Below are 144,179 nucleotides of genomic sequence, written 5' to 3'. Positions count from 1 at the left end.
CCTCTCCAGGTTGGCTCCAAGTGGCATTCTCTATATATCTCCCTCTCTTTCTGGGTAGTCTCTCTTGCTTGTTTGTGCCAACCTCATATACCAGCAAGAGAATGAGCAGCTTGCCCATGTAGCTCATGTTCTCCCAACTTTTCAAATTTCTGTCTACCCAAGGACAGAAACTGAGTTCTTCTCATACTCTGGAGTTCTCCATACTGGGCACACAGGAAGAACGTGGCTGACACCCATCTTGCATTGTAGATATAAAATGAACCACTGTGGTAAGGCTCAGTCATGAAGGATGTTTCTGGCCTGGCTGGAGGCTGGTGAGCCTTCTTGATGGTTCAGTTTTATAGGGAGAGGCAGCACCTGCTAAGGGCTCAAAAATGGGCTCTTCTGACCCTTTCCAGGGGCAGGCACAGGCCATGGAGGTACAAAAGAGAGCCTGCATTTTCTTTTCTTTTTAATTGGTTATTTTATATATTTACATTTCAAATGTTATCCCCTTTCCAGGTTTCCCCTCCGCAAACCCTCTATTCAATCCCCCTCCCATTGCTTCTATGAGGGTGTTTTTCCACCCACCAACCTACTCCCCCATCATGGCTCTAGCATCCCCCTGTGCTGGGGCATTCAGCCTTCACAGGATCAAGGTCCTTCCTTCTCATTGATGTGAGTTAAGGCCATCCTCTGCTATGTATGCAGCTGGAGCCATGGGTCCCCCTCATGTGTACTCTTTGGGTGGTGGTTTAGTTCCTGGGAGCTTTGGGATGTCTGGGTGGTTGATATTATTGTTCTTTCTATGGGGTTGCAAGCCCCTTCAGAGAGCCTGCACTTTCAATGCCTGACTCATTTCCGTCCTTGGGTCAGATCAAGGATCTGGATGATGAACACTGTCAGCTACTGCAGTCACTAAGTTAGGAAGGGTTCTGTATTAGTGGAGTACTCTAAAGGATCAAGAATCCGTTTAGGCTAAAAGACTGGATGTCTCAGTGGTCTCAACCTAGATCTGTAGTTCTGGAGGATTCCTAGAGCTGCTGATCTTCAGTCTATAGTAGAATTCCCCCCGAAGTAGGTTCTAATACCATTGAAAGAAAGAATGTCCCCGCAGCAGGATAGATGAACTTGCCCTCAAGAATGAAACCAAGCAGGCAAAAAAGCAAAAGCTTTCTTTTACATGGGCTGCCACCAGAAGGAACGGCCCATGGATCTTAGAGTGGATCTTCTCACCTGCAGGATCTGATTGAGAAAATCCCTCGCAGGTTCTATCCAACAGTTTGCGTTTTAGCTGCTTTCAGATGTAGCCAAGTTGACAACCGAAGTTAGCCAGCTGGGCTCGTATCTCTCTAAGGTTGATGCTGAATGCATTCCCATGGTGCAGGATATTGTAGTTGAGGAGTTGCAGAATCATGATCAGAGTTCTGAAATCTCAGTAGCCTTGAGGACATGAGCTCTTCTGTGTGATCATTTCCTGTTTTCCACAGTTTATCACCAGCATGCACTAACTGAAGTTTTTCCATCATAGAAGAGTCCTCGGCAACTGCTTGTTATCACTGGGCATGACGTGAGCTGGCTCCTGGTGCTCCTCTCCACACAATTCATTCACACATGCCTCTAGCTCCCTGGAGAAAATCCCGCCACAATGTTTAAGTGTATGCATTTCACAGCCTACCCATTTGTGTGCAGTCGGCAATCAAGCCTTCTCCTGGTTGACTCCTTAGTTCTTCCCCGAGCTGGCTTTCATTCCTTGTGGCCCATGGCTTTCCTTCCATCCACTCTTCTGGAAGACCCTTGCTTCAGTCAATAGCTCCCTTCTTCCTAGGCTGGGACTGGTCTTTTACTCCCCTGTTTCTATGTCTGTCTGGGTCTCATGTTCTCTTTCTCACCAGACAAAGATCCATAAAGGTGGAGTGATACTATGTCCATTAGTTTGGGGACATTCAGAGTGTGAGCTTTGCTTTGTCAACACTAGGCATTCCATAATTTTTAACCGAATTGATTAAGATGCATGGATATTCTGTTTCCCACAGAGGCCCTTGTGTCATCCCATATTCAACTTGTGTACACCAATCAAAGGAGAGGTTGCTGATGGTGTAGTAATGAGCTACCTGCAGCACAGACTTTATGGTCCTACGAAGGGACAGGCAGGGCCCACACTAAGCCTTTGGAAGGTGTCGCTTTTCTCTAGAAAGATAGGACACCAGGAAGGCCTATTTTCTCCCAGTTATGCTGGAGACATATTTTAGAATCAGCCCCCCCCCCACAAGTTTATTTTCTACCCATGATAAAGAGCAAGTGCCAGCAAAAAATCTTGCAAACTTATCAAGCCTACACCTACATTGTGGACCAGACCTCACACACCTCACCTGTCGCTAGCAGGACTATGTCAGGCTTTCTGTGTTATCTACGTGTGAGAGTGGTAGAGGAATCTGTCTCCAGATTGCCTGTGGACCTTAATTCTCCAGTACGGACTAATCTACTCTCAGAAACCTTCTCAGATCTGCTTGCTGTTCAGAATGGAAACTTCTGGAGACCATGCACAAGTCACGTGTCTTTAGCACCATGGTAGAGCTTGGCTGCTGTTTTTTGCATCAGAAAAGCTCACATAGAAGGCTGTTCATTTTCCACCAGCTACCCAACCTTCAGGCAGGCCCTCAAGGATGGCAACATCTGTGGCTAGGGTTTTGTTTTGAGAGTACTCTTGTCATTTAAGTGTGAACTGCTAGATGGATGGCCCCAGAGTTTGAAAAAGTGGCCAATGATCCAGGGTGTACTGGTATACCTAGAAAGTGTGGCACTTGCTTAGAGAGCTGACATATTTGCATCATATCTAGTGTCTCTGGAGGCTTAGACATCTCATTGCAACTCCAGGGGTGTCTGTGATAGAGATTTTTCCCTGCTGGCTAGCAGGGAGGCTGTGCCCTCAGAGTAGCCATGTGCATGGGGAAGGCTCCCTTTCTACAGCCTGTTCTCCTCAATGGTGGAAGAAATTTTTGGGACATTCTTCATATGGAGACTGTCTTGTTTGTGTGCCTGACTGTGCAGGGAGGGACCTTACCACTCTGGGTAAGTACTTGGAGGAGCCCAATAGCATGTCTTGCCATGCAAATGGTCTCCTCCAGGTACCTAACAAGTACTTACTAGGAACTGGCAATGCACTTGAGGCACAGCACAGAACCCATCAAACTTCACAGAAGCTCTGTGAAGGAACAGGAAGAATGCCTATTCTCAGAGAGCAATTTAAGGTGTAAGGGAATAGACACATGTCTCAGGTCCACAAAGTTCACCTCTTCACATCTTGGATCCAAAGTCCATGGACTTGACCTTTTCAACCCCTGTCTTTTCTTTAATGCTTCCAGGCCCTCTGAGGGACACAACATTTCAGTTAAAATTATAGTCAACAACTTCAAGCCTGTACCCTCCAGTAGAATTAGGATAATGACAAACTATCTTCCGGGTCCTAGAGACTGACCATTAGTTCGTTCTTTGCAGTGGTCAGCATTGCTAATCCACTTTCCAGGAAGCACATTGGAGCCATGGAACATGGTCAGAGAATCTCCTAAAAAAACCCTGCTGCTCTCAGCCCCAGCATAGATTGCAGTAAGGAGCCTAACCCCCTGTAAACTGTCCTAACCATCAGCGGTATAGAGAAACACCAGGATGAGGACAGAGATCCAGGGTTGTTCTGGGTGGTGAGAAGCAGGTTTTCTCCACTAAGTCCTGTGAAGGTAGGAAGGCAGGCTCTGTTGTCATTGGGCTCTGGGCTAGCTTATCAGTCAGTCACAGTTAGAAAAAGCCCAAGACCGAACAAGTGTCATGCTTCAGTTCTGTAGGGCTGTGTGACCCATATCAGTACAGCCCTCCAGATCTTTCTGGAACTGGCCTGACTGCAGGGACAATAGCTGAAGGTCATAGCTGTGAGCTCTAGACCAGGGAGCCATTACTACCTTCCTAGTCGAGATAACAGTCAGGTGAGTGCTGAAGCCAATCAGCATATAGTATCTGCAACATGTTTATTTTGGTATTACCGTCCTCCTTGGGGACACTTTATAAGGTCTTCTTGGTGGTAGTTACTCCTTTCTCCTACCACAGGCATGAAAGACCTGACATCGCATAAGGAAGAAAACCTGGTGCTGAGTCACGTGTTTAATCACCAGCACAGAGGGTCTGTGGCAATGGCCTAGCCTGACACTGGAGTCTGGATAATGAGAGGAGTCATATCACTCTTTCCCCAACAGAATCCTGTCTCCAGGGAGGGCCTTGGTTTCAGTATTTCCATACTCTTGCTGTGAACAAAAACCACAGGAAACCCAAAGGGAGGGTGATGTGTCCTGTGGAAGACTGCTGGGAGGTTGATCTATTTGGCCTGTTTTCATGGTAGCTCCAAATCCTTTTGGAAAAAGCAGTCTGTTTGATCCCTATAACAGTAACATTGAGGTCCTGTTACAGAACTGGCAACTGGATCCCTCCTTGGGGATATGAGCAGTCAGACATCCACCTGCAAGCGGGTGCTTCAAGATAGTTAACCTGGCTCCTCCCGGAACACAGAGAGGAGAGGCAGAGAATTGGAAACATCCTTGTTTTTGCAGAGCTGAGGACTGCCTGAAATCTACTGGTTAGGGACTCAGCCTTAATGACTCCAAGCAAAGGTTTCAAATACGTGCTATACCTCAAGCTGTCTTCTAATTATAAAATCTTGCTAGACTAGACCCTCATCCAAACAGGGCAACTTTCCCCATTCATAGGTCTAGGCTACACACAGAATAGACAAGTAGATGATGGCTTGCTCTTGGCTAAAGTATCATTAGCCTAGTTGAGCTGGTAGCTTGGGGCTGACACTAAGTGAGTAAGTGTGGTGGTTTGAATAGGTTTGACCCTATAGACTCATGCGTTTGAATGCTTGGCCCACAGAGAGCAGCACTTAAGAGGTGTGGCCTTGTTAGAGGAAGTGTGTCTCTATGGTTGTGGCCTTTGGGGCCTTCAGTTCTCAAGCTCCACTCACTGTGAAATACTCAGTCTCCTGCTTGCCTGCCTCCAAGATAGAGCACGTTCGGCTCCTCTAGCATCATGCCTGCCTAGATGCTGTCATACTTCTCAAGATGATGATACTGTTTCAGACTTCACCTCTGAAACTGTAAGCTAGCCCCAATTAAATGTTGACTGAGTTGCTTTGGTCATAGTATCTCTTCACAGCAATAAAACCCTAATTAAAATAGTGACACAGGGTTTCTGTATTGTTGGTTCGCTGTAATGTTGAGGATGCTGTGTCTCAGGGCTGGTTTCCAGGGCTGTGCTGGAGGAAACACAAGCCCCTAGCCTTGCTCCTCATCCTGGGGCTCCCAGAGCCCTATCTGATCCCTTCCACACAGGTGTCAACCTGCAGAGGTTCTTCTGATTGGCAGCCTTTTGATGGAGTTGAGTCTGACACAGTGAAAGCAGCTCTGAAGAGAAGCCTCTGGACCAATGGGAAGCAGGTTTTCCTCTGGACCAATGGGAAGCAGGCGGATAGGCCAGACAGGTAGCTCTGGGCTGGCTTATCAACTCATGTCATTTGGAGACCCTGCACGTGTCATTTATCCATGGAGTAGGGCTGTGTGACACAATGTGACTCTTCATGGTCTTCCTAGAGTCAGCCCAAGGCATGGCTGTTAGTGAGGGCAATGGCTGAGGGACAGGTAGGAGTTGTAGATGAGGAAAAGGTTTCTCTCTTGCACCTGTTTTTGAAACTCCTATATGTTTTAAAAATATTTTTAAGTTTCTGACTATTTAGGTTTAAGTCGTTTGGTCATCTCTCTTTATGGTGTTGGTGATTTGGACACCTAACTGTTCATGGCTGAACACAGGAGAAAGTGAACACAGGTGAATTATGTTTCAGATATTGAGTTCCTGTTTTTCCAGGAAGTAACTGCTAGGTAGCTCTGATGCGCTCCATGCTTCTGCTTCCAGACCATCTCTGACCAACACAGCTCTGCCTGGCCCTGGCACCTCTGTTGGTTCTGATGTGGCTAGGGCAGGTCCTTCTTGGCAGGGATCAGGGCTCTTGGAAGGACAGCTTTACCTCGTCTGGAGTTAGCATTGCTGAGATAGGAGAATCAGAAACTGCTCCTTACCCTTGGACCATCTTTCCTTTATATCAGAGTTTGATGAGAGAGAACCTAGCATATGATATTTTCTGTAGTCTTAGAATTGGATGCTAAAGTATAGCTAATATGTTGTAATCGGTAAGGAAGATCACGTCTTAGTTTTAAAAAGGTTTTCTAAGGAGGAAGTTCTATTTTTAAGACATTGATGAAAGGCAATTGTGTGCTAATTTGTACAAATTTGAGTTATGACAACAGATTGAGTATAAAACTCTGCTCTTGAGAGATGGCCATGTAGAGGAAGATTCAAGTCTAGTGAAGTGATTCAGAACTGCTGAATGTTTGTGCTACATTTTCAGAGGTTTCACGTGTCTTGACATTCTGCTGCAATTGGGAGATACACATTGTAATATAGTAAATCTGGCCATTTGGTGTGTGTCTAATACGTTTAATCAGAAGAATTAAAAACTAAGAATGCAAAATTGGATGTAACCATACCTACTTTTTAACAAGTGCCAAGCACAAATATTTGTCTAGTGAGTGAACAGGACACACCTGGGGAAGCTGGCTGAGTCACGAAGTGTGGTCCTGATGCCTTTCACTCACTGATACTTGGAGCTAGAGATCAGGTTTTAAACGACGAAGCTGGGCACGGTGGTGCTTGCCTGTAATCCCAGCACTTGGGAGGTAGACGCTGGAAGATCAGGAGTTCAAGGTCAACCTGGGCTGCATAGCAATGCTGACTAAGGTACAAGTGACTGTGCTTCAAAGAGAGAAAGAGAAGTGTGGGGAAGAGATAGGAGGAGAGAAAATAGAGATGAGAAGAAAAGAAAAAAGAAAACGCTGAAGAAGAGAGGTGCTTGTGCCTCACAGAGTGTCTGCCTGGTGTTGCACCCCAGCCTGTGGTGTGGGAGTCTTAATTATGCAGATCACTTTTCTTAGGAAACTAGTCCTTATGTGGCTTAAAGCAGGCCTAGAAGAGTTGTCATGTATACGTAGACCCCAGATGTGCATAGCTCTCTCCAGGGTGTGTTCCTCAAGTACTAAAAGGAGAAAACCAGAGACCGCACAATTCTATAACAAGAAGGGGCAATAAGGTGACCCACTCTGTGTAATCTTTTCACCCACGGAAGGGAATAAACCAGACAAGACACAGGTCCAGAGAGGCCCAGCTTGTGGCCACTACATACACCTAAGGCCACCAGTTTCCCTTCCACTGCAACATCAAAGGAAAAAAATACCAGGATCTTACATCTACTGCATGAGGGAAGGAGAATTTTAAGCCTAAAATATACCTGTCTTCAGGATGTGTCTGAGAGAGTATCAGGAGGTGGGCTCAGGCCCTGGGACATTCAGGAGACCTGGTGTTGCTCCTACTGTGCTCTGAGATGTAACAGTTCTGGCCCAGCACCAGTGTTGAACATGCACACAGCATGTAGGAGTGTCATCTAAGAGGCAATAACAATTTACTGATTGGGCTAATAGGAAACAAGCAGGTGAGACATCTATCTATCTCATGCTCAAGTTTCTTCTTCCTGTGGTCTTTGGCTGTCCTTAGCAGAGAGGCACCTGAATGTGAATCCGCTTTTCTTTCTTCCCTCCTATTTTATATGATATTTGTGGCATTTCCCTCTGGGCCCTAGTATTCCTATCTCATCCATCCTAGATTTGGTTCTTGTCCACTCGGGCTGTGAAACTTCTGATCATCTGAATGAGTATCGTGTGCCACCAATTGATCATCTGTACTTGGAATAGTCCTGCCTCTGGGTCATGGGGATGGGGAGCGCAGGAGACGAATCAGGACCCTGCTAGACATGGAGAGTCAGCCAGAGTGAAATTACTGCACATTTGTTTCCTATTGGGCGAACCCTCTCCATTCCTTCATTTTTAAGCTCTGTAATTAAGTCCTTGTAACTCTTTGATCAGCAATAATAGCTGTTTACAACAGGCGAGGCGTGGCTGTATTGAGTGGCTGAGTGGGTGGCTCCCGCCACATGCTAGTGCCAGCTGCGGCTCAGTACGATGGGAACAGTCCTGTCTGCCATTTCTCCAAAGCTTCCCTTGAGCATCATTCCTCCGTTGAACTCAAGTTCCTGGGCAGAGCGAATGTGAGCTGGGCAGAATATGACCCGTGACCTCCTTGCTGGAGACAACGTCACACTGCCTACAAAAAATTGGAGGGGAAGAGTGTGAGGGACATCCACCTGCCTGGCCCTGGGCTCCTTTAAATGGACACAAGAGCCATTATTCACTGGTAAGTTATCAGTGTGTCGATTCTAAGGCCCTAAAAGACCATGGTCAGGGGCACCTCTAGAATAGTGGTTCTCAACATTCATAATGCTGTGACCCTTTAATACAGTCCCTCACATGATGTTGACCTCCAACCATAAAATGATTTCCTTGCAGGAATTCTACTAGTATGAAGCAAAATGTAAATATCTGAAATGCAGGTAACCTGACTGGCAACCCTCAAAGGTTCACAACCCACAGGTTGTGCAGCTCTAGAATCTGATAAGATAGTGAAGCAAATTGGCCCAAGGTGTCTAGCCAGGGTCCTGGGACTGTTTCCCTGACCCTGACTTAGCTTCTGTCCTTGTCCTCGTGTCTCTCACCATTCCAGAGTCCTTGTGGGCCCACTGGCTACTTTTGGCTTCGGCCAATGGCCTCAGGGAATGGGTCACCTTCAGCAGGGGTCATGCTGGCACAGTAAGGCCTCTGGAAATGGAAAGTTGTCCCATCAACTTCCCAGTCACTTATGGAGGTTGTTTATGTCTTCGGAAATTGATTCTGATATGATGGTGCATACTTGTAATCCAAGCGCTCTGGCAAGGCTGAGGCAAAGGGATCACAAGTTGTAAATTAGCTTGGGCACCTTGTCAAAAAAAAAAGCCAATAAAATAAAGCAAAAACAAAAAACAAACAAACAAACAAAAAAACAAAGAAACAAAAATACCCTGAGTTCAAATCCCAGCAACCACATGGTGGCTCACAACCATCTGTAATGGGATCTGATGTCCTCTTCCGGTGTGTCTGAAGACAGCTACAGTGTGCTCATATACATAAAATAAATTAATCTTTAAAAAAAAAACAACCATCAAATACAGAACAAAGCTATGAAGAGTTCAGGGGAGGTATATGGGGCCTTTCCTGCCTCTAGTTTTAACACTGGTTTTCAGGAAAGGGTAGTTATTGTTGATACTTGCGTATTTGTTGATACTTGAGAATGAGGCTCAGTGGGAGGCAGCTACCTTTAGGAAATGGTGTTCAAGGAGACCAGAGATTTAATGGCTACAGAACTGGGTCTGCTTCCCTTCAGTGCTGCTCACTGCCAAGTTCCCTGTCACCATTGGGCCACCTTTCTGCAACCTTAGGCCAACGGTTCGAACAGCTGGCAGTCTGTCTGGAGACTCCTGACCATGGCCCCTGCGTAGCCTCCTCCCTGTTGCCATGCTCAAACACCATGACCAAGGCAGCTTAAGGAAGGGAGAGTTTACTTTGCCTTATGGTTCAGAAGGATAAGAAGAATCCACAATGGCAGCATTGGTAACAAGTGGCAGGCATGACCGCAGAGGTAGGATGTGGGGACTGAGGGGTATACCGAGGAGAGCCTGCAAGGCTGGCGTTCTGCTTAGGGATTGGCTATACTGGTCAGTGTACTCTCTCCTGGCCAGCTCTGACCCAAGGCTGAGGCCGGCTGTGCACCAACACCTGCAAGTGCACCAGTTTCCTTTAAGGACAACTAGTTTGGCCTGACTGTCAGTAACACACCCTTTGAGGGTGTCCTTCAACCCCAGCCCCTGTTTAATGACATTCATGTGTCCTAGACAGCACAGAAACATCAGAGTGGAATATTTCCATGTAGTGAGAAAAGCAATTCACAGGTAGGAGACAGCAACTGGCGGGTTGCCTTCAGCGAGGCCCGGTCAGCAATGTGTTCTCTCCTTTCTCCTCCTTGGCAGTTACTATGTTCTCAAGAGAAAAAGATAGTGGAGATAGAGGAGAAAACAACTCATAGAAATCATTTTTGTTAGCCTTTCACTGTGTATAGCACAGGATGCTAAAGCTCTCCCTTGCTCCTGGTGCCTGTCTGTCAGTCACAGCCATCCAAATATGTCTTCTGGCTTCTTGCTCTAGTCAGGCCTGTGGATATCAGAGACTGACGTCCACTGCTTTCTGCTGCTGGCTTACCCATTAGGCCCCTCCCTGGGCTATGATTTCTGTGTTCTTCCCTGGGCTCTAAACCAAAGGTTCACTCCGCCCTCTGCCCTGATTGCCTTCCGTACAATAGTCTCTCAAAACCTCCACTTCTAGACACCGCATTTTTACTCCAAAGCTAAACGTGTCCAAATCACACTCCTAATCACCGTTTCTCCAAATGTCCTTCTCCGGGACTGTGAATTCTGAGCACAATTCCCAGGCACAATAGTCCACGAGCACCCTCTGGTTAATTATGGGTAACCCTCCTCAAACACTCAAGAATGTGCGCCACTCTGCTTCTTTGTGAAGGGTCTTAAGAGTTTCCTAATACGGTCTGAGAGGGACATCAATCACTGACCTTCATTTCAGGGTCAAAGTGAGAAAGGAGCCCCGTAATTAGCTGGAGATGAACTAGCAGGTGCGTCCTGGGCTACCGTCTTAAGTGGACAGACAGACAGGGCTATTTGAGGCTGTCCAGGATAAATAAGGGCAAAGATCCCTAGGATCCTATCAAACAGCTGTCGGCTCCCATAAACAGGACAATGAAGACTCAGACATGTTGTCATGGCTACTTCCAGGAGACGCAGAGCTGATAAAGTCCAGTCCTCTTTTAAGGGTTCAGCCCTGGAAACTCCATCCTACTGAAAGGAAGGGTCCGAAATCTAGATGTGAGGTAGGAAGCTACTGACCTTGGCACATCTGCTAAAAGTCTCCTTGGCCTCACAGTGTCTGGGGACGCACCGTAAGGTCAGTGGGAAAAACAATGATTCAGCATCTAGTGAAAGGACAGCACCCGTGAAGCCCTATGCGACCATCTAGACTTCAGAACCTCAGGGTATTGCTCTATTCTGAGAAGGGGTCATTGTGAACCACTCGGGTGATCTTTATCCAACACCGCTATCATCTGTGATGAAGGTAAATTCGGGACAGATGCTCAGGAGAGGGTGTGAGAGTGATGGTGTCTGCTGGCCACGGAGTCTGACCTGTACTGAGACAGGGTCAGGTATGGGAGACTGGGTCTCAGATTCCATTTCAGAACTAGAATGGTGGAATGAGCTTTATCTTGCGGGGACACCTGGTCTGTGGTGTTTTATAGCATCTCAGAAACTGGCATAGCACCTCACAGAAGCCCATCTGACAGCTGTCTACTTACAAAGCTTCCAATAGCTAATTATTGTCTTTCAAAGGCTTGGAAGTTCTCTGGGTGTAAAGGTTTTATGACTACATAAACAATATGCCTGTAGCCCTTTGGCCTCTTTGCAGGTGGGTACCCACAACTTTAGGACAGGCTTCTCTTATGTTCAGCTATTTAGAATGGGGCCATTGCTGACTAAGAACTTAAGGTAAGGCATTGAGGTAAGACTAGCCTAGTGTCTTAGTCAGGATTTCCGTTGTTGCTGTGAAACACCAGGCCCAAAAAGCATGTTGGGGAGGAAAAGGGTTTATTTGCTTAGTCTTCCACACCTGTTCATCATGAAGGAAGTCAGGACAGGAACTTAAACAGGGCAGGAACCTGGAGGTGAGAGCTGATGCAGAAGCCATAGAGGGGTGCTGCTTACTGGCTTTCTCCTCATGGCTTGCTCGGCCTGCTTTCTCATAGAATCCAGCACCACCAGCCCAGGGATGGCACCACACACAATGAGCTGGGCTCTCTCCCATCACTTACTAATTAAGAAAATGCCCTGCAGGTTTGCCTGCAGCTTGATCTTATGAGGGCGTTTTCTTAATTGAGACTCTCTCCTCTTAACGACTTAGCTTGGGCCAAGCTGACTTAAAACTATCCAGCACACTCAGGAAGTTTGGCGTCCTCACAAAGGGGAAACTTGGGACAGACACATGAGAAGGTAATGTTTTCACTTCCAACAGTAGAGGTGAAGTGAACTCAGTCAAGACACTTCGGGTACCAGAGGTTGCCCAGGGCTGGCAGCTGAAAGTTAGCTGTTGACTAAATCCAGAGGGCAGCAGGTCAGAGGGACAGGCTGCATTGCTGCCATCTGAGGCAGCTTAGCATTTTCTTCCCCAGGTAGAGTGCTGAAAAGCCAGGTTGGAAGGCGGACATGTGGGTAGGAGTGGATTACACCAGAGATTCTCAACGACATGCGGAATTCAAGCATTGACTCCTCATGCCCTGTTCACCTAGTCCCTCTCTCTGGGGCATTTCTTTCTATAGATTGATGTGAGTCATGATCTTTCTAACTATGCCCTTTGGTGCACATGAACTTGTTTCTTCCTGGTGAACCCCTTCTTTCCCTCCATCCCCAGCGCCCAACATTTCTCTCTAGTTTCCAGGAAGTACTTTTGATGGTGTGGATTGCCATTGTCCAGTGACCGTCCATCTGTGAACTTGTAAAGGCCTCTTTGAACATTCGTGATAATTGTGACCTCCTCTGGCTCCTTGGGTCAGGAATGTAAACAAGCAGTGGAGTGGAGGGGCTCTCAGCTGAGACCTGGCTGGTCTCCAAGAACCTTCCTCTTCCTTGCCTGGAGCAGTCCCTGTTTCTTCTCTCTGGTAGTAAAGTCCCAACCAATGGACAGGGTGACTACTGTCAGAGAGCAGACCAGCCAGTGAGACAACCAGCATTGTTGCGTCTCCTGTAGGAAGAAAGGACAACTTGTACTAAACAGCTTCTGTCTTACGAATGACCTTCAAATATTGAGGTTTGGGTGGGGTGAGTTACTTAGAATCTTAAAAACTAGTCTCAGCATGCTATGCAGGAAAGAAATCATTTCTGGAAGAGGAAAACAGGAACTATGGGTATACATGATTCCCCACGTGATACCAGGGTGGAGGAAGGGAATCTTGTCCTTATGGTTTCTTATAGCTGTGATGGGTTTCATGGCCTCTCTCTTCTGAGCTGGGCTGGTACCCTGTAGCATCTCTCCCTTGAGCTTTGATGACTGTTTATAATCTCTCTCCTCATCTGTGGTAGGCCTTCATGGTTTCTGTCCTCCCAGCTGTGCCTTCTCATTCAGATCCATGTTGGTGAAGGCACCCTGCTCACATAGTGGGATTCTAGAGCAGATTCTAGAGTGATGAAGGGTGGATGAGCCTTGCCTTGCTGGGAGCCACTCACAGACACTCTGAGAGGCTGGCCTGGGAATGGCTGAGGCAGACAAACCACTGTCTCTCCTGTGTTATTTCTAGAAGAAGCAAGAATAAATTCTCAAGTGCTTGAACTTTTATAAAAACACCATTTCCTTGCAAAAGCAGTATGTCTAGGAAGGGCATCAGAAGATGGCCCAGGGTCATCTAGGGCCTTGCTGTGTAACACTGTTACCAAGGCAACAAGAGAATGACTTGTGACCTTCCTCATCTATGTTATTTCCAACCCATTCACACATGATAGCAACTCTTTATTTTATTTTCAGGAGACTGGGTTTCATTGATGCCAGGCTAGTCTTAAACTGACTATTTATCCAAGTATGACCTTGAACTCAGTTTCCCCCTCTCCCTCTCTACTTCTGGAGTGCTGTGGTTACAGGTATGTGCCCCCTCCTCCAGTTTATGTGGTGTTGGGGTTTGAACCAGTTGTCTGTTAGTGTGTGTCAGACAAATACTCTAGCAGTCAACTTGTAATCTGTTGTCAGTGCCATTCTGTGACATTCATTCATTCATTCATTCATTCATTCATTCTTACACACCTTTCTGAGTACAGCTTGATCCTGTTGTGACCCTGAACTGTCAAAAAAAAGTTTCAAAGTTTAAGACACATTGAGAATAAAGGGCAAACATCTCTGAATGGTACCTTGGACTTCACCACCAATCTATCCTTGGCCACTGTTTTCCTTCCTGTTTCTCCCCCATTCAAAGTTTCAACTGCCCATCCTAGCTGACATTTTTTAATCTCCAGAATGAAGGATTTTTTTTTCCATCTTCACACAATAGTATTTATCCAAAGGTGCTTTACAAAGTCTATTTCTCCTCCTGCTGACTGGAGAGTTTTACAGATGGCATGCACAGCCTTGAAGCAATGGAGGGGCTTTCAAGGGTCCTGTCTCGGGGTAAGGTAGTGCAGGCCTCCCACTGGGCTTCAACTCTATGAGGTAGGAGGAATACATACCCTAGAAACTCCTGTATTTCACTGGCTTTCTGGTTCACACAGCCTTTCTGGAAATGTTGCTTAGAGTCTCAGAACTAGGATCTGGAGAGATTAGTCTTTTTCTTGGAATAGGAAAGACTGTGGGAGTAAACTTGGAGACTTGGGTGTTTGCCCGAGTTGGAATTGTGTGTGAAACCCAGGGGTACAGTTAAGTACTTCAGTTTGTTCCCTAGAGATGCCTGTGGTCAGTCACTGCATTAGAAGATTTTCTCATTGACTGGAGGAGACTATGATGAAGCTCTGGGCAGGATGTTTCACTGTCCTTAGAGTAGACTTAAGCTTGCCAAGGTTCTCCTCTCAATGGGAAGCAGAAGTCTGAGGCTGGGAGCCCTTCTCCTGCCTGTAGGAGTAGTGAGGGTGGGTCCTAATTTATTCCTAGTTTCTGAGGTATCTTATCTTCCACACACTTCTCCTGGCCGCCTGACTCTCAGTATACTGTCTTAGCCCCAGCCAGGGGCAAGACAAAGAAGGGCGGTTGGAGCTGCAAGGAGTCAAACTACTTAAGGAACAAACTGTAAAGGGGGCTGGTGGAGGGTAGTAGGATACATGAAATCCAGCTTTGATACATGTATACGGGGAGTCCTGGAGTCACAGAAACCGGTGGCAGAAAAGATTAGATACATTACCACTTTGCCACATGCTCTCCAGAGCCTGTTAGGTTGTGGACCATGGGAGAGAATGGACAGGAAGTCAACCAGGCTCTGTTCTGAATACCATCTTGTGTGACTCCAGTGAGGAGTCCTGAGCTCATGTCAAGACTCCAGTGCTCTAGGACTGGAGGATCTGTGGGGTTCACTCCTGCCCTCACTGTGGGGGCCCTCTAGGTCTCTAAGACCTGAAGTTCTTTGCTAGAAGCTGTGCTCTGAGAGCCCAGGACTAAGTAAGTGGGAACACCCTTATCTACTGCTCTGCCCCTTCTCTTAACATTCACCATCTCCCAGTTCAGAAGTGGATGCCCCTATGTGGTCATTAGAATAAACCCGGTGATGACTGCTGCTGATTATATGCTCCAACCCGAGAGAAGTATGTGACACTCTCTACCTGGTAAGCAGGCAGACTACACCTATTAGGACGTGCAGTGTCATGACTTAATGGCTTCTAAATGATTCTCACACCCACCCAGCCTTTCATTTCATGCTACCTTTCTAGTGTCATACTGTGCAGATGGGAGCCACACTATGCACTACTCCAGGACAGGCTGAAACATCTCAGTGAGATGTGCTTCCCTTCCTAAGACCTTGATGGTCTGACACCGTGTCCTTGGTAGGAGCTCCTGTGCTGATAGCCTTGGGAAGGAAATGGTCACGTGTCTGGGTTTCGTAGGAGCTCTCCAGGGCCATCAGTTTGGTGCTGTGACAGCATTTCTGCTCTGCCCACCTTTCATCTGGTGGCTGACCGTGAGCTTGGAGGCTTATACTCCTATCTGGTGACACATCAGGAACTGACTTGGGAGTTTACAGCAAGTAGGATTACTAAGCACTGAGGCATAAACACAGGATGTGGACGGATTTCCCACCCTCTCGTCAGTCCTCACATGGAGCACTTGGAGCCTAGCCAGAACGCTCAGCAGGAAGGGTGTAGTTTGCACACATAAACATGTGAAGGAGTGTGCATGCATGTGACCACTGTGGATGTGCATGATCATGTGTGCATACATGCGTTTGTGTGTATGCATGCAGTGAGTGTGTCGCTCGCTGTACATATGTCTGTGTTCACAGGCATGTATGGCAGATAGCCAGCCAGACTTTGTCTTGAGTATAGTCCCGTGAAACTTCAATGAGTAGCTTTGAGCCCATTCCTGGGGTTCCGGTGCTCTGAGTCTGGAGGAGATTTGTGGGGTTCCCTCCTGCCTTCACTGTGAGGCTCTCAGGGGTCTAAGACCCAAAGTTCTTCCCGAGAAGCTGTGTTCTTGAAGCCCAAGAATAACTAAGTGAGACCACTGTTACATATGTGCAAAGTCCTAGGCAGAGTCTGGGTCTGAATGGAGTCTTCTGGAAGGCCTTCTTCCTGGGTCTGTGGTGCTGATGGGAGAACATGGTAAGTAGAGGCTAAGGAAGTAGGTTGGAATCCCAGATTTTGCTTGTGTCCCACAGTATACTGTTCCCATGGCTCTTCCTTTGAAAGCAAACTTTAAGAGGTCCCCCAGAGTCTGAGCAGGAAGGTGACCCATGACTTTCTGCCTAGGAGAGCTTGTGAGTTAACCTTAGGCACTGAGAAGGTGAGATTTGCAGCAGTGGTCATGAGAGTCGGCCTGTGAGCCTGAGAGGATGGCTTCGAGCTGGGTTTTACTCAGCCTGAGTTCTAGGCCCTGCTTCCATTGGCTGGTGCTTTTACCGAAGCACAAAGAACGAAGGATTTCCTTAATTGACTCTACACCTCACCCAGTATCACTTCAGAGGTGCCTGCCCCAGGAAAAGACACCCGGAAGGTTACTTCTGGAGATTCCCTGGCCCCATCTTCTTCTAATACTCTTTCTAATTCATGCAGCTCAGAACGTCTCCTGGAAGACATAAGGCAGCATCGGTTCCTCAGCCCCTCATACAGGTCACATGTCTGACCTGCCCTACTGGGCGAGTGTCATGATGTGTGCAGAGGTGGCTCCTTTTGCAATTCTTTTTTTTTTCTTTTTTTTTTATTAACTTGAGTATTTCTTATATACATTTCGAGTGTTATTCCCTTTCCCGGTTTCCGGGCAAACATCCCCCTCCCCCCTCCCCTTCCTTATGGGTGTTCCCCTCCCAACCCTCCCCCCATTGCCGCCCTCCCCCCATAGACTAGTTCACTGGGGGTTCAGTCTTAGCAGGACCCAGGGCTTCCCCTTCCACTGGTGCTCTTACTAGGATATTCATTGCTACCTATGGGGTCAGAGTCCAGGGTCAGTCCATGTATAGTCTTTAGGTAGTGGCTTAGTCCCTGGAAGCTCTGGTTGCTTGGCATTGTTGTACTTTTGGGGTCTCGAGCCCCTTCAAGCTCTTCCAGTTCTTTCTCTGATTCCTTCAATAGGGGACCTATTCTCAGTTCAGTGGTTTGCTGCTGGCATTCGCCTCTATATTTGCTGTATTCTGGCTGTGTCTCTCAGGAGCGATCTACATCCGGCTCCTGTCGGTCTGCACTTCTTTGCTTCATCCATCTTGTCTAATTGGGTGGCTGTATATGTATGGGCCACATGTGGGGCAGGCTCTGAATGGGTGTTCCTTCAGTCTCTGTTTTAATCTTTGCCTCTCCCTTCCCTGCCAAGGGTATTCTTTTTCCTCATTTAAAGAAGGAGTGAAGCATTCACATTTTGATCATCCGTCTTGAGTTTCATTTGTTCTAGGGATCTACGGTAATTCAAGCATTTGGGCTAATAGCCACTTATCAATGAGTGCATACCATGTATGTCTTTCTGTGATTGGGTTAGCTCACTCAGGATGATATTTTCCAGTTCCAACCATTTGCCTACGAATTTCATAAACTCGTTGTTTTTGATAGCTGAGTAATATTCCATTGTGTAGATGTACCACATTTTCTGTATCCATTCCTCTGTTGAAGGGCATCTGGGTTCTTTCCATTTTCTGGCTATTATAAATAAAGCTGCGATGAACATAGTGGAGCACGTGTCTCTTTTATATGTTGAGGCATCTTTTGGGTATATGCCCAAGAGAGGTATAGCTGGATCGTCAGGCAGTTCAATGTCCAATTTTCTGAGGAACCTCCAGACTGATTTCCAGAATGGTTTTACCAGTCTGCAATCCCACCAACAATGGAGGAGTGTTCCTCTTTCTCCACATCCTCGCCAGCATCTGCTGTCACCTGAGTTTTTGATCTTAGCCAATCGCACTGGTGTGAGGTGAAATCTCAGGGTTGTTTTGATTTGCATTTCCCTTATGACTAAAGATGTTGAACATTTCTTTAGGTATTTCTCAGCCATTCGGCATTCCTCAGCTGTGAATTCTTTGTTTAGCTCTGAACCCCATTTTTTAATAGGGTTATTTGTTTCCCTGCGGTCTAACTTCTTGAGTTCTTTGTATATTTTGGATATAAGGCCTCTATCTGTTGTAGGATTGGTAAAGATCTTTTCCCAATCTGTTGGTTGCCGTTTTGTCCTAACCACAGTGTCCTTTGCCTTACAGAAGCTTTGCAGTTTTATGAGATCCCATTTGTCGATTCTTGATCTTAGAGCATGAGCCATTGGTGTTTTGTTCAGGAAATTTTTTCCAGTGCCCATGTGTTCCAGATGCTTCCCTAGTTTTTCTTCTATTAGTTTGAGTGTGTCTGGTTTGATGTGGAGGTCCTTGATCCACTTGGACTTAAGCTTTGTACAGGGTGATAAGCATGGATCGATCTGCATTCTTCTACATGTTGCCCTCCAGTTGAACCAGCACCATTTGCTGAAAATGCTATCTTTTTTCCATTGGATGGTTTTGGCTCCTTTGTCAAAAATCAAGTGACCATAGATGTGTGGGTTCATTTCTGGGTCTTCAATTCTATTCCATTGGTCTATCTGTCTGTCTCTGTACCAATACCATGCAGTTTTTATCACTATTGCTCTGTAATACTGCTTGAGTTCAGGGATAGTGATTCCCCCTGAAGTTCTTTTATTGTTGAGGATAGCTTTAGCTATCCTGGGTTTTTTGTTATTCCAGATGAATTTGCAAATTGTTCTGTCTAACTCTTTGAAGAATTGGATTGGTATTTTGATGGGGATTGCATTGAATCTGTAGATTGCTTTTGGTAAAATGGCCATTTTTACTATATTAATCCTGCCAATCCATGAGCATGGGAGATCTTTCCATCTTCTGAGGTCTTCTTCAATTTCTTTCCTCAGTGTCTTGAAGTTCTTATTGTACAGATCTTTTACTTGCTTGGTTAAAGTCACACCGAGGTACTTTATATTATTTGGGTCTATTATGAAGGGTGTCGTTTCCCTAATTTCTTTCTCGGCTTGTTTCTCTTTTGTATAGAGGAAGGCAACTGATTTATTTGAGTTAATTTTATACCCAGCCACTTTGCTGAAGTTGTTTATCAGCTTTAGTAGTTCTCTGGTGGAACTTTTGGGATCACTTAAATATACTATCATGTCATCTGCAAATAGTGATATTTTGACCTCTTCTTTTCCGATCTGTATCCCTTTGATCTCCTTTTGTTGTCTGATTGCTCTGGCTAGAACTTCAAGAACTATATTGAATAAGTAGGGAGAGAGTGGGCAGCCTTGTCTAGTACCTGATTTTAGTGGGATTGCTTCAAGTTTCTCTCCATTTAGTTTAATGTTAGCAACTGGTTTGCTGTATATGGCTTTTACTATGTTTAGGTATGGGCCTTGAATTCCTATTCTTTCCAGGACTTTTATCATGAAGGGGTGTTGAATTTTGTCAAATGCTTTCTCAGCATCTAATGAAATGATCATGTGGTTCTGTTCTTTCAGTTTGTTTATATGATGGATCACGTTGATGGTTTTCCGTATATTAAACCATCCCTGCATGCCTGGGATGAAGCCTACTTGATCATGGTGGATGATTGTTTTGATGTGCTCTTGAATTTGGTTTGCCAGAATTTTATTGAGTATTTTTGCGTCGATATTCATAAGGGAAATTGGTCTGAAGTTCTCTTTCTTTGTTGTGTCTTTGTGTGGTTTAGGTATAAGAGTAATTGTGGCTTCGTAGAAGGAATTCGGTAGGGCTCCATCTGTTTCAATTTTGTGGAATAGTTTGGATAATATTGGTATGAGGTCTTCTATGAAGGTTTGATAGAATTCTGCACTAAACCCGTCTGGACCTGGGCTCTTTTTGGTTGGGAGACCTTTAATGACTGCTTCTATTTCCTTAGGAGTTATGGGGTTGTTTAACTGGTTTATCTGTTCCTGATTTAACCTCGATACCTGGTATCTGTCTAGGAAATTGTCCATTTCCTGAAGATTTTCAAATTTTGTTGAATATAGGTTTTTATAGTAAGATCTGATGATTTTTTGAATTTCCTCCGAATCTGTAGTTATGTCTCCCTTTTCATTTCTGATTTTGTTAATTTGGACACACTCTCTGTGTCCTCTCGTTAGTCTGGCTAAGGGTTTATCTATCTTGTTGATTTTCTCAAAGAACCAACTTTTGGTTCTGTTGATTCTTTCTATGGTCCTTTTTGTTTCTACTTGGTTGATTTCAGCTCTGAGTTTGATTATTTCCTGCCTTCTACTCCTCCTGGGTGTATTTGCTTCCTTTTGTTCTAGAGCTTTTAGGTGTGCTGTCAAGCTGCTGACATATGCTCTTTCCTGTTTCTTTCTGCAGGCACTCAGCGCTATGAGTTTTCCTCTTAGCACAGCTTTCATTGTGTCCCATAAGTTTGAGTATGTTGTATCTTCATTTTCATTAAATTCTAAAAAGTTTTTAATTTCTTTCTTTATTTCTTCCTTGACCATGTTATCATTGAGTAGAGCATTGTTCAATTTCCACGTATATGTGGGCATTCTTCCCTTATTGTTATTGAAGACCAGTTTTAGGCCGTGGTGGTCCGATAGCACGCATGGGATTATTTCTATCTTTCTGTACCTGTTGAGACCCGTTTTTTGACCAATTATATGGTCAATTTTGGAGAAAGTACCATGAGGAGCTGAGAAGAAGGTATATCCTTTTGCTTTAGGATAGAATGTTCTATAAATATCCGTTAAGTCCATTTGGCTCATGACTTCTCTTAGTCTGTCTACATCACTGTTTAATTTCTGTTTCCATGATCTGTCCATTGATGAGAGTGGGGTGTTGAAATCTCCCACTATTATTGTGTGAGGTGCAATGTGTGTTTTGAGCTTTAGTAAGGTTTCTTTTACGTATGTAGGTGCCCTTGTATTTGGGGCATAGATATTTAGGATTGAGAGTTCATCTTGGTTGATTTTTCCTTTGATGAATATGAAGTGTCCTTCCTTATCTTTTTTGATGACTTTTAGTTGGAAATTGATTTTATTTGATATTAGAATGGCTACTCCAGCTTGCTTCTTCTGACCATTTGCTTGGAAAGTTGTTTTCCAGCCTTTCACTCTGAGGTAGTGTCTGTCTTTGTCTCTGAGGTGTGTTTCCTGTAGGCAGCAGAATGCAGGGTCCTCGTTGCGTATCCAGTTTGTTAATCTATGTCTTTTTATTGGGGAGTTGAGGCCATTGATATTGAGAGATATTAAGGAATAGTGATTATTGCTTCCCGTTATTTTCATATTTGGATGTGAGGTTATGTTTGTGTGCTTTTCTTCTCTTTGTTTTGTTGCCAAGACGATTAGTTTCTTGCTTCTTCTAGGGTATAGCTTGCCTCCTTATGTTGGGCTTTACCATTTATTATCCTTTGTAGTGCTGGATTTGTAGAAAGATATTGTGTAAATTTGGTTTTGTCATGGAATATCTTGGTTTCTCCATCTATGTTAATTGAGAGTTTTGCTGGATACAGTAACCTGGGCTGGCATTTGTGTTCTCTTAGGGTCTGTATAACATCAGTCCAGGATCTTCTGGCCTTCATAGTTTCTGGCGAGAAGTCTGGTGTGATTCTGATAGGTCTCCCTTTATATGTTACTTGACCTTTTTCCCTTACTGCTTTTAATATTCTTTCTTTATTTTGTGCGTTTGGTGTTTTGACAATTATGTGACGGGAGGTGTTTCTTTTCTGGTCCAATCTGTTTGGAGTTCTGTAGGCTTCTTGTATGTCTATGGGTATCTCTTTTTTTAGGTTAGGGAAGTTTTCTTCTATGATTTTGTTGAAGATATTTACTGGTCCTTTGAGCTGGTAGTCTTCACTCTCTTCTATACCTATTATCCTTAGGTTTGATCTTCTCATTGAGTCCTGGATTTCCTGTATGTTTTGGACCAGTAGCTTTTTCCGCTTTACATTATCTTTGACAGTTGAGTCAATGATTTCTATGGAATCTTCTGCTCCTGAGATTCTCTCTTCCATCTCTTGTATTCTGTTGGTGAAGCTTGTATCTACAGCTCCTTGTCTCTTCTTTTGGTTTTCTATATCCAGGGTTGTTTCCATGTGTTCTTTCTTGATTGCTTCTATTTCCATTTTTAATTCCTTCAACTGTTTGATTGTGTTTTCCTGGAATTCTTTCAGGGATTTTTGCGATTCCTCTCTGTAGGCTTTTACTTGTTTATTAATGTTTTCCTGTGCTTCCCTAAGTGTGTTCATGTCTTTCTTGAAGTCCTCCAGCATCATGATCAAATATGATTTTGAAACTAGATCTTGCTTTTCTGGTGTGTTTGGATATTCCATGTTTGTTTTGGTGGGAGAATTGGGCTCCGATGATGGCATGTAGTCTTGGTTTCTGTTGCTTGGGTTCCTGCGCTTGCCTCTCGCCATCAGATTATCTCTAGTGTTACTTTGTTCTGCTATTTCTGACAGTGGCTAGACTGTCCTATAAGCCTGTGTGTCAGGAGTGCTGTAGACCTGTTTTCCTCTCTTTCAGTCAGTTATGGGGACAGAGTGTTCTGCTTTCGGGCGTGTAGTTTTTCCTCTCTACAGGTCTTCAGCTGTTCCTGTGGGCCTGTGTCTTGAGTTCACCAGGCAGCTTTCTTGCAGCAGAAAATTTGGTCTTACCTGTGGTCCCGAGGCTCAGGTTCGCTCGTGGGGTGCTGCCCAGGGGCTCTCTGCAGCGGCAGCAACCAGGAAGACCTGTGCCGCCCCTTCCGGGAGCTTCAGTGCACCAGGGTTCCAGATGGTCTTTGGCTTTTTCCTCTGGCGTCCGAGATGTGTGTGCAGGGAGCAGTCTCTTCTGGTTTCCCAGGCTTGTCTGCCTCTCTGAAGGTTTAGCTCTCCCTCCCACGGGATTTGGGTGCAGAGAACTGTTTATCCGGTCTGTATCCTTCAGGGTCCGGTGGTGTCTCTGGCAGGTGTCCTGCTGCTCCTGGGCCCTCCCCCACGGGAGCCCAGAGGCCTTATACAGTTTCCTCTTGGGCCAGGGATGTGGGCAGGGGTGAGCAGTGTTGGTGGTCTCTTCCGCTCTGCAGCCTCAGGAGTGCCCACCTGACCAGGCGGTTGGGTCTCTCTCTCACCGGGTCTGGGAGCAGAGAGCTGCTGCTCCTTTTGCAATTCTTGAAGAATCCTTCTCCATTTCTTGTTCCCCTTCACATTTGGAGGCACCACATTCCATGGCTTATGGCCCCTTTCTTCTTCAGAGCAGCGGCTGAATCCTTCTCGCATGAGGCCTCTTGAGCTCTTTCCCAACTCCCTTTCCACCGAGGAGTCTTTGGGTATATTCTCCCCAGGCCAGTTGACTGTCAGCACTGGCTTCCTATGGACCCTAACAATTCTCCTGTGATCATGTAGTCACATGCTCTAGACATGAACTCTGGACATCCTTGGGAGTGCCATTCTTCTTCGCTATGTGATGGTTTTACATTAGAATGTTGAAATAGATATGAAACAGGCACATATGGCCATGAAACCCAAATAGCACTGTATTGTAGATGTGGAGGGCCCCATGTGCACCCTGCATGTTTGGGGTCCTTTGGTAGGGTCTGGTCATGCTTCTGGGAGACTCTAGACACAACTGTTTGCTGATCTATCTCAGGAAATGTATCTTTGGTGTGTACATGTGAGCATATGTCTATTTGTTGTGCTTGCATATGTGTCCATGCATGTATACTGTGTATTTACACATGTGTGCCCACATGCGAGTATGTAAGCATGTGTTCGATATAAATGTATGAATGCATACATGTGTATGTGATGGTATGCATGTGTATTACGCATGCAGGTGCACATATTTATATGTGAGCATGTGTGTGCATGTGTTTACATGTGAACATGTATGTAGTGTTGGATGTGTGAGTGAATTTTTCCAGAATGCATAGAGTATCTAGACAAACCTGATTCCTGCTTCACTGGGGTGCCAGTGCCTACAGGATCATGTGGGACTATGACAGGGTAGTCCTTGGTTCCATTCCTGGAGTGGACTGCAGCCCAGGTCAGGTTTTACAGCCTCTTCCGCATCACTCTTCATCTGCATCTATGCAGCAGGTTTATCACCTTTCCTCACTGCCAGTCCCTCACACCGGCCCTGTTAAGCTCCTACAGGAGCTCCAAAACGAGAAGTCTGCTGGTAAGAACGAGTGCTAACTCGGAAAGTGAGACACAACCAATGACGCTCTTTTTGTGGGGAGCAGACTCAGCAGATTCAGGCTTAGGACAGTTGGTGCCAGATCATTCGTGTGCTCTGGGGTTTAGCTATGCTTTGCAGGTGACTCCAAGTGGCCTTGTGGGCAACCAAAGGCATTTCTGCACAGACTTGAACTGTGTGTTGCCCGGAGAGGCACATTTTATGAGTTCTCTTCTCGAAAGAGATTGATACATAGGAAATGCTGATAGACAGTTATCGTGGATGTTAGAACTATGAGAAACAGAAGGGAAGAATGAAATTTGGAAAAGTTCATTTTAGTTGTTGGGTCAGAATTGGAACAAAAGGAAGAGGTTGGAGAGAGGGGTTTGGTGCCTGGAGGGTCACTTGTCACTGTGAATCTGGAGAAAGCACATAACCCTGGCTTGGATCTACTGCCTGACCTGAAGCTGTCTCTGAAGCATTTGGGTGTCAGCAATGTCACCGGTAACTGAGGACACCAGTTGCTTCAAAGAGTTTCTATGAAGACCACATTAAGTCACTTAACTGTATAACGTACTTAGTTCCCTAGAGTCTAAAACTACCAGTTGATGTCATATGTTGGAGCCTAGGGTACCACATACTGGCAGAATATCCCCTCTCACAGCTGCTGCTCTGGCTGAGATAAGGTTCTGCATCCTGGTCCTCAGGACGGTGCCCTAATTCACAAGCTGCTTAGAAAGGGGGGGGGGAATCAGCTTCCGAGTGTTATCATGCTTCCCCGCAGGTGCCAACTTTGGGCAAAGGTGGTTACAAAGGCACACGGGCACAGATGTGTTCTCTCCCTGGCTATCGGGTAGGGATAGCAGCTGCTGGCTACCATGTATGTGAAGAAAAAGAAATAGCAGTCAGCACCATGGATCACAGCACAGGATCCAAATCTATTTCTGAGCTCATATCTGTGGGCCAGGTGAACTTCTCTTTGGGTGCCCCATTTCCATGACAGCTTATAGCCTTCTCAGGTGGGTGTGTATCCTGTACAACCTGTTCTCATACCCTGACGTGCTGATAGTACAGCTGTCTGCACATGGAAGGCAACAAAAAAAAAAAAAGCTTTAGTTGATGTACTTATGCACTTCTTTAGTCACAGGTTGAATATTCTCAGAGGTAAATGAGGTCAAGGTCATGGTGGGATTAGTGGTGACTTGTGTCTTCCTCAGAACTATTGTGGCCTAACTTCCCTCTTCACTCAACTTGGCCAGTTGAGAGGAAAGTTATTGTCATGGCTATTCCTGGTTGTCAACTTGATTATATCTGGAATGAACTACAATCCAGAATTGGAAGGCTCACCTTTGATCCTGATCTTAAGGCTGGGAGATACAAGTATCTGGCCTGGATCTTGGCATGGAAACCTTGAGGCATAGTGGCTCTGAATCCCAGGAGACTAAGGCAAGGGGATCTCTGAGTTCAAGATAAGCCTGGGACAAAACAAGTCCCACATCCAGGCATGGTGGTACACACGTTTAATCTGGGCTGCCCCTTCCGCTGGAGACCTACATAAGGACATTGGAAGAAGGAAGATTTGCTCCTCTTTGCCTGCTTGCATTTACTTGCCAGCACAGCTGTTGAACTCTACTAGCCTTGTGTGACTGAGCAACTACTGCGTCCTTGGACTTCCCATTCACAGCTGACCATTGTTGGGGAGTCCGACTGCAGACCGTAAGTCATAACAAATTCCCTTACTATATAGAGAGTACCCATAAGTTCTGTGACTCTAAAGAAGCCTGACTAATACCGTTATATAAACAGACTCTCTGCTTGGGTTGTTTCCTCGTCTGCCTTTGCTTCAAAAAAGAACACGCTGGATATCTGTGAGTGAAGTAAGAAAGACACATCAAATAGCCACCAGTTATGTATCCTCAAACTTCCTATGTCCGAGGATGGTGGAGAAGTTCCATCACTGTCCCCAAAAGACTGGTAGTACCCAGAAAAGTTCCCTTGCCCTGTGTTTTGTCATGTGCCAACCTTAGGACCAGATGCCTAGGGTAAATAATGTTACCCTACGTAGCTGCCTTGACCAAGCTGCTTCTCTGGTTTCCATGGGCATCCTTATACCCCGTCAGGACCCTGTGGTGTCCAGCTCTAACGCCTGTATGGAAGCGTCTTTCTAACTGTTGATGCTCAGGCTCCAAATACCAAGACTGACCCCACAGTTCATGTCTACAGGCATAAAGACAAATATTTAAATGCTTATAGACCCATAGTCAGGGTATGAGGCTCGTGGGCTCAGGTACTGAATTATAGTCCTGACTGCAGAACGGGTGCGACCGAGAACCAGGTGGTTGTGGACGGAGAGCAGAGAGTACCGAGATGTAGGTGGTTGTGGACAGCGTACAAGTCACACTGAGACGAAGGTGGTGTGGCTGGTGTGTGTAACGGAGACCTAAGCGTGTGTGAACAGTATCCGGGGAGTGTGGAGATAAGGTGGGAGAAGGGCAGTGAGAATGTGGTGCTGCAACCCCGCTGGAGTTAGGTGGAAGAGAAGTGGTACTGAGAAACAGATGTGTTTGGACTGCGTGCAGGTGGCACCAAGGATAAGGCAGGTGTGTACAGAATGTAGGTGGCACTGAGACCCACATGAGTGCAGACAGTGTGCAGATGGGATTGAGGTCCAGGTGGGGGATGAATGGTGTGCACGTGGTACCGGGTCCCAGGTGTCATTTGGCATCTGGGTGCTCACGATCAGAGATTTACCATTCAACAAGTCACATCTGTACTAGTGGTAAGAATATGGCCAGGTAGATATAGCAACCTATAAAGATGATTTTTTTTTTCAGGAAAAAATATAATCCCCCCCCAATAATATTAGGAAAAACATAATCTCCAAATAGGAATTGGGTACATAGGTCCTTGGGTTAGGATGTCAGCTTATCTTTTGGGGGGAGTATATTTACTAAGTAACCCCCCTGAGCTTCCAGGAAGCACCCCAGCCCTGCCATACCCCCCCAAAACCTGTACGATGTCTGCAGCCCTAGCTCCTTACTGTGGCTTATCCCTAAAGTGATCCACGGGCTATATGGGAAAATCAGATTGGGAAGGCTGAGAGAGATGCTGAACTCTGTGGGCGCTGGTGGCTTCTCGTTTGCTTTGTTCAGTACATGCCCTTCTCCATGGCCCCTTTTGTCCATTTTGTTGATCCAGCCCAAGCAAATGGACCTCTCCATGAAGTCCACTTAGGGCTGGTGGAGAGCAGCTCAGATGGGGCTATTTAGAGGCATAGTTGAATTCGAGGGTACATGGGATGGAGGCACAGAGGCTCTGCCTTGAGGATGGCATGGGCAAGCTGCTCTCACGACCGCATGGTGGGTTGTTCATGCCAAAGGCGCGTGCATGTATTTCTGTTTGGGGCTGAGGCCTGGCTGGCCCCAAGGGATGCTCATAACACTTCTAATGAGGTCTGCACATCATTTCCCACCCTCAGTCGGTGGGGATCTGGGAGGCAGTGCTCGAGCAGGTGATCAATCATCTATTTAATCAATCTGAATTAATAAAGCAGACAAGGGTGGGCCGGGCCGGGCTTGGCCCGAGGCTTTGTAATTAAAGACAGGTGAAGATGCCTGGTGGGTGCAGGGGCGCATTACCCATCGCTGAGAGGAACTTTTGTACTCAAGAGAGAGACTGTCCAGGCTTCGGGCATTGCTTTAATGAGCTGCTTTCGCTGGGCTAGTGGGATGTGGTAGAAACCGCCCTCCACCCAGACTTCCAGACAAAGCCCTCATATTCTGAAGAAGTTTTCGTGTGTATAAAAGCTTTTCAAGTACACATGCAGGTCGAGCACTGTGAGAGCTTGTTTCAGGGGACTTGTCCACCTTCTCCTTCCTTCTTAGGTTTGGGCAGTGAATGGAGTCCAGCTCAGAAAACATTCTTGCTGTCATAACCAAGCCTGATTGTTTGTCTGTAAGATTCAGAGAATGGGTGCACCAAGAACTCAGTGGCTTAGCTCCCTCTGAGTAGCATGAATAACCCTGGCTGAGGCTGGAGCCAGCTGAGTTGTAGGCATGGTGGCGGGAGTGCAGAGCTAAGAGATTGGTGAGAACCAGAAGCAGGAAAGTGGGAAAGCGTTGAACTCTTAAAGCCCGCTCCCTGAGATGTACTCCTTCCAGCAAAGCTGCATGTCCCATAATGTCTCCACACAGTGTCACCAAGGGTTCAAATGCTTGGGAGTATGGGACATATTTTTCATAAAAACCACATCTACATTCCTTTATTTCCTGTCTCCCCAAGATTTCCAACAGCCTTGGTAGTCTTGTGCAGTCTCCAAGGGTCCCGCATTGTTGTGAACGTGTGTCTATGTAATGTGGCCTCTCTTGGTGCCTCAGAATCTCCTGTATATTGTAGCCTTCAGGCAGCAGGTAGTCTGTCCGTCCCTGAAGACATAACTAAGAACCAAACCTCCCATTCGCTACCTGAGCTGCAAGCGGCTTTGCTTCAGGGGACATTTCTTAGTCTTAGAAACTGTTTTGAAGAAAATGTGCAGATATTTTTCTTCCTTTCTAAAAGAGCTTCAGGCTTCCGCTCATTTCTTAAGTTATAATGTACCAGAAAAAGCAAAATTATTAGAACGGTAAGTGTGAAGTGCTGTTAGCTGTGAGTTATATCAACTTCTGACCTCTGGCATGGAGGCACTGTCAGAATGAAAGGTGTCCTCCAGTAAGAGCATCAGCCTTTTCAGAGCTAAGTGGGCACAACTGTGTACTTTCTTATTCCCCATTCCACACTGTCCACGGTTTCCAAACAGTGCCAGTCAAAGGTAAAGATAAAGGTATTTTACAATAGTACAACTTGCGTCTATGTAAAAAGCATTGTCTAGGAGACAAGCTGACATCTCCACTCCTGGAGCTGCCCGGTGCTCAGTCCACACAGCTTTCTCTGGTGCTTCAGGTGGTTGGGTTAGGATGGTCTGAACAGGTGGTGAATTCCTGGGGCCATTGCAGCCACAGGGCCCCGCCCTGCACTTTGCCTGGTCCCCATCCCCACCCTGCTCACTACTGCTGTGGCTTCAAGGCGTGCTGCAGATTACGGAGATGACATCATGGAACATTCTGGAGGTCTCCAAGGCCTTTCCAGGGTAGGTGCAGATGCTCTGCTGTATTTATTACAGACTGGACGTTGTATCCCCACAGCTGCTGCCCCGCTGCCCTCCCCACATTCTGACTTTCCTATACTGGGAGAGGATTCCTCCTGGCTCGCGGCCATAAGTCTGTGCTGAGTGAGGCTCCTCTATACTAGCTAGTGGAGAGTGAGTTCATCTGCATACAATGGCTTGCCATGACCGAGTTCAGCTACAACGGCTCCTGGTGAGCTTCCTTCTACCGTGGCTCATGATAGCTCCTGGCTACATTAGTCTAAAAAGTGTGAGCTTTTGCCTGTAGTGACTGAAGATGGCTTTCTGTTTACACTGGGAAGAGAAAGTCACAGCTGTCCAGCTGGTTGTGAGGCGGTTGCCTGGGTCCTATCCCTAGACCCTGTGTCTCTTTTGAGGTTACACTGACCCAGCAGCTGGAAGGCCAGCCCAAGGCGGCAGTTCTCCTGTGGGTTGATTACTGGTTCCTTGATTCTTATGCTACTGTGCAAGGGATCCTTTCAATCACTGCAGTAAATAGACTTTCAGTTCCTGACACTGGCTGTGAATTTAGAGGGCTAAATTCAGCCTGAGTGTAACTGGGCCTTGGGTTTTAGGAGAAGCTGTGGGATCCAGGTATAGGTGCCATTGTGCTCCATAGGGAAAGGGGCTGGAGCAGAAAAGTGGGGCTCTAGAGGGGTGGGTAGAAGGTCAAGTAGGGAGAGGACACAAAGTGCTAAGAGATCAAAAGGAAACGGTTCAAATGGAAGTGAGGCTGGGAGGAGGTTGGTGGCTTTGCAGGAGGCGGGGAACACATTGGCTTTTACAGCCCTGGTGCTTCACTTCCACTGACAGCAGACACTGCTGAGGCAGGAGGGAGAGGAGGAAGGGGCGTTCAGGAAGGTCAGCCCTGAGGGCAGGATTTCTACACTAGCAACCCTGGAGAGAGAGAGGCTTGCTGACCTGTTTGAGCCAGTCTAGGGTCAAGGGTGAATAGAGGCCTCAGTGAAGGGGAGCCTGGGGGCTTAGGACCCCAGGAATGTCAGGGAGCAGACAAACCAGACAGTTGGTTCTATGCCAGACCATCCAGGATGACATACTTGCCCTGCGTTCAGTATCCTCCTAGGGAGCACAGAGCAGGCATTATGGGGGCGGGGCAGGCAAAGTATTATTCAACTTCCTTTCTCCTTTAAATCAAGAAAGTAAACTTACATTTTCCTGAGTCCCTACATTAAGTTGAAGATGTTGCTGGTAACACGAGGGCCATAAGCGGAGTCTCCATCTGGGATCTGGAATTTGCTCTGGGGTTTGGCCGACCCAAGAGGAAACCAGCTGACCAATATATAATATGGGGCCTGCAGCTCTCCCAAAATTCTAGGCCAAACAGTTGGTCTGACAGGGTTCCCTATGAGCTCCACAAGGTCTTCCTCACAGGAAATACAGAGTGTGAGACCTGGTTTCGTGACTTGGAGAAACATTTTTCATCTCTGCTGTGGGGTGTGGTTGGAGACTCCATCCCAGTTCCAGAAAGATTTGTTTGTTTGTTTGTTTGTTTGTTTGTTTGTTTATAGAGACAGAGTCTCTGGTTGACCTGGAACTCATATACAGGCCAGATTTGCCTTGAACTCACAGAGATCCGCTGCATTTGTATTTGACTGTTAGGATTACACGTGTGTACCACTATATGTGGCCTGAGAATGTATTTTTTTATATTTAGGATTCCTAGCTTAGACAGGGGCTTGGCTTGGGAGAATGACTCCTGGACCACAGGCTGTATACAGTTCTCAGGCCTTCAGGATTTTCCTTTCTTAGCCTTGAATGTTTTGTTTTGTTTTGAGACAGGGTCTCTCTATGCATCCCTGGAACTCTCCACGTAGAGCAGACTGGCCTGAAACTCAGAGATCCCCTCCCTCGGCATCCTGAGTGCTGGGATTAAAGTTGTGCACCTGGTTGGCCCTGAATTGGTTTTCCATGTCCAACTTTTCCAAGTTACTTTCGAATCTTAAAACAAAACATAAAGTCCCTAAAAGTCAGCTTCTTCTAGCGTCAGCATTGGTGTCAGCTGAACTGGCTGGGTGTGTGGCCTGGCCTCCATTCCCAAGAGGGTCCAGGCTGGATTCTGTTTATGGAGTCTCAGCTCTTTTCATCTTGAGGAAGCACTTTGTTGCCTCACTCCAAAATAGCTTCTGCAGGAATAGGCTGTATTTTTAGGACACAGGAAAGGCTGGGGACAGACCCTGTAAGTCTCTTAGGGCTAGCTGGTTTCCTATTGCTTCTCAGAAGCAAGCCTGGTATTCTCATAGAAAGAAGACCACCACCTATAATGAGCGGTGGTACACGGCTCTGGCACACTCCCGGAGCCTGCTCATTTAGTGGACCGTAATTACCCTGGGTCACCTCGCCGTTCCTAGCCTGTGGTCTCGTTCTGACAAAACGAGAAGAGAGTTAAATGACATGCAGGAGCACTTTGAAAGGAGCTTGTTCTAGAAACGAAGGTGACGTTAAAGCTTGCCAGAGTCAGAGATCTAGACCTGGGTGGAGTAAGATATGGACCTGGACTATCAGGCAGGGCCATTCCTGAGAACCAAGTCCAAGCCCAGGGTCCTTATGACAGGTGCCAACTGAGAAACAAGAGAGCGGCAGGAGGGCCATAGGTCATCCTAAGTGTCTAAGCATTACAGATCTGATTTTCAACAACGGCCCATCTTTTCCTGCATTTAGGAGAGACATACATTTTTTGTTTTATTTTCGCTTGTTTGATTTTGGTTTTTGTTTTGTTTTGTTTCGTTTTCGAGAAGCAAGGGGGGAAGCTTTCACCTCCAGAGAAAGTGTTCTTTGTAGATGGGAAGAGAAAGAACCTCACTCACCATGTCAGGCTCAGCAAACAAAAGCCTCTCCTCGACCAAAAGACTTCCTGCCACTGTCCTCAGAGGCCCCTGTCCCCTATGATCTTTTCAACCAGCAAAGGCTTAGAGGAATGCTTGTGACAGACGCATCCTCTTGCTGTGCTGCTTTCTACAGAAGAGACTTATGGGGACCTAGACCTAGATCTAGAGGGAAGCAAGAATCTACCATGATTACAAAAACACTTGGATGGCAACCGGGCGCCCGTGCTGTTGTAACAATGAGTTACCATAACACTGTTTGTTATTGCTTCCTGCCTACAGATAGAAAACCATGTTCTCCAGTGTACAAGGCTCTCTGACCTATGCCATGTCTAACTCTTCCTGGTGCTCTTGGCCTGGGCAGCAGAGAATGCTGTGATATACTCCCAAGTGATTTGGATGAAGCAACCTTGTATACAGTAGTCTGGAGTCACTGAACTCAAAATGTTTCTCTTTTTGATGATGGCCTAGTGCAGGGGACAGGCAGTATTTGTGAACATATCCTCATCCACTTAACTATGAGACCTTGTCCAAGACCAGTGAGATGAGGCCAGGCCTGCATGCACAGCTGTGTCTCACATGGTGGCATGTGTTCCTGACTGACTAGGCATGATTTTGGGGTAAGGCATTCTGTGGAAGAGGATGGTTGTGGGTCCCTAGACTGGAGCTCTTCATGGGTCTACCTGGCATCAGAATTGTTAAACTTGGAACTTCTCAAGTGACCCTGCTGGGAACAGAGGTGATCTATCCCCCAATCAGCCTAGATATTGGTAGCTAGGAAGATCTTACTTCATAGAGAATCCAGGGACAGGTCAATTTCCTGCTGGTTGCTTCTACTTTTCTCTGGTCCTTCCTGAGTGGCCAGTTCCCAGCCTCACCTTCATAGCCCCTGAGAGGCCAGTCCAATCTGAGTACAGACGAACCAATGGCATCAGTCCCATGTTTCCTGATCTTGGCTTTTTCACCTACTTTTCACACCCTCAATTTCCTTGTCTTCCCAAGATGTCTGATGTCAGACCCCCATGGTATCAGTGGGAGTAATACGAAAGCAGAAGCTAGCTCTGGCCAATGCTAGGATGTAGTATCCCTGGGTAGGGCCACTTACAGCCAAGGTAAAGCTTATCAGTCTTTCCTCTACTTAACTTCTGCAATCTATGGTTACCACTGGAGGAAGGATATTATTGTGTATTGTAGCTCAATTTGCTCCGGGTACCTGATGTACTCTACCACACAATTTCCCACTCTGTACTTTACTCCTTGTGGATGCTCTTGCTTATATGTAATGCATTTCAACTGTTCTCTCAGACAATGGGCAAGTGCAGTGGCCGTCCATCCTGTGAGGCTGCTGAGTATTATGTTGCACCATGGCTGGGGTCCCAGGTAATTTGGAGACACTAATTATAACTCCACAAAATGTGAGCATTAAGGAGGATTTGGCCTCATCTTTGTCAAGAACGAACAGCTGTGCAGGTGGTCTGATTGCCCTCAGCTCCTGCCCTCTAGCTCCCTCGGTGTCTCATTTTCTAATTTTTTAAAAAGTGAAATCTCTGTTTTCTTCCGTTAAGACTGACTTTGTATTTGGCCCTCTCCATCTTCTTTATGGAGAGGAAATTTTACAAAGGTTCAAAGCCAGGTTGGGATTAGGGTCTTGGCTCAGAGGAAGAGAAATCGGATAGGTCCACACACTGTAGAAAAAAAATGGGTTTAGCTTGCTTTTCCCATCTCCAATACTGCAGGACATTGGCCTACACACACACACACACACACACACACACACACACACACACGCACACGCACACACACGTGTGCACATGTACACACATGCACACGTACACACATGCACACATACACACACACGCACGCACACACACGTGCACACATACACACATGCACACGTACACACATGCACACATACACACACATACACACGCACGCACACACACACACACACACACACACATGCACACACAGACACACAAGCACGCATAAGCACACCTAGAGGTAGACAACTGGATTTTCAGACCCTGCTGACTTTTGACATAATGCTCAGGGCAAATGTCTGCATGAGACACTTAGGGTCCCTAGGTGCAGTCAAGTTTAAAGGATGGCTATGTCCATTGGAGGTATACAGATTCCGAGGGTCATGTTGAACTGATAAGAAGCTGTTTTGAGGGCCCCGCCCAGCTGAGATGAAGGTGTTCTATGTCCAGTGTTATCATAGCTGTGTCTAGTTGATATGGAGGTGTTCTCAGGGTCCTGGCCCCCCTAAGACAAGGGTACTATTGAGACAAGAGTATTTTGTAGTTTGTGTCCTCTGGAGGTGAGGGTCTCTGTGTTGTGTCCATATCCAGTGGAGCCACCCTGCTTGTGGGGCAGCTGCTCTGTGTAAACTAAGTCCTGGTTCTCCGTCATGGTCAGAGCCCCACAGTGCCCATCTCAGGACGAGGCAACCCCAGGAGGATTGTCCTTTCACAGAGCCTCTTTCTGTCTGCATTCCTACTGTCCTTGGGTGCTTCCTCTCTTTGAGAAGTTCCTTTCTGACTTATCCATACCTGGAAGCCACACTTCTGCTCAGACTCACCCGAATGTCATGACTTTTGAGCCACGTAGCTGATGGAGACTGCAGCTTATTCTAGAACTTCAGTCCAGATCATCATTCTTTGGGCTCACAGCCATTTTCTTGGTCTAGAACATGTTCTCAAGCCCAGGCCTTGGGAGTAGGCCTTATTGGGAGAGTCATCATGCATGCCCTTGGAGCTCGCCTGGCTCTGCTTCCCCAAAGCCTAACCCTCTTCCTTTCTGAGGCTGATCTATGACGTGCTTAACATCAAAGGTAGAGGTTTTCAGTGTTTCTATTTTTCTGCCACAGCGGATGATTTCACTGACCATGAGGCCTGAAGAGATGGACCCATGGTTAGGAGTCTTGCAAGGGAAGAGTTTGGTTCCCAGCACTCATGCTGGGCAGATCACAACCACCTATAACTCCAGACCCTGAGATGCTGACATCCTTTTCAGTCCTGCACAGGCCCCTCCACTAACGTTCTGAGAGCACCTTCTACCTGAGCAGAGAACAGTGCACTCTGTCTTTGTTTGGGGGGGGGGTTAGGGCAGGGTATTGTGCCCTATTCAACCTCTTGAGCCATATGGGAGGACGAGGGCAGGGAGGGTGGCTTCCAGTCACACCAGTCTAAGCTCTGATGGGTGGCCAGTGAGGGACCTCAGCACTTGATAGTGCTCAGTCCTCTGGAGACACATCTGCAAGGGTCATGCAGATGTGGGAGCAGAGGCAGAGGCTCTGGAAGCTGCAGGAAGTCAAGGATTTCTAAGGGAAGCAAAGCATCCCAGAGAAGGCCCAGGGTCCACAGACGAGGCTCCCGTGACCAGGTTTGGATGACTGTTCAGATGCATCATGGGATAAGAAAGCAAAGCCTACTGTAGAGCATGAGGTGTTTGGGCCGCACTGGAGGCCCAGGCAGAGGGTGAGTGAGACTCAGAGGTTATCCTGGGGATTCAAGGACCAAGTCTGAGATGGATTCACTTTTCTGGGGTTTGGGGCACACATGGTCCCAAGCAAAATGTCAGACTGTTGCTTCATAAACTGTAGGTCTGGTGGGAAGATGACATATGGTTGGGAGGCAGCCCAGAGGTGGTTGGAAGGTTTTAGGAGAGATATATAGGTATCTGGGCACCTATGGCTGTGTCCCCCACCCCTGTCATCTTTGAACTCCGAGACCCCTTCTTTATGGAACAACATAGCCTCCAGTCAAGGTTTGCACTGGGAAAACTTGCAAGCATTTTTAACCAGTGCTTTTAGAAGGGTAGCCCAGTGCCAGAGGCTCTGGTTTGGGCTTAGATTCTCTTTCTGACCCATTTCTGGGGCAACATCCACCTCATCAGTACCAGAATGCTAGGGTACACCTTCATGGGACATCTCAGGTATTAAGGCTGCCCTATAAACTCCTTGGAGCTACCACTTTAGTTTATTACAACGAGTGTGTTTGTCCTAGAGGCCCAGGGACATTGATACCATGTCAGAGCGGCTTGTATTCTCTCGGAGGGCCTGTCACTAACACCTGACACCATGACCTGGCATGTTACATGATGAAAATGTGGAAACGCTGGCCTGGGAACAAGCAAGGGTATGTGAATGCAGAATGCAGGGGTATATGCCTCTTAGTCTTTGAATGGCATAAGAATTGAGCCCCCATAGTGTTTCTAGCAGCCAGGGTGAGGGAGGAGAGTGGGGAGGTGAAGGGACATGGTTCAGCTAAGCTGGTGGAGTTTCTGACTGCCTGTAGCTCCTGGGCCTGTTGCCAGTTCTACTCACAGACCCAGCTGGCTTTAAGCCAGGCCAGCCGATCCAGGCTAAGGCTGGAGCTCCCAGCTCCCACATGCCTTGCACAGCTGGCTAGTCACTGGCTCACCATAAATAGAAAATAGTGTTCAGGCCCTCCTGCCAGGGTAAGGCAGGCAAAGTTCTGGCCAGGAGAGCTGTGGCACACAGCCACCCCTGGCCTTCCAGCTCCTTCCTCACTGCAGGAGGATTCCCAAGGTGTCCTTTCACAGGCAGGAACAAATAGCAGTGCAGGAAGCACTCTGCCAAGGAGTCAGAATTTAGCTTAATGTCTAGAACCAATCGGACCTTGGGTATTTCTATAGCCTGGTGTGTGGGGAGGAGGAACAGGTGAACGAGGTTGCCGTGTCTGTGTCCTGTTCCTGCTCTGGGTGCTGAGGACCAATGCCTGTCTTTTCTTCTGTATTGTATTGTTTTGTTCCTCAAATATGGTAGCCCACTCTTGCTGGGAACATGGGATCATACCTCATGAGCAAGAGCCTCTGTGGTGGCTATTCCTCTGCCTCAGCTCCGCAGGTGGTTTCATCTTTCTGATCAAGTTCATTTTAGTTTCTCTTGTTCCCTGGAAAGAGCACTGTGCGTGCTGCCAGTCGTGCACGGCCATGTGACTTCATCTTAACTTCTCTGGTCTCAGTCTCTGTCACCAAATGAAACAGCCCAGACATTTGTCACCTTGCTCAGCCAGGGTTTGGGCAGGTGGGAAGTGGGTTCCTTAGATTCTGACATAGGCACATTTTTGTTGTAACTCATCCAGTGTCTTCACATTTGTGCCTCCACGTGGAGACCCTGGTGAAGCCTGTCCTGTACTCACTGGGCATAAGACTTACCTTGGTGGCCACCTTCCCTGATACCAAAGACTGGAGGCACTATTTGTGGGGAAGTAGAGTCTCGAGTTGTAAATAAAAGGCAACCTAGGTTCGGGCATCAAAGATGAGAAGTAGAGCTGAGGTGGGAAAAGTTGGACCCCCATAGCTGTCGAGATGTGGGAGGCAGAGCATTTGGCAGCCCTGGCTGTGAGAGCTGCCCCATGGCAAGAGGCAAGGCCATAGAAGGGCCATTTTGGAGGACAGATGAGTTGGAACTCCTGGTGATGGAACTCCACCATGCATTTATTCCCTGAAGGAGCCTCTCTGAGTTACACACCACTCTCACAGTCCCTACCACATTGAATGCTGTCTGCCTGTTAAGTTTGGTCCAAGACCAGAACTCCATCCATATTCAGTTTCTTCCCTCTCCAGAAATAGATACCTGTGTATGTTTCTGATGAGTGTGTTAGCTCACAGTGTTAAGTATTTGCTTCCTACATATATGTATACAGTGTATGCTCAGGCAAACCTGCACTGTGACTTGTACATAAAACCTCTCTTGCCCTATCTACCTTAGTGGGAGCTAGATCTTAGTGGGGTATGCAGCCAGGAAAAATGGCACTCCTTGTATTCATTCAAATGAAATACCTCTTTCAGAGTTCATTGGAAAAATGTACAGTGTACAACTTTCAGTGACTTTGTTTATGGAACAGAAAAACAGCAACAAAAAAAAAGCCTGTGAATTCAGACTTGTGAAGTATAATTGCCCAGGTATTATATTTCCAATAACACAGGATCATTTCAAACTAACTCATACCCTTCTCCAAAGTTTTATCCTACAGGCAAGAGTAATTCTGGAATGTTGCATGTGGTCTTAGGTTGCTACTGCTCTGATAAAACACAGCAGCTTGGAGAGAAGAGAGGCTGTAGTCTCTTATCCAGAGCTGTCAAAGCGGGAGCAAAGGCAAGAACTTAAGCAGGAGCCATGGAGGAATGATGCGTACTGGTTTGTCCTCATGGTTTATTCAGCCTGCTTTCTTATACATTCTATGGCTACTTGTCCAGGGGTAGCACCACCCACTGTAAACGTATATCTAGAAAGCAGAGACGTACCCTATGAGCTAACACATCCACCTTCTCACATCTATCGTTAATGAAAAATGTACACTACAAGTCAATCTGGTGGGGGCATTTTCTCAATTGAGTTTCCCCTCTTCCAAAATGACTCTAGTCAGTGTCAAGTTGCCAGCCTACATGGCCTTCTAGAATTTTTAATATGTATACAAAATACAAACAACATTAATTGTGGATTACAAGTAAACTGTTTACTGTAAACAGCCTCACTTATGCAATGTATTCTATACCACGGTTATTTTGTGTTTCTCTGCCTGTAGTAATAATGCGTGCTCTTTATAAAAAATACTTAAGTTACTTTGAAAGAAAACAGAATGCCAGTATACCTCCCCCCAAGTCATTATGAATAACAGGTATGAGCTGTGTTAGAGTTTTCCCCAGGCATAAAATACACATTATTTATTTTACAGGAATGATGCTTGCTAAGCATTGTAATCAAATTGCCTTTCCTCTGCGAGCAGCCTTTGAAAATTTTAACACTTATAAAAAAATCCCTAAGGTGACATTATACTTCATCTGTTTTGTTTACTTGTTTCCACTCTTAAAAACAATAGCACACAAATATACGTCTCATATCCTTTGCTCAGTTTGTGCACACTATCAAGTTCTAGAAGCAAAATGGTTAGATTTAAAAAAAAACACTGAGCATTTAATATTTTGAAGGTTATTATTAGATAGATTGCCAAGGAGAGTAAGTCTGCTCAAACTCTTGCTAGAAAGTGATTCTGGTTAGTCTGTTAGCCTCTCAACATGGGAGTGTTAGTGGTCTTTTTAACTGGTGTACAACCTCTCTGATTTACTCCTAGAGTGAAGCCAGCCTGGAACTGAAATCAACTGCCTCCTGCATGAGGTATACAACAACACGGGTGAATCCCAGGCCGTTGCACGATCTCCTCTTCCCAAAATGGGGTACAAAGGTATCCCCTCCCAGGCACCTTCTCACCATCTTCCCAGCCTTGAGGACTGAACCCCTATTCCAGCAGAGATGATTCTGATTTCTGTGTCTCCTGACCATCACATGGTCCCTGGTTAGCAGGAATACACGTCTGGGGATATACTCAGCTCAGAATGGTGTCTTCTGGTTTGCCTGGAAATATCCCATCTTCCCTTTGGCTGGAAACCTGAAGAGAAGCTATTTCTGGTACTGTATTCCAAAAGGAACGGTCTGTGACTGCCGAAGTTCCACGCAAGGAGCTGCTTTCTCCAGAACTGTGTCAAGATTTTGAAGAAGGGTTTGAAGCATTACCAAGCCTAGGGCCATATTCTCTGTCTGCTGAAAGTTTGGATCATTTAGCTTTCTAGAGGCAGAGTTAAGGTGAAGCCAGGGTCTCAAGTATCCAGGTCCCCCTCATGGGTCTTTTCTCAGATTTTACAAGGATGTCATGTTTATACCTTGGAGTTGGTGTTCTTAATAAGGGAGCTTGAACATTATTTAAGGTTTAAGCCTTCCAAAAATGTAAATGAACCCCACTTTCAGACACAGAATTTTCTTTTTGTCATTTGGCTTCTTTCAACCACAGACAAAACAGGGAGACACTTATTTTTAACATTAGGTCACTTGGTTGGAGGACGTGTAGCTCTGGAATTAGACAGTTCTGAAGGGCTGCTGGTCTTCAGTAGGTAGAGATTGATTAATAATGTCTGCCTTGAGTGTAAGCGGATGTAAACTGTCCTGGTAATCAAGTATTTACATGCTGGTCAGGCATAGATGATGTTCTATGATCTATCTTGCTTTCTGTTGCTGGGTTGAATACCACGAACAAAGCAACTTGGGAATGTTATTTGCTTACAGGTCTGGATCACATGTGGCCATCAAGGGAAGAACTTGATGCCACAAGTTCTTCATCTGTTTCCTTTACTTGTTTCCACTCTTAAAAACAGGTCTGGATCACATGTGGCCATCAAGGGAAGAACTAGAGCAGGAAGTCAAGGCAGGAACTTGGAGGTAGGAGCTAAGTCAAAGCCTTAGGGGAGTGATGCTTACTGGCTTGTTCGCCATGGTTCGCTTAGGTTGCTTTCTTAGAGAACCCAGCACCATCTAACCAGGAAGGGTACCACACACAGTGGGCTGGGCCTTCCTATGTCATTCATGAATCAAGAAAATGCCCCACCAACTTGCTTATAGGCTAATCTGATGGAAAATTTGTTTTAGTTGAGGCTCTCTGTTCCCAGGTGTCTCTACCTTACAAGCCGACAAAGAAAAAACCAGAATAATACTATGTAGAGTATTTGTACTCTGTTCACATTTTGTTTTCCAGACAGGTTGTTTCACCCCTATGTTTGGCCCAACACAGTCACTGACCTTTTGCCTTGACTAATGAGATGACCCTGACCCAGAAAGGTCAACCAAAACACTTGTAGGACATTGCCCTTATCTAGGCGTATGCTCTAGGGGAGGTGTTTTGGGCACAGTTTTGTACAATCAAATAAGACAGACTCAGCCATGATTTTTTACATCAGGGGAGTCCTGTTCTCCGGAGGACTTACTGGGTTCTTGTTAACAGGGACGTGTTCTCTTGACACACTGGCTGTCTATCTTCTCATGGGTAGCCTGAGAGGTCATTTGAAGGCTTTCTGTGCACAGGGCAACCAGAACTAAAAAATAAAGGAAGTTTCGATGTGAATTAGCATAGAAATAATTGTTTTAAATTATTTCTACTACTCCAAATTTAGTTTTCAAAACTGCATTTGTCTTTTTGTTTGTTTTATTTTGTTTTCTGTACAACTCCACCCTGATGCTCCTCTGGATGTTGCTGGTGATTACAATTGAGGTGTGGAACCGGTCCTGGTGGGAAGGATTTGGAGATGCCAGTACCCACCATACCACAACACCCAGTGGGCATTAAGGTGGCTTTTCCTCCCCGGAATTACTGTTTTCACTGTACACAGGTTCAAAGCCAGCATGGACAAGGGAGGATGGAAGGTCTGAAGAGGGCACTTGGTGCTGACATCCCCAGCAGAAAGCAAACACCTAATGACTTCTTTTCTTTCTCTATGCTTTGTGCTTTAGGACCTTGTCCTTTGGTAGCCACTGTGGGGATGGGAGAGTCATAGTCTATAAGGACAGGTCTTTTCTATTGACTCAGGATTGAGGTCCAAGATGATATAAATCTACTTCTTTGTCATCTGCTGTCCCATCACCTGACCCCAGTTGTGGGAGGATCGAGGTAGAGAGCAGTAGACATCATGACAGAGATTGATGGCCTAACTTCCTGTTCTAAGGAACAGTAAGGGACCCAGTTCTTGATCATAACAAGGTGAGTCATAGAGAGAAGAGATAGGACCTATCCCTGGGGGTGTTCCTGAGCTCTCTGTATGTCCTCAGATGCTGCAGGTATGGGCCCACAGGGGACAGGTCTGTACACAAGTGGAAACTGAGCTGATGTTGGCACCACGGCCTACAGAGGCAGGTTAGAACCTGATGCTTGAATGTAGCTGGGTTAACATTCTGCTAAATGCGAAAATAACCTCTCCAGAGGAGTTAAACAGGGTTCAGAGTCTCATGATATAAAAGTAAAAATATCTAAGTCGCTGTTGTCTACCTGCATTTGTAGCTCATACCCTCTTTAAGCTCCTTATGCAGTACAGAAGTTTCCGGAGCTTGCCAGCATAGAATACCAGTAGAGTGTGAGCCCAGAGTAGGGTACCACAAGGGTGAGCAGGGCTGGTGACAGTAAAACTTTCTTGTAAGAAAGAGTATGGGTGCAGTCTCAGACCCATAGTAGTGTTGAGCAGAGGTGTGTATGGCGGTCAACAATGTTTCCAATGGTTTGGTCCAGTGCACATGTCTACAGTACAGTGTACAGGGCTAGCTGTAGACAGATAGGTCTGAGACAAGATTTAACTGTGTGTGCCTCCAGAGGCCATTGTAAATATCCAGACATGGTGTTAATGCCATTTTGATTGCTTCCCAGGCTCATGAGAGAAAGATGAGTTCTCTCAAAGTGTTCTCCATTTCTGTCTTTTCTCATCATCTTGAAAGTCGGCGGTGAGATGCAGGTGAAACATTGTTCCAGTAGAATCCTGTTCACTCTTCCAGTACACCCAGGAAGAGCCCCACCTATTTCTCAGGGGTTGCTTGACTATTCCAGGCTCATTGAATTCTGTCTCTTTCTGAAAGTCAGTTCTCAAAACTCCCACAGCAGCATTAAGATTAGTGTCTGATTATTTTGGAGTCTAACTTCTTGAATTCTTTGTATATTTTGGGTATTAGTCCTCTATTGGATGCACAGTTAGTGAAGATCTTTTCACAATCTGTAGGTTTCTGTTTGATCCTAATGACAGTGTCCTTTGCATTACAGAAGCTTTTCAGCTTCATAAGGTCCCACTTCTCAATTGTTGATCTTAGAGCCTGAGCCATTGGTGTTCTGTACAGGAAATTTTCCTGTATGCCAATGTGTTTGAGGCTATTTCTCTTCTATTAAATTCAGTGTATCTGCTTTTATGTGGAGGTCTTTAATCCACTTGGACTTGAGCTTTCTACAAGGGGATAAGAATGGATCGATTTGCATTCTTCTACATGCAGACTGCCATTTGTTGAAGATGCTTTCTTTTTCGACTGTATAGTTTTGGCTTTTGTGTCAAAGATCAAGTGTCCATAGGTGTGTGGGTTTTTTTTCTGTGTCTTCAATTCCATTCCATTGATCAACCTGTCTGTCTCTGTGCCAATACCATGTGGTTTTTATCACAATTGCTCTGTAATACAGCTTGAGGTTAGGGATGGTGATTCCCCCCAGAAGTTCTATTATTGTTGAGAATTATTTTCACTCTCCTAGGTTTTTTGTTTTTCTCTATGAAGTTGAGAATTGCTCTTTCCATGTCTGTGAAGAATTGTGTTGAAATTTTGATGGGGATTGCGTTGAATCTGTAGATTGCTTTTGGCAAGATGGCCATTTTTACTATGTTAATCTTACCAATCCATGAACGTGGGAGATCTTTCCGTCTTCTGAGGTCTTCTTTGATTTCTTTCTTGAGAGACTTGACGTTCTTGTCACACAGATCTTTCACTTGTTTGGTTAGAGTTACACCAAGATATTTTATATTATTTGTGACTATTGTGAAGGGAATTGTTTCCCTATTTTCTTTCTCAGCCCATTTATCATTTGTATAAAAGAAGGATACCAATTGTTTTTGAGTTAATTTTATATCCAGCCACTTTGCTGAAGTTGTTAGCAGCTGTAGGTATTCTCTGGTAGATTTTTGGGGGTCTCTTATATATACTACCATATCATCTGCAAATAGTGATACTTTGACTTCTTCCTTTTCAATTTGTTTGCCTTAATATCCTCTTGTCTTATTGCTGTAGCTAGAACTTCGAGTACTATATTGCACAGATACAGAGGGAGTGGGCAGCCTTGTCTTGTGCCTGATTTTAGTGGAATTGCTTCCAGTTTCTCTCTACTTAGAGCTTGCGGGACTGTAGGCTGCTCTGGGTGATTCAGTGAGTATCATTATTGTAAATTACTGTAAACTTGAAAGCACTGTGAACTTAGGCTACATAAAACGTATTTTCAAATTACTTCGTAATAAATTGACTTTTTTCTTACTGTAAAAAAGAGATTCATGTTTGATCGAATGATTATAAGGTAGAAATAGAATCTAAACAGGGTTTAATCTAAATTGGGATTTTTAACAAAAGATACATATTTATACAGAAATGAATTTTTAAGCAGAATAAATAAATATCCACACCAAGATATATTCTAATTAAATTCTGAAGACTAAAGTCTTGGAGGTAGCCAGAGAAAAATAACTTCTTACCTATAATGGAAATCCAGCAACAGTGAGCTTCTCACCAGGAACTATGAAAGTCAGAGGAAGCACAATGGGCTCCAAAAGACAGTAAGTTGTTTCTCTGGGACTCATTCACTGGCCTCAGACCCTTGTACATTTGGAGGCAGTTGTAGCCATGAACCAAGAGGTGTTGGCTACTGCTGAAACTATTGGCAGATTTCTGAGCCATTTGTGTGAGGCTGGTTTTGTAGGCATGCAGGATGCAAGTGATACAGGGTACAGGGGCTTTCACCCAGACTTCAGAGGAGTCTGGCAGTGTGAGGCAGGGCTAGAATCCTTGTAGGGAGTCCCAGAGACTGCAGAAATGAAGCTGTAAAACTGAAGCTAAAGATGCCAGGGAAGTCACCAGGAGTTAAAGTGTGTGATGAGGGAAAGCACAGGTAGCAATCAGAGCCAGCTGAACAGCCAGTCCATGGGTATTACATACAGCAAGCTATTATAGAGGGCGATGTTACTCAAGCCTGCTGGAACTCATATATGATTCCACAGATCGGGACACGTATAGAGCTACAAGATTTAAAGTCTGCCCTGCTGTACTCTAGCCTTGCTCTGGTTAGCACTTGTTTCTATGTTGCTATGCCCATCTTCCAGAATTTTGCCATCATATCTTGAGAGTAAGTAATTGGTTTTTCATTATTTATTTATTTTTTTACTTGCCCCCCCATTTTTCCTTTTATTGAAAATAGATTCATTCCTCATATAATATGTCCCGATTACAGTTTCCCCTCCCTCTACTTCTCCCAGCTCCTTCCCATCTCTCCTCCTTTCCAGATCTACTCCCTTTCTGTCTCTCATTGGACAAGAACAAGCTTCTCATTAGTGAGACATGAACAAATAAAATAAGACAAAAATCATTCCACAGAAGCTGGACAAGGAGTCACAATGGAAGGAAAGGAGCACCAAGACCAGGCACAGGAATCAGAGACCCACTCGTTCACACATGGAGGAGACTCATGAAGATACTAAGCCGGAAACCATAATAAATTTGCCGAGGACCTGGTGCAGACCCATATAAGCCCTGTGCTTGTTGCTTCAGCCTTTGTAAGTTCATATGAGTCTTGTTTAGTTGATTCCGAGGGCCTTTATCCTCCTGTGTCTTCACTCTTCCTGCCTCCTCTTCTATGGAGCTCCCTGAGCTCTGAGAGGAGGGATTTGATGAAGACATCCCATTTAGGGTTGTGTATTCCAAGGACTCTGCATGTGTAATGTTTGACTATGAGTCTCTGCATCTGTTTCTGTCTTCTGCAGGAGGAAGCTTCTTTGATGGTGACTGGATAGGCACTGATGTGTGAGTATATCAGAATATCATTAGGAATCATTTTGTTGACTCCTTCCCTGTTTTTGACCAGTAGTGTTTGCTTTTACCCTAAACCTCTGGGCTACCTAGTCTATGGTTCTTGGTCATTAAGTGGTGCTGGAGATGGCTTCTGTCTTATGTTGTGGGCCTAAAGTCAAATCAGACAGTGGCTGGCTACTCCCACAAGTTCTGAGTCACTATTGCCCTAGCATGTCTTGCAGGCAGGGCAGAGCGTAGGTCAAAGCTTTTGTGGCTGGGTTGGCATTTTTGTCTTGGTAGCCTGCAGAGTACCTTTCTACCCCCCAAACCACTGTAAGAGTAGCTTCTCCATGTTCAATGTGTTGTGTGAGTGCTGTCCTTGTCAATGGGGCCCTGCTGTCAGTTTTCAGAGAGTAACCTACTGTCTTAGTAACAGCCTCAGTTGTTTGGAATTTTTTTTTAAAGTGGCTCATAGGTAAATGTTTTCTTGAGCTTCAGAGGCAACTTGGATCTGCATTTTGGAGTCATTCTGGAACTGTCAAGATTTTACAAATTCTCGGAGCTGGATGGAGTGCATCTGCATTGTGAAATGGACAGGAGAATTTCTGAGATAGGATGTTATTGTTTAGTTATGAGATATCTCTTACTTGTTCACGAATTGGTCCCCAAGTGGAGCTATTAGTAAGTGATGATCGTGTCAGAGTCCAACTCGTGAACAAGTTAACCCATTGATGAGTTCACAGCTGGATGGATCGTTGGGAAGCTGGTTCCAGTTGGAGAAAGTAGGTCACGGGGCACACCTTTGAAGGTCATACTTCATTTCCCTTCTTGTCTCCTCTCTGCCTCCTGTCTATCCGGAGGCAAGCCACTTTCTTCTCTGCCATCCTATTTTGCCTCACTTCACAATGGCCTAGGAGGAATAGGGCCAAGTGACTCTGCATAGGAATGTCTCCTATTAGTCATTTGTTATACTTGTGATCAAACACTTAATTTTTTAAAAAAAGGGAGGAAGGAGTGATGGTGACTCAAGTTTGACAGCAGTAGTTTACCATGGCGGGGAAGGAATGGCAGTAAACAGCTCTGAGCTGGAGAATGCTGGAGCTGGTTCCTCACATCTGGTCAGATCAGAAAACAGACAGATCGGAAACAGTACTTGTTATAACCTCCAAGCCTCTCCCCCAGTAATTCACTTCCTCCAGCCAGGCCCCACCTCTCAGAATTTCTACTCTTTCCCAGAGCAGACCCACCAGCTGGGGACCGAGTGTTCAAACACATAATCTGTGGAGAACATTTAACATCCAAACCACATAACCTTTGAATTAGTGAGCCAAAATAAATCTTGCTTAAACTGTTTATTGTAAGTATTTATCGTGGTGTCAAAAAGTGACCGTATACATCTACAAATCCTACACACATACACACACCATACAAACATACACATGCACACATACATGCACTCGCAAGCATAATCTGTAGGCTAAAGGTCACAGAACACTGCTTAAAACAATTTAAGGTGAGAAATAAATGAGGAGGACTATTTGTTATGCTATAACTGAGGACACTATTTCCCTGACTGAGAAATTTGTGATAGGAAACATACCAGTTCACTCCACTTAACCCTCATATTTGACACAGTTCCAGTTGAAATTCTTGTCAGACTTTTGCTTATATAGCTGACTCAAAAAATGGTCAAAACTAGTTTGAGAAGACTAAAATAAAAAAAAAAGTATCACCACTCAGTTTTAAAAGCTATGGTAATTAAAGGAATCTTATATTGACACAGACAGATACATAAATCAGTGGGACAGAACAGATAACCCAGAATTGATCCAGCAGTTCAAAGGGAGTTTGGTAAACAGGGGACATTAGAAATGCTTTTGGAACAATAAGAGAGGCATTTGAAAAATAAAAAAGAATGTTGATATAAACCTTGAACTCTGTAAAATGTAGTATTAAATGTAAATGATTAAATGTTTACAAGGAAACAGGAAAAAAAACTTTCAAAATTAGGTTAAGCACGGGTCCAAAGTACATCCCACGGGGGGGGGGGGAATCAATAACTCAAATGTCACTAAAATGAAATCTTTGATTCTGTCACAAATCCTGCTATGAAAAGAAAAATTCAAGTACATTATAGATCGGAAGAAAATACATGCAAATCACATGGATCAAAGGGTTTGTATTTAATCTAAAATTACACTCAAAATTCAATAGAAGGGAAGGAGCAACTCAGTGAAAAATGGGGAAAATGTTTGGGTAGACAAGTGAACACTAGGTGTAATCTGACTCCTTTGTCAGCAGAATAGGGCTGGGGGAGAGGTGGAGGAGTACAGAGCTTGCCAGCTGCATGCACAACGCACAATCACCAAGACCCTTGTGTCCAACAGAGCAAGCATCCGTGGCATCAGGTTCTGATGAGGGTGAGGATCAACCAGGGTCTGCATGTATTTCTGATGAGAGTGTAAAATGTCCCAATACTGTGGAAAACAGCCTAGCGACTTCTTATAAGGTTAGATATCAATAGACCTGCTCCCCAGTCTTACTGTAGGAGAGGAGGTTGTACGCTCACACAGAGATCTGCCAATAAGTACACATAACAGATGTGCCCATAGTTGGTGGAAACTAAGATGAATTCAAGTCTTTATCCTCCCAGGTGGCTAGGTGAACACCCTGGGCACACCCATGCCACACAATGCCATTCATCAATGAGGAGAAGATGGGTGAAACAAGGTATTTTCCCAAGTCAAAGAAGCCAGACTCCAGATTAGCTCCATATCACCCCATTTGTAAGATACCAGGATCAGTAATGCAGGGCAGTCATTAGCAACAAGGCTCTGCGAGAGGGGCTTCAGGGAGATGATTGGACTATGGCTGCCTGGATACTGTGTCCAGACTGTTGTATTTTGTGGTAGACAGCTATTAAGAATCACAGACCTGCACATTGAAAAGTCATTGTCCATCAACATTGTGTCTGCAGTTGTTTCTCTAACCCGCTGTCAAGACAGAAGGCAATGGGGGCTTGAAGGAGGGATTGGCAGAGCCAGGAAGCACTGTAACCAGCTGCATGGAGGATCATGGGATGTGGAACAACTGTGGTGGATGAAGGGCTAAATGGGCTACCATCCTTGCTCTGGGCTGGTTCCCAAGGCTCTCAAGACAAAGGAGTGCTGGCCTCAATCTCCCTGATGGAGAACGTGCTCCTGAAACCTGTAGGACTGAATGCCATTGGCTGATGCTTAGAGACAGACACTTAACTTTGGCTTGTTGGTGTGGTCATTCCATTTTGAGTCTGGGCCCTGGAAAGCCCCATGCTGGGGAGTGAGGTCTTCCAGCAGGGAGAGAGCAGCTCTCTGTGACTGTTAGATGGAGGAAATAGTAAGTTAATTTGACATGAATATCCTCTGGAAGGGAGTGAGTGTAGAAAACACTTCAAACTTTTTAGTCAGATACAGGCTATGAGCAATAAGAGAAGCTTCTCTCCTGAACCCCCAGGTCCAGTGTGGCAGGGCCCCTAGGGAAGACAACAGCCCTTTCCAGTAAAGCCCACACGAGACTGCCATTCAGCAGAAAAAGCACCTGAGCGTGCTCAACTGCATGCTCCTTTACTGACACTTGTAAAAAGGCTGACTGGAAATACCCCTACTGCCCTGGTCAATGTGTCTTCCTGTTCTCTTCCCTGTAGCTCTGCCCTTGCTGCGTGGGACTTGTGAACTCAGCTCTTCCTTAAAACTGGACTGCCCTTACCTCTAAGACACAGGCATGACCACACCACCAAGATTCCTGATGTGCTTCCTGGAAAAAAGCAGCACAGCAGGACATAGGAGAGAAGCAGGCTGCTTCTGGCCACCATCTCTGCACACCCTCAGTTTTATGAAGTCTGTAGGAATCAAATTGGAAAGCAGTATGAAGCACTCATTGCCTCTTTGGGAGTAACTTTCAGAACGGTGTCTAGATTTGCTAGGGCTGCTAAACTTGTGAGTTCATGAACATCTCCATCTAGTCAAAAGGACGCTATAGGAATTCTGTGCTGGGCAACAGGACATCTTGTGTATCTGTGCACTTAATTCTTACGTATGCCTTGCCTCAGAAATGCTGGCCTGGTTGTCTCTTCCGTAGGTGCCCAGAGACAGCACACTATGGTTCTCAGAAAGGCTGTGGTCTGGCATCGGTTCTTTGGTTTGAATTCATTCTGCTTAAAACCAAGTATTGTGTTTACAAAACAGAAGATTTTCTCCTCCATTTCCTGTTCCTACAGTTCACGGCCTCTTGAAAAGGCCCCTGAAGCTGCAGAGAAGGCTGGCAGAGAGCCAGGGCTTAATAGCATGTGGATGTTCTGATGCCCCGCTGGCTGGGGACCAGGGACTCTGCCAGGTGGACATCCAGGATGCCAGCAATCCCCGGACAAGGACCTTGCTGGTCGTCTTCTTCCTTTTCCTGGCCTCCTTCTTCACTAGCATCCAAGACCCTAAGGCCTTTCACAGCAAGGAGAACCCTGGGCCAAAGTAGAGCTGTCAGTGGCCTTTCCTAGGCCTGTTCTCCATATGTTTTCTCACATACATAAATGTAGCAATGCAAGACTGAGCAAGGATTTTACCCCCATGCCTCCAGTGGGAAGATTGTGACCTAGGATACCGAACAAGGATCTTAAGGTTGCTCATGGAATAAAATCAGCATATGAATAATACTTCGGGACCTTGTTCCTTTACCACAAACTTCACTATGACTTAATTCTCTCCCGGAAAAATACTTCCAGACTAATGAAGAACACCTGGTTCCTGACTACTCAAGAGACGTAGCCTTGCATACAATGTACTGGAATGAGGGGAATGGAGAGAAGGAAGGCTGCAGGGAGGAAGATGTTGCAAGGAGAAGGGCCAGATGTGCAAGGATGGGCAGGGACCTTCAGTGGTCAGCTGTATGGGAGCCAGGCAAGACTTTGTATGGGGTCACAGGCTGGTAGCTAACTCTTGGGAATAGGGAAGTCAAGAGCATACCTAGGCGTTTGTGCCTTAGTCTGTATGTATCATCTGCATCTGAATCTATGCCATCTCCATCTGTATCCACAGCTCTCTCTGCACCTGCATTTCTAACTGTGCCTTTACCTTAACTCCCGTCTGCCTCTCCATCGACTTCTAATCTTGATTTCCCCAGGAGTTCTTGTCTGAGAACCAGATTTCAAAGGAGGCTCTCAACACCCAGAATCGTTGAGCCCTGTGCATCTGGAGAAGCTAATCTTTGCCTTCCCTCGAGGGCTGTGATTTTCTTCTCTCAACAAAATATCAGACAGAAGAAACGTAAAGGGGAGATTTATTCAGGTGGACTTACCATTTTAAAAGTGTCGGTCAGTTTTAAATGTGTGGTAGGGAAGGAAGGCACAGTGGAGTTCTGGTGTTTCAGTTAGGAGTCTGCAGTGTGGTTTGCTCATATCTTGGTGGCTCAGAAAGCTGAGAAATTGTTAGAAATAAGAAAGCAGTTAGGATATGACCTTGTCCCAAAGATGCGCTGTTGGGGGCTATGGCTCGTGTACCATGGATGTCTCTCACCGCCTTCAAAAACAGTGCCATCAGCCTGGAAAATAGTTGCTCCATCACACAAGCCTGTGAGGGATATTTTGAATTCAGATAGCAGTGTCTCTCAGCAGTGCTGTTCTCAGCATCAGACCTTAGGCCTTCTCTATCTACAGGGATAAACCTGAAGACTTTGTGCTGCCTTACAGTGTCTGCCAGCGGCTTCTATCAGTGCTGAGACCCGGAAGAACAGAGCACTTGGGTCTTGGGGAGGGACTCCTGGTCTATTCAGGCTTTTTTTTTGAAATTATGTATATGATCGTTTGTGTTCATTGCCAACTTAACAGGATCCAAAGTCATCTAGGACACATGTCTGTAATGGAATTTTGGGGATTAAACTAATTGAGATGGAAAGACCCATCCCTAATGTTAGCACATCACCCTAGAGGCTGGAGTCCCACTCAACAAAAAGGACAGAGTGAGTTAAGCACCAGTTTTCACTTAGCGTTTCTTCCTGGCGGTGGATACAATGTTACCAGCTGCTGCCTTTGGCTCCTGCCGTCATGGCTTCCCATCAGGATGGACTGTGTCCCTTTCAACAGTGAGTCAAAATAAATCTTCCTTCCTTAAGTTGTACTTGTAGGTATTTTGTCATGCCAAAGAGAAAAGTAATTGTGTTGGATCAGAATGGACCCTCAAGTTTGAACATATAGGTGCTATGTGAGTCTCTCCTATGTGAGTGCTGAGAAGACTGGAGGTGAGATGAGGGAGGGAGGGCATTTTCAAAGTTACATTGCATACATAAAATCATTTAAACAGCGTCAATTCCTGGTAACATTTGAACTGACCATTAGGCATGTATGTGTTGTACTAGTAGCAACCCCCATGGCACACCTTTGGAATGAGGCTACCCAGTCACTGGCCATCCAACAGGGTCACTTCTTCCAAATCAGCTCTCCATATGCAAGGTTGTTGCACTGGCTCCCTGTAGGCTAGGTGTCTGCTTGTTGCCCAGACAGCTGTGCACTCTGCAGAGCAGGATGTAGGTCACTGACCTCTGGAAAGTGTTGGTGTTTCCCAAATACCAGGGAGGGCAGAAATTTGCCTCTGAGTTAGCCTGATCCACGGTGCCTTTATAATTTATGCAATAAAGCCAGTTTTCCTTCTAATACATCTGAAGACTTTTAAAGTAGGGGCTGATCATATCTCCAGCCCCACTCTCTCCAGGGCCAGCACAATAGTGCTATTCTCTCCTGCTGTGGCTCAGAACTGTGGTTCCTGTAGAAGTTGGCTTGTAATTCTAGCCCCGGGTGATAAGGAACTGTCATTACAACTGCCCTTTGCTGGGGTGGGGGGTGGGATGGGAGGTCTTTGCCTAAAACAGTTGAAGAGTTGAAGCCAAGCCCCTGCATACTCTCTAATTAAAGGTGACCTGGGAGCCACGGAGGCTCTTAGCATCAACAGTTTGCATTGGCAAGGCAGTCAGAAGTCTGTTGTTGAAGAAAATAGCGCATGAAGTCTGTGGTAGCTGATCTGTGAATGTCTTCCGCCAAAATTCAGTTTAGATTATGGTTTTCACGTCTGTGTGCTCATTGTTTGGTGAACCAGAGGCGACTGTTGGAAGACTTTGCCTTAGCCTTCTCACCTTGCTTCTTTAGAGCTTCCTGGTGCTCCAGCCCCGTCTGGAGACTTCATCTTGCTTGCACTCTGGCAGACCCTTCTCACTTCCCCTGGGAAGTTGTCTTTTGTTAGTAATTGGTAGTGTCACAAGAATGCTGCCCAACATTATTCCTCATGCTCCACAAAAGGCCATTGCCGTGCAGGGAGCATTCAGGTGACTTCTGCATGCATGCTTTCAGCATCCAGGTGGATTTGTGCCGTGGTGGCTCTGTGGCTCCCTGTGAACAAAATATCTCAGTCATGTGTTGCTGAAGTAAGTCTATGTTGTCATTTTCAATGGAGCTTAAGAAAAAGTTCTGTTAAGCAGTTTGAACGCTATTTTTAATGAATGAGTGAGAAGAGATAAAGCTGAACTTTAATTCTTAGAGAGACACTAAGAGCTCCTGATATTTTTAATGTATTTTCAATATATATATATACACATATACACAAATACACATATACACATATACACATATACACACATACACACATACACATATACACATATACACATATACATATATACATATATACATATATACATATATACATATATACATATATACATATATACACATATACATATACACACATATACACAAATACACATATACATATATACACATATACATATATACATATATACATATACATATATATACACATATACATGCACACACACATACATATATATATATATACATATATATATTTGAGTTCTAGTTTAAGCTTGAAACTTGCTATAAGTGACCATGGGCAAGTTTTAAACTCATGGTTTATAACTGGTAGGAGGATGGGGTGAGAACACTCAGGAGATTCTGCTGGTAATTGTTGGCTCTCCTGGGACTGTTAGGCAAAACAAAAAGAAGTCCTATTTCTCATATGGGCTAGAAAGGGTTAAATGGGCTAGACAAATGCTCAGTGAGCGTAAAGTGCATGTACTTCAGCGTGATCAACAATAACCAGAAGTCCAGTACAGTCCATCTGGATTCATGATCTCAGAGTTCTGTGTGTCTTAGAACATAGAAAAGGGCATTGCAGAATTGCGTTGGAAGCAAAGTGATGGGTGTGGAGCAGCTCTCATGGGACTTTAGAAAGGTCACCCCAGGAATTGAGTTTCTGCCATTGGAATCTGCATTGCTGAACACTCAAGGACAGTAGACTCCAGATCCCCACAACTATGGGAAATATTGCTATGAACCCAGGCTACACTAAAGAAACACACTTTGAATCTAATAAGGAAATGCCCCAGATTTTATGGTACTGAACTGCAGGTTATGGTTCCAGATGTGTAGCCACAGTTGGCCCCTGCCAGGTCAGATCAAAATGGATGTTAATTCACTTTAGAATGTCCAGAGGTGTGTTTTATAACAGTAGGCAACCTCTTAAGTCAGTCAAATTGGAGGTCATAACCAATCATGACAGAAAAATATTCTGAAGCATGGAGAGCAGCTCCAGCATTGGCTGCAAATTCTGACTCGTTCTCCATAGGCAACTAGACTTTGTCTTCCTGCCCTGCTTTCAGGGTCCAGGGGTGAGAGGTCCATCCCGAAGAGGACGTCTATTGATGATCAAACCTTGAAACTGACAGACAGCTAGAGAGCCTTGTCCTGCGAATAGATGACTGCTATGGAGGAGAGAGCTCCTGTGGGTGACTGTTATGGAGAGGGCTCCTGTGAATGACAGTTATGAAGGAGAGGGCTCCTGTGCATGATAGTTATGAAGGAGAGGGCTCCTGTGGATGACAGTTATGGAGAGGGTCCCTATATATGACTTATGGGGAGAGCTTTATGGTTTTTACATTTTCTTTCACTGATCCTTTAATTTGGACAGTTGCCACCTGTTGTAGTATAGTTTTTGGTTAATGTTGCATTACTGAAAATAATAGTTATGTTTCTTAAAAATAATTTTAAAGAAATTGAAATTGTTATTAAAGAATTAAAGAACCTACATTCATTTTAATAAAATATCCATGATTAAGCATAAAGTTGAAAAATGTAAATTCCTTGGCATTTTGGGTTCTTTTTGCTCAGTTTAACATTATCACTTTTTTATTTACTCCTGTTTCTCCTTGAGGTCAGGATACGTCCTTAGTCTGCTTATGGCTCAATGTCTACAGAGAACTTTTAACCTCTCTGGAGTCTAAGAATCCCATTAATATACCCTTAAGTTATAGAGGGAGTAAGATGTTGGCTCTTAGTCTTTTGCTACTTGGTGTGTGTGTGTGTGTGTGTGTGTGTGTGTGTGTGTGTGTGTGTGAGAGAGAGAGAGAGAGACAGACAGACAGACAGACAGACAGACAGAGATAAACAGTGAAATATACAGAGATGGAGACAGAGAGAGTTTCACAGAGAGAGACAGAAAGACAGAGATAGCAACAGAGATAGAGAGACAGAGAGCTAGAGACAGGGAGAGAGACACACAGAGAGGAGAGAGACAGACAGAGGCAGAGAAACAGACAGATAGGGACACACACACACACACACACACACACACACACACATTTGTCCATGTGTATGGAAAGTGAAAGGGAACATAACCAATCATTAGATCATCATCTGATCACAGAATTCCTGATTAAGCTGTGACAAGGGCAAGAGCTGCTGTCAGTTTACAGGTCACAATTCTCTATGCTTTTCTTGATAGCTAGTTGGTTTCTGTCCCTGTGACAAATACCTTAGGAGGAGGGGGTATTGAAAGGAGGAACATTTTAAGGATTTATTTTGGGCTTGTGAAATGGGTTCCTGTCACCAGGTCTGGTGATATGAGTTCAAATTCTGGGACCATATGGTATAATGAAGTACCAACTTCTATAAGTTGTTTTCTGATCACCACATGTGAAGTTTGCCACAAACACACACACACACACACACACACACACACACACACACACACGCCTACCCCAAGTAGGAAAAGACCAACAGCCAATACCTTACTCTTTTTTAACCCTAAGGGTATGTTAATAAACAAACAAACTTAAAAAAAATTTTTGGCTTCAGAAAGCTCAGTCCTTGGTCACCTGGCTGTATTGAGGTAAGGGTGAGGAACTGCTTACTTTATGACAGCCAGAAAGCAGAAAGAAAAAGTCCTGAAGAGCAGGAGACAAGATACATCCTTCAAAGGTATGCCCCAGTGACCCAATGACCTAGTGACCCAGTGACCCACCTCCTCTGCTTAGGTCCCACCTCCTTTCATTGCCTCTCAGTTGCCATTAGTTGGATTATGAACCTATCAGGCAAAACTTTCCTAATCCAATCCCTATCTCTGACCAATGGTGGTTTGGGAACCAAACCTTACACATGAAATTTTGGAGGGATACTTGATGTATAAGTCATAATAAAAATTGTCTCCTTAATTACTCAAAATAAATCATAATGTATGTGCATATGAGAAAACTATTTATCTCTTCTTTGCCAAGGTTGGACTGAGTCAGGCATCGATGCCACAGCTAGGTACATGGGACCCGAGAAACAATGCCTTGGAAGCTGCAGAGCTCCCTTCTGATGCACAAGCTTAGCAGTGTGCATAGTATGTTTGTAAGAGCAGCAAACAAGTAATGCCATCGCCACCAACTATACAGCCTATAAGGAAAGCATTAAAGAATTAAGCATAAATAAGATGTGTGTTTGACAGAATGGTTAAGAAGATGTGGCTGAAGCTGAGGACCAGGACTCCAGCCTTAAGCGAGCAGCTTGCTTCTCACCATTCTTTCAACTCCTTCTTTGGAATTTGGTGTGAGCCTGGGCACAGTTCTCCAACAAACAAGACTATCTGGCAGGTTACAGATGATGCTTTCAAGGAAACATGAGCTTGCAGGCCAGTGTGAACCCAGATAAACACAAGTACCATAAACTCACATCAAAACAGTGAAGAAGCTATGTGGGAGCTGCTGAGATGGGCAGGCTCCTGACTTAGACACTGTGTTTAAGGTAGAGGGAGGCTTTTGGACATCTCCATGAGGGAGGGAAGGTAGCAACAGAAGGAAGTCCTACCTCACATCAGTAAAACAAATAATTAGGAAGGTGATGGTAAAATAATGCAAGAAATACACGTGTGAAGGTTGAAGAGTGGCTGCTTGCCACCACAGCACAAGTAGATAAAAACATGTGCATATATATGTACATGTGGTGTGTATGTGTGTATACATACATGTATGTGTATGTACGTGTGTACATGTGTATATGTGTGTACATGTGTGTATGTGTACATGTGTGTATGTACATGGTGTGTGTGTGTATTGACTTTTACTGAAATATAGCTAAGTCATGCTTGGAAATACCTTGTTTTAAACATATTTGTCTGAAAATTAAAATGGCATAAAACATGAATTAAGCTGTCAGGTCAAGAACTTAAAAAATAATCAATGGAGCAAATCCAAGGAACATGAAGGAAATCAGTAATAAAGATACAAGAGAGATCAATGAAAGAGAGAACACAGGAGAAGAAAAAGCCTACGAAACAATAGAAATGACCCACAAAATAAAGGCGTGGGGTTTTGTAAGATGTCTGGCGAGACCAACAAGGAACAAACACAAGTAAACAATATAGAGTCTAAACATAAAAAGGAGAAGGCACAGTAACTTCAGTTACAGTTACAATGCTGATTTAGCTTCAATTACTTACAATAGAAATAAGGAATTAATCAAAGGATATTATGAACAACTACACTAATGAATTTATAAATGTAGACAAAATGGATGCACTTAAAAAAAAACAAAAACAAACAAAAAACCCAAGAAACTAAGCACAATGCCGAGGCCCACAAACTACTCAAGAAGTTGCAACAGGAATTAAACCTTATTGTTCTCACAAAACCCAGCTCAGAGTTAACTCTAAGTTGTTTTGAAAAATAGAAAATAGTAAAATAGTATAAAAACAACAACAACAACAACAATGAAACGTCTGTCTTAGTTACCAAAGCTGTAATTTTTGTTGCCAAAGCAATAAAGATGAAAATGTGGAAGAAGGGTTGTAGGTTAATTTCACTTCTGAATGTAGATGCAAAAATTGCTAAATAAAGTATGGTCCTACTGAACCCAGAACTAAATAACACGACTTGGAGGGCTTTGGGAGGGCAAGACTGGAGCAAGATTTAATACATTGTTAGTGGACTTAGAAAAAAATCACAGTTCTCCTGATGGATGAAAAAAGGGCAGTTTACAAAGACTTTAAAATCTTACCAAACATTAGTGCCTAATCCACTGCCAACCACACTTCAAAGAAAAACCTCCTAAGATTGGAAACGGGGTTAGACCATCTTCGATGGCAGTTTAAGTCAATGTACAGGTGTCATGCAGACAGAGCAAAAAGCATTAAGAAGTAAAAGTAAAGTGACATGGAATTTCATGAAACATGAAAAAAGATAGGAAAACATGAGAATGAGCAAACATAGAATTATCATTCAATGAATTTCATACATTTCCCCAAGTTTATGGTAGATGTGCAAACCTGAAGGCACAAGAAGATCTAATGGAAATAAGACGTGCTTTCTGCACTACCCGGGGGTGGGTCCATACTGCATTGTTCTTGGTTCTCATCATAACTTAAAAGGGAAACTTACACAATGTCCGAAGCCCTTGACGTCCTGCAGATGAAGGCAGAGGATGTCCTCAAATTCCTTGCTGCAGGAGCCCACTTAGGTGGCACCAACCTTGACTGTTAGATGGAGCAGTGCATCTACAAAAGGAAAAGTGACATTATCTACATCATAATCCGAAGAGGACCTGGGAGAAGCCGCTGCTCGCAGCTTGTGCTGTTGTTGCCATTGAGAACCCTGCTGACGTCAGCGTCATCTCCTCCAGGAACACTGGCTGGTGTGCGAGTGAGCGACCTGTGCTAAAGTTTGCTCCTGCCACAGCAGCCACTCCAATTGCTGGCTGCTTCACACCTGGGACCTTCACTAACCAGATCCAAGCAGCCTTCAGGGAGTCAGGGCTTCTAGTGGTGATTAATCCCCGGACTGACCACCAGGCCCTCCCAGAGGCCTCTTAAGTCAGCCTGTCTGCCATTGCTCTGTGTTAACACAGAGTCTCCCCGGCGCTATGTGGACCCATGCAACAACAAGGGAGCTCACTCAGTGTGTCTGATGTGGTGGATGCTGGCTTGGGAAGTACTCTGCATGAGCACCCATGCGAGGTTAGGCCTGATTTCTACTTCCACAGAGACCCAGAGGAAATTGAGAAGGAGGAGCAGGCTGCTGCCGAGAAGGCTGTGACCAAGGAGGAATTCCAGGGTGAACAGGCCACACCAGCACCTGAGAAAGGAATGAAGAAGGAGGAAGAAGCAGAAGCAGAAAGAAGAGGAAGAAGAGGAGGAGGAAGAGGAGGAAGAGGAGGAGGAGGCAGATGAGGAGGAGGAGAGGAGAAGGAGGCAGAGGAGGAGGAGGCAGAGGAGGAGGAGGCAGAGGAGGAGGACAAGGAAGAGGAGGAAGAGGAGGAGGACAAGGAAGAGGAGGAAGAGGAGGAGGAGGCAGAGGAGGAGGACAAGGAAGAGGAGGAAGAGGAGGAGGACAAGGAAGAGGAGGAAGAGGAGGAGGAAGAGGAGGAAGAGGAAGAGGAGGAAGAGGAAGAGGAGGAAGAGGAGGAAGAGGAGGAGGACAAGGAAGAGGAGGAAGAGGAGGAGGAAGAGGAGGAGGAGGAAGAGGAGGAAGAGGAGGAAGAGGAGGAAGAGGAGGAAGAGGAGGAGGAAGAGGAAGAGGAGGAAGAGGAGGAAGAGGAGGAGGAAGAGGAGGAGGAGGAAGAGGAGGAAGAGGAGGAGGAAGAGGAGGAAGAGGAAGAGGAGGAGGAACACCACCACCACCACAACAACGAACTCCCCAGAGGCCCGTCCGAGCATCAGCCACCAGAGAGTGACTCAGCGTTGGGTACAAACACTGAAGATGTGGACAGCATTGTTTTCCTTCTCTCCTGCCTGTCCTTCCTCTCTGTCCTCAGACATCCAGGATAACAGGGTGGCAGCCAGCACTTACATTGTTATACACACTTCCTGGCCTTTCCTGAATAGCATTTCCAGCACTTTATTTGTAGAGTTCTTATTTTCCCACTTTTAAGTTCAGGGCAATTTCTTGTGAATCCTAGCATGGTTCTGGGATCAGCTAAAAGTCCTATTGGTCATCGGTTGAAGCACAGTGGGGAGGGTACCCTTTGTCTTCCTGATCTTTGGGGATCAATTCTACCTGCTGTGCCTCCCCTCAGTTCTTGTTTTATAGAGGAGGTGCATAGAGGCTCTGCCTCCTCCATTATATCCCAATCCCAGCACCATAAGGGTCCCACCCAGGACAGGGAAATCAAGGCCAGCAGAGACATAGGAACCTCATCTGGCATGTGAAGAAATCAAGGCCACGAAGATGCAATGACCCTGGAAGCCAGTCTTTCTGGTGTTAACCCACAAGCAGCCACTATGGCCTTCCTGACATGAGGACAGGGTAGCCTTTATGCTATGGATCCCTCCTCTCTGGGTTTCCACGCCCAGGGCATGTGAACAAACAGGCAAAGACCAGAAGGGGTGAGAGGAGTCTTAACGCTGGGCGGCCCCTCTAGGGCAGCAGAGGCTCTGGAGAGGCCAGTATTTTCTGTTCTAAATATGGACTAAGGGAGACAGTTATTTTTAGGAAGTAAATGGTAATGATTAGACTTTTAAGATTTAAGTATTCATTTAGTCATAAAAGCTGAAGTCACATGATACAAAAAAAATAGTCTTTTCCTCCCGGTGATGACAGGGTCCTTTCAAGAGCAGTGATTGTCCTTATGAATGCGATCAGACCTCCACCCCAGGGTCCCAGAAAGAAAGGGCAGCAGCTGACGTCACCGTCCTGCTTGAAGGAGGCTACTGCTCTGTGACTAAGGGCATGCTGCCACTCCCAAGGTTCTCCTCCTCAGTGACCCTGTGTCTCCCCAGCTCCTCCTGACATTGCTCTCCCTGACTGTGATGAAAACATGAAGGAGCTGTGCACTGTATTTGCAGGAGCAGACTCGAAGCATCAGGGGATGCTGTGTGTTGTTAGGCCGTGAAAACAGCTGGGTGTTTATGAGTCTCAAAACTCTGAAGCTTTGCCGGGGCAATGAAGTCATCTGAAGAGCATCACCAGTTCCAGTTGGCTGAAATAATTAGTCCGAAAGGGAGCCATGATGTGGGGGATAAAAAAAGAAAACAAACAGTTTAATTTGAGGAATCTGCCTTGGGGTGTGCAAAAGCCCCATAATTACATGCCGTCAGCCCTGTTTGGAAGCAGTTCCAGGCGTGGGTGTGAGGACATGGCGTGTTGGGGGGCTCAGAGAGAAGGAAGTTTCTGCAGAGGTATACAGGCATCAGGGACTTCCTGAGGAGAGCAGTCTGAGAAGCTGGCAGGTCCGGCTTCTCATCCCACCACTCACTGAATTAAGATTCGCTTTACACTCAGGCATCATTGGCCAGGTAGACTGGTTTGAAAACGCGTGCCTTCTTAATGCAGGCAAGATTGCTATAATGACGTGCCAAGAGTCATAAATAATTCACGGGGAGCCTCAGAAGGCTGCCTCTAGTGTAAATAGCCAAGTAAGAAGCTAGCCTCCAGAGAAAGTTTATGAGGATCTTAGGCTCAGCAAACAGGTTGGGCCCTGAAGGCAAGTAAGCCATGGGAGGACCTATGCAGGCAAGAGTTGTTTGGTGGTGTGGGAGCGAGGTAGACATGTTGAGGCCCCACTTGTCTGTGCTGTAGTTAGTGAAGGCACTAAGGAGAAGTGAGGGACTTGGGTTCTAGATGGCCATACATGATGAGCTCCTCAATTTTTATTATCAACTTGACACAAACCAGAGTCACCTGAGATGAGCAAATGGTAATTTAAGAGTTTGTCTCAATCAACTGGCCAAGGGCCATGTCTGAGAGAAATCGGTTTAATTTTTTCCTTTTATTTATTTTAATATAGTGTTTTTATTAATTCTTTGAGACTTGATGATTAATGTGGGAAGGGCTGGCCCACTGTTGGCAGCACTGTCCCTGGGCAAGTGGGCCTTGGTTATCTAAGGAAGTCTACCGAGCATCGATCAGTGAGCTACTTTTGACCCTGCTTGAGTTCCTGTCCTGACTTCCCTCAGTGATGAACCTGGAAATGTAAGCTGAAATAAACCCTTTCCTCCCAAGTATCTCCTGATCATAGTATTTATTATAGCAACAGAAAGCAAATTAGAACATATGAATTAGCAGGGTTGTGGGGTAAGATTTGTGGAGATAGATGAGTGAATGAAGGACGACCAGGGCAGGGTGGTAGATGAAATCACCTGAAGGGAATGGTACAAGGAACCAGGCAATGGCATAGAGGTTTCTCCCACTAGGGAGAGTCACCATCTTGTATATCTGGAAGATTCTCTGCAGTGAAATCCACAGTGAGAAATGTCTGAAAAGCCCCACTTAGATCCACAGTGAGGAGTACCTAGGGGGTCTCTCCTCCAGTAAAAAAGAAAAAAGGACATTTGAGAATGTCCCAGCAGAGTCACATTGAGGGATATATCAACATCCCTCTAGAGACAGAGTCACAGGGAAGGGTACCTGGGAGTCCATCCTGAGTTGGAGCCACTCTAAGATACATCTGGGGGTGACTCACCAGTCACAGCCACAGCACCTCAGTGAGGGACATTTTGAGATTTCTCTTGAGTCACAGCCATCACGAGGGATGGCCAGGATGTGTTGTCTGACCTCTGGACTCAGCCATCAAGCAAGCAACCTGACATAACTTTCTTCATGTTTCCTGATGATGGATTGGTAATTCAGGATATGTTGTGTGTGGCTACTAGGCAATGTCCAGGTCTTGGAATGTCTTTAGTGGGCATTCCTCATCAATCCTCTGAGCTCCATAGGGTTCTTGAGGAAAACTGGGCATCTCAGCTGAGGAGTCACTGTATCCATTTGCCCCCAAACCCTTAGGATTTTCTGATATCACTATTTTCTGTTCAGCTGATGATGAGCTTAGGTACACTTTTCAGTTCAGTGCCTGGAATTTTCTAAAATTGTGAGAACCAGATAACAGATGGTGAACTCCCAGTGAGCCTCTGGGAGGCCACACACTTTCTAGAGGAAGGGCAAGTAATACAGACAGGTGGAAAGTGAAAGAAGACAGCCTTCCCCTACATCTAGCCCCCCAACCAAGCCAATCTGGCTAAAACCGAGTGCAAATGCAGCCAATGCTAAGGGGAGTGGTCCAGTCTCCCCAGATACCCATTGACAAGGGAGAGTTAGGATCCCTAAGGCAAGTTGCTAATATTTCCTAGATGGTGCATCCTAGACCTGAAACTGCAGGGTGAATTCCAATGTACCTTAGAGAGCTGAGTATGGCTACTCACCTTCAGTGGTGTAGCAGGAGGATGGTGGGAGGGTGAGGAATATGTTCTCATTCTTTCCTTCATACTAACAGATAATTAAGATACAAAGTCAACCAGTCATTAGAAAAATGAAGAGTAAGCCTTGGGTCTCTCCCCTCGCGTGACTGTAAGAAAGAATATACATGAGATGTGTTCATATTTCTGTTCCTTGGTGTAGCCAGGAACTGTGGGTGCCTCTGCGTTTGTAGAATAAGCAGTGCGGGCTCTCAACAAGAGGCAGACTGCATAGCATACCACACGTGAACTGTAGTGGACTCAGGCTCACTGCAGTCCTGTGATTGTGTCAGAACCACGAGTTGTATGATCTTGAAGCCTGAGAAGGAGTGAGATTCTGTGTGTGAGGTTTGAGACACAATACTATCCTATCCGTGAGCTGTCAGGTTCTATGAATTCAGGGCTCCAGAACCTGCTCACCTCTGAAGTCACTGGAAGACATATCTAGAGAGGTATTTAGGTCTTGGCACCATTTACCAGTGGTGGGATTTGGAAAACTACAGAATTTCCTTAAGCCACAGAATCCAGATCTGTAAAGGGCCGCACCACAGAGCCATGGAAGGCTTAGTCCCTTGAGCTGAAGTTTCTTCAGGAACAAATGATGGGCATTTTCTCATTTGTGTGGAAGGGAGAGATAATGATAAACGTGATTTGATAATGGTGTGCAAAACAGGATTCCCAACCTTCGTCTTTATCTCCTTTCCCACTTTGTGGGTTTGATGGAGCTTCCTGTTCCCAACTTGATAACACATTGAGCTCTTTTCCTTTCTCAATTTCTCTTTTGTCCTAATTAGCTTTAACTGTCAACTGACACAGCCTGGAGTCATCAAAAAGCAAGTCTCAGTTGAGGGACTATCTAGATCAGATTTGCCAATGGACCTGTATCGAAATAGTATTTTGATACTTTTGATATTTGATGTAGGAGGACCCAACCCTTTGTGGACGGTACCATTCCCTGTGCAAGCAGTTTTGAAGTTTGAAGTTTGATCCTGTGGGCCCGTTCCTGTGTTGCTGATATCCCTTCCCTCCCAAGTCCAATGGGGGAGGGCGGGGAGAGAGAGAGAGAGAGAGAGAGAGAGAGAGAGAGAGAGAGAGAGAGAAAGAGAGAGAGAGAGAGAGAGAAAGAGAGAGAGAGAGAGAGAGAGAGAGAGAGAGAGAGAGAGAGAGAGAAAGAGTATGGGGTTAGGGAGATTCTAACCTGTGGTAAGTCCCTTTCTCTCCAAATGCTCTGAGATCCCACAAACTTTAGGACCAACCAAATATGAAGCCCCTTTCAGTTGTATTCTTTCTTTATGCTGGTGCTTTGTGCAATGGTGAACAGAAGGGAAGGAGGAAGTTCTTGCTTGGATCTGAGATATTAGAGATGGGGCCTGGCTTTGGGGTCTCTGCATTACTTTGATTCATACGGGAAGATGGAAATTTTGGCAACAGAAGGGCTTCTAGGAGTCATAGCCTTGGGAAGTTCCGAAACTCTTCCAGGAGAGTTGGCCCTACTAAGAAATAGTTATTTGGTAGAAGTAATGGTGGCAGCGGGGGGGGGGGGTTTGGGGGGTAGCTCAGCTTGGCTGGAACATGGGAATCAGGTAGTTCACTGTGGGGCTTTCTAGACCCAACTGGGTCTGGGAGAGAGGTGTGTTCTACAGTATCAGCACCAATTCTAACTGAACAAGGTGGAACATATGGCCAGATAAATGGTTCTTTTGTCCCGCTCTGCTACTTGTGAGAGGTGAGAACTGAAAGACTAGGCTAGACTTAGTATTTAGACTCAACAAATTGGGTAGGCAGGTGGAAGTGGTTTCCCAGGAGGCTGGTGAACACAGCAGACACATGACCGTGCCAGAGCATCAGTCCCAGACCCTCCAGATGCCACCCCAAAAGCTGGAATTTGTCAAAATGGTGGGAGCGTTTAAGAGCCTGAGCCCTAATCTATATCATTTGCAGAATTAAATTCCTGAGAAAGCACAAAAGACCCAGGGATGATAATGATGAAACAAGAATTCATAAGTGGGGCTGGAGAGATGGCTCAGTTGTTAAGAGCACTGACTTCTCTTCCAGAGGTCCTGAGTTCAATTCCCAGCTACCGCATTGTGGCTCACGACCATCTGTAATGAGATCTGACGCCCTCTTCTGGTGCGTCTGAAGACAGCTACAGTGTACTTACATATAATAAATAAATTAATTAAAAAATTCATAAGTGATAAAAGATTTCCCTTAGAATCCTGAAGCAGAGAATACTTTAGTCAAGACAGAAAGACGGGTGAGAGAAGGGAGATTAGGAAGTGTGCTGGGTCAGTATTGCAGGATATGTAGATGTCAGGACTGGTAATGAGTAGAACTGGAAGGGTTATTATTGAAGGCAAATAACATACTCTCCTTGGGGTAGGTGACAAGGTCTTTCTACACAATGGAAAGGAAAGGAAGTGGTCAGAAACACCGAGAATGCGCAAAAGCAGAAATGTTAGTGCACGCTGTGATCTCACAGGGGCAGCCGTGCAGTGGGAAACTCTTCACCTATCTGACTAGAAGAAATGAAAATGCCTACTGCCGGGCAAACCATCACTGGTGCATAAACTCTTTCAAGTACTTTTGGAGACGTGTGAATTGGACCTGTAGCTGGAAAAGAAATGTATTGGTATTAACTGAATTTAAATTATATTGATTCTATGATCCATCCATCCATCCACTTCTTTCTTCAGGATTTACCCTGTGGACATTTAAACAACAGATGGGGTAAGCGAAGAATGGGGCAAATTATCCAGCAGAGAAGCAACACAGGACTGAGGAGATATTGACTTGGGGAAGATGGACCTTCAGATATGCCCCAGAGTAGTGACAATGTGTCCGAGAGGTGTACACAGTGCTTGTGTGGGGTGCTACAGGAACTGGTTGGCCCTCTGTCCTCTTCCAAGCTGCATTCATTACTTTTATGACAACTTAACCCAAGCTAGCTTCATTTCAGAAGAGAAAAACTCAATTGAGAAAAGATCACCATGAGATTTGCTTGTAAGCAAGTCTGTTAGCCATTTTCCTCATTAACGCTAGATGTGGGAGAGACCAGTCACTGTGGGTGTGCCCCTTCTGGGCAGGTGAGCTTGTGTACTATAAGGAAGTAAGCTGAGCAAGCCATAAGGAATAAGCCAGTTGTGGTGATCGGCCCAGAGAGTGGCACTATTAGGAGATGTGGCTTTGTGGAAGAAGCGTGTCACTGTGTGGTGGACTTTGAGACCCTCCTCCTAGCCACCCGGGAGACAGTCTGCTCCTTGTTTTCCTTTGGATGAAGATGCAGAACTCTCAGTTTCTCCTGTGTCATGCCTTCCTGGACACTGCCAGGCTCTCACCTTGATGATACTGGACTGAACCTGCAAGGCAGCCCTAATTAAATGTTGTCCTTTATAAGAGTTGCCTTGGTCATGGTGTCTGTTCGCAGTAGTAAAACCTAAACTAAGACACCAGTAAACTGCATTCCTCCATGGTCTCTGCTTCGGTTCCTGCCTCCAGACTTCTACCTTGTGTTCCTGCCCTGACTTTTCTCAGTGATAGACTATAATCTGTGAGGTGAAATAAACCCCTTCCTTCCCTAGTTGCTTTTGGTCATGGTGTTCATCACAGCCACAGAGACCAACTAAGACACCAGTGCTGCTGAAAATTCTACCAAAGAACAAAAGAGCATGAAACAGACTGGAAAAAAGAGGCCAGCAACCAGATACTGGTGAGTGAAGCCTCAGACTACGCAGCTTGCTGGCTCCAAGGCGCACTTTAAACAGTATTCTCTGTGGAGCTCTAAGTGATTGTTAAGTGTAATTAAGTGACAGAGGTTTGTTTGTTCTAATTGTTATTGTTTTTAAATATCAATTTGAAAAAGGCATCCAAACCTTCATTATCAGTGGAAGAGGTACACTAATGTTTTTTATAGAGAGGAAGGCAAAAGTCTGTTTTTAAACTTTGCTTTTCAGTTTTGAAATGCACCTAAAGACAGAGCCTAGAAGTGGATATGTTAGGTTTGTGAGAAGGTAGCCAGGACATGGATATTTCTGTGTCAAGATGCAAGCATGTTTCAGCCATGGCCGAGTGTTAAGACGTGATGCTACATAATCTTCATGAAAGACCAGCTCAGGGGCTTGTCCAAGGGCATCTCCTGTGGAGAGATAGTCAAGGCTCCTCTGTTCCAGTTAGAGGAGTGGGCTTTAGCTCCTCAGAGGAGGTCAGGAAAAGTCCCACCCTGCTTTGAGGGTAAAGGATTCCAGACGAGGCAACACATAGATAGGGTTGAGGTGTTTCCTACAGGGGCTCAAGCAGGGGTCCTGGTATAATTTCCCTTATGGGACAGGCATGTGTTCACAACAAAGAACAAAGGTCCTGCCCCACCTGTCAAAGGTCCACACGAGGACTTGGCTGGGGGTGGGGGGAGAAGGAAGCCTGTGAGTCCTGTGGCTTAGACTCTTAGTCCTTGGATTTCTCATGGGTCTCTCAGGCTTTGGAATACGCCTAGAATGCAGCCTTTCTCCATCTTGGCAATATAGCAGTTCCTGTCCCAGGGTGAGGTTCCTGTTAACAAGGCCTAGCGCAGATAGCATCTCCATGGGTCTATAACCAGGACACAAGCTGTTGGGCAGGGACTGTGGATTACTTGTTCTCAAGCAGTAGCCTGAGTATAGGGCCAGGGAGGCCTCCATATCCTCTTCTAATCTCCTCTTCTACACACGTTTCCTATAATGACTGAGGTCTGAGCCAGAGCCCTCTTCTTCACCCCTGGTCTCCTTGGCACAGACATTCAGCCTAGAGTGCCCCCTGCCCCGGTTGGCCACACAGCCTGTGTATCTCCTCTCCTGCTGTTCCCTGAGGTCTGTGATCTATACCCACACCCATTATCTGCTCTCTGCCACTGAGCCCTTCACCTCTGGAAGCTAACCTGTGACATTCACATCTCCCTCTGGTCCCCAGTACCATCACCCCATGCCCTGCCAACCTGCTATACTATGAAGCCCCATGGAGACCCCATCCAAGTCCCACACAGCAGCTTCTTGCCTTCCTTCCTTGGTAACTTCACATTCATGACATTTTCATGGCTCTCTTCACTCAGTGGCTTCTGCCATGGGTCTATCTCATGAACCTCTCACTTGGCAATTCTAGTGGAGTTCATAATCTTGAGCCCTATTGCTCTCAAGGTCTGGCTTCAGCTCATCCGCCCATCCCCATAGTTTCTTCCTCAGGACCCAGGACTGGAAATCCTTGCCCTGTGGGCAGGTAGCTGTGGTCTTACTTGTCCTAGCTCCCTGTTTCTTGAATTTGTATCCTATCTTTCTACTACATGGGAGAATGCTGTGGTTTTCCCAGAGATACTATATGGAGTTCTGACAGGAGCAGGGTTCTGTATGACCTTGAAGGTAGAGATGGAGGTAGGCTAGAGACTGGGACGAGTGCGGTTATAAAGCAGCTTTCCCCAGGAAGCTTAAATTTGTGTTGGTGACGACGCAGATCCCACTTCTCAAATATATGGATATGTTGCTCTGGTTTTGTAATGTGGCTCAGTGATGGCTGCATTTTCCAAGTACCTTCATCCTTACCACATGCTCACTTGCCTCCAGAACCCCTCAAAAGTCCTCTGTGTTGCGTTTTACCTTCGCTCTTTCAGTCTTCTTTTAACTGGCTGGTCTCTTGCCTCCAGAAGTAACCACCTTGGTGTGACTGGAAGAGAGGCCATACCTTGGGGGATTTGGTGTTTTGGTGTGTGTGTGTGTGTGTGTGTGTGTGTGTGTGTGTGTGTACCATTCTTCTAGTCTTTCATAGGCCATCAGCCTAAAGACAATTGGTTGAAAGATGCAAATGAGATTAATGACACTGTCCCAGTCACCAGCAATTTCTCAAACATTCTGTTGAAGTAGTGTTCTATTTTCAGAAATGGGAAGATGTCTCCCTGGCTGCTACCACAGCAGCCTCTTGAAGCCTCAGGCCTTGAGCAGGAAAGTAGGTCATTTAGCCTCAGACAATGATCTCGCTAGAGACCAGGAATGGAAAATTCAAGAAACATGTTCATCCAAATGCCTTTTATTCTTGTATTTTTTTAAAAATGGTTTCATTAAAAAGGCAAGGAGAGCTGTTGGCCATTACTTAATTATGTTGTTCAGCACATAATTATTGGATACATTGACTGTGGCTTACACTGAGTCCTGGGAAAGTTGCACTGTAGTTGGGGAAAGACAGAAGGACAAAGGCAAGCATGCTAAAGTAAACAGCCAAAAAAGAAGATGGGAATAGAGACTCAAGAGAAGCATATATATATATATATATATATATATATATATATATATATATATATATATATATATGCATGAACCAGGATCCTCACATACCCCAGGAGGCTAGAACCTTCTGGATAGGATAGCCTCGAGGAGGAAAATAGTGCCATAAGAATCAAGCTCGCAGCTGAGCAACACCAAATTCCCAAGAGACTCACTGAGCTCCTGTCTGCCCTCTAAGAGGTCTGTATGTTGGAGTCACAATAACAGCAGAGTTCTGTCCCAGAGGGTAGGAGCAGGACAAATGGGATCCAGCCATCCCCAAATGGCCCATGTTTCAGCAGCAGCTCAACATGGCAGCCTGTGATTTGAACTGCAGACTGCTCAGGGGAGTTCACACAGACATGCATCACCCTTATGTCCAGCTGGGATACAGAGAGGATGAGTTATACCACACCCTTCCCTTAGAACAGAATTCTGGAGAACATCCTCGAATGCACGTGGAGTCAGCCCTCCACTGACCACTGACCACTGAGAGAGACATGTCTGGTAGTTTCAGCCCCTGAGGCCTTCGCCACTAACTGTGGCAGTGTTATTAATTGGTACAAGAACCTTTCCCAGGATTTCAGGGACTATCAGAAAGAACTCTTACTACACAGTTATTCTAAGACATATAATTAGCTGAAAGTATGACACAGTGCACACATAAACATATAATTCTTGGGACTTCCTAAGAAAACTGAGAGCTCTGAGTTAATCACTATCCATTTATAGCCCCAGAGAGAAGTTATGTCCATTTTTTTGAGGAGACATGAGGGGTCCTGGGGGACATCCTTATTCTCGAGGTTTCTCTACATAACACATTTGAGAAGCTGTTAAGGCATCCAAGGATGATCATAAATGAGTGGAATCTTTTTTCTCACTACAATACCACATAAGTCTGCTTCCCACTTACCTGTGACTCAGGCTGAGCCATCTCCCTCATATCTCTATGTCTATATCTCTATATAGCACCTCTCTCTACCTCTTTATCTATCTCTCTGAGTATATTAAGATCTAGATCTTCTGTTTGTTTAGGATTTATGTGGCATCCACTAAACCTTTTATTTCCTATTATTTCCCAAAGGGAATTGGACCTCTTCTGAACTCCCCATCCCTCGCCTTAATAGGCACAGTATTGACTCTTATAAATCACCAAAGGGCCTACAGCCAAAAGACATGTGTGTGGAAAGACAGTCTTACTCCTTGTGGTCCGTGATGTGACTTGCCCTCTGCTTTACTATGGTCTGCCTCAATTTCCCATCTGTCAAATGGGGAGATGCTGGGACCCATCTCTTTGAGCTTTGTATGACTAGATAGGTTAACCCGATTAGCCACAATTGGTTCTTTCAATTTCTAACTTAGTAGAATGTGACCTCCTCTCCCTTGCACTAGATGGACACCTGAAAAACCAGAGGTGGTTCCTTTTATCTGCTTAGGTATGAGGCTACATATAGAATGCAGGAGTGAAAGACAGAGGTCAGGGCTAGAGGCTCAGAGGCTCAGAGTCCATGTTGTTTCTGCAGAGGACCCAGGTTTGGTTCCCAGTACCCACACTTTAGCTCACAACTGCCTGTAACTCCAGCTACAGAGATTCAGTGCCCTCTTATGATCTCCATGGCACTGCATACACACAGTACACATTGTACTCATAATATAGATACATAATATAAGAAAATAATGTTTAAAAAGACAGAGGTCAGAATAGGACTGAGCAAGCAAAGACCTTTGCCCTTGACTACTGGGCACCAGCCTAGGGAGTCTTTCCTGTGACGATGGTTGCAGCCTGTAGCCCCTGCTGTAGCCCCAGGATGCTGTCTCTCTACACTGGCCTCTTTAATAACCCATGCTGTTTGCACCCCATTTCAGCTTTGATCTGTTCTCTGGGAGGGGTCTTCCCTTTGAATCATTTAAATCAGACAGTGCCAACCGTTCTTATGCCCAGGTATCCAGGTAGACAACCTCTTATCTGGTGATAGGTCCCTGATGTCCACTACTTTCTTGAAACTCAAAGCAAGAACACTTATAAAATGAATGAGTTCTACCAAATGTCCCACCCCAAAGTCTCCCCCCAAGAACCCACATGCATCCTGGTTATTTGGTATCTGAGCCAAACGTCCCAACTTCACGGTGAAGTTCTTGAGCCTGTACAGAAGGCTAGGGTGGTGGTGGTAGTGGGGTGGACCCTCACTAAGGAGGGGACAATAGCTTGCTGTTCACAGGTGGCTTGATGGCTGAACATTTTAGTACAGATCTGTAGAAGTGACAGGAAGCGTGGGGTCTGACTACAAATCAAACTGCTAGTCTAGTGGCCGTATGCAAGAGGAAAGGAACGTTTCAGGGGCAGTGTCAGGGGAGAGGCTGTTCACATGACTGGGGACTGGCTCCAGGATGGAACTGCAAGCCCTGCCTGGGGACGTGGGCTGTCCTGAGTTCTGTGCAGTTATTTCCTCACATGACAAACCCAGGGGGGTGATAGCCTTATCCCACAGGGCCATCAGGAGATCGACACCATCCATCATCCTGCCCATAGTCTTCAAAGTATGAGATAGGGCAGTGAGCATGAGATCTGAGCATGCAGACGGTCCACTGGAACCCACACAGAGTTCCTCCTCCTTAGGGGCACTCGGAGTCTCCACCTCAGCAAGTCCCAGATTTTAGTCTCTGTTTAGAGGAAGACAGAATCAGGGCCAGGTGCTCAGGAAAGGATAGCTTTGGGGTGGAGGCGGTGCCCTCTCTCTGACGTGTTTATCTGCTCCTCAGAGCCTGTGTCAAACACCTGTTCTTTTTGCTGGGAGAACTGAGCTGGAGGCCTCTAAAGGCCATCTCTGAAGTCAGGCCTTCATACACCACCTAAGGTCAGCAGAGGGGACAAGGAAGTACCTATCAATCGAGTGCTTTGGGTTTATTTTTGTTGTTGTTGTTTTGTTTTTTTGTTTTAAATGGTCAAAATGCCCACAGCCCACTGGTTTCCACCAAATTCTGGCAGAGCATAGCCTTTCTGAGACTATTGGTGATTGTTTAATTAGCCTCATGAGACTGGAGCTTTGCAAACCCATCCCATGGAGCTCAGATGGCTGCTGCACTGACTGCTCCTTGCTCGGGGATTGGTAATAATGCTAGAGCACACCACTGGGCCCTTTAAAGATCAACTAGAATATCTCAGAAGCTCAGGGCGAGCCTGCCTGTCTGGCATCATCAGACCACTTTCAGAAACGTTCTAATTGGTAGATTTTTGTCTGCATTTATCCTTACCAACTTAAAAAGTGAACTTTTCTCTTTGTACTTAGCTGACTTGAAGCAAGAAGAGCTTGCCTGGCTGCTGTTGTCTGGTCCAGAGGCGGGTCATCCTGTCCTGCCTCTCTTTTATGTGACATTCTCTTTGTGAACAGGTGTGAGGGCCCAGCTTTGAAACTCGAGCTTCCAGCCTGGCCTGGAGCAGGGGAACCAGGGGCCTGGGGCAGCTGCTGTGCCTCCCCTTCAATCCCTGCTTTCCCTCAACCTCCTTCTCCTCTTCTTTTGCTTCCTCTCATACTCCTGTTCGTTCTCTCCCACCCTCCCCCTTTGTCTTCTGTTCCTCCTTGTCTTTGTCCTTCTCTACTCTCCTTCTTGATCCTCCTCCCTCCCCCTCCCCTTCCTCTGCTCTCTCACCTCCCCCTGCTCCTCCCCCTGACCCCCCTTCCCCTGTTCCTGCCACTGGAGCATCAGCCTGGCAGAGGCTGTGGGAGCATGAGCAGGCTAGGCTCACTGCACCGCGAGAGCAACTCTGTGGACCTGTCTGGCCCAGGGTCAGGAGGTCATAGAGGTGGGCGGGGCGCGGGCAGCAGATTGGGAGCCCCCTGCCCCAGCAGCGTCATTTAGACAAACAAGCAGATGGCAGGTGTCAATGGGGACAAAGAGCCATCTGCGCAGCGAGGCTGCCCCACTGTCTCTCACAGGGACTTCATTAAGCCCGACGTCAGATAGCTGTGCTTCAGTCAGAACCAGCAGGGCCCTCGCTGGCTAGAAGAGAGGCTGTAGCTCTGAGCTCTACCCAGCGCTATGCCTGCCAGGCCAGACACAGGCCACAGGGGCGGGGCCTGTGTGTTCACAGTAGGGCTCCTGTCTGCTTTCAAAGGGCCAGCCTTGCAGACTGTGGTAACCTAATGGCTGCCAGAGGCAGGTCTGGTGATGGAATTTAGCATCTCAATGGCTCCCCCTCTAGCATCCAAGGCTGCCTTCTGGGTACACATCCTTGCACCTACGCTCCCAGGTAGCTGCACAGCCAAGTCCTAGATATATAAAGCTGACACTGGGCTGAGGCCCAGTAGAGCATACAGCTCCCCAGGAGAATGGGATCAGAGGCTGTGGTCCAGGCAGCTCTTGCAGGGCTGGGGGTTGGAGGGAATCAAGAATGATGTAGCACCCTGACTCTTCCTAGCTAGTATCTTTCACTAACTAGTATCTGTCATGAAGGAGAGGCTCTGGATTTGGGCATTGGTGAGAAAGGCCCCAATCCAGGTGCCGTCTTGACCAAAGTGTCTTCATCAGGATGGAAATGTAAGCACCTATGCTGGTTGGTTGTTTCAAACCTGACAAAAACCTGGACTTAACAGGAAAGAGAGAATCTTAACTGAGAAGACGGCCCCACAGATTGGTCTGTTGATAAGTCTCTGAAGTTATTGACTTGATTCATGATCGATGTGTCCAGCTTTCTGTGGGCAGTTCCCGTCCTGGGCAGGTGGTCCCAGAAAGCAGGCCGAGCGAGCTTCCTGTACCACCACAATCAGAGATCTGGGCAAGAGCAGCCAGTCGGCATGACAGGAATGCCAATAAGCTCAGTAGCACCTTTCCCACCAGATGACCATGCATTTCAGTGTGTGAGATTACAGCACCCGCCAGCCTTTCTCTCTGTGAGGAAGAGAGCAGGGCAACCTCACATAGGTTGCACCTGACGGGGCAGGGCAGACCCAAGGATAGCAGTGCAGCCTGGGCCATCAAGGGAGGCAGCACGTGGCCATACTTTCTAAAGCATCCTGGGAAGAATGTAGGACGATCAGGGTGAGACCTGCTCCTGGCAAGGGTCTGGGTAAATTCTGGAAAACTGTGGACAAAACACAGAACCACGTGGAGCCCCTGAGGTGGATGGATTGGCGATGATCCCTGGACTCTGGTGCTAGAGACAGGAGGGACTCATGAAGAAGAGAAAAGGGAGGTGGTGCAAGAGACAGAGGGTGCCATTGTGTAGAGCTGTAAGCCCTGGGAAAGGTTGCCTTCCATTTTAAGTGTACAGAGCAGGGAACAGGCCTTTTAGATAAACTTCATGAGACTATAGCTTGGTTCGTCATGTTATGGGCTCTCATAGGCACTATCCTCATCCAATCAGGATACCATTGCCCAGCAGAAAGCCTCTATCCATCACCCATGCCTCTGCAGCCTTCTCAAACCACACCCTCCAAAGTGAGCACCATGCATTTTATGGAAAGGAGGTCCTGAGACGGGGCACTAATGTCTGCTTCCCTCCAGTCAGCTGTGTGTGGGAGACTCATGCCGCCTCACACACTAGCACATCATTGCCTTTCCCTGACAAACAGTGTTTCATTTGCTCACTTGGTGATACCCAGGAATACAATTTCTGGCTCATGTGATAACTTCGCATCTGTCCTTTGAGGAGTCGTCAAACTATGACAGGTTTTAAGCAGGACTGTCTTAGGGTTTTACCGCTATGAACAGACACCATGACCAAGGCAACTCTTATAAGGACAACATTTAATTGGGGCTGGCTTACAGGTTCAGAGGTGCAGTCCAGTATCATCTAGGTGGAACATGGCGGCATCTAGGCAGACATGGGGCAGGAGGAGCTGAGAGCTCTACATCTTCATCTGAAGGCTGCTAGGAGAAGACTGGTTTCCAGGCAGCTAGGACAGGGCCTTAAAGCCCACACCCACAGTGACACACTTCCTTAACAAGACCACACCTACTCCAACAAGGCAACATCTCCTAATAGTGCCACTCCCTTGGCCAAGCATATGCAAACCATGACAAGGACTATAGAGATGTGCTATAATTCTTAGTGTAGATATGCCTTTTTATTTTATACACCCAGCACCCAATTTTGAAAGCTGGATGGGGTGTAGCAAGGAATGGCTTGTTCCTTCTTGCTTGAAATGTACATTTAACCAAGGAGACATGAGAAGCTAAGGGGCATGGAGCATGTCTGGAGTTCTAAGTCATCTACTGGTGCTATGTGAACTCCTCATGACTGTGACTTCTGATAAGGTGGCCGTGGGCTGGGGTCTGATATGGTGGCTCTGGGATTCAAGCATGATATTCACTGACTTCTGTCTGGAAGCTCCTGAAAGCTGGGGCAACAGTTTTCTGTCCAGCACCTACCGTGAATGTATGAATCCTATGCTTGATCTTAGGCAGAGCAATAAATATATCATAAATATGTAAATACACAAATGAGCAAGCCTTGTCTGGATGCATGCGAGTAGAGTATGGGATGCCCAGGAGGAAGCTCACTCAAAGGGCTACCACGAAGCTTGGGCAATTGGAGGACTGAGTGAAGCTGGGGGCCGATCTTGTGTTCTACAGTGGAGGGAAAGAAGGGCCTCTAGCTGCTGTCTGGGTTCACCACCAGTGTATAAGAATGAGGGTACGTTGGCTGGCAAAGAAATCAGAATAGCAAAGGAAATAGTAGAGTCTGTCTAGAAATTAGTAAGATTTAAAAGACGGTAGAGGAAGGGAAGGAGAGAGAGGGAAAGACAGAGGGGACAGAGAGAGGAGAGAGAGGAGAGAGAGAGGGGAGAGAGAGAGAGAGAGAGACAGAGACAGAGAGACAGAGACAGAGACAGAGAGACAGAGACAGAGACAGAGAGGGAGAGAGAGAGGAGTCAGTAAAACTCAAAACTGATTAGTTGAAAAGATTAATTAACCTTGTGTTATCTTTTGTCAAACCAAGCACAGAGAGATGGAGATGGACTGCAGGTGCTGTGTGGAACACTGACACAGGGTCTGAATAGACCAAAGGGATGTTAATGTAAGAGAAAGTAGATCTTGGAATTCAAGAGAAAAACTTACACTTTGACTAAAGATACCAGTTAATTTACCGTTTACATAAATTCAACAATTTGGTTGAAAAGGACAAATCAAAAGCTATTAGAACCACAATTCACTAAAAAGAATGAAGATGAAGAGCACAGTACACATTAAAAGAATTAAACTTTATTCTTATTTCAGTTGTGTGTGTATGTAGTGTATGTGTGTGTGGTGTATGCATGTGTGTATTTGGTATATGTATGTGTGTGGTATATGTGTGTGTGTGGTATATGCATATGTGTGTGTGTGTGTGGTGTATGCATATGCGGGTGTGTGTGGTATATGCATATGTGTGTGTGTGTGTGGTATATGCATGTGTGTGTGTGGTGTATGCATGTGTGTGTGTGGTGTATGCATGTGTGTGTGGTATATGCATGTGTGTGGTGTATGCATGTGTGTGTGGTATATGCATATGTGTGTGTGTGTGTGGTATATGCATGTGTGTGTGTGGTGTAGGCATGTGTGTGTGTGGTATATGCATGTGTGTGGTGTATGCATGTGTGTGTGGTGTATGCATATGTGTGTGTGGTGTATGTGTTTGTGTGTATGTGTGTGTGGTGTATGCATATGTGTGTGTGGTGTGCGTGTTTGTGTGTATGCGTGTGTGTGTGTGTGTGTGTGTCAGAATGTCATTTGATGTCTTCCTCTTTCACTCCTTTGAGATAGGGTCTCAGTGAGCTTGGAGCTTTTAGTTGGAATTTTTAGTTGGGCCTGTTGGTCACTAAGCTCTAGTTCCAGCCCCACTTCATCCCCTAGGTGCATACAACCATGCCTGGATTTATGCAGCTGTTGGGATCTGAACTCAGGCCTTCACACGTGGGCTGCAAGCTATTATCCACTGAGTCTCCCACCCTAAGAAAACTACACACACACACACACACACACACACACACACACACACACACACACACACCTTGATCCACAGGCAGCAGGGAGAGTCTGTCACCTTCATCAGATTTAAGTATATGGGACCTCAAAGCCTGTCCCCAATGACACACTCCCTCTAACAAGGCCACACCTAATAGTGCCACTATGGGGGTGGGGGTGGGGGGTGGCATGGCATCAATTTTCATTCAGACCATTTCAAAAGCACCACTGAAAAGAGGGATCAGCCTGGCTCTATCCAGCAGACATGAGTCTGTATGTAGAAGACCTGATAGGCTTTTCTGAGAGTGGTAAATATGTTTTTCAGATTTTCAGGATAAAAAAAAATCAGTGTTTAAAAGTTAGTCATATTTTTATATACTTACAATGAATGACCAAAAATTTAAATTTAGAACATAATAGCATTTTCAATAGCATAAAACACAAATTTCATAAGGACCAATCTGATAAAACTTGTGAAAGACTGAAAATTATAAAACATTCACCCAGAGAAATTAGAAGATACGCTAAATAAATGGATACTTACAGTTAATGTTCACAGAGCCAAAATTTTCCCTTGGTTGACTCATATGTTCAGTCTACATATGCTAAGATCGTGTGTGTGTGTGTGTGTGTGTGTGTGTGTGTGTGTGTGTGTGTGTGTGTGTGTGTTAGAGGTCAGGGAGAAGAAGGGAGAGAGGAGGAGGAGGGGGACGGGAGGAAAGAGACTGGAAAGCTGATGGTAGAATTCACGTGGAAATGAGAAGACCTGGATCACTCAAAATAGCTTTCAAAAAAGGCACAAAGCTGGAGGGCTCACATAGCCAACCTAAAAACCCACCATGACATTCTATAATGAAGACCTAGTGGTCTGACATCTGGATAGACACATAAATCAATAGAACTGAATTTGGAGATAAACGGCCAAGATATAGCTCACTCAGCCACAGTGAGCGCGTGGAGGAGCTGGAATTCTGCCTGTGGATGAGGTGAGAAACGGCACAATCACCTGGGAAAGCATTGTTTCTGAGCTTTAAACAAATAAGACATACAGCAGCCATAGGATTCAGAAGTTCCACTCTGGAGTATTTACCCAATAGAAAGTGGGTGACGTTGGGGAAAACATGTTGTGCGCGGTGACGTTTGTCTCACCTCATTTGGGAAAGCTCGAAACTGGTCAGATGTTGGTGAACATGTGGATAAACAGATAGGGGCCTTGCCCTACAGCAGGATGTGGCTCTGTACAAGAAGGAACCAAAGTTTGATGTATCAAAGGTCGATGAGCTGCAGTCATTACACTTTCTGAAAGCACCTGGCAGCATCCACTTATGTAAACATCTTGGAACTTTAAATCAATTTACCATCCAAAAAGCACATGGGTTCATAAGTGCATATGGACTTCTAATCTTACTGAACTTCGTATTTCAAATATGTATTGCTTGTTGCCTGCCAATTAATCAAAGGTAGCCCAATAAAGCTATTAAAAATAAGCAACACAGTTTTACCAGAGTTTCAACAATCTTATAGAAGTCACCTTCTATAAGAAGCCAAGGATGCTTAGTCATGGAGGTGAGTGCTAGGCCCAGATGGTTCCCCTTTCCCATGCTGGGTCCTTAAGATCTCATGTGACACCTCATCTCTGGCTTAGAGTTGCAATGGGGCAGTCTTCAGAGGGAGATTTCAGCAGGGAAGCATGACTGTAGAAGCCACTGTATTGGCATATTAGATCCCTGGGGTTGGAGGCTTGGTTTGCTGCTCCTCCTGGATTCCCTAGTGTTCCTTGGTGCATGGCTGCCTTGCTCCTCAGCACTTCGTAAGTCTTCTATCCAGGTCTGACGCTTCTTGTTAGGACTCCACCCTCCTCAGAGCACTACCACCTCCCGGATGACCCTAGGGTGTAATCATATCTGCCGCAGCTGTTTCCAAATGACTCCAGGTCGATGTTCCAGAAAAGATAGAGTTTTAAGGGAGACTCGTCCTACCTGGCTGATACTGTGGTCCATGGCACAGGCAGGTCTGTCTTTCTTAGAGTCCCCATGTTGCATTACCTGACTCAAATGTCTGAGGGCAGTGACATCAGGATGTCCCCACACTGAGAGGTGTCCCCAACAGCCCATACATTTGATCTTGGACCTTTGCAGTTGTGTAGGCAGAGGATACAGGAGGGTTTGGCAGGGACAATGGCAACTTGAGGTGGTCTGGAAAACAGGGGTCATCAAGGGACACAGCCCTCTGCCTTCAGGGTGATTACAACAGCTAACTAGGCCACTGTCTGATCTGGGGAGTTGGAGTTTTGGGAGGTACATGCCAGACCATACTCTACTCTCGTTGCTCCAGATGGTTTCTGGAGCTGCAGAGAACCCCTCTCAGGATGGAGGATAACCTTTTCTGCCATGGATAAGTGAGACCAGCTCCAGAGATTTGTACTTTAGGGAAATAAAAGTCTCCTTGCTAGCAAAGAGCTTCCTACTATGTAAAACAATAGATCGACTCTGAGGCCACTTGTGTTCATGACCGTCTGCAACATCCTTTACAGAAATTACATCTAAAGGACATCCCCCATCTCCTTGCTGGCAGAGAGATGCCTTCTTCAGGTAGAATGGATTGCTTTTCTAGAGGACAGTTTTGGAACCACTTGAGGGGAGTTAGGCCTCATAGGTGTAGGCTTCAGAGTGGTATTAATAAAGGTGTGTCCCTGCATTACCCCTTATGTGGCAGTAGACATTGAAGGTAGGGTATAACAGATAAGAGCTTCCTGGAAAGGGTTTGCCTCTTAGTATAACCACAACCTTGCCCTAGCTGAATTGGACTCACCATTGATGGTAGAGATAGCTATTCAGAATAGCAAGGCCTTGCATACCCTGGATGACACAGGGCTGAGGATGTGGGTTCCAGATGTGAGTTTAAGGACAAACAAGTTGTTAGATGAGTGGAGTGGCTCACATGCATTGATGAAGACCTTTCAAGTTAATGTCCAAGGAGCTAAATATCTCACTGAGGCACATGGAAGGAAAAAGCACCAATCACCGGCTTCTCTCGAGAGGAAGGCCCTCATATAAGTCTACTGTGCAGACTGAGACAGAGTCTAACGTCACTCATGATGTCATTTGTCCACAATGCCTTGATCATGCCATGTGAGGAAGCAGACCTAGGACTGAGGAAAGCAAAGACCCGCTGGACCAGAGGGTAGAGAAGCTTGTGTGGGAGGCCAGGTGTGGGGCTAGTGGGCTTTGTGTTAGCCAGAAAGCAAAATGGAGAAGCAAGCTGTAACGGAGGGATTTAATGGGGGAATGGGATGGATAGAGTGAGAGGATGGGACAGGGATGAATGGAGGGAGAATGAAAGATCTGGAATAGATGGAGGGACAGGGATGATGGAGACATGGAGGGAAGGAAGCGTTGGGATGGATAGAATGATGGGGATGGAGGAAAGGACTGGGAGGGATAGGAATAGAAGGAGGATGGGGTTGACTGTAGAGCCTAAGGGAAAGATGGTTGGTTGGTCAGACTCTCAGAGCCCCACTGCAGACTTACTTGCAAGAATTGAAAGAGTCAACCTTTGGTGTACTGTAACTTTTCTGTGTTGTGGTCCACAAGTCCTTCCACTCCTGTTAGTTGATCTTCTCCTTAGCACTGACATAAAGGATGGTCATTTGGATGCTTTGCAAAGCTGGACCATAAGACATTCGCGGCATGATGACCATGGGGGTCACGCTTAGCCATGGTCTTCTTTGGAGGGTTTGAGATGTACCTGTTCATGGCTGTACTCTACCACACCAGGGGTTCTGGTGTTTCTCCTCACACCGCTTCTGGCTGGAGACCTCCAGTGTGCCTTTCTCAGGCACCATGAAGGAATGTCTTGTACGTCACAGCTCAGTCTTGACCTCCTAGGGTCGGTGTGAACCTGGCTCAGCATAGTTGCTTCAACACACACCGTGAGAAGCATGGCTACTGTAACCTCCCTCTCTGTCAGGTAGTGGTACCTGTGAGACGGAGAGAGCTGCTGAGGCATCAAAGGCACAGGTCTGCAGACTGTAGAGTTGGCTATACTTTCCCTCCAACACAGTACTGGAGCAAGGACAGATACTGTTTGCAGAAGCATGACCTGGACAAAAATGAATCCTCAGACTGAGACCTGGTCCTGTTTAATATCATGTTCCTCTGGCCCCAAGTTGTTAACTGGAAGGATCAGAATCCTGGGCACTCTGCTACAGCTGAAGCATCTAATGTCTACATACCTATGTCTTATTGTTCATCCATCCATCCATCCATCCATTCATTCCTCCAAACTGCAGCTTTCCTGCCAGGAGTGCTCCATTTAAACAGTGCATGTGTGATAGAAACAGTATAGCAGTCCACACTCATCACCCTGGATACCACTTTCCAGCCCTTGGTCTGAGGTGTGGCCATTAAGTGTTCCCAGCACTGGTCTAAAAGACTGAAAAAAGTCCTTGCTTCCTGACCTACACAGCTCCATTGTTCCCCAGGGGCACTCAGCCTGTGAGAGGCACAGGGCTTCAAGGGTTAACAGTCCATGACATGGGAAAACACAGATGACCCGAAAGAAAGTCTGGGGGCAGGGCTGAGCCAACATTAGCAGCTGCTGGAGTGGGACGTTTTTCCCATTAGAAGTGGTAATGGTCTTAGGTAGTTACTGCTTCGAGCCAATCCAGCCATCCCAGCCACTCTACATGGAACTGCTGCCCCTCTCTATCAGAGCAGCTTTGCTGACGTGCAAGAGGTGGGGGTTTGTGAATACCCAGTGAATTCCATGTCTAGCATAGTGTTCTACTACACCCCCAACACCTAAGTTTGTCTCTTACTACAGATCTAGGGTAAGCTTGGGACACAGCATGAGAGCAAAAGAAGGGCTCTGAGAAATTCTGATAGCTCTTCTGACTCAAGGACCTGTAGGGAGCTGGGGGCTGGCAATTCCCTACTCCCTGCCTTCCACTGGCTATCAGAATAAAGGACGCCTGGAAGTTGCCAGGCAGCCTGCCCCCGGCTTTCATCACTAGCATCCTTAGGGACTCACTAGGGCATGGCCACAGAGTGTCTGGCCGAGGGCAATGGCTTGATAGGTGGGGTTCTGTACTCTATAGCTTCTTGAGTTTACAATGAAATGTTTCCTGTTGACTGTGGTGGGAGAATGGCAGAACCCGCAAAGAGTGGTTTGTTCCACATGACGCTGTATGATTCTCAAGGAAGCAGGACCGTCGTGGCATCTCAGGAATGCTCTCAGCCCGAGTACCTCTCACCTCTGCACCGAGCATCTGTGATGTCGAAGGCATTTCCCTCTCCCGCTTTACTGCCTACTCATGCTTGCACATGCTGCTGCCCCCAGGCTTTGGGGAGAACCCACCTTCCTGTTCCTTTCCAGAGACACGTTTCTTAACTTCTCCATAGTCAGGATCCAGGTAGGGCTCATGAGAAGGAGGAATGGCATGTCTGCTACTCAGGATGATGATGGCGCCTTCCTTGGCAGCACCCAGCCTGGGGTGTCTACACATTGATGTTCTGGGGGATGATGGTGGAGCTTTCCCCGGCAGTGCCTGTCGCTGCCTGTCTGCACACTGGTGCTCAAGGTAGAGGGAAGTAGCACTTTCCCCACAGGGGCTGGCAATCCCACTCCTCAGTGAGCCAGACCCACTATCCCAGCATTTAGTCTGAGGCAGAGGTGGCTTTAGACAGTGGCAGGCAGCAGAGATGGGAAAGTCGTGTTTGTTGTCAAGACTCAGAAATGGGCTGCCTTATCTAATTGATAGGTGATTCTCCTGGCTGTCCTCTCTTTAGTAAGAGTGAGTGTCCTATTGCAGGAAAGGAGGAAAAGAAAACAGAATATATGGACGATAAAATGCCGCTGGACAGGCAAGAAGACAGCAGGTGCTGGGAAATTCCCGCTCAGCCTCAGGTGTTCCTTGGGTTATAGCCACACCTGCTTGCAGATGCCTCATTCAGCCTGTAGGCTGGCTGGCTTTGCTTGCAGGTGGGTGGGTAGGCAAGCCCTTGGAAGAGCTTAGCCTAGTTCCCATTGTCCCTGTCAAAACACAGGGCTCCATAGAAACTCCTATAACATATGGGATCTGAGATTCAAATATCACACACAGTGAGATGTGATGTAGCTATCTCTCCAGGATGTCATGGCCACTGGACAAGGAGACGTACCATAAGAGGAGAGAGATTCCCCAAGGACGGTCTCAGTGGGTCATAGTTAGTCTGAGGACTCTGGCTTCTTGGAGGTGCCATGGCTGAGAGAACAGGATGGAACCATGTCTTACTTTCTTTTTCTACTATGTGGCATCGTTACAATCTGGTTTAGGAAGAATATGGCTTAGGGAACTTGGAAGGACTCGTAGTACAGCCAGCCTGAGAAATACGAAGGTCTTCATGGGGACGGGGAGCCTCTTGTGGTAGAGGTAGGTAGGCACTTGGGCACATATGATGGTTGATTTTGATTGGCAAACTTGGTTGGGTTTTAAAGCAATTAGGAGATGGTATACTAAGGGATAAGAGTCACTTTGAATGAGATTCACAATCCCAAAAGCTTGGCTTAATAAAATAGGGAAACGTTTTCCCCGATTCCTTAGGGCAGGTGTTCTGAGGTCATGCTTAGTTGTTATAAAAGGGGCGTCCACACCATGCTGGTTTTGCAGGCACACAGAGTGTAAGAATTATGAGATCATGGGAGCCAGTATCAAGGTTCCAGGAGAAGCTAACGAGGCCAACGAATGTGTGGCAGGGTTGGAGTGCCTGTAGGGAGGCCCTAAGGACATAGTGAATGAAACTGTGAAGGCAAACTTCAAGCTTCAGTGGAGCTTCTGGATGTCGCCAAGAATGGGTTATCTACTGAGGAAACCACAGACGCCAAGTGGAGCACGACGGATGCTGTGTGTGCTGCAGCCAGGTCATGCCACCATGGGCCCTGGTTGCTGGATATGAACTTCAGGATACAGAGTTTGCTCTAGTAGGGTTCTAAGCTTGCCTGGGTCTAGTCTTCTTGTTCTCTGATCCTCCATTTTGGAATGAGAATATTTACTCTGTGTTACTGTGTAACAGACGTGACATGCTTTTTATTTTACAGGGGCTTACAGCCAAGGGCACGGCTTGAGAAGAGACTGCAGACTTTCAAACACTGAATTTCAGAACTGAGAACCTATCTCGCTTCCTGTCAATGCACACAGGGGTTGGCACCACATTTCAGAAAGTGTTCTTCCTCTCTGGTTCTGAAACACTCCCGGGTCTATTTACTCCATTACTTAATTCTCAATCTGTGGGGATGTAAGGATCCTCAATAATCAGAATGAGAAGAAAGTGTTCCTACTGCTCCAGCACATAGGAACAGACTCACACTTTTCTTGGTTACAGGTGAATAATCTCAATCCCTCAATATGGGCTCTTCTGTCCATTCCGCTCCCTACACTTCCTCCAGTACCTTTGGCCTCTATAGCTGAAGTCTCCAAAGTGACTAGCAATGGGGACGGAAAGAGAGAAGGTCCAAATGGTTGAACACTGCAAATGTTGATGGTACGAATGTGTGGATTCTCTGCAGGGTAGGGAACGGGCCCCGTGCATCTTCCAACTTTCCAGCAAGGCTGAGGCCAATGGGACAGTTCAAACTCATGCTGTACCGCCTACTTTGTAGGCCCCATTGAACATCTGTTTTCATTCCTTATTTTCAAAATCATAACAATATTTGTCATCATCTTAGTTGAAATACAAGAATGAAAAATAACTCTTTAAAGTTTCCTTTCAATATGTTGCCAGTGTTTTGAAATTTTGTTTAATACTTTTGATTATAAAGTGGCTGTTGAGTAAACACAGCATAGAACAATGCTGTAACCTTGACCTCTGCTGATCATCCTTCTCCTTTAGAGAGATTTAAGCATGCTTAAGATTTAAGCATTCTAAGAATTAACCTGTGTGCCCAGGAATGTGAGTACCCTGAGTAGTGGTCCTGGCTCATACAGTTGTCATGACCAAAACAAATGCATTGGAAGACTTGGATGTTCCAGAGCTTGGGAACAACAGGCCTCCTCTGCAGAATGGACAGGGAGGGGACAGGTTGCTTGCTGTTCTCAAGGAGGCTCAGAGTCTACAGGAAAGAGAGAGGCCAGCAAAGCCCAAGAACAGAACCATCCTTCTTTCAGGGAGCTGAATCCCTGACATGCAGTAGGGGTGTGGTCCAACATTATCTATCATTGTGATCTATTCATATGATCGCATCCTTGAGAAGAGGAGTCAGTGCACATATGGTGAAACTGGGAAGGGAAAGGACAGAGTTGGACTGATCATGACACAATTCCTGCCCTCTGTCTGCGTTCCTGCTATACCAGTATCCAGAAAGGTCAAGACTAGAGATTCAGACAGTAGAGGCACCAGGGGCCACTGCCCTATCAGAGTGCCCTATCACTCTTGTGACTCACCCTCTGTTGACTGGCTTTTCTTGTCCTAGGTTGGTCAGTCTTCCCTGTAACGGATTTTTATCCTTCAGGAGGCCAGCATGCCTACATGAGTACTTTGGAGGTACTGTGGTTGAAAGATGACTGGGACTTTCACAGGGACATGCAAAGTTCCTGTAGTGACTCTGGGACTCTTCCTGTGTGTGTAGAAAGGTCTGACACCAGCTCTTGGCCATTTCTGAGTGTACCCACTGTTCAGGCCGAAGGTGAACACTCAGCTCTTTCCTTCCAGCCACCCCTGTGGCAGTCTGTATGGGAAAGGGAGCTAGGCCTAGTTGCTACTCAAGGCTCATGTCTACAAGCTCCATAGTGCTTCATGTGTCTGCTGCGTTGGGTTCTGCAGAAGGGATGAACTTCTCTCGGTCCAAAGAATAGTCCTTGGGTCTTCTCAGGCTGACCAATATCAAGAGAGGCAACATGCAACTCAGAGTGGGTCAGAGAACCGTATACTACACGCCTACTCCCACCCCCAGTGGATCCATGGCATAGAGATCTGGAAGGGACATGGCCTCTCAGCATGCGGACCAAGGAAACAAATTGGGAGAAACCACAAGGCTCACCCTTCAAGAGGTTCATCATGTCCCTCTTGACACCTCATCTCCTTTCAGTGGCTGAAAACTCCCTGGTGGCTCCTAGGCTCAGTGTCTGCCGTGCACCAAATGCTGGAGACAGTCCCAGGTTCTTGGCCTGCGAGTACTGGGATAGGAGCCTGCAGGCTAGGGATGGGACACTTAAGTTCCCAACCACTCCCAGCTGGCTTGGGTAAGCTGGCACGTTAGTGAAACATTTCTTACATAGAGAAGCACCTTGACTTAGTTAGGCAAAGAGGAATTAGCCAATGGAGTAAACTCTGAGATTCTGTTGCCTTTGAGGACACTGGTCTAGCTGAGGCTGACGTAGGCTGCATGGGGAGTTTAGATGAGATACTGTCTGTGTACAAACACAAAACCTGGCTAACTCCCTAAATTCTAAGATGTTCCAGATGCCGGAAGACTCGCTGTCTCTGGTCAGATGCTCAACCAATCCAGGCCACCCTTCGCAGGCTCTGGAACTTCCCTCCTCAACAATTTTTCCTCAAGAAGGGATTAAGGGCAGGGCACTTTTGGGAAGCCCTGGGAACTCCCCAGCGGAGTTCTGCTCTTGGATTCCAAGAAAGTTCAACATGGAACCACCAATTCCTGAACATCACCAAGTGGGCACTTCACCTTCGTGATTCAGTGGTGCTTTCTAGCTGAGTGCCCTATAGCTTGGTGACAATACAGCTCTGTACCTGGTGGGTTGTCCTCTCTAGGCCAACCTGTACCCATTTAAGGATTCAAAAGTCACAAACCTCTATGGGAAATCTGGGAAGCTGAATCTCTGGAGACACTTACGGGGTTTCTCACATCTGAGCTCTTGTAAGAATGTGGGCGTCGATCAGTTACTCAGCTCTACAAGCTTCAAGGCCCAAGTGAAGGAGAACAAGAAGAGCATCATGCTGGCCAAGAGCTCTCTGCCTGTGAAAGAAATGCATTGCGCTCTGAAATGTGACTCTATTTTGAATTTGTGAAGAAAGCAGTCATTTGAAGTCACCATGGTGACTATCATGTACTGAGCACTCCAAGAAGTAGGTGCTAGATGCTAGGTTAGGTTCCTTATGAATATTGTCTCTGAGTCCATTCATGGCCTCAATAAAACAGATCTTGTTCCACAAGGAAACTAAGGCATTGAGTCGATGTGTCCCACTACATCCTTCTCCCCTGGTTTCACTTCATAACTTGGATGACCTAGAGCTCTCTGTTTTCTTGCCTCAGCTTCCCAAGTGCTGAGATGAAAAGTGTGTTCCATCAAGGCTAGCTATTGCTCGACCATCTTGTTGCCTGTATTGCTCGAAGGAGCCTCCATCTGGTCAGGGCAGAGCACTGTGCATAGCTTCTTCTTAGTGTTCTGACCTCAGCGATAGCTTCGGTGAGTCACAGTGATGTAAATGTAGATCAACTTGTAAGATCCTGCTGAGAATCTTAGGCCAATCAGGGCTTGGGCATCAGGACAACCAAGACCTGTGAGTCTGTGGTTTCTCGGTCTCTACTTTCAGCCTTCCACGAGCCTGTGGACAGTCTATTAAAGGACACTCATGTGGAATTGCCCCCAGGGACATTCTTCTAGTCTAATAAGGGTCATGGCTGATGTCTATTTACAGAGGGTGGAAGATGAACGTTCCCTTTGATGGGAAGTGAAACCAGCACTGAGCCCTAGGGTTTCTCATTTGCTCATATCTGAGCCAATAGATATCAAGCTAGGCCTTCCCATAGTCTCACAGAAGACTCCCTTTCAGGTGACTAGAGCAGGGCTGGGTGGATCTGCTACCTGTGGCTGTGTATCGCTGGTCTATTGGGACCCAAGGTTGCCAGCATGAGATGAAAGCATCACCCCATGGTAGCAATAAACAAGAACAGTCAACCATTTCTCATGGCTCCCAGCCAGGGTTCTGCAACTCCATCCACAACCAGACAACCATATTGGAACCGCTGTGGTTGGGTGTCACATGATCCAGACTCAGAGCCACTTCTTTGCCTGTTTTGTTTTTTTTTTTTCCCCCTCCTGGTAGGGAACCTGCTGGTATGTGAGAACATTCTCAGTGGCATCATCTGCTTCTTGGAAAACTTTCTGGAGAAGGTATGGCCTGCATCACCACAAGGAGACAACCTTCATAACCGTGGAACTGGGTTGCAAACCAAGGCCATTGATACGAGGTTGTTTATTCTCATGCCATTCTGGAAAGAAGCTCAGAGAGTAGAGACCAACAGCTCTGCCAAGAACAAAGTTAGCAAGATGAGATATACCTCTGCCCTATAGTTCTGGGGGTCTGTGCATCTCTTCACATTTATGAGATCGTCTAGTCAGAGCGAAGAAGAGTCAGAGTCCGTGCCTGTGCCGTGAGACCTACTTGCGTGTTACCGTCTTTCACACTACACTCAGAAGGAAAGACAAGGGTATCGCTAAGGCAGAGTTGCCGGGAAACAGAGTCCCCCAATAGGACCTTTGCACCAGGTGACTATGCTAGGGATATGTAGATGGCATAGGAGGGATGGAAGGCAGGATCCAGGTGGCAGGCTCTTTGGAACTCAGGACTCCTGGAACTCCAGGCTTGGTGGAGTCTATGAAACACAAGTAAAGGATTCCACAGGCAAACAGGCTGGACAGAGGCAACTTCCTACTCTTCCACATGTTTCATGGCTGCTGTTCAGGTCTCTTTCATAGTCATGTGTTCCCTAGGATCAACAGCTGCCAGTAACCCTTACCCACCTGTGGTTGTTGCAGCCACTGGTCCACAGGCTCCCATCTCCTCCAGTCGGCATGTTCCCTATTGTGACTCCTTAGCAAGGATTCTTCAACTTAAACTTTCCCATCCCCTGGCTTGAATACCATAGCAGGGCTTGACTGATTCACATGTAAGTTGAGGCTCAGGGCTTCAGTCCCACCATGGCTGGACTATGCAACTCCACAGAGATTCTTTAACCTGGGATGAAGGGTAGCTTCTTCTCGCAATTCCTTTGTGACACTAAAGTTATTTAATATGTAAAAATAAAGATTAGCAACACACCTGATGTAATTCAAAGTAGTTTTCAACGTGGGGACTGGAAGTAGTCTCTGTTCTCTAGGCGTTAACATGATTTGTGTCAAAGCTGAAGATACAGAATGTAGGTGTTTGCTCCTACCTTCAACTCTGTTCACATGAGGGAGCTGAGGAAATTCTTGCATGTGCAGTTACCTGATGCCTTAAGACCCTTGCAGACCTGCTGAGAATCTCCATGCTGGAGAGGCTGGGGAAGTGGGGCAAACTCTCCAGGTGATCCAGGTGGCCATGTTCTATAAACTATTCCTTAGGTCTTCCAGAAAATTCTACCAGGGAATAAGACGTCAACTTCCTTAATGCATTAAGATGTGACTGCACACACTTTCGGGAGCATAAGGCCTATGACTTCCTCCTCTAGAGGAAGAAAGGGATCTGTTGTTATCTTTCAAAGGTGGGATATATAAGGACCAGAAGTTGCCTCTTGATATTAGAGGTGCAGGTGGTCATACGTTTGCTTTAAATTTGTCTATGTTCCATATGGCCTTGTCCTGAGAACACCTTTCCTTCATAGCTAAGTTTCTAGGAGTGGCCACCAGCCGTGCTGATTCTGTTCTCTGGCTTCCCTCCTTCTTTGCAATACTGGAAGCTGCGAAGCACATCTCCATGGAAAGGTTTCTGCTGGCTTCTCGGAAACCCCTCTCCTTCCATGTCTCTTCTCCAAGAACTTCTGAGGATCCTCTTCAACACTGGGCACATGTTCTCACCTGTAGACCACCTTGAGCACAGCAAGGCCGTATTCTTGTCTTACATCCTATGTGGTGCCTAGGGATATCTCCTTCCACAATAATCTTCAGGTTCATCTACAGGATCCAAGAAAAGGGGTTCTGGTACCCCTTTCACGTCACTCTCCAGGTAGAGGTTTGCCTGCAGTCTGAATCTCGGGTCTCCCCTTCCTGTGCTGGGTGTGAGCAGCCCTAGGGCTGTGTGGTCTGTACTTCATCTCTGGGTGTCGCAGAGAGAGCTTTCTATTAGACTCCACTAAGAATTTTGCTCAGTTTGGAAGAACCATTTGCTCTTTCAGTCCTGGGTCTGGACACCTGGTTCCGGGATAGTTGTGGCAGTCGATCTTGATGGGCATTGAGCCTTGTTCTGAGAGTCTTCCATAGGACTCCCTAAGAGCCAGGCCCAGGAGCAATTACGGCCACCGGAACTCTGTGGGTGTTTCTGCCTTCTTCCCGTGGAAGTGCTGCCTCCAGTCACAGAGGGACAATGTGTCCTCATTTTCCCGAGTCCCTCTGCCTCTGAACCCAGTAACATGAAGCAGTTCCTTGTGTTGGCGCTGCCTCGACAAGCCAGCTGCTTCACACAGCCAGGAAGGTGCCAACTTTTGTGTCGTGCTATCAGAATGGAATGTTTTAATTGAGATATTTAGCTAAGATAAACACGACTTTTCATAATGCCTCTCTCTCTCTCTCTCTCTCTCTCTCTCTCTCTCTCTCTCTCTCTCTTTTTCTGGAAAAGTGGGAGGCAGGCTTGGAGGATGGGGACATGAGAGAAATTGCAAAACTGAACAGAACCCTAGGCAGAAACTGACTAGGGCGGATGTGACCAAATGCTTGCGGGAAAGCATGCTGCAGGGCAGGCAGGGAATTCTTGGCTCTCTGTCGGGATCTAGGAATGTCCTGGGTGGCTGGCTCCTGGCCTTTCTGTAGTGGAGGTGGTAGAGACTGGGGAAAGGGTAAAACCTGGAGCAGCTCTGGTGCTCCACAAGGCAGGGAATTCCTGAGAGATACCTAGGGAGTCCTCAGGCCGTCTTCTCAGTGTACACTTATAACCAGGCACTTTCATGACAAATGGGTTGCACATATGTCTCCCTGGGGTGTCTGTAAATGTGTAATATTAGGAGTTGGGGGAGGGAATAAAGAGCCCCCCATGTGTCTTAGGAAGAAGGGACAGAGATGTTTGCCTCAATCTCTTCTGTACTAAAAAGAAACTTTGTAAGCACTGAATTTTAATACAGTTGCTTTTAAAAAGGGCTGAGTCCCCCCAGGTAAATGCCCAAACAACACAAAAGAGTCATCAGGGGTAGTTCAGGGCAGGTGGATGGCTCCACGTTTATCTTTATCAAATGAAGCTTTAGAGTGTTGATCACACACTAAGGGAGGAGCAGGAGGTCAGCTCGCTGGCTCTGCTCATGAACCTCGTGATGCCTGAAGCTGCATCCAGCTTGAGAAATTCCCAGCCAGCTGGTGGAGAAGTCTACCCCCTTCACCATCCACCGAGGGGAGCCACAGGTACCGGTGGCTGGGTTAAAAAAGGGCGGTCTAGACATGTGGTTTGGAAAATCTCATAAGGAATTCGGTGAGGCTTTGCAAAGTACAAGTCAACATCTGAGTGGAAGGCACAGCAGCTCCACACTTTAACATGCAAACAGTCTCGGCCAAATGCAGTCCTTTCTGGCTTTGGATGGATGAGCCACGGGATTTTCTTATACTTACACTGAGAGCAAAGAAAATGCTATACAACATGACTACATGAGAAAACCATAAGAACATTAGAGAGATCGTGTTTAAATAAACTTAATAGTAATATAACAACTGATGGATTTAAATGTGCTGGTTATGATAGAAGACATGTTTCCATTGCTCTACTACTCTATGGCATGTTAGATTAGATACTTTTGCACATGTATGTATGTATGTATGTATGTATCACAAGAATGAGAAAGGCAACTTAAGGAAGGGTTTATTTGGGCCCTCACCTTGGAGGTACAAATCCATCACAGTGGGGAAGGCATGGCAACATGAGTATAAGAAAACAACCAGTTACATGGCACATGTGGTCAGTCTATAACTCTCTCTCTCTCTCTCTCTCTCTCTCTCTCTCTCTCTCTCTCTGTGTGTGTGTGTGTGTGGGGGGCAGGGGCCTAAGAGAAGCTGCTGCTTATAAATGTCCATCCTGAGGTGGCATCACTGTGAGAAGATCCCCCAGTGAAAGCGACAGGCTTGGGCTGGGGCCAGATGGAGGGCCCATGGGGCACAGCTTTGGGATCTGAGTGGGATTAGCCTCAGCAGCTGTAGGTTACGCTTGTTGCTACTGACTCTGCCTGATAGAGAAGCATTAAGAGCTTGCCCAGGCTCCTTGTCCCCAGCCTCATCCTCCTGGTGAGCTGTGGCCCGTTTTTCCAGTGAGAGGCCGAGGCCCCAGACTCAGGGCAGCTGCAGGCACAGAGGGAGAGGTCTCTTTCCTCTCTTCTCTGCATTAGTTCCCGGCCTGATTAAGCAACTGGCCTAGTGTATGTTGCTTATGGAACTGGAGGGTTCCTTCCTCAGACACGGGCTAACCACGTTCTGCTCTGAATATTAACTCATCGTGCAGCGGCCACACTACTGCTGATGGAAGCGAGTGAGTCTGTCTCCCGATGGCAGTGAGTGAGTGAGTGCTACTCAGGCAGAAAGTTCTGGAGGAAGAGGCAGGAGGCCCAGCTTCTAGGCTGCCTCTGTCCTCAATTTGGTTTATAACCTTAAGTTCAGGACTACCGCCTGATCTCTGCTGGCAGTATGGGAGCACAAGGGGTTCTTGGCTTCCAATCTTAATCTTCAGGAGGTATACATAGCCCTTTTCCAAGGTGCCTGTTATACTCTGTGCTCCACACCCCTGTGGAGGGGAGGGGGGCTTTCCAGGGATGAAAGGAGGAGTCAAATCCTTGCTTCTGGAAGCACAAAAACACCAGCTCCAGGAGACATAGCCAACCTTACTTCCTGTTTCCTCTGCTGGGTCCAATCAGCAACCTTTTTTACCCTGAGTAGTGGGTGGGGCTTACATCAGTTCAGCCCCAGGGTTCTTGACAGTATCCTTGGAGGGTGGTGACCTGAAGGGCAGAAAAACACTCTCTCATCAGGTATGAACCTGCAGCCCTTCGGTGAAGGCAGGCTGAGGCAATTTTGAAAGGAATGAGCGCAGCTGTGTTCCATGAATAAGGGCGTTGCAACGGCAGGTAATTTTCACATACTACTATTACTACATTTCCCTTTCTCTCTCTCTCTCTCTCTTTAGCACTTAAAATTGTAAAAGTCTTTGCTCATAGGTCACGCCAGAACAGGAGCCTGGAAACCTTTGGTCTGACTTCACTAAGGTCCACACAGCAGCTCAGTCCCAGCCCATCGGCCAAGGCTCACCCTGGGTGACTATGGTCAGATGCTTCTCACAAGTGTGAATAGCATCCCAATGTTGGTTCACAGGAGAAAGCATCAGGGCATGCTCTAGGTGCAGTGAGAGCTCCTTGGGGCTCTGCCAGCCTTGAGGACTAGGATTCTTACTCCAGATTGTAAGAAAGCAAAATTGTAACAGGAGGAGACAGCCCAAGGAGGTTGTACCTGTTGTACTAGGAAGCGGGGGCCAACTTAGGGGTTCTCAGGGGCCCTCCATGTCCAGCCCAAGCACAGCCTCAGTAGCTGACAGTGTTTCTTATGAATGGAAATGTTCCCATCAGCCTGTAGGGTAGGCAGAGCCTCCATGTGTATTTCAAAAAATAATATTGTTTGGACTGATTCTCTGGGCTGGACAGAACCATGTAGCTGACAGGAAGGGGTAGGTGTCAAACATGGATGGGTAGTGGGTTATGCCTTGTCTCATTGGTCTGTGTGAAAGTTTGCTTTAGTCCTAAAATCTAGAAATTACCCATCCTTTGTGAGTTGAGTCCACATAGGGCTCGGCTTATTGAAGAGCAGGCAAAAGCTGGGTTCCCGGGTGCCGGGAGGGTCAATTCACAGGCCTGAAGCAGGCAGTAGGCCGGCCCGGGGTAGTCAGCAAACCTGGCACAAGGCTGCCAGAGAACATTCCTGAAGGGGGTGGTTCCCTGGCAGGAGCATGCTGCCTGAACCCCCAGGGTACACTTTCTAAATCAGGATAGAGAGGAGAATAAATAACTTGTAGTCAGGAGCCCTTGGGGCAGCCCAGCACTTGAAGTTTGCTGCTGCCAGCGTTTGTTCTGGCTTATTCTTTCCCCTACCCCCCACCCCTGACTCATTTCTGTTTTCTAGGAGGCAGCAGAGACCATGAATCTCCTAGGCCCCCAACCACATGCTCTGAGCCCTTGTTATTGTATCCATGTTGGCATCTATGCCCAGTGTTGTGTGTACAAGTGCATAGCCATACTCGGTCAGCCTCCTGCTCCCTGACACCCCCACACGAGGCTTTCATCAGACACCCACATATAGGAGCTTCATTTCATGTCACTAGTCTAAATATTCCCTTATGAGCGGAGTCCTAAACAGGAGCCCCACCATCAGGAAAGGTGTCTACCCCTCTTCCCTTAAATATCTAGACTCTGTTAAGCCAAGGCACTTTGAGTCAATGTCCCCATTGAAGTAGATGGTGCCTGACACCAAGAGCTATCTCTGTTGAGGTAGATGGGAGAGATTTCTTCCCTCTCTTGTCTTTGCTGACTGTATTGAACTTGAAACTCGGGTTGGTTAGACAAATACACGCCTTAGGGTAACATCCACCTCTCAACTAGGAGGCCGAGTATGCTGTGATCATCCTACATCTGTGTTGAGACTCACTGTAGTTCTCACCTCTCTCCATCCTGGAAAAGTACTTGTCCTAGGTAGAGCCAATGAGCTTTGCAGAGCCGTATGTGCTAAGACGGGAATTTTTATTTTCTGATCTCGGGACAGAGGCCTCTAGGTCTCTAGAACTGGTCATGGTGTATTTGGAACTAGTCCACACATATGCCAACACCCATGTCTCCTCACCACGGCCCTCAACAGTGGCCCTAGTCTTTGTCATATGCAAATATTTAGGGATGAGCCTCCGAGTCCCACAGCAAGAGCAACGGTGAGGACATGGAGCAGAGAATTAGCATGTCCCGTGTTTTAGTGTGCAGAGCACGTGTGTATGGCAAGCATGGCTTTGCTGAGGCCTTTTGCTGCAGTTTGTAGAGAATCAAAACTCAGGGTCACTCACACATGTTTTCAAACTTAAAGGTCAGCCATGGGCTTCCCTGAGCTTTGTAACTTACAGCCCTGTACAGGAAAGCTGCACTGTGAGTGTTGACCCAGGCCTAAGCCTCCTCCTCTCAGCCACACAGCAAAGAGCTCTTTAGCCAGACAGAGGAGAGGTCCGCCAGCCACACAGTTGAGACGGACCATCCGTACAGACAGTTGAGAGGTACATCAGCCAGACAGTTGAGAGGCCCATCAACCACAAAGAAGAGAATTCCAGTGGAGCCCAGGTTTGTGTAAATATTTACTGGGCTGTTTGGGCTACTGTGATCTGGGCTGTTGACGCATCATAAAACAAGCTTTAAAGTGAATTGGCATACTCCTGAAAAGGAGCAGCAGAGGCCCTGGCATGTAGAAGCCAGTCACATCTCCTGTTCTGCAGGCTGCAGAGGAGGAATGCTGGGTCCTGCTCTCCTAAGTGGGATGGAATCCCTGAACCTTCAGCACAAGAGGCTTGTACTTACCTGAGCAGCTGCAAGCTTGCCTGATGAACACTCCTCGTTCCCGGCCTCATGCTTTTGGAGTCAGAAGGACCTGGGTAGTAGGAGGAATTGATTAGGTTTGTTACCATCTCCAGTGATGGGGTACTCTGCTGTGTGCATCAGTGGTGAGACTGTCCCACTAATCCTGAGAATCTGTGGGGAGTGGTAGTGCTTCCAGGGTGCAGTGGGTGGCCTTTTGGGTTTTCTCAGCAAGAACTTACAGAAGCATCTGTTGCAAGCCGGTCTCAAGAAGCCTCTAACATTCTCATGCTTTGGACACTGCTGAAGATTAGATACAATAATGGTGGGCCACAAGCACCTACATTTGCCACGTGTGATAATGGGACCTTGTGCTTATGTGGGTACGTGAAAATATTGTGTGTACATACTTGTATATACAACATAAATCCCATGCCCGTGCATGTGTGTGTATACCTGAACACACGTGTAAGTTGGGTACATACACACATGTACATGTGAGACTGTATACTTGTGTATGGTTGTGATTTGTATGAACTGTGCACACACATTCTTGTGTGTGTGTTGGGCAGGCTAGGCAGGCTCCCTCCTCCAGAGCCTGTGCTTGGTCTTAGAGGAACAAGGTACAAGGGCATCTGTCAGGGAGGACCTTGGAGCTGCTCCCAAGACACAAAGACCCAAGTGCCTGGCACACAGTCGACCTGTTGATTTGCTTGTAAGCTTTGGAAGTAGCCAGTGTAGAGCTGGCTAACTAACTCCACATGCTTGCAGAGGGAGTTCAGAGACACCAGGACAGGTGGGAATCATGGCCACAGCCACGCTGACAAAGGGACAGTTCTGCAAGTCGTCTCTGATAACAAAAGCTGAAAAGCTTCCTCTCCCCTTCTTGTCTCTGTCCTCCTGCTCTTTGTCCTTTCCTCTGCCTGTCTTCATCTCTTCCCTTCCCTCTAGAGTCTGAAGAAGTCTCTACCATATCATTTGTCACTTGGTCTCTGACCCTAAGGACAGCCATGGTTCTGGGGACAGCAGAGGACCAAAGGAGGTTTGAGGCCCATGTTTTCAGCACTGAATCAGACATGGAGCATGGCAGCTCACTGTCTCCTTTCCCTCTGTCTCTGTCTCTGAATGTCTGTCTGTCTCTCTGATTCTTTGTTTATCTCTTTCTGTCTTGGTCTATGATTATCTCTCTGTCTCTCTCCTTGTCTCTCTGTCTCTATTTCTGCCTGTCTCTATCTCTCCACTTATTTCTCTTTCTTCTTCTATTTCCCCTGTCTCTGTCTTTGCGTATCTCTCTTCCCGTCTGTCTCTCTCTCTCCTTTGTCTCTGTTTCAGTCTCTGTCTGCATTGTCTTTTATCTGCCTATTTTTGGCTCTGTCTTGCTTCCTGTCTTCGTCTCCATCGCTGTCTGTTCTTCTGTCTGCTCCTCATTTGTGAGTCAGCAGGAGGATGACCAGCAGGGAGTCCTGGAGGGTCTGGACTTATAGCTGCCTTTGGGTTCTATGACTCCCCTGCCTTTACCTGCCCTTTCGTTCAGTGCGTCTATATTTCACTCACATGGGATTGGTTGCTTATCCTGATAACAACCTGTAACCAACTTCTGAACTGACAGAGGAGAAAACTTACTGATTTGACTTGTGCAGGACCAATTTCTGTTTCCATCTGGGTCCGCTGCAAGTGTCGCCTAGGGCAACAACTGGGTGGACACTAGCTCTATGGAGAGTAGAATTTCTTGTTCTTTCAACCCCATCTGCAGACTATAAGCAACTCTTAGAGCTGAGACACAGAAGCCATTTGGTTGGAGTAGGAAAAGAATGGAGTAATGAGCGTCTAGTTGTCTCCCCAGAAAGACATTGATTCCAGTGTCCGTTGTAGGCAAGGACTGCTGGTGAAGGGTCTTTACCTAACACAATATGTGCTTGCTATATCCAGATACTACCTTCCCCTCCCATGTACCTGCTGGCAGAGGCCTGGCCACTTGTGGACAATCTCCCATGGCTCTCTACCTACTCATCTCTGAAGACCCTTTAAATTAGAAGACCCAAGGAGAGACCTGGCTATGATTGGAACATGCAGCAGATGGTACGAGTTTTGGAGCTGGCTGGGGATATGAATTGTGACCTGTGCCACAAGGAATATCCACGCGACAGCTTCGTGTGTTGCTCACCCTTGAGTGTTCAGGACAGAAACTAGTTCTCAGCTACCACGTGTTGGAATACAGATGTCGCTGACATAGTAGCTCCCTGTGTGGAGCCAACAAGAGTTGGCCAGTGGAGATGTGCCATCGAGGATTACTGAAGTGCTCTGAAGTGCCTCAGGCTATTTTCATCACCAGCCTGTGACCCATCTGTCCTGTCTCCCAGGCACATGAACACACCTGACAAGCCCCTGTCCCTTCATGTACCTACCTGAGTACTTCCACCAGAGCAGGCAGGCCCAGGGGCAGGTGTTTGGCACTGGGTGCCGCTGTGGAATTTGCTCTATAGAGATGACTCAGCATCCAAGCATGTGCGGCCCAGTGCCAAAGGCCCATGGCAGGGATGTGGGCTGCCTGGGCAGGTTCCACTGGTCCAGGCATTACTGAGAATGTTCTACCAGGTTCTCTGAATGTGTCTTGGCACTGGATCTGGTCTCCAAGTGAAGAGCCCCCAAATCCATTCCAAGGCTTCATCTGAGCAACTTCTCTCCATAGCCCCAGGTTATTCCCGCTCCCCACTGCTTCTGTGTCCCCCCTCCACTATCCATCACTGCCTGGCTTGGGACATCCAAGGTCTCAAAGTCAGAGAAGCAATTCCCAAAACACAGGAAACATGATTTGTCACCGCTTCTGAGTACCAGAGTGCTTCTTAGAGGTCTTGCTGGACCGGGCTAAGCATCACTGACTTCCCTCCCTGCCTAGCCAGAGGCCCATGGCTTCGTGCTGAGTCAAGACTTGTGGCATTATGACTAAGTTAGCTACTTTTCTGTTGTGATAAAATACCATGACCAAAGCAACTTAGAAGAAAGCATTTAATTGGGATTATGGTTCCAGACAAACAGATACACCCAGAGAGTTGACTTTTCGGTGATTCTAGAGCATATCAAGTTGACTCAACAGATGAGTGTTTTATAGGGAAAGGGGTTGAACTAAGCCTGAATTCCATATCAGGGTGTACTTCACAGCAAAGGCCATGAACAAAACCTGGATCCCACATCACAACAGAGAGGGATGGCAGGAGCCTGGATCCTACATCATTGCAGAAAGGGATGCCAGGAGCCTGGACCCCAGTAATCAGTGTGCTGTTCTCTGCAGCTTCAATCTTTCTTGGAGAGGGAGAAGAAGCACCTGGATACAGACCACTACCCCCTGCACCTATAATACACTCTCAGGTCACCCTATGACCCTATGGGTCCCTTTAACATCACTATGGACTCATCCTCCGAGGTCACTGACAACACTGCAACTCCGGTGCAGGATGTTGAGGCAAAGAGGGACCGGGGTAGGGGCTGCCTTTTGAGGATGGAACTGTTTACTTCCCACAGAAAACAGGACCCTTGGGACCCTTTTCTACACTCTATAATATGAAGGGCCCTCATGCATTTTCAGTATTTCTATCTCTGTCTCCCAGTATAACTTAACTTACTATCTCAAAATACAATGGCATGCAAAGGCGTTCTTTTAACCAACAGTAATGAAATAGCATGTGTCTGTATTTATGGGCTTATCCTCACTGCTACCATCAACATCATCTTTGGATATAAAAACATTAAGCTGGGCTGTGGTGCCACATGCCTGTCATCCTAGCTCTTTGGAGGCAGAGACAGGCAGATCTCTGTTTAAGGCCATCCTGGTATAGAGAATGTTCCGGAACAGTCAAGGCTACACAGAGAAACCCTGTCTCAAAAACAAAACAAAACAAAAAAGGACAAAAAAAATTTAACTAACATAGTCTGTGCACATATTTAAAATATGTGACAAAAACAAAAAACCTCCAAAATAAAAAAAAAAAACACCAAAAATAAAATAATAAAACCTCCTGTCCATGTACCTCATTTTTGTACACTGGAGAGATACTAGCAGAAACACGTACCCACGTGCTCATGTACTTACATACTTACACACACAACACACATGTACTCATGTAAACACAATGCATTTACACTAACATTCATATTCTACACACACTTAGATCTATCTACTTAGGTAACCCTCACACTCTCAAACACATGCATCCATACACACACTCACACTCATGTTCAGCTCACTCACAATCACTCGAGCACACTTTGAACACGCCTTCACACTCACCCCTTCTCACTCACTTGCGCTCACGTGCGTCTGTGAATGAATACTCACTCACCACGTACTGTAATATCACACCAAATCATAAGGCTGGGACTGCAGAAATGGCTCCTGACTTCACAAACATTGTCATCTCCCTCACGGACTGATAGTTCATAGAGCAGCTTTTAAATAGTACAGCCTCCATTGATAACTAGAGGAAGGGAAGAAGAAGAGGAGAAAGGAGAGCAGGACAGATCAAGTCAGAACCTAACTTTCTCTGACGCAATTTGTGGTGCAGCCTGGGGCTGCTGTGTCACGTCTCACTTCCCTTGCTGCTAAACGGGGCACACGTGTGACCAGAACACTTGCTGCCAGGGCTGTTAGCACAGAGGGTGGAGTCAAGATCATGATTAATCTTCCTGCCTGGCATTTTTGGAGGGGAATATCACATTGTGATTTAAAGCAAGGAGGCTGGGGTCAATGGGCTTGAAATAACTGGCCTCGACCAACATGTTTGACCTGTCTGAACCTTGACCTCCTATGTACACTTGAGAACAACACCACCATATCCAGCAGGAGCAGATGAGTGCATTGTGTAGTGTGAGCAGCACAGATGAGCATTGGCACGACAGGCCTTGACAGTGCACAGTGGACAAACCACACCATTATGTAGCAAAGGGTATTGGTCTAGACCTTTATCACACCGAGGCCTTCCTAGCCACAGACACCTTACCTTGTACAGCTCAACTGAGTAGGTCCGGTCCCACTGCAATGCCTGTTCCCAGTAGGCTTTGAGAGACTTGGAAAGACTATCTAGAGCTCTGTGAGGAACGACAAAACTTCTACCCTGATAATGGTGCAGGTCCTTTGACTGGTGCCTCCATATGTACAGTAGGGACTAGGATCTGTGGACCTCAGCCCCTGGCCTATGGGGACATAAAAGGCCTCGGGTACAGGAGTGAAATGACAAAGGAGAGTCCTGAGAACAGTGAAGGCACTAGAGAGAGCTAGAGCCCATGGGAGGAGGGACTTAGTCTGAGGAGACAGGCCCCTGGTATTTCAGGAGAGCCATGGCTTCCCCTTAGCATGTCTCTGCCTTGTGTATGCTGAGACCAAGACTCTGGCTGCCCATTCTGTCCAAGAGAAAGGATTCACATTGTTACACACGTGTCCTTCTTAAAGGAACCTCTTCACTGAAGATCCGTGGGAGGCCTGAGGGAAGTGGTGATGGCATCCACCTAGGGTTTGCCTTGTGGAGGATCTGGTATCACCTACTTCCTTGTCCAAAGTACCTCATCTGTTCAGGATGCAGGACTAGAGCAGCCCAGACTCCCTTAAGCTGAGACACATGGGACTTTCTTCTAGCTGACTTATGATGCCCTGTATTCATTTGCCCCCAATGCTAACTCTAGCCAATCTTCCCAAGCCTTGTGAAGCCTACTGGGATCAGACACTGTAGTCCTCCTCCCCTCCAGGGTTCTCACCTGTCTTCCCATTGGGTGTTCAAGGAAATCGGGATTAAGATATGCACATCTGCAGGGTCATTACCTGCTTTCTCAGTGGCCTCTGGCATCACTAATACTATTTAAGATGACCATGTATATTTGAGCCATCTGTGCTTAATATTACCCCAAAGAAAGAAAAATCTGAAAAAAAAGGGAAAAAATTAAGATAAGGGGCCGGAGAGATGTCAGTCGTTAAGAGCACTGGCTGCTCTTCCAGAGGACCTGTGCTCAATTCTCAGCACCCACATGGTAGCTAACAACCATCTGTAACTCCAGTTCCAGGGGTTCTGACATCTTCAGACATACGTGCTGGCAGAACACCAATGAACATCAAATAAAAAGAAATGATTTTTTTATAAAAAAAATAAAACTACCTTTTTGTTCCTTTATAATCCTTCATTTCTAAGAAGACAAAGAGACATATTGTGAGCTCTAATGTCCTGACTCAGCAACGCCATTTACACGGCATGGAGTGACAGTGACCAACTGGTGGCACCGTGTGGAAATAGAACTCTGTGTCTCCAAGGGAATTTCCTAATATCCCCGAATTCTAAGTGGGAACTAGTTGTCACTTGAAGGGTCAATGACACTTATTTCTGGCAAAGTTGCTCTTTCAAAGTTCCGTAATCAGCAATAAACTTTGTATATAAAAAACAACTTCAGTTGCTTGCTTTGATATGTGATCTACTAAAATCCAAGGCCAGATCCCAGTGAGGCTTCTCAAAGAAAAGGCCTTCACTTCTAGTCCATCATCTAATCAATACCCCTGTTAAAACAAGGATTGTTTTATGGTTAATAGTCACTTTGAATTTCCCATTGTCCCAACTGATTGATATAATTTCTTAGTTATTTCTCATAATAAAATTTCTCTTTAAAGGCCTTATTTGTCCCAGACAAGAGATAAGAAAACTGAATCCACAGAACAGTTAACTAACTTGCCCAAGCTCAAATAGTTGGTAAGAGTTTGAATTCAAATCTGCTGGCCGTATCTGGAAATGTCTATGAGGACGTTTACAGAATGGGTTAATTGGGAAGGGAAGACCCACCCTAATTTGGGTAACACAATTCTGTGGACTGTGGTCCTGGATTGTATAGAAAACAGAGGGCAGGCTGAGCTTTCATTGCTTTCTGACTCCTGGTTCCAGATGCACCGTGACCAGTAGCCTCACGTTCCTGGTGCCTGCCGGGATGCGCAGTACTCTAGAACTGTAAATGCCAAAATAAAACCCTTTCCTCCTTAAGTCGCTTTTGTTATACACTTTGTTGAAGCAATGAAGAAAGTGACTCAGGAAATTGGTAATGACAAGTCTGGCTGTTGCTGTTGTTAACCTGACCATTTTGGTTCTTAAGGCTTTGGAACTGATTTCCTAGGGAAATGGGGAAGAACTTTTGGCTAGAAAATGCCCTAGAACCCTCCAGACACAACTTAACAGAGTGTTCTGGTGGGAGTTCGGAGTGCCAGCCTGCCAAGAGAAATGTGACTAGTAGAGCCCTAGTTCATGAGGTTTCAGAGAGGAACACCTTGTGCAGCTCTTTGGAACTCTTTGGAACTCTCCGGAACTCTCCGGAACTCTCTGGAACTCTCCGGAACTCTCTGGAACTCTTCGGAAATTCAGGTTATATCTGGAGAAGAGTCTGACTGCCTTTTCCTGGTATCCTGAGGACTTGAATAAGGCCAAGTTCAGAAGTAAAGGACTAATTTGTCTGGTAGAGGAAAAGTTCATGATGTTTGGGGGGGGGTAGGAGAGAGGGGAGGGGAAGAGGGGAGAAGGGAGACAGAGATGAAAAGAGAACACACACACACAGAGAGAGAGAGAGAGAGAGAGAGAGAGAGAGAGAGAGAGAGAGAGAGAGAGAGACCAAGAGACATAAAGAGAAGAGCAGGAGCAGAAATTTAAAAAAAAGTTGTGCACTTTGACGGGCGAAAGTAACAAGCTTAAAGTTACAGAAAAGGAAGTTGTGAATGCAGATGTATTCATTAAGGAGTTTAGTACCATTAAAGAGAAGCCTGAACTTTCCACTGGGTCAATAAGAAAGATTCCCGAGGGAAAGACCCAATTTAAAAAAAATACATTTGTGAAAATGTGAATTCATTTGAAAAGAGTCTTTTCGTGTAACATACTGCTGAAAGAGTTCAATGCTTGAAATAATGGCATAAGAGCAAAAGGATCACCACAGCGTCCATCCACGGGGCTCTCCTGACAGCCGGACTGGGCAGTGTCACCTCTGAGGTGCTGATTTTGAAACCATGAACCATGTAAGACTAAGGGAGTCATCAAGTGTGGCCTCCAAACCCAGACAGTTGCTGAGGTCAGGCAATGTGTGGCAGTGTCAAAATTACTGTAGAAAGTCCCTAAGAAGCCATTACACGAAGCTTTGGAGAGACCCAAGCTGCAATGGAGACCCCACGATGTTGAAACTATCCGGACTAAGGAAATCTGCCGAGAAACCTTCATGTAAGAAGAGTCAGGCCCTGTGTGCTTCAGGCCATAGAGCTAGAGAGGTAGGGCTGTCTAAGCCCTTTGGAGGCCAAATGATTCCATTGTAAGCACCAAATGTCAGAGCTGAAGGGTTTATTGTTTTCCTTGTTGGGTTTAGGACTGAATTTGGTCCAATCTTACCTTCATAATGCCCTGATTCTACCCTTTAGTGATGGTAATGTTTATTCTCTGTCATCGCATGTTGAAAATAAATGATTTGCTTTTGATATTATAGGACCTATAATACAGGCTGATTCTCAGAAGAGACTCTGCACTTATATTTTTTCAAGGGTGTTGAAACTGTAAAATTTGTGGGAATTCTTGTAGTTGGGTTGAATGTATTTTGCACGGACATGGCCATGAGCCATTCAAAGCCATCATGTTTGGGTGTCAGGTTGACAAGATGTAGACTTGTCAACTTGATATTGTTGGCTTCACAGGATCTGACTCACCTAGAACACACCTCAGTATTTCTGTAAGAGGTTTGCAAATTAGGTTCATTGAGGTGGTAAGAAATACCCTAAATGTGGTCAGCATAGGCTGGGGGCCACACTCCATAAAAATGAGAGCTAGCTAGGCGCCAGTATTCATTGCTCCCTGCTTCCTAACTGCGGATATAACGTGATCTGTCTCAAGCTCCTACTGCTATGCTTCTGTGATGGACTGTGGCCCCTCAAACTGTAAGTCAAAACACATCTTCCCTCCCTAAACTGCTTGTGAGACGCATGGTGTTTTGTTGTCACAGCAACAAGAAGTAGTTAGGGAATCTATTCCACCCCCTTACCTCTCAGGGAAGTGGCTCTATTCTTTTCCATAACACCTGTAGTGGGAGAATTAATTTTTCACCATACATAATGAGGTAGCAGAACTTAACTGTTCTCTGTGGGATTCATGTTCTTTCTCGTGTCTTTCTCCACAAGTATTAAGGTTTGAATATCTCCTTTCCTAAGTCAGCTCAGCTTGCTGGTGCAGTTACAGGTCATCAGAGCTCCGTGGCAGATGTGACAGATGCTCTGTTTCCTTCAGTAGTTAGTGGATGAGCCAGCTTCATCCTTCTGGACATCAATGACGACATCACTACAGTATCACAATCCCGGTGCTGACTCAGCAACTTGGCGCCATTCCCCATGGACATCCAATGCTCGGGGGGGGGGGGGGGATCTAGACATCAGCTTTTCCTGTGGTGGAGTTCATCCTGCGTTCTCTCCTTACATACAGTGTGCTGAGTCGAAGAAGGCTCTTACAGAGGGGACATCTTGGAGAAGTTTTGTAGGATAAAGGGCAAAGAAAACCCACCAATCCCTGAACAGGAAAATCCACCAATCCCTGAGCTTGCCCATGCTCATGAATTGAAATCCCACCAATCTTCACCCTAGAAATCTCCACCCTGGAATGCTCTCCCCCACCCCCCAAGAAATCCTATATAAGCCCTGCCTTTGCTCAGTTCCCCCTGCTTCTTGCCTGAGCAGAAGCAGCCACCATCCTGGGTTTTTTTCCTTCTCAATAAATTTCTCGTATGAGGTATATTGTGCAGTGTGACTTTGTGGTAGTCCTTGGCTCTCGATTGTCAGGATATCTCTCAGAGCAGAGCTGTAACACTTCCAACGGGGAAACCATCGCCTGCTAGAACAGAACTATAACACCTACATTGGGAAAACCGTCTTCTGCAGCAGCCAGAGCAGAGCTGTGACACTTCTGTAGTGAGAGCCTTCCCTTCAGAGCTGTAACACTTACAAGCTTGGTGTAGAATCACTAAGAATAGCAGCATACAGGAATCATTGCTGTCCCTGCCTTCAGTTAGGGCAATCCACCAAACTTACATGAAGAATGGCTTCCTGAGATTCAGCACTGGTTACCAGGACAGCAAACAAGGCTATCCAAAAATGAAGGCTCCCTAGACCTTAAGTCAATGAAATTAAGTCTACTTTTAACCATAGCCAATCATGCACTATGATAGTCTTGATATTGAACCACTTAAAAACATAACTTTTAGACCAATAAGAAAAACCCTAGGTCTTGGAAGAGTCAGGTGCTTCTTTAGATTGAGGAAGCTGAGGAAGAACCTTAGGGGGTAAATCCTTGGTTTGGTACCTAGTGATGTAGGATTTTAGGTGTGTACCTGTGAGGGCAGGCAGACCTTAGTGACCACCTCAACTCTTGATCCTGCCCACAGTGCTAACTCTGGGCAGGGGGTGGTTCTTTAACCATACATACAGACCCCCTGCCTCTCTCACCTTCTGTCTTAATGAATTTTTTTTCTCACGCACAGGTATGTGAGAAAGAACCAGGGAACCATACTTACGTCTATGTTTTCTCTACTGCAGATACTTCTTATAGTAAAGTCATCGAAACCAACTAGACAAAGTCTCCTCGACACAATCTTTGCTCTCTGTCTTCATTCCCCAGTGACTGACTGCCACCTTCACCACCGGCCTTCAGGCCTCTAACGTGACCATCCTCTGTTCACATTTATCACCACCTGATGATAAAACACAAACTCCTTAATATGCAGATGAGCCAGGAATCCCCATGGCTTCCAGTCTATATCTATTGTGGGTGTCCAGAGCCCAGGGCATGGTATCTCCCAGGTACACACCATGGCTTTATGGTCCATCTTCCTGGAGAAAACGTGCCTTCTAAACTTGGATTCAATCTTGAGCCTACGAGAACTTTCAGGCTGGTTCTGACATGAAATGTGCAAGTCGGAGCTCTCCTCAGGTACCGTCTTTCCCTCTGAAGAAGCTGCTTGGCCTCTTTTTCTTTCTAGCTGGCACAGCCACCGTGTTGCTTTGCAGCCAGCAGATAGGGTTGTCCCCTGTAGAGTTCTTTTGTAGAAGGAAGCAATTTCCCCCAGTCCCTGCCTCTTGTGCAGGCAGAGTATCCCACTCTGGCACCTCCAACCTCTCTCCCTGACTGTGAGCTTCCCAGCATGCACTGCGTCCTTCAGAGCCCTAGCTCCTTACAGCATACAGGGATGGAAGTAATGACCCAGCAGTCAGCCTTGCCAAGTGTCCTCCTGGGCAAGGCTGTGGGACTTCACAGAGTGGATCCAGAATTTGTATCCTTTGCTCTGATATTCCTCCAGGCCAAGATAAGCAATGGGTTAGTACTCAGCCCAAGACATTACCAGAGCCATCTTTAAGGCCCTACCCTCCCATAGCCTGCCTTACAGCTTCTGTTTTGATTAATAACACCTTACACGAGTAGTTATCATCTGTTTCTTCTTTGAGCAGACAGGAGCTGTTTCCCACAGAGGCATCCTCAGGACCTGGCACATAAAGATGAGCCATGAGACAGACAAGGCTTCAGCTCCCTTCTCCTCTTCATTCCTCCCTCCCTCCTTGACTTCTTACTTAACGGAACTGGAACGGTGACCAGCCAACAGATTTGAGTTAACAGCGAGAGACTGGTAGTAAAAGCCCAGATTCCAAAGCCCACAACAGGGGTGTCTGAGGTTTCTGGAGGTCAGAAAAGACACAGAGAGACTGACCTTTCAGATGATGGGATGACCTTCCTCCACACCCCCGCACTGCCCTTTGTCTCTGCTCCCCAGTGTCCTAACTCCGCTTGACACCACACTCTGTCATGCTGGACTGGAGCCCAGCTTCACTTCGAGCTGGCCAAGGATAAAATATGGCTTTCATCTGCACCTTTAAATCAGAAAGGCCAGAGTTTCTGAGCGGGCACTGTGGCTGCAAAGCACTGTGATGAACAAGTATTCTGGGTGCTCAACCTCAGGACCACAGCTGAGACCTGCCCTGAGCCCCTGGTTAGGAGGGGAAGGGCCAGGTGTCACACTGGGCCAGCCATACTTCCACTAAACGAATGAACTCATACTAAGTGCTTCTTTTTAACACACAGTTGGAAAACCGTCCACCTTTACTCTATGCCACCCCAGGAATATGAGCATCAGAGGCATGTAACAGAGCAGGCTGTCCATGTGTTATGCACATGTGCACCCAGGCGTGAAGCATCCATGTGATGTGTTCATGGGTGTGTACTGTGTCTCAGGCAAACTTGCTCATCCAGTGGCATTTCCTCTCTCATTGCTGGGCACCAAACACTGTGGCAGGAGCCAAGAACGTGGGTGCACAGTACTGACGATGTTCTAACTCCCCTGGGTTTGTATTCTAGGAGAATGTATTCAGACATCTTTGGGGACAAAGAATGTGGATTATAAGAAAAAATAAACATATTAGATATCCGAATACTTTTGCTCACAGGTAACTTTTTTTTTTTTTGAGACAAGGCAACCAGTCAGTCTTGTCTTGAATTCACTGTGTAGCCGGGGCTGGCCTTGAACTTGTGATTCTCTTTGCCTAAGCCTCTTAGGTACTGGGATAGTGAAACATACCATCACACTAAGCTGAATGGATAATTTACCTTTTGAAAAATTAATGGAAAACCTTGTGCCTTAATCTACTTGGGAGTGTACAGAATTGAACTCGGGGCTTTGCACAAAGCTAGACAGTTCCTGGACCATTGGGTCATAGCCCAACCATAGACTGAACAGCTTCTATTACAAGCAAAAGTCCAGGAGTCCGGATATCTACCCCCGAGTGTCTGAGCACTCACTTGAGTGCCCCCCAAATCACCATGAAGAAGAAAGTGTTATATCGATCCAGTTTAATATAAATATATTTTTGGTGTGCTCTGAACTCAAAGCATTAAGGCAGATTTGAGTCAATAAATCTTAGTTCTAATTGAGATGAGTCAGACTCTGAATTCCGCTGTGCTGTGTAGAATAGCAGCTTTCACGGTGGACATTGCCTAGCATAACTCCTGTAGTAATTGTGATCTTGGAGGCTCACTGCCTTCATCTGCTAACCCAGGCCTAGCTCTGGAAGCCTCTAGCCTCCATACAATCTAATCTAGGCCCAGAGACTTGCTACTGAATAAGCTCACCCTGCCTTGCTCTTTCTGAACTCTAGCTGGCTGGTTCAACTCAGTGTTTCTCGCTCAAACTCCTCGCCCAGCTGACTCATTCAGTTTGGCTGTTGTCTCAGCCTGTGCATTGCTCTGCTTGGCCTCAAACTAACTCTAGCAATCTTATTTAATCTTCTAGCTCCTTCTCATTCTGCCTTCACCTGTGTCTGCTCATTCTCTCTTCAATCTGTCTGGGTGAAACTCTCCTGGTAAAACTGTCTCCTTCTCCTCTGTGCTTCTCTACTCTCCCTCTCAACTCTACTGCACTGTTCTCCACGAGCTCTACTGTATTCCTGCACTGTACGCTCTCCTTCTTGCCCTATCTGTCTCTCCCTTAATTAGCTTCCCTTTCCTCTCTCTTCCCATGAGAGTTGGGCACATGCTATTCTGTCAAATACTTCTCCGATTTGTCACTTTGTCTGCCATTCAATTAGACATCACTTTCAAACATGGGTGCCTCCTTGTACAAACTAATTTTACCTTCATTGTTTGGGATTAAAGATGGATTCAGGCCACAGGGACTAAAGGTGTGCGCTGATGCTGAGCCACACCCTAACTAGAAACAGGTCCAAATATCCTGTGACAGACTCCATTTTATAAAGCAACAACCTCGACAAGAGTTACTCTATTTTGAGACACGTGTGACAAGAAAGAGTGACTTTACACCTTGTTTACACAAGTAGTTACCATCTGCCAGCACACAGGAGGCCCAAACTGAATGTTATTAAGAAATGACGCTTGAAATACATCACAACATAGTCAGAAACAGAGACACAGGAGTGTATCGATCATACCAGATAGAAAGCTCTCACTTGGGACAAGGAAAGAACTTTGGGACTGCAGTGTGGCATGTGGCAACCATTCTCACCCGTCAGCTGTTCACTCCTGCTTCTGTCCCCAGAATCCAGTACTTTCTTCTGCCAATGTCCTCAGCGCAATCCAGAGTGATGCTGGGCAGCCTGGCGGGCGCCTGGACCTGCATTTCGTGTCTCTGTGTTTATATAGCTCTGCCCTCGGGGCTCATAAGCCTTCTTTTAAAAGGATAATAAATATGTGTTTTATGTTTTGTAATTATAATTATATCATTCCCCTTTCCTCTCCTTCAAATCCTCCCAAGTACCATCTCTTGCTTTTTTTGAAATCATGGCCTCTTTTTTTCTTTAGTTGTTGTTACACACACACACACACACACACACACACACACACACACACACACACACACACTGTTTATACTGCTAATATATGTTGTAATATAATGTAAATGGGTATGTGTAATAAGTATTCATATATATATGTATACTCCTAGTACACAAATCTAACCCACTCAAACTGTATAGCGTTTCTTTATATATTCTGGGATGACCACTTGGTGCTGGATAACCAGTCGGTGTGCTTGTTCCTGGGGTAGTCTATTTCTCCCACTCCTTAGTCGTCTGCAGTTGTTTGTGTTGGGTTAAGGCCTCCTAGGCTCCACCCTCCACATTAGCATGCCGGCTGTTGATGTTCAGCTCACACTTAAGCCATTACATGGGTGAACTTCTGCCATTCCTAGAAACCATACCTTCAGAGCAAGCTCCCTCTGGGTCTTACAATCTTTCCACCCCCTCTTCAGCAATGATCTCTGAGCCTTAGGTGCAGACATTGTATTGATCTGTCTATTGGGACTGGGCTCCACAACTCTGCATTTTGACTGTTTCTAGTTTTCTGCAGTAGTCTCCCTCTGTTGCAAAGAGGAATTTACTTGATGAAGAGTGAGGAGGACTATACTTACCTGAGGGTATAAAGACAAATGTTTAGAATGTAGTTAGTCAAGGGCTAATGAAGTCATGACTCATGGAAGAAAACTTACATCCACTACATTACCGAACCGGCACGTTCCTAACCACTGTGGTGGTTTGAGTATGCCTGTCCCAGGGAGAGGCACTATTTGGAGGTGTGGCCTTGTTGGAGTGGGTGTGACCTTGTGGGAGCAAGCTTGTCACTGTGGGCATGGGCATTAACACCATCAGCCTAGCCGCCTGGGTGATAATGGCTGAACCTGAAAGACAGGAGCATGGCAGCACCCAGGCAGGCACGGTCCAGGAGGATTTGAGAGTTCAACCTATTGTTCTGAAGGCAAACAGGAGAAGACTGGCTTCCAGGCAGCTAGGAGGGAGGGTCTAAATGCCCACGCCCACAGTACCATTCATTCAAACCATCACAGTTAGTTAGGTTTTGGCTTTTGGAGGGGGGCTTCTCAGCACAGAAGGGAAAATTTCATTTACTCTACACATACATGCTTATTTATACACTGCCTAATGTGTATTATAGGCGTCATTGGTAGATAGCCAATAGCATGATTCCTTATGACTTCCCCTGACATCTTCACTGTTATTTTACCATCCTTCCTCTTAGTTTTATATTTATCTTCCCCTCTGCTTTCTAAATAGAACCCCTTTATAAGGTATCTTATCTGGTAGTAGGCAGAATTTCCCTTGCAACTTTTATCAGCTTTCTTCCTCTCTGAATTCTACATCCTCATTAACCTTTTCCTGGCCACTTTGTAGCCTGCATCTTTGTATATTATTCTGTGAAGTATAACACATGATCTGACAGTTAATATTAGCAATTACGGCTAGAATGAAAGAACGTTGATCACCAATGACCATGAAAAGAAGTCCGATTACTTGGCAACTTGCAAACTGACCTGGCTGGCACATTTATGTTGTTATTCGGTTCTGTCTGAGCTAAGCTTTTCCCTTCGGGGATGTGTGGTAGCTGCTTCCTTTGGACTGGGCATGGCCTTTATCCTCTAGAGTCAGAGCTGTAATCACTGACAACGTGATATGGCTATGATCTTGCCTACGAAAGCTCCCTGGTTGAGGGGTGGAGCTCTCTAGAGGCTCAGGAGATCCTCAAGAAGGCTCTTCCTTCCCTAAGGAAGGAAGCAAGTTAGCAAACAGCTAACTGGAAGGGACGTGGCGATGATGTCCTTAAGCAGTCCAGGGGATTTCCCCACAGTGAAGCTGCCTTTGAGTCATCCTCATTCCTCCACTAACCCCAGTAAGCTCACTGGTCCACAGACTGTGCAGCTATTTTATTGACCTGTCAGTCCCCCAACCCCAGTCTCTATCCCCCCACCCCCGGGGAGCAGATGTTTCTTTAAATCTCCTCTGAAAAAGTCATTGGGGGAAAGGCCGCTCCTTGACCAAGGGTTGGGGGTTATTGATGCAAAACACTCAAACATTGCAAAGGAATGATTTATTCTGAGACAAACGTGAATGGCTGTGGCTTGAAAACACTAATTCGGGTTGCCCTAAGTGACATACGGAAGAACCACACATGTTTTTGTTAGTCACAGAATAGAAAGCCACATACTGCTTCACCTTCTAATACAGAGAGATAGGTAGGACACTAGGAAATCTCTGCTATAGTTTCAGATGCTCTCTGAGTACATGTTTAGCTCTGTGTTGATGGAAGTTAATAGTTTTCTAGGTTAATACATTCCAAGATCTTTTTTTTTTTTTCTGATGGTGTAGTTTTAGGTCAGATACAGAGGTAGGTAAATGGCCATTAAAGGAACTAAAGATAGTCCAAGGTAATTCTGGCTCTGGATCAGCAACATTCTAACTCTGCCCAATCATGAAGTCCTTAACAGCCCACAGAATCCCAAACAAAGATATGGCTTTTTCAGGAATTCAGTTCACAGTGGTGGTAGCTCCCTAGCCCGGAAGTCAAGGCAGTAGAAAAACCATGTCCTTCCTTTTGATGGATGGCTCGTGGTCTCTCAGCTACGTTTCATGACTGAAACACAGGGTTGGTTTTAACTAAGGAGTTACTAGGGACACACACTTAACTGTCCAAACACTTCAGTGCTAATGGCATTGGGCTTGCTGCAAGGGGTTCCCCTCATCACACCGTCCCCGGCAACCTGAGCCACAGTGAACAAGTTGGCAGGCATGAGGGACATGCACTTGGGGACACGTATTTCTAAGAAATGACTGCCTGCTGAGCTGTGATATTCCAGGATCCCTGGTGGCAGGGTGCAGGAAGATGTGTGTGCCTCGCTTGCAGGGGACCAAAAGTCCTGAATTAGCTCACTCAAAAAGCGTTTCTAGGACCATGACCCCTGACAAGTTGCAAACACGGTTCACTCCATTTCTGATTCTCCTGGTGGGTCACCCCCGCCTCCACCCTGTTCCCCGGAATCCCCCTGTGGGTATATGGTAGCATTTTCTTATGCTGTGCGCGCGCGGGGACACACACACACACACACACACACACACACACACACACACACACACACGGGAAAAGAGAGGACCGCTCTGCTGTGCAACGGGGGCTTAAGAAACAGCAACAACACACACACACACACACACACACACACACACACACACACACACACACACACACACACACGGGAAAAGAGAGGACCGCTGTGCAACGGGGGCTTAAGAAACAGCAACAACACACACACACACACACACACACATACACACACACACACACACACACACACACACACACACACACACACACGGGAAAAGAGAGGACCGCTCTGCTGTGCAACGGGGGCTTAAGAAACAGCAACAAGGGAAGCTGGCCAATCCTGTCTCATTATCCCCTGAGGACAGGGCCAGTGGGTGGTGCTGATGCAGTTAGACGGCACGGCTGCTTATATAAAGAAGTCATTTGAGAGATTTCTAGGGTAACTGGGGTGAAAAATGACAAACACCGTCTATTTAGAGCATAAACGCCTGCTGCTTAGTTACAAGCAGAGAGCGGGTCTCCAAGACGCTCCGCGAGAGAAACAAAAAGAGAAAAAACAAAACAAACAAGGGCGTCACGTGTCCGGCAGAGGGAGGCGGAGCCTGGCACAGCCCCAGGTCTTGGCCTTTTGTCATGCAAATGTGAGGCCACCGCTTCCAGGTTTTCACCTGAGGCTCCTGCCCGGCTTTAACTGAGTATCCTTGGTAACTCCAGGAATGCTACTGACTTGCCTCATTAACACACCTGGCACAGCAGTCTGCTGTGACCATCTGCTCAGCATACTCTGAAATCCGTTTTAAAATATCGTAGCCGAGGGCCCCAAACATGGTGGCTCCTTGCTGGCAACCCTCACCCATGCATGGCCTGTGTCTGCAGGGCTGCTGCCTCCCCGCCAACACTGCGGTTTCTAGCCTTACTGTGCGCTTGAGTCACACCAATCTCTGCAGAGTTTCAACGTCGTTTTGTAATGTGCAGTCTTGTGCAGAGAGGCTAAGATGCTTGGGGTAACAATGAGACACTCCCACCCCCACTCCCCGACTTTGGCAAAATTGCAGCCTTTGCTTCTGCTGGGAACTCCGTGGGACAAAGCTGGCTCATCTCCCTGCTCACAGAGGTTTCTGTGGCCACCTGGTCACAGCAACATGCGCAACGATTCACTACTAGCTTGCTTTGGCTTCTCTCTGAGCTCTGGGCTACTTGTGGTGCCTGCTCTAGACCTTGGATATTTTCAGCGTTCCTGGCCTCGCACTGTACCACAGTGGCAGCCAATGGATTTTTTTTTTCCCTCCACACAGAAGCAGTAATGGGAAAATCCACGTGATTCGCAGGGCCTGAACTAAACTGAGATACAAGCCTTAGGCTGGGTTAGGACTTCTGAACTTATGTGGTCAGAGGATCAAGCAGGTTCCACCTGCACAAGCCTGAGGGAAGTCAGGTGATCCGTGACCTCTTCCCAGCCAGATCTCACTGAGGTAAAAATTAGAATGAGCAGGAAAGGTCACATTTCCCATTCTCAAGGACATACAGAGCCTGGGGTGGTGTGGGGTGATCTCTGACCTTTGACCTTCATGTTCATGCTGCTTTGTGGTGACCCCTGAACAAGAGTCTTGTCCGTATGGAAATCCATCCCATGAAACAGTCTACGGGTCTGTCTGGAGACTTTCTCACCCCTCCCAGCCCTGACAACCTCAATCTTAGACAAGCTATGACAGAGAGGTGAGCCGGCTACTGATGAACTTCTGAGGCTTGCTTCAAGTTCTGGGTGCATCTTGTAGTGTGCATAAAGCAGGATCAATTTGCAGCCATTTCTGTCAAAAGGCCTTGTGGAGATTAGCAAGTCTCACTGGGACAGAGCAGTGTCAGATTATTAGGGGAGGTGAACATAGGAGCTGCTACAATATATGGTGACCTTGGAGACAGGGAAACAGTGAGCCCTATAGACGAAGGCCTCTGGTAAACAGTCTTATGGGTCATCAGCCTGGAAGCCATTAATAGAAAAGTCAGGGTTGATGGACCTGTCCAGACAACAGTGGTTGTGGTGGGGCCTTCTACATCGTAGGCCAAGTCTAGCAGGCTACAAAGAGGCCAATGTTCCCATTTCCTGGATCCAGGCTAAGGCCCCAGATTTAACACAGGACTAGCAGTGGGTATGGAGTCTTTCTTCTTTTGTAACCGTGAAGCACCGTGACTACCATTGCTGTAGGTGTGGCTTCTTTCCCTGAATTTGGCCTGAGGAGAATAGAGGAAGTCAGGGCCTTGGATTAGCCAATATCAGCACTCAACCCTTCATTCTATTTCCTCATGCTGTCTGCCCCTTGTCCAGGCCTTTATCACCCCAGGAACGAATGTCTTGAAGGAGGTGGCTGGTCAGACATCAACGTCTGGGCCAGAGCTGTGTCATGATCTGTGCTGAGGCAGGGAGAGGGTAAGGAACAGGCTAATGTCCACTTGCTCTGCAAGTGAAGATCTTGTCAACTCCAAATATTCTCAGGGAGTGATGGTGGACGATCAAAATTCCCATGAGAGTGAAGCTGGGAGATGTTCTGCTGTGTTACTGAGACATCCCAAAAGGAGACTGGTCCTTTGTTTCCTGTGTCTTAGGCTGTAAATCGAAGGGGCAAGGATGTCCAAGCCACTACAGTGATTCCAAGTACTTTTAACGTAAGGACACAGAACTGCTCTCTTCTAGGCCGTTTTGCAGGGGTCTGTAAACATCCAAGCCCTCTTGACCTCTTCAGAACAAGAATGGCTTTTTTTTTTCTGTTTTGTTTTTTATAAGCTGTAGGTAGAACACAAAAACTAAAAGAAAACAACTCTAGAATCAGGCTTGACCTTACCCTGTTAAGGAAATTAAAGAATTTTAGGTAGGCATGTAGAGGAAAACGGCTGGATGCCTGCTAAATTCTTAGCATGCACACACACACACACACACACACACACACACACACACACACACACACACAGGTCTAACCTAAAAAAATTAAAGGTCTATGCTTATTCTTTGAACACATTCGAAAATAATTTTAAAACACACAGTAAGATTTTTAGAAAATACACAAATTGTAATGTCAAACAGAACAATCAAAAGCAGCAGGCACCAGAGGTGACACAGGGGTGCTCTCTGCCTTTCCCTCGGGTGCCTATGAGGCCACACTGTGAGCCACAGAACCTAAACACAGAAGGCAGCTCAGCCCTCAGCCCACTCGGCCGGCCCTGGCTGCTCCAAACAACAGCTTCCACCAACCAACGAGCTTCTGGGACTTCTCTTAGCTTAAGTTTCTTTTTCCAAATTCAGTTTGGGTTTCCAGTTAAAACACTTTGAAAAGTCACAATGTCTGAGTTCGTCTGTCACCAATTAACTCTGTGGAGGCTGCACAGCTGGTGACTTCTGCAGATGGGAAGAGTTCGTCCACTCCGGACAGAGACAGCCACACAGGAGGCAAGCTGAGAGCACCTCGGCCCACTCCTAGGGGTCCATGCCAGACACAGCTGTTTTTCCAGGACACTAAGTGGCTCCTGCCACTCAAATCCCTTGACTGCGTGTCTATTCAAGGTAACGTTTCAGCCTTATCTGTGGTCATGGCACTCAAGGCTGGTGGCCTGCAGCTGTGACCACCCTGTTCTGTATCTGTCTTGGCCCAGGGAAGGAAATACTCCACCTCAGTCATTGCTGAATCCCCACATCAGCAGTAAAATCTGCTGAAAGAAATAAGCTCTAAAAGGGCATTTGATTTATAAAGTCTTTATAGAGGCGAGGCAAACTGATTTCTCCTTAGTTCACCCATATGGGAATGTAGCCTCTGATGGACAAGACACCCAAATTCAAGCAGCGCTCTTTCCTGGCCATCTTGTGCATCACAGAAGGTTCCCAGAGAATCTGATTTGGGCCATACCTCACTTTCAGACAGACAAGTGACCAGCTGCATTGTGGGTTGTTCAGGCAGTGAGAGAGATGCAGTCTGAAGAAAATGCCTCTTGGGCTGGGTGTGGTGGTGCACACCTCTAATCCCATGACTCAGGAAGCTGAGGCAGGGGAATCTTTGTGAGTTTGAGGCCAATCTGGTCTACCTAGTGAATTCTAGGACATAGTGAGACCCTATTTCCAGGAGGAGAGAGGTAGGAAGTGAGGAACACACACACACACACACACACACACACACACACACACACACACACACACACAGAGAGAGAGAGAGAGAGAGAGAGAGAGAGAGAGAGAGAGAGAGAGAGAGAGAATATCTCCCCTACAGGGGTCAAAAGAAGTCAGGCCCGGCCCCGGCTAAGGGCTAGCTGGGCTCTATGATTCTCATGATGCTGTAAGGGACAAGCAGAGTTTGTAGAAAACACAACTGTGTCTGCTTTCCTGCAACATGGAGTGCTCAAGTTTGTAGGTTTCCTGCATTCACCTGCTCAGGGTCTAGACATAAAGCAAAGGTAACTTTCTCTGCCCCGTCATAGTCTCTCCCTCTGAGACGTATCCTTGGTCCATAAAGCAGGGATGGTGTTTCTAAACTCAGAGTCTGGAGATGACTGAACGTTTCAGAGTCCGGGTCTATGCTGTAACTGTAGCAGGGCAGATCTTGAGTACAAGGAGGAAGGTAGGTCTGAAGAAGCCTGGCCCCTATGCGTCTGCGCTGGATCCAGAGGTAGCATTTGTAGGAGTCACTTCAAGACGTCTGTTTACCTGTCACAGCTGAATCACCCAGCACACAGAGGGAAGAACAGCGGCTAACCAGACAACAGGTTCACAGTCCACAGTATCTGCAGACATGGGTGTCAGGAGCACCTGGCCACTCCATTTATGAATCCACACCTGTCTCTTCACCTTCTTAAATGCAGAATGCTTCAGGGGCAGAAGTAGCAGCTCACAAACACTAGGCCCATCGATGACACGCAGTGAGGTTTCCGCTGTGAAATGTTTAGCCTTGACTCAGGCATGGGAATAGCGGGTGACTCTCACTGACTGAACCCACCTGGGCTACTGAATGCCTTGTTCGAGCTATTCGTTTTTCCTTGTCAAGTGGCAAGAGTTTTGTTTGTTTATTTGTTTTGCTTTTGTTTGTTTGTTTAAACATAACTGCTGGTCAGCCACACGGCTTTCAGGCGCTTTCTCGTGCTCCGTTGACTTTGCCTTAGATGCACAGAGATTTTGCACCTCATCTGCTCCCTTCATCCATTTTCAACTCTGCTCTGTGCTTTGTTGTCAGGTGTAGGAAACTCTTGCTATCAAGACCCGACTGTTCTCCCTTGTGAGAGGACATTTAAATTATTTTGTGAGAAATTATTCCTTGTACTGTGCAAACTTTGGATCATTGATGAAGGTCTGTGATCCATTGACTTACTTGCCTGCATTGCTTCAGCGCGGCTGTATCCGCTTTTCGCGCGTGCGTATCCACCTCCCTGTCCCCATTGGTTGAAGAGACTACCCGTTCCTCCCCATTGGTTGAAAAGACCACCCATTCTTCCACTGAGCAGTCCGTCCTTGTGCCCTTATGGAAATCATTTGGTCATACAAGCAAGGTTTATCTCTGTCTTTGTTTGATCGACTCTACAGAACTACATTTCTGATTCTGATTAGCATAGTTTTAAATACAAATGTTGCCAGGGTTTCGATAAGGAACCAGGACCGCTTCAGGCAGTGTGGGCATACAGCACTGAGTATCGTGATTTATGAGCACCGAGGGTCTGTCATTTGTACCTTCTCCTGTTTCTTTAAGGAACATTTTTATAGTTTTCAAGCCCAAGTCTTTCAATTGTTCTGATAAGTCTTCTTTAGGTACCTTATTCCATTTGAATTCTGTTGAACATAAATGTTTTAAACTCCTTTTGGGGGTTTCCTTGTCTACCGCATAGAAATCGCTCATGTTTGTGTGTTGGTTTTGTAATCTACAGTTCTGCTGAATCCTGTATTTATGTATTTATTTTTATGAGACAGGCATTCTGTAATGTTTAAAAGAGCACGCACTTGCCGTAGAATCGCGGAAACCAGTAACATTTATTGAACACATATTCCACGCCACGGTCTTACACATTTTCCAGCCTGGTGGTGTCTAAAAAGTTTTCTTTTTAAGATAGGCGTTCTCTCTTGAATGTACTAATACCCTTGTAAAAAGATGTGGCTCCTGTTTTGCAAAGAAGGCAGATGCTCGCGAAGCTTCCCACATCACGGCAAGATGCAGCCAGACGCGGGGCATGCGTCTGGGCTGCTGGCTGCACAGCCCACGCTCTTTGCCTTAGAGCCAGCTGGGTAAATGAGTCTTGACTCACATTTGTCCTTGCGTTTCTTTTGTGGTTGTTGTTGTTTTGTTTTTTTGTTGTTATTTCTTTTGATTTATACAGAATCCCTTTAACACATCTTTTACCACCATCTGGAGCTTTAATTAAAAAGCATTGAAAAGTTTTTTTTTCCAGATTACTTTGTCTGTAACCCCCAAAGGAACCCTCAATGGATCAATTGATGTCTCATCTGTTTTTAATGCCACAACATAAATAAAACTCAATGCACTTCAGCATGCTACTCCAAAGGAGGGCATTTTTCCAGGCTCTGTAGGAGACCTCTGTCCACCAGCAGTCCACCCACAGAATTCAGTTTGTGCTCGTGGTGCAGAGCTCCTCAGGGGCTATGAGAGGCTGCTGCTGCCAGGAGTTTAGGAAGTATGGAGAGGCTCTGGAGAGACTCGTTAGGAGGTTCCACATAACGGGCTGATTCTTTAGGAATACAGGGGGTGCCTGTCCCTGGTCTAATCTCCTCACAGGCCCAGCTTCTTTGCTACAACCCCAGCTAAGCCAGTGCTACGGGACACTCTCACACTCTGCTTCTGCTGTGTAGCCTGGATGGCTTCTTGGTTCTCTACTCAGGTAGAAGGATAGAAGCCATTGGTAGACCGTGGCTTGGCTCTCTCTGGGTTTGTAGCTCCCACTGGCAAATTAGCTGAGCTCAGCATAGTTTCTATGACCTTGAGCACAGTGCCCTTCTGACCTAGGCTAACCTGAGAAATTGCCATTTTGCCCTCAGAGTCCATGTGGGCAGGAGCTTGACATACACACCCTCTCTGGAAAAGGTAGTAGCAGACAGCTCTGTCACAAAGGAAGTATCTATTGGTCAACCAACTTTTCTCCATTTGAAAAGGTGCCGTTGGGAGTTGGTCTCAACTGCCAGATCTCATCTTGTTGGCTTCCCTCTCCTACAGAGCCAGGAAGGGGGTCCCAATCAGTCTGGGCTGTGAAGGAGTAGAGAGGGCCATACAGGTATTTATTCATTTACTTTGACTGAGGAAAAGAAAGACGATGTATGCAGGCAAGATGTGCTCACCTTGCATAGGGTAAGGGCTGACTCTAGACAAAACTGGACCAGCACAGCATCCTCAGATCAGCTCGCCCAGGCCCTGTATAATGTCCTATTTGCCTTGCATCCCACAGCCTGTGAGTAATCCAACTTTGAGCATGCCACTCATCAACTAGAAGGGTGTGGATTGCTCTGATGATGGTCACTCTGGATGTCTCAAGATGGCTTTTGACCAACAAGGCAGGAAAGTCAGTGAGAACTGTGAATTCTATATCATACAGAGTATCCCACAGCCCCTCAATTCTTCCCAGCTCACCAGGTTGCTCCTGAGACCAGGAGTCTTGCTTCTTCCAAGTGCCCATGTAGCTAGGTAGACAGAGAGCCTCTAAACACAGGGCATTCACCTCCTTTGTTCCCTTAACAGGGTGAATCCTGAACCAGTAAGAAAGCTGGTGGATGTAGGTCATTCGAACCTGACAGAAATGCCAGCCATGGATCTGGCGTCCTGCGCTGAGGGGAGTAGCCTTCAGTTTGGTGATAGTATTCCAGAAGAGAGTAGCCCATGCCCTGGCAGAATTGGTCCTGTGGTTAGCATGCCATATCTGGAGAGGATGTGATACTAGTGACATCCAAAGAATCTGCTCATGTCAGGGACACTGAGAGTAAACTGATGTGGGGAGGGCCACTCAGAGGTAAGGGCCATCATGGCCCAATGGACAGATTTTGAATAAGAGATCGACACTGAAGATCCCAAGGACTATTGGACTTCAGGGCTGCCAGACTCCTGGACTATGGAACTCCAGGATTATAAAAATCCAGGACTGTGGGAACCCCAAGACAAAGGGCCCCAGGACTATGGGAACTCCAAGCCTGTGAGATCCCATGACTGTGGAACCCTGTTGATCTCAGTAGCTGGCAAGGGTCTGGATCCTGAGGATGCTGTAAGCTGTTCAGCTCTTGTGTTGTTGCCGTGTATTGACGTCTGGTTCCAGGGCCTCTCTGGGAGTGAGGACAGCCTGTGTGTCAGGTCATGCATGAGCTTCTTGGCTCCCTAATTTGCCCTCTTCTTTAAGCCACACTACCCGTGTGGAGCTAAAGAGACCTCTGTGTACAGCCAGCTGAGAAGAGCAGGTGATACAAACAAAAGACCTGGGCCAGTGGATGGCACAGGGCCATGGTTCCAATGCATGGCATAGGGCCCTGGTGCCTTGGTGGCCTCAGCATTTAGAGCTATGGTCTCAGGCCTGGGGCTGCCCTGGATCAGAGCAAAGCTGTAACTTAGGGCTTGGCTGCCTTTGGAAGGAGCTTTCTGGCCTTCCCTCCCGAAGCTGCCTCCTTCATCAATGCTGTCTTTGTCAGTCCTCCCCAGGCCTCGGGCTGCCATGGAAACGGCTGGTCTGGTGCTCTGTCCACAGCTCCCACATCTCTTCATAGGGAAATGAGGTAATGGTCCACATAGGTGCTTCCCTGATGTGTTCTTGACAACCTGCTAAATGTCACCACAGAAGGTAGGTACAACCTCTTCTAGAGCTCATCCCCAATGTCTCCTTCTGGGGTTCTTGTGCTGCAGGTATCGATGGTTAAGAAAGAGAGCTCTTCTTTCTCATACCTACCGGCTACACGAATCCCAGCTGCGATGCAGATCCTGCCCAGTGTGGGCAAAAGGAGAGAGTCATGGGGTGGCTGGGCAGGGACTTGTGAAGTACAGGTTTTACTTCTCAGGCTAAGAGAAAGACTCATGCGCTTGCTCTCTCTTTCAACAACTATCCGGTCTAAAGACTAGGATTTTGCCCCCTATGTATAGGTGAGAGGAAGGCATTTTGATGCGTCCTGAGATAAAATAAACACCTAAGCTCCCCTTCCCGCCAAGCTATGTGTCACAGGCTCAGACTGTCTTTGTCTGTTTTGTTGTTTTGTTTTCTTTGAGCCTTTGCTTCCCCTGAATGACTGTAACTGTGACATTCTTAGAACACAAGGTCGACGCCACAGCACTTAGGCTGAAGTTCAGTAGCCTGTCCCACGTGTGACCTCAGCAAGCTCCTCACTACACATGTAGGCTCACAGAGCTGCAGTCTAATGCCTGGTTTCTACCCTACCCAAAAGAAGCCCGAGGCAGTGTTCAGCCAAAGGTCCTGATCTAAATGGCGTAGCAGGAGTGGTGCAGGCCAGTCTGCAAGCTAAGGGATATGTGGGTGGTATGCAGGGAGGAGCTCAAGCCTGGATGTTTATACTGCAGAATGCCAGGGACACGTGTTGCCCTAGTGTCACCGGGTCACGGGGGGCCACAAAAGGTCTTTTCACTTGTGTCTGGTGAGTGTGGAGGTCAAGTCTTAGGGAAGGACAGTTGCCTTCCAGCAGCCTGAGGTGAGTGAGCTCTCATGTCTGCCTTAGTATATCAACTGCTCACAGCTCTAGTGGTCGGACATTAGCATTGATGACAGTGACAGCCACTGACAGCCATCCCAGTTATGTGCATGTGAGGGTGGAGAGAGTCACATTCAGATGAGGACGCTGAGAATAAGAGAGCTTGCAGGAACTACCCGTCATTGGTCAGTAATAGCAGCCACTCTTGTGGGAGTAGGATCCAGCTTTACTTGACCTGAGTCTACCGAGATTTAGTCTAGGTGTCCTCTGCAACAGGGTGACTGCAGGTCTCTTCACACACTTCTGGAAGGCTCAGAAGTAACAGACATCACTGAATGGAGACAGGCCTCTGTGGAGAGCTCTGGATGAACAGGAAATGTGCTGGCAGAGCTCAGAGTGGGGCCTCAGTGGCCTGCATGAATCTCACCAGGAGGCTTGGAGAGTGGTCCTGGTGATTGAGGTGTCACCTCCTGATCATGACCAGGAGGCTTTCTGTTATTTACTTATTCTCAGTTTGTATGTGTATGTGTGCACGTGTATGTGTGTGTGTGTGTGTGTGTGTGTGTGTGTGTGTGTGTGTGTGTAATACGCGTCATACTCTGATTCTCAAATTATCTATCTCCCTAGCCTTGAGCATGAGGATTTGAAGTTCAAAAGTCGAGGCCAGATATTATTTATTCGAGCCTGAAATCTTGCTAGATAGGATGCTATGACCCACACTGATCCCTTGGTTTCTGCCTGCAATCAATGTGTAGAAACCAACTACGGGCTCGATAACCTAAGCCAGAAAGCCGAAGAAGAGAGAGCTTCACGCGGCTCAGCAACCAGGTACACTGAGACCTGGACCAGGTTCAATGGAAGCAGAGGGATGAGACTCTGTCATGCTGGCTCCAAGGCTTATGACCTCTGAAGGGCAATGGCTTGTCCTGAGCATCCTCCATGGACCGCTTGAAACTCTACCTCTTGGGTTTCTCTGCTGCTTCCCTGCTGGACATTGTTCAAACGGCTTACCGTGTGGCTTCTCTCAGCAGGTGTAAGCTGGAAACATGCCCAGGTGTGTGCCTCGTGCTGTCAAGGGCTTCTGGGAAATTTTCAGAGATGGTGAATTGTGGAGCCTTAACTCCTCTGCGGAGACCAGCAGAGTCTGGTGTGCATGGTTCCTGGTCTAAGTGGTCTCTGGTGTCATTCCCAGAAAAGGCTGTTGGGAAGTACCAACTAACAGCCAACGTGGTCCTTTTATGTTGTTGTCTGCAAAACGCATCTTGTTTTCTTTTGTATTTCTCCTTTTTTCTTGAGCAAAAAATCGAGAAATTCGGATCACCCTTTAGCCAGACTGACTTCAAATTCACAATCATCCTTTTGTCTCTGCCCCCTAGGCATTAGGATTATAGGCATAAGCTACCACACTAGCAAGCTACCTTGCTTTCTAAGGAGAGTCTAGGTCAGCTCCTTAACTGAATGCACAACCTTCATTTCTTAAAAAAAAACAAAAACAAAAAAAAACTATTATAAAAATATTGCAAGTTTAAAAAAAAAGTGTATGCTGAAAATATCCTGACCCCAAAGCAATACCAGTCAGCAAACTTCTATCTGGTCAGAACAGATTTCAGAAGGGGGTGCAGAAGTTCACACTGGCTCGACACGGACTTTCAGTAGCGAGTTTATTTTTATGTGCTTCCCACCACACTCACACCTCGTCTACAACTCTTGTTCGTTACCTGCATTCAGCCCTTCCTCATCTCCTAATATTTAGCTCTCCCTTTCCTCTTTTCTATTTGCCATGTTCTTAACTCCACCATCCCCAGACAGCCCCCGAGGAGCTATTTCTAGCCTGGCTTTTTTTTTCTCTTTGGAAAGGGAAGCCAGGGTGAGACCCAAGCCACATGTCTCTATGGTGTTGAAAGGTGCAGGTGGACCATGATTCACTAGGCTGTAGTTTTTTTACCCATGATGGGAGCGTCACAGTGGCATGAAGGTTCCCCAGACCCCAGGTCCCATTTCCACATCATTGGGACCCACCTGCTTTCTATGTGGCTGAGGGTGACTCTGGCACAGGAGTGTTTCCCTCAAACAGACACCCACCACCTCTCATTTTTTACTCTCACCTCAATAGGCTTTTATGTCCGAGAGGACACAGTCTAAAGTGTCTCTAAGTGTCCCTCCCACATGGTGTGAGACAGCTGTTGCCCCATGGGTCCATGACTCAGGCCTCATGGCCCTTACAGAAGCCTCAGCTGCCACCTCTCCAGTCTGCAGCCCAGAAGCTCTGTGTGGACACATGACCTTACTTAATTCTTGCACAGCACAGGGAGACTTTCCAACTCCCCGGCTCATACAAGGTTGTAGAACTGGGTCAGAGCAGAGCAGAAGATGTAGCTGCCCCTGGGCACCATCGTACAGACCTTGTCCTATGTGCCTGGCTCTCAGTTTAGGGTAGACGGTGTTGGGAGCTTCATATTTTCCCATTAGCAGAATTCAGAAACCGGTTCTGAGCCATGAGTGGTGCAGGATTGGAAGGACTTCAGCTGTCTCCAGAGAGCATCGATCGCCCACAAGAAAGTATGACCTTTCTCTGTCACGCAGGGGCCATAGGATCCCAGGTACGTTTTCAGGATAGATGGTCCATTGAGAGGCATGGAAAGACCATGGATCCCCATGGTGCCACACACAAAGAGCTTTCAAACAGCCAAACTCAGAAGGGTGGACACTGCTTGGGCCGGGCGCCCCCTCGGCGCCCCAAGAGGCTCCCTCCTGGCCCTCCCCACTGTAGCACAGCTGCCAGCCTTTGATCTAAATCCCTGCTGGACTCAGCTGTGCTGGCCGGCTCCTTCTGCATGGTGTCCTGTTGCCACCCCGGGCGGTCAGCCCTGCGTCCTCTTCTCCCCCCCAGGGCCCTTTGAGTGAAGACAACACATGCAGGGTTTGCTTACCTTCCTGGGGTGAGAGCAGCCAATCCTGGGAACATGGACTGTGCCATCTGACCTAGGGACTGCTGATTTACCTCCCACCTGGGGCTGATGGCTTACACAGAGGTGGCCACAACTCACCAGCTGTCACCCTCCCTGACCCCTCCCCCACTCGCTCTCAGATGCCTGTGTATTTGGCCCTGTTCCCTGGGGATTTCTTCAAAACCATGCAGGCTGGAGTGGAAATAGCAAGTGGGTCTGTGTGTTGGGGTTGTGGTATGGCTATATGTGTGACGGGGCTGTGTGTTAGTGTGAATGGGCCTGTATATGATAGGGCTATGCTTATGATGGGCTCTATGTGTGTGTGTGTGTGTGTGAAAGAGAGAGAAGACTTGTGTTGTATGTGTAAGAGCCTCTCGCTCTCTCTCTCTCTCTCTCTGTGTGTGTGTGTGTGTGTGTGTGTGTGTGTGTGTGTGTATGGCCTGTGTTGACAGGCTATATGAGCATAGGCTATGTCTGCGAAGGGTTATGTGTGAAATAGGCAGAGCTATGTGATCTGAGGTTTTAGTGCTGGCCAGGAATTCAAAAAAGGAAATCTCTCTCCAGCTTGCCGTGAGTGTTGAGACTCTTCAGTGAGAAGCTATTCCTGAGAAACTGGAACCCAGACAACCACCGTCCTTTGGCTTAGTGGAGAAGAGTTCTGGAACTCATTTACAAGGGCCTGAATGTGTGACAGGCTTGTGTGTGTGTGCGCGCATACGTGTGTGTGTGTGTGTGTGTGTGTGTGTGTGTGTGTGTGGTGTGAAAGAGTGAGACAGAGAGACAGACAGAGAGACAGAGACAGAGACAGAGACACACAGAGAGATTCATCTTAGACACTTGTGGGGCCTGTTACTTCATCCTTTAGCCATCCTATCGGTGAAGACTGATGCAGCCCGTATAAGAGCATGTCCACGGCCCCACACACAGACTGAAGACCAGAAATCTTGGAATATCTGTCTCCCCAGTGACGTTAAGACACCTCTGCAGCTCCGAATAGAGCTTATAGAAAAAGGAGGGTCCTATGTTTATCCCAGAAAGTCTTCAGTGATGGTTGTTTTGAACTTGTGAAACAATTACAAGTTTTTTTTTCACTCAGTTACAAAATACTTCCTATTTTATTTCACTGATCTTTCCAGTTGTCCAGAACCAGTGAGACCACCTAGTACTGGTGAGTATGAACTTAAACAGCAGGCGTGGAAGGCAGAACACTGAGACGACCTTTCAAGATGAGAGAGAAGAACCTTCACAATTCCCTTGTCTCACGTTCACACGATGAAACTACAGATCGTGTGCCTCTTCCACACGCACTGCGGAAAGGCAAGGAGACTGAAAGGAAGCTTCAAGGCCACTGTAGGGTCTGACATAATGTGTTGATCCCCCTTGAGGAGCAGAAGAGAGCCTTCCCCAGAGTATACACCAACTCCACAGTGTCTGTCACTCTACAACAAACATGACTGACTGTAGCTTGTCTACACCCGGAGGCTATGCTACTGAGGTACCGAGAAAACATGCATGCTGTTTGCACAGTAAAAAGGACGCCCATCATTTCCTTGTGAGTAGAATGTAAATGGAAAGACTCATTTTGACATGTTCGGATTTGACTGACAATAGACCAGTGCAGAGTTCAGAGTGAGCCACCAGCTGCATGTGGGACAGCAGGTGAGGCAGGGCTTCAAGGCCACATTTCTGGGTTTGGCTGCTTTTCATGCCTCCACTTGCTTAGTGAGCCTTTGATACAACTTTAAACGGAACGCAACATGATGTGGGTTTTTTTTTTCTGTTGATGGTTTTCCTGGCGCTCCAGCTGTAGTTAAATGGCTACAGCAGAAGATCTGACAGATGGAAATGCTACTTCATCCGACTGAGTATTTATTATTCATAAAGTTAATTTCCATTAATTAATCATCTTTGTGTCTCTCAAGAAGGTACCGTCACCAAGTAGGAGCCACTTTTCCTTGAGTGGAAGGGTGGCTAAGGGAAACCTTGGGCTTAACCGAGGTTACCTCTGTTTCTTCCCCAGCTTTCCTGGATTCCAACACGGCGTTCATTCACCAGTTCACTGAACTTCAACTTCCCTGCAAGTATCCACAGGCCTGGATTCTCAGGATCACTATGTTGACTGCACTGAAAACCATCTTCACAGTGGGGTCCATGATCTTCAAAAGGGCCTGCTGCCTGCTTGAGACTGCTCCCCATGGAGCACACAAAAAGATATCTGGGTCCATGGCCTTTGCCAGCCACAGGCAGCTGTGACAGCCACCCCTTCTTCCTGGGCCCTGTCCTGGTTTTGAACTGACCTCATTAAGAGGACACTGCGACCATGCTTCTGTCTAAAACACTGTGGTGCCAGGAAAGGGATAACCCAAGTCTAAACCACTTTACTTGGGTCTGTTTTCCTTCAGACACCTTCTGTGCTCACTCCACCTGAGCCTTACTTCTTTCTGGAACCTTCTTATACTTTTCCTTGTGGGACCCAAAAGCTCTCCAGGGCACCTGTGACACACCTTCGTTCTTGTCCCTCTACACTGACTTTCCCTCCATACTCACCTCTAGCCGAGATCTTTCCCTTCCTCTTGGTCCTTTCCAGACCCTGGAACAGTGCCTGACACAGCACCACTTTTAAATGTTTACTGAATGAAAGGAAGAAGGAGGGGGAGGAAGGGCAGAATTAGGCTCTCGGGGTTAATCGCCATTTCCGACACACATGCTAACAGGACTGCCTCCAGGGCAGCGTGTCACTCATTACACATCCTGAACCTTTGCAAGCCCACGCCACGTCATCTGCCTATTCACAGCCCAGCGTTTCCAGGCACCTCCACACCCAAAAGGGCACAGCCAGCATTTTCCTCTTCTGAAGGAAGTATTCACAATCAGCAAAGCAAACAGAAAAAAAAAAAAAGCAGCTTCGGGGCCATGGAGGGGATGGTAGCGCTCACACCAGCTGTAAGTCATGCTGTTCATTGTGAGTGACAGACTAGGTAGACAAAGGCTGCCTGACCATAACCTATTAACAGATGAATCTACCTGAATGTTAGGCTTTCCTGGATGGGTGGGCAACTGAGCCCTCGGACCTCAGCAGGCACCACAGTGAAGTCACAAGGAGCCTCCCTTCTGGTAACTCTCCCACAGCAGCTTACAGGAAGAGACCACATGAGTTCTAGGGAGGACATGATACCCAGACAACATAAGGGTCCACAACAAACTGATGGCCGACTCTACCGCCTCTCACCCAGAACCTCAAAGAGCTTTGTAGAAACTGGTTAGCCCACAGATATCCCTAAAGGCAGTTGAAGGCCTTGGGGCCCACTTCCCAGATAGAGAAATCAAGGTAAAAAGGGTGCGGTGGCACCCGTTCTTCTTCTTTCTGGAGAATTTGGGGGTTCCATGTTTCTACTATGACAGCATCAGTGTATGGGTACCACAGGGCGTGATGTCTTGGGAGAGAAAACTGCTTCTATAGACCACGGCCTTTCAGGGCCTCGCCTGCCTCAGATCTCTGAGCCAGGTGGGTGTAACCGGGTGGGCGTCTAGCCTGGGTCCTGTTAGGAGTAACTTGGGGGCCTCATTATCTTCCCCACGATTGGAATTTTCTGGGGGCGGGGTGGAGGGAAGGTCAGAAGATCAGGCATACTTAGAATTTGAGGTTGAAACCTACCTTAAACTGGTCCTTGAGCTCTCGAGAGCCACGTGCAGATTGTTTGGGGGCGTTGTGACCCCCAGAACCAAAAAGCCTGGGTATTCCTCTGTCGTTCCCCTCTGTCATTGCTTGGAAGGAAGTCACCTCACACTCTGCTGGAGGTCACTGCTCAGGAATTATGTTCAGGGGAGACCAGGGGAGAGCTCAGAGGAAATGGCAGTCGTATCCCCCCTGCCCCCACACCTGCCCCCCAAAGGCTTCTGGTTCCAGTGTGCAGGCCATTAGTGACTAGACCTGAATTGGACCTCCCCTCAGCCGGCGAGGAAGTGGGTGGAACCTTAGACCCTCAGACTGATCCAATCCCTGAGCTTGAAGGCACCGGAGCTCATGACTGGTCTACGTTGGTCTCCTCAGATTCTGCTTCCTTTCTGGAAAAGGTGGTGTCGGTAGTCATTAGAGAGAATAAAAAGGCTGGCTGTGTCCCGCAAAGCTCTGGCTGAGAGGGATCATCTCTAAGGGATCTCTCTTTCCAGACAGCACGATGCTGTTTAGAGGCCAATGGACCCTCTCTGAAGATTTCTGGTTTGAGAATCTTCTCGCTCTATTTGATGGACTCTGTTGTTTGCCTGAAGAGTACATGGCCTCTGCTTTCCTGACCAAGCCAGACAGATGCAGTTTCTTCTCCACACATACCTAGGCCAACATGGAGGTTGGGGTAGGAGGCAGGGGGATTCCCAGCACCTGCAGGGAGGTCCTCCGCAGTATTTGCCCTCATCTGTAGCTTCTACTGAGCAAAGCTACCCAGGAAAGGTTTCCAGTGTGCATGGGATATCTGGGTGTGTGTAGTTGTATGAATCTGTTCATGTACACACCATGCATAAGCCCAGTTGTGATGTAGACATACTGGCATAAAAATCCCTATTCAATGAAGCACAGAATGAGAAGGGACATGCATGGCCTATCTTCTCCCTCCTGCCACAGGGCTTGTAACATGTTGCTCTTGGGAGTAAGATGCCATAAAAGCTAAGTGTGCAAGACAAATGGGTTTTGAGGGCCAACAGATGTTTAATCTTTCAGAAATGTCAACTCTAAGGCCCAGTCACCCATTCAGAGACCAAGGCCTAGAATTTTTGCAAGTCACAGAAATGGATGCCGAGGGAACCTACACTTTGTTGAGTGCTCACGGCCTTGGGATTGGGTCTTTCTTCTCTGGGACCGTGTTCCGTCCGATCCTCCCTGACCAAGCTATCACTTCTGTGATAAAGAGTCCCTAGAAACTCAGAACAACAACACAATCTAACACTCAGCTGAATGTGGTAACACATGTCTGGAACCTCAGCATCTGGGAGACTTCGGATGCGCACAGGCTCGAGAGTGAAACTGTTTCAAAAACATGTGACAGGACATCTCCCAGGAGATTGTTGCTGTCTGGATTTTGATTCGGTTGCTTTTCATGCATGGTGGCCAGAAGTCACTGCTCTACCTCTGAACACAGGTGATACAAAGAACGTGTGAAGTACTGCTAGTGGTGGTGGCCGTGCAACATGATAGGACCGAGAGAACACAGGCCCTCCGGGGACGGCCATCTCTCTGGTTAATTCTCTGAATTCCGGCATCACAGTCGGACCGCCTTCTTCCCCTGACCACACATCCAGTGCTTCTGTGTTACTGTTTTACGTCAGTTAAAGTACATCAAGAGCTAAGTTCATGGTAGAGAGAGGGATTCGGTAGCCTTTTCTACAAACAGCAGGTAAGGATGTTAGGAAGCGGCTTCATTAAACTTGACAAGATAGATGGCAGAGTTGGGGACTCACGGGTCCTCATAGCCAGGACAGTCTGGAAAGCAGCTAAGCTCTTCTTTTTCTCTGTGGCCCTGGTAGCATGGAGAGAGAGATTAGGTGCCTGTCACTAGATGAATGGTCCCCAGGTACACCCTTGGAGAGCTGTGATTATAGGCATTAGTTAGTCTTACTTATGGCAGACAAAACAGACACACATAATCACATCTCCTGCCACCCCCCCACATACATACAACATGCCATCCAACAGCAAGAACGTGCCAGTATAACCAAGAGAAGTACAACCATACCACACAGCAACTTGGGCACCTCCACGTCCGTCACTGACCAGGGTACCCCGTCACCAGCATAAGTGCTCTATGGCCCTTCTGAAATATGCTTCTGGTATGACCCTGTATTCTGTGTCTCGTGTGCCTAGGGGCTTCCTGGCAGATGTCTTTCTATCCTTCTGTCTATTGCTTGGTCCTCTTCCTCAGGACTCATACACCTTGATTCAGGTTCCCGGGCCTAGGCGCAGCCCAGAGAGCCTGGGACAAAGCCTTTGTGTCAGTGCCTTTGTGTGGCCACATGTTGCTTGAAAGTATTCTGGTTTGAGGGAACAATGGCCCCACCTGCTGCCCATGCACGGGGCCTCCAGAACCTCATTATCCTCCTGGCCCCAGCCTGGGGATTGTGATCACCTGGTGTCCTTGTCCGTGAGACAAGAAGGTCAGAGTCTGAAAAGCAGCAGCCATATCCTGTAGACCTGCCTGTGGCCTTGGCTCCTCCATGCCTCTCTGTGTTCTGAAGCCACACTGCTGGCTCTGGTGTGGTCACCAGAGCTTAATTGTCCTCAGACACTGTGGAGTGCTGATGTGTCATTTGATTCCACTCATTGTCTCAGAATTGGAAACACTTGTTTTCCCAGAAGGCAAAGGAACCCTAAACTCACCTTCTTGAGAGAACATTTCCTATGGCCTTTGCTGATGCTCCCACCTACGGCTCCCCCAAGGCTGCCCGGCATCTTTCCCAGTGAAGCAGGTTCTGGAATAGGGATGACAGGTAGAAGGAAAAGTCAAGGGAGAATGGAAGGGAAGGGAGGGCCAGGCATATGGGGCTTCCCAAGACCCAGGACAGGGTTTTTATTTATAAAGCTAGACTGCCATTCCCAGGACTCAGAGAGCAATGTGGGAGGTGAGGCTCTGCAGCCGACAGACTTTGGGAACCTGGGATATGGCCCATGCAGAAACAGAAGGTGAAATGGGTCTTTAGGATGCACTGGGTGAATGAGAACGACCTGTGCTGAGAGCTGACAACCTGGGTATCGAGGACCAATACTGAACTATACCTGAGGCTCTGTGCAATACCACGGAGATGCTGTGTACACAGGCTGCCCACTGTGCAATAAGAATACTTCCCCTAGGGTTGTTCTAGCTTAAAAAGAACCAGACTTTCCAGCATCCAGCATGCAGCCTGGCATTCAGAAAACCTCATATTAATTTCCATTGTTTCTCTGTTTTGCCTGTCATCGGACCCTAAGTATCCTAGGCGCCACACCATCCTCATCCCAGACCACACCCTAGAAATAATGACCTAGTCCAGGGTCACAACTCAGGCAAAGGCAAAGCTCAACTACATCAATAATGTCTGGTGCGTGACAGTCCACTACTCCCACAGACAAGGTCCCAGATCTATCCATGCATTGAATGGTGTACAGATCTCCCAGGATGAGCACGAAGCTCATGACAGAGGCCTTGCAGCCTGCTCCCCACAGAGACACTATATTCAGAGTTCCTTGAAGAATGGATGTGGTGCTCCAGTCCTATAGAGGGTCTCAGCTTTGTCCCTTCTGCAACAGTCTCTGAGGCTCACTGCTTTCTGAGACCAGAGTCGGCAGCACGTTATCTTCCACATGCTCTCCCCACTCCATCTCCTTGAGGCTGCAGACTCCAGGAGAGCCTTGAATCCAACGATTAAAGTAGAACAGCCCAGGCCCTCTAGGAGGCCCACATTTCTCACAATCATTACTTTGTAAGATTTGAACAAATGCTTCTCTTTTGTTGACGTCAGTGAGTGGGCTTTCTTAAATTTTATTACAAGGGTCACCATGGTTTCAGCAAGGAGAATAAGAAGAGAGACGAAGAGGAGGTTCTGAGATCTCAGCTCGTATGTGGTAAGAAGCTACTGATCTCCACACACCAATGATGATGACTGGCTCACCTGCTACCCTATGGGACCAATGTGCCTGGGTTGACTTCAAGGAGTAGCAATGACTAAGAACAACTTTCTGGTAGCATTTTAAATCTCAAAATATGTTACAGAGGATTTTGGATCTGACTTCCCATCCCTCTCAGAGTCAAGCAGACCAGTGTAACTCTCAAGACTATTCACACCTACATGGGGAGGCAGGAAGATTTCAGCCGTAAAGGGTTTGGGCTTCGGGGTAGCAACCTCCAGCAAACTGTGTGAGAATATAGCAGGCTCATGTTTTCACACCTCTGAAATGTGTGCTAGGGACAGAACGGAAGAAAATATGCTTTCTTGGTAGTAACTCTTACACTATTGACTGTGGAAGCCATCCCTCTCCAGGATGTCTACTATAACAGACACAGGTCCTGCTGCAAGTATAACACATGTTTCCAGCCTGTGTGTGGCAGGGCTCAGAACTCAAACTACCAATAATGTTGAGGCAGCTACACAGGAGGCCTCTAGACATTCTTAGGAGCAGATGGCATAGTCTACCCTCTTGTCCAGAATAGCCCCAAGGCATTGGCCACCCATGATCAGGGTCACAGAGACAACACAGGGCAAGACAGAATCCCACACTCTCCCAGTCATTGGGTGGAGATTCTACAGTGCTGCAAGTCGTGATCAGGGTGAATGTCAAGAATGAACCTGCTTCAGGCTCCCAGATGCAGAGGTCCATGGAGGAGCCTTTGCCCAAAGTATCCATCGACCAGCAGCCAGGGCCCAGCTTTTGCGAAGGATGACTGGGAAGCTCCAGGCAGTCCTTATTAGGGAATGTAGGTTAATGAGAGTAGTTTCTTTTGGTTTGCGATGATGAAGTTGGGTTCAGGCATACACAGGAAGCTGACAAAGCATTGTTTATCCTCAGTCACTATGTTAATCACCTTAAATATTTCAGTTGGCACTGAACTACCCATCTCCTACTAAAGGGAAACAAGATAGTCTGGAGCATTGAGTTGACTATGAGAGTGTTCCTGGGAGAACCTTATGGTGATGGTGAATGAATGGGGACCATTGGCCCTCACCCCGGATGGCTCCATCCAATGGATCTGGGACTGGGCAGAACAAAAAGGCAGAGGCAGAGGGCTTTATCCTCTTTCTAGAACTAGAGCACCTCCTCCCCTCTTCCTCTTCAGACTCCATGCTGCCCACCTTTGGAACCAGTATGCCAGTATTGTTCTTAGCTTCCAGGCTTGGTTCTGTGGTCGTCAGTCTTGGATTGAGGCAGTCTTACTAGTTGCCCTGGTTTTATGGCTGACAGAAAGCCTAAGGTAGGACTTCTCAGCTTCTGCCCACACGAACCAAATGCCCCAGCAAGTCTTCTTTCTAGCGCCATGTCTGCTATGGCTGCAGACTCTCTGGAGACCCTGACTGACCCAGGGATTGTTAGAAGTTCCTGAGAGGCCATCCATCCAAGGGTAATAATGAGGGTTGTTGGAGGATAAGCATCTAATGACAAGTAGTTCTTGCTGGAGAATTCAGGGTTGACAATAAGTATTTTTAGACCAAACACTTCCTACTGGATGATCCAGTGAGTTGTCCCTTGCTGGGATCCAGGCTACTGACAGCCATTCTCGGGAGGGCCAGAGCTATTGAAAGAGGCTTTTTATTGGCTGATTGGGGTTATTTGAACGAGAATGGTCTCCCATAGGCTCACGTGTTTGAATTCTTGATCTTCATTGGTGGAACAGTTTGGGGGAAGATTAGGAAGTGTGGCCTTGTTGGAGGAATTGTGTCACAGAATGGGTTTTGTGGCTCCAAAAGCCTCCTGCTATTCCTACTTCTATCTCTGTCTCCTACTTGTGGACCAAGTTGTGAGCTCTCAGCTATTCCTGTCAACACGCCTTTGCTCCGATGGACTCTAACCCTCTGAAACCATAATTGATTAACCATGTTCTTTTATATGTTACTCTGGTCATGGTATTTATTGCAGCAATAGAAAAGTAACTAGGACGTTGACTTAGGAAGTACATAGGTATGCTTGGGCATGTAGATGGTGAACTAGGAGTTTCCATTTTAGAAGCTGTGGGGTAGTGGGACTGTTTCTTTTTGGGTGATCTAAGTTTGAACAGAAGTTTCTATGAAGGACATATGGCTGTGATTGGTTGTTTCTATTGGGAACACGGGGCTGTGACGGGTATTTGCATCAAGGGTTCTTGTACTAATACTCTGTATTTTTGTTGTTAGTTCTAATTTCCCATTCTAAAAACCTTCTCATTAAAGACTGCAAGAAACTACGAATTGAGTGACCCTTTTTCTGGCTTCAGAAGTTAAACACAACCTCTGGGTGAGACTGCTGTATGCCTAGGAGCCCAGACTTGTTCTGTTCCGGTGTTTTTATGTTTTATGTTCAGGACCCTCATACACAGTCAGAAGTTAGTATCAAGGAAGTCATTCAAGGGATCCAGAGCCAGGCATTGCGAGTAGCATTTTCAGAGGTTGAATAGGACATCCTTGCTAGTGCCTACTCCCATAGAGAGCTAAGTCATGTATGGAGCAAAACTCACAGAGGATGTGAGGAAGGATGTCTTCCCGACCCCAGAAAAGTCCAGCTTCCTATGAGAGACAGCTTCCTAAGTGGGATGAAGAGAATCACAGAGGGCAAGCCAAGGACCTCTTGGATTTGTGGATGATGCTTACCACATCTTCAGGGTTGAACAGACTTGTTGTGCTGAGGAATGACCAAGATCTCACTGCTCCCATTTGGGCCTCTCTTGTCTGAAGCCAGTACAACCTAAGGTCAGGACTCTAAGAAGGACCTCGTTGCCATAGAACCAAACACTTAAGAAGACATGCTTTAGGGTGGAAGAGACAAGTTCTACCGAACCTGACGACCATCACACCCACTTGTGTGATGCTCAGTGAGTATGGGAGTGAATTCACAGGTGATTCTCCTTAGAGGAGTGGAACCGGTGCCACACAGTGCTGGCTGTCAGAGGTGTGTAACAGTTGCCTGCTGGAGACGGAGCCCCAGACAGGTGGTTGTAAATGTGTAGGGCTCAAGTCCTTGCGCAGTAAGGCGCCCAGGGTCGGTGCCCCAGAGCAGCCGTTAATCACACGCTGTAGCTCCCAAGAAGCAGGCAGATGGCTCTGAACAACAAAACCTCATTAACCAGCAAGGACGTCTCTGTTCCCACAGAGGAGGGGCCGGGGAGGCTGGTGGGGCCTCCCTTCAGTTTACAGGCTTAGGCACAGTATATGAGGAACAGAGGGAGAAGAGGCCACACCCACCCAAGCTCTCCAGGTTGGCTTCTGAGAGTTAATCCAGGACAAAGCACCATGAACAACACTAGCCAAGCCACAGGGTTTTAGGATGTCTCCACATCCTCTGTTCTGGAGGAGGAGGAAACGGTAATCCCTCCAGCACAGGGTTTAGTTGCCCTGGAGTCAGAAGGCACCAGACTGTAGTCAACACAGACCAGGAAAGGGTTTTATCACAAGCTGGCATGCTGCAGTCCCCAGGATTCTTTTAGAAAATCATGCCGCAGGTTTGTATTAGTTTGGAAACCATTTGTTCTCACTGGACTTAGAGGAATGCTAAAACCTCCAGTGGGAGTGTTTGCAAAACTCCGTGAGCCCCTTTCCTGACAATGAAGCTAATCACCTGCATGCTCATTGAAGAACAAGAATACCAACTGCCTCTTGTATCAGCACAAGGCACACAAACCAACACTAGCACATGCCCGTTACACAAAGTTGCTGAGGAATTGTGGGATATGTCAGAATGATCTGCTAGGATCCTTAGCCAGGGAGGGACCCAGTTACTTCCCATCTACTCAATGGCATCATCTCTAGCCACACAAGGAATGAGATAGGCCAGTGTTCAAGCTTCTGCCCTCTGAGGCTCCATGAAGGTTCCTCGCTAAGGTTCCAATGGGTGCTGTGAGCAGAGACAACTAAAAGGTGTGCTGGCATCTGCTTACCGCTCACCTCCCAGGTCTTCCACTGACCCTTTCTCTCCCACGCCTCTCACCTATACTTGCTTCCACCCACCACACATCAGTGTCAGAGTGCCTGGGTACAGGGATGTGGTTGAGACCAGACAAGGCTTCGAGGAGGAAACAAAAGACAAGGCTTACACAATGGGATGCAGGCAGAGAAGTGAGAGCCCATGGTGGCTGCTTACCTGCAAGGTGATGATCTGGCCCAAAGCCTTTTGCAAGGCAGATACTCTTGGCAGTGGACAGGAAGAAGGCAGCTTCTCGTGCCTACTAACAGACTTAGGAAACATGTTTCCAGAGGCTGAGATAAAGGTCAGGTAAACAGACCTTTGGCAGGTAAACAGAGACACTCCTCCCCCACCCGTGGCATGGAAATTGGTAACATAAATATGAATTGAATTCCATCAGTCAAGTCTAACACACCACTTCTTCCTTGTTTTCAGAAGAAAACGTAACAAATGGGTGTGGGGGTGGTGGGGGTGGAGGGGTGAGCAAAGTCACTAGCTCTCTGCTACACCCACTTTGACAGTGGCTGCTCTGGGGTCCCTGTGCACACATCAGCTCTCTGGGTGACCTTCCTGACCCTACGCTGTGGCTCCCCCACCCTTCCCTGTCCCGTGGTCTGCAAGGGCACAGCTGGGAGCATTCCTCCCGCAGCCCCAGTGTCCTGTTGCAGACCATCACATGCTTCTCCCTCGCATTCTGATGCTCACACCTTACACCCAGGAGACCATCTGCCGCTGAGGCCACAAGGCAGATGTGTAGCAGGAGGATGAAGCTGGGAGCCCAGAGAGCCAGAAGCCCACCAGGACTCCTGTGTGGCATTCACACTGCAGGGTGACAATCAGTAAATCTTTCTCACCATGTCACTTGCTCAAGGTTCAGTCTGGGTCCTATGTCTCCCTCCACCATCGGGGGGGATGCTAGACCTCAGGGATTCTCTAAACCAGGGGTAGCATCCACATCTGTTGCTCCTTGAGCTAATGCTTTGAAGAAAAGGCGGTATCTCATAGAAATCGACTGGTTAATGGATGGCCAAGTGGGAACATGTTTACTGACTTCCTCTGCTTCTTTGTGTATAACTCTTTGCCTGCCTACACCCTGAATTTAAAGGTTCAATAGCGATCTCTCTATTAGTCGAAGTCTCTGGTCAGTGCCTCCTTTGTCTCTTGTGACATCAAGCATTCAATCTGTTTTTTTGTTTGTTTGTTTGTTTGTTTGTTTTAGGAAGATCTATTTCTCTTCAGATCTATATCCATGTGACAAAATACTTAAGAAAATCACCTCAAAGAGAGAAAATTAATTTCGGCTTACAGTTTCAGAGGTTTCGGGCTACAGTCAACTGATTCCATGGATTTGGGGTCTGTGTATCATGGTGGATAGGCCTGGCAGAGCAGCAGGAAGCAGGCAAGGTGACAAGTATTTGAGACACACACTTGAAAGGCCCAGCTCCTGTGACATACCTCTACCCACTAGGACCACCTCCCAGTTTCCACCAGCTCCAAAGGCCAGCAAATGGTAAATCCATCTATACATTAACCCCCTAGTGAAGTCAGAGTACTCCTGATCCATTCCCCTTCTAAGACCCCATCTGCTGGAAGCCAAGCCTTTAATATAAACCTTGAGAAATATTTTAGATTTGAACCATTACAGTATCTTTCAAAATTTATATACTCAAACTCACTTAAGGAAGAAACGATGTGTAGGATCCTGGTGAGGGGGGCATTTATTTAATTCCTGTTGGACATTCTGATATGTTTTGTAAAACCCAGTAGGATGTGGCTGAAGGGGGTGCCGAGACAGGCCTGTGCTGAGGCTCCCCCCCACCTTGAGGTACTAGCCATTGGGGACATGAGAAGGGGGTGAGAAGGGAATAGAGGTAGAGAAAGAGAAAGGGAGAGGACAGAGCAAGAGCAAGAGAGGGAGGGGAGGGGCAGGTGAGGGGAGAGACAGAGAGAGAGAGAGAGAGAGAGAGAGAGAGAGAGAGAGCAAACAACCCCTTTTATAGCAGGACAGACTCTACCTGGCTGTTGCTAGGTAACCGTTGGGTGGAGTCTAGAAAAAAATGCTAACAAATTCCTTATCGATGCCTGGATGACAAATGTGTGCTCTCCTCACAGCAGCACGTCTTCATGTTGCCTCTGACAGAAAGTAATGCAGCGTTGCCTGGAATCTCCCTAAGGTCATCCCCCTGAAGTTGTGACCTGCTGGTAGGTGCCCTCAGCACCCTTCCCTCCATGCTCTGGTGTCAGGACATAGGATGAGAGAGACATCTATTTTGCCATTTGTATCTCTTAAATATCATCAAGTGGCATAGTAGAAAGGCATAGCATGTCTTCGAATCTCTGTGGGGAGGGCAGCATCGCATAAAGTCACAGAGAATTCTCCAAGTTACCCACTCTGGCAAGGAAAGAGAAAGGCATCTGAAATATCAGGTCTGCCCATAGGCTGGGTTCAAATCTTACAGTCACCTTCAGGGGCTTTTGGATTTGGCTCTAGAACTGTTATGGACACCAAAATCCAAGGCTGTTCTCAGTCTTTACACAGAGGGTTTTGTAACCGCCACATTCCTGGGTTTGCTTGAAGTCATCTCCAAACGGCAGTTGCAACACTGGATAGGGTCATATCCTGTCCGTTCTCTCTTATCATGGTATCATTACACTCTCACATGAGTATAAATCATTTATCACCATAGGTAGATAAGGAATTTCCAACAGGAATTAAATGAATGCTCCCTTCACCAGGGTCCTACATATTGTTTCTTCCTTCAGTGAGTTTGAGTGTATGACAAAGTGTGTGTTCAGTAGAGACTCTTCCTAAGTATTACTTAGCATTGACTGTACAGCTGTAGAAACCTCTGGTGTGGATATCCCACCATGGTATACAAAGGCACTTGATCTGCACAGGAAGCATAAACCTGGGCTGTACCCTGGGACCGTATGATTTCATAAATGGATGTGAAGTTAAATAATGCTAAGGGCTAATGACACAAGAATGAAGTTCTAGGAGGGAGGCTTGAGGCCAATAAAGGCTAGTGTGGAGGGAGAGAGTCCCCCTGAGCTGAACTGTCTGGTGAAGCTGGACAAGGAGGTGTCTTTCTCTGGTCAGGGAAGTAGAGCCTCGAGGAGAGAAGGGCAGTGTGTGCAGACAGAGACAGCAGACCAGAGCAGACCACGCAAGGAGCTCACATTTTATCCCAAGTGCAAGAAGTGTTACAAAAGGGAAGCCTTGTGGACCCTGGCTCCAGCTCTAGGGACTGACAAGAGGGAAACAGAGACAGGTTGCAGCTGACCTGGAAGAGTCCCCTTTCCTCAGAGGACTTGGGGACAGGCCCATTCTTCCCAGAGAAAAAGTGTAGGTCAAAGGATTAGATACAGAAGCTGCCTGGCATATCTTGGAGTTAGAACTGACAGGACATAGTAAGCGATGAGGTTGACAGAAACACAAAATGGAGAAGACAGGTCTCATCCGATTCCCAGGGGTTGTGGCTTAAAAATTGGGTGCAAGTAATTGCCACCTACAGAGATAGGAAGGGCTTGTGTATAAATAATCTCATTCAATCTTTACAAAACAGTGTGTAGACGCATCTAAATGAGAGAGTTCTGGAATGCAAGGAATATGCCCAAACGCAACACAACAGGTGGATTGTGGAGCCCAGACCCTGAATCCACTCTGCCCAGCCCCACAGACTATGATGCTTCCTGTCCAAAAGCGGTTTTTGTTCCCTAAGAGACAGAGAGCTATTCATCCATCACAGTGTCCCTGGGTATCCGTGAAGCTGCCCAGTTCCCACACTCTCGAGAATCCACAGATTTGGAGCAGCCGCAGCCAGTTCACATTCAGTGCTAAGCGCCAGATGTTGCAGGCTAAGGGGTGGGAAGGTGAACGGAACTCAGCTCAGCCTTCAGAATGTCTCTGTGGACAGAAACGCCACACCTTCAGCACAGATGTTCGTGTGTGCCTCACTCTCCCCCTGCAGGAGGAGGGCAACAGAGGGACGTTGATGAAGTGTGTGTCACCGCCCCAACGCTGCCAAGGATAAGAACGAGCTAGGTCTCCGTCTTCTCAACAGTGGAATTTTCTCTCACGTCAGTGTCCGCCTGAGCGCTGAGGAAAAACCCTCTGAAGCTGTCACACACACTCCACCCTCCACCCCCAGATAATTCTAGAAGATAAAGCTTTCCTGTAAGAGGTTTTGAATTCATTAAAATAAATAAAAACTATTTACTTTAGTGCTTTAGTTTTTCCTGGGAGCTGGGATACTGCTCTCTGCTGTTTGTGGATTCTGGTTCACATGTGTGAACATAGTGTGGCAGTCAGGGTAGATGCCACACATCACACGCACTGCACCGGGAGGAAAACAGCACCGCTCGCTGTCACTGGCATCGTTAGCATAGTTAGAAATGGCTCTTAATGCGTGAGTGACATTTACTTTACATGATGGGGTCTCTGGGAATCACTTAATGTGGTCCCTGAGAGTCATAGAAGCATCATATGATAAGAGTGAGCATAAATGGCAGTTCCAGCTTTAGTACAGGCTCGGGAGCAAAGCGTCTGAGCAGTTGTGTCAGGAGAGATGAAGGCCAGCGTCCTGCTCACTGCTCACTATGATGCTCCCGGTTGAGAGGCTGCTGTCCATGGTGACAACTCTCTATTCGCAAGATCCTCAGCAAATAATCAAGCTAACCAGGGTGGATGGTGCCCACACATAGGGACACTGCTATTCTCTTCACCTCCCATGCAGAGAGAGTAAGCAGCTCTCTGCCAACATCCATCCCTGGGGTCCGAGTCTGAGATCTCTGACTTGGATCCCAGGAGGCCTCCTGCAAGCTTTTTCTCCCACAACCCACTTCTCTCTTCTCCCTGTTCACTGTGGGTTCCAGTCTACATCCAGGACGTTCCTATCCTCAGAGGCAAAACTTTCTACTACCCAAACCTTGACATTTTAAACGCTAAACCTTCTAGGCTCACTCCAGACATGCCCGTGTCTACATGTTATGTAGTCAGAGCTCTAATCTAAACAGGCAAATGAACAGTTCCTTCCCACTCCCACGCTGTCCTCTACAGGGAAGAATAGTGCAACTAGGCAAAGGCTTGCAAGCTTCCCTCTTGATCCTGTCCAGTGTCTTCACATGAACTACAACGATTTCTCTCTGGCTACAGCTGAGTCCAGGGGCTGGGGTGTAATACTGAGAAAGCAGAAGTCTACTGATCTTGTCCACATGCCCCAACAGTATGCCTCGTCAGTGCAGGATCTGGAAACATGGTGTGAGAAAGAATAGGAGAGTGCTGAGAAAACCTCCAAGGGGGGAAACACACACACACACACACACACACACACACACACACACACACAGAAACACAAACACACTCACACACACAAACACACACACAAATACAAACACACACACACAAACACACACAAACACAAACACACACAAACACAAACACACAAACACACATACACACACACAAACACACACATAAACAGACACACACAAATACAAACACACACACACACACACACACACACACACACACACACACACACACACAAACCTACCTCAGTCTTTCTTTTTTTTTAACCCAACTGAAGACATGATCCCTGGTACTCTGTGTCTGTCTTTTAGAAAAAAGGAAGTCTTCAGCACAAGCATTCCAAGAAGGGAGAGATGTGGGGGTGTAAGAGGGCGCCTGAGCTTAGGGCTCTACTCATCACTCCCACCCTTCCCCCTTCACCAGTCAGCAAGTGCTGTGGGTTAAAACCATTGCCCTAGTGATACAGGATCAGTGTCGAGCTTCACCCTTCCCACCCAACCCCTCCCCCACGCTCAGTTCAGCAGGGATGCACCATTTTCATCTCAGCAGAAGAAAAGGCAGCACCTACAGATCTCTTAAAACAGAGGCCGGGGAGTAGGATGAGATTTCAGCCACCAGAGTTGATGTCTCATACCATAGGAAGTGTGGTGGGCAGAGGCGCTGAAAAGGAAGAAGAGGCTATTTATAGCGGACTCACTGGAGCAGCCTAGTGGGCACTGAGTGGCTCACTCTGAGTGCTTCTTGGGGCAGCTGGTGGGGTGAGGGGGGACTCTTACAAGATGTCAAGGTGATATTCCTCCAAGAAAATTTCCTTTTGAGATAGCATGAGGCTGTGGCTAGAAGAAAAGACAAAAAGACAAAAAGGCAAAAAGGCAAAAAGGCAAAAAGGCAAAAAGGCAAAAAAAAAAAAAAAAAAAAAGATGGCTCCTATGGGATTAGTGGTCTCTCACAGTTGTTAGTGACATGGGTCAGGACTTGACACTTAGACTTGAGCCTGACCTATCTTTTTGGTATTGTCCCACTTTCAGGTTGGGTTTGAAACTTTGAACCAAGCCACTTGGTCGCTGGTTCTCATAGGCCTACCAGTGCTGGGAAGAATAGTCCAGCACATGACATAGTTACTGAATTATGGTCCCCAAATAAAGACCTTATTACAGTAGCACAGGACATTTTTGTTTGTTTGTTCATAAGGTGTGCACTTTTATTAAAATGGTCTCAAGTCAGTGCATGGGCCAGCCCAGGCTGCCTCAACAC

General features: G+C 46.7%; 3 long non-coding RNA genes and 1 pseudogene across 3 annotated transcripts; 2 read left to right on the top strand and 2 right to left on the bottom strand.

Annotated features, from left to right (window-relative positions):
* The first annotated feature begins 58,503 nt into the window (after window positions 1-58,503).
* Window positions 58,504-59,216, top strand: Rpsa-ps16 (ribosomal protein SA, pseudogene 16; annotated as a pseudogene).
* A 25,337-nt stretch (window positions 59,217-84,553) lies between these two features.
* LOC134485093 (uncharacterized) lies at window positions 84,554-105,531 on the bottom strand. Its single transcript, XR_010062953.1, has 3 exons — window positions 105,107-105,531; window positions 95,990-96,059; window positions 84,554-87,460 (listed from the first exon to the last, which is right to left on the bottom strand). It is a non-coding gene; the product is annotated as an uncharacterized LOC134485093 (long non-coding RNA).
* Window positions 93,361-105,756, top strand: LOC102550720 (uncharacterized). The gene is made up of 3 exons (XR_350072.5): window positions 93,361-93,517; window positions 95,908-96,084; window positions 97,916-105,756. It is a non-coding gene; the product is annotated as an uncharacterized LOC102550720 (long non-coding RNA).
* Window positions 105,757-131,377: 25,621 nt separating this feature from the next.
* On the bottom strand, window positions 131,378-137,872 carry LOC102550786 (uncharacterized). The gene is made up of 3 exons (XR_350073.5): window positions 137,792-137,872; window positions 132,371-132,462; window positions 131,378-131,513 (listed from the first exon to the last, which is right to left on the bottom strand). It is a non-coding gene; the product is annotated as an uncharacterized LOC102550786 (long non-coding RNA).
* Between the last annotated feature and the right edge of the window lie 6,307 nt (window positions 137,873-144,179).

The sequence above is a fragment of the Rattus norvegicus genome, chromosome 1, assembly GCF_036323735.1.
Source record: "Rattus norvegicus strain BN/NHsdMcwi chromosome 1, GRCr8, whole genome shotgun sequence".
Classification (NCBI taxonomy): Eukaryota; Metazoa; Chordata; class Mammalia; order Rodentia; family Muridae; genus Rattus; species Rattus norvegicus.
Note: the sequence above shows the minus strand (reverse complement) of the source record. Positions and strands in the feature narration are given on the sequence as shown.